Raw genomic sequence first — 132,812 nt, 5'->3', positions numbered from 1 at the left:
GTTTAGTACTTAAGTAAATTTTAACTTGCTACTTGCTACTAAATTTTGTGTTTACATGCAATAAATAACTTAAAATTAAGTTAACTACTTATCAACTTAATACGTGTAAACCAGCCCTAAATATCAATAACGATTTTTATAAGAAACATATAAAACTAACAATTTATTATAATAATATAATCATTATGTACACAGTATTACTATACTACTTGCCTTTCATGACTATCCAATATCCATACTAATATTAATATTATTCCGAAAGTGTGTTTGTTTGTTTGATTGTCCTTCCTTCACGGCCTAGCGAAGCAACCAATCGACGTGATTTTTGACGTAGACTTAGTTGAAAAGAAGAAGAGTAACATAGGCTACTTTTGGTCTTGGAAAAATGTCAGGTTTCCAAAGGAGGTTTACAAGAATATTCGTATTTTACGCGATTTTTTAATTCCACGCGAGCGAAGCCGCGGGCAAAAGCTAGTGCTTTATATAGACACCTATCTACAACTATTACTCCTTCTAATATACGTACGGAAATATCGATGGTACCGGTACAATGATTCATAAATTGCAATTAATGTAACTTTGTAATCTTATACATGTATATATGGGATAACAAAGTTATTCACGAAGTTAGAGAAAGAAGAAGAAAACTGGACAGTAATTATGAAATGTTTATTAAGTTTTCCCTTAATTAAAACACTAAATACTAGCTAGATATATCTCTACCGACGATAAACCGGAGATATTGATGGTAACGGGTACAATGATACATAAACCGCAAATGTAACTTTGTAATCCTATACATTTATATGGGATTACAAAGTTATTTACGAAGTTAGTGTATCTAGAAAACTGGAGAGAAATGTTGAAATATTTGAATTTTTCCTTGGTTAAGACACTAAAAACTAATTATATTCTAAGTTTGAAGGTTCTATGTCTGCTAGAAGTGCCTTAGACTTTTGGTAATCGGTCAGTCAGTCAGTCAGTGACAAAATTAAGAAACTAACAAGTTACAGCTCTTAAACTACTCGTTCAAATTGAATACAATTTTAAATATCCCGTGTTTATACAATGCTTGCTTAGCAACTGAAAATTCAGGCTTGTTGGTTTATCCACAATGAAGTTATAGGGGGCCAAAAAGAGCCTGAATTGGTTCGAGAAAAGAATGGTACGGCCGTGCCGCTTTTTTGCTCGGCTTGGCGGGGGCACTGCCGTGCCCCCAGATTTGATTTCTTCAATCAAATCTTTAGATTTTCGATATTACTTTTAATGCTACAGTTGCTCAGTTCGGTGACCCCATTGTGAAAAACGTCATAATACCTCTACATAATGTTATTGGCTAGAATATTATGATGAAAATATTAATTTATTAGGTTATAGAACCTTTTCGATTTATATTGGATAAGGTATGCCATGTTAGTTGTTACCACGGAGCTAATTGTTATTTGTTACCTTTTTTTTTTTTTTTTTTTTTTTTTTTTTTTTTTTTTAGTGGAAATGCCTTTATGCATCCCCGGCAGTGCTGGGGAAGACAACCGGGGTATGTGGGACTCGCTGCGGCGTTATTTGTTACCTACGTTATGCCATTGAGCAAAAAAATTAAACTGGATGAATTTGAATAATATTCCATAAAAAATACACTTCATTGCGTTAATTAATACACATCTGAGACGACCATTAGCATTTAGGATAAATTCCAACTGAGGACATAGACTAGAGGTCGCTAGGCTTTATCTAAAAATAGTTTCAGCTGAAATGTGTCGAATAAAAGGGTCGAGACTGGAGTTCAGCTATTTCATGAATATTATAAAATACAATAATTTTTTTGGCAGAACACAATAATATTAAGTACTTATATAATATATTTTTTAATAAATATAATAGCTCAAGTAGGTATAATAGTGCTGTTAATTTGCAACTCTTAAGTCACTATAGATTGGTACTACTAATATATTATATTCTGTGCTATAGATATAATATTATTACCACTTAAAAATACCTAATTAGTAATAACTTAAAAACCATAAATTAAGAAAACATAATAATGTTGAGAAGATATTATGCGGTTGCAACATTATTTACAATAATTTAAAGCTGTCTTTATTAAAGTAGCCAAAAAATATCAAGTTGCAAACCTATTATAAAATATGAAACGCTAATTAACGGCTCTTAATAAAGATAAAATAATATTTTTATGATGATTTATTTTCCGTTACAAATTATAATTAATTTCTTTTTTACTGAACGAAATCAAATACTTAAGTAAATTTTATACTGTTTCACGGAGATAAGAGGCCCTTAAATTGAGTCGCGAAGCTTTATGTAAAGTAAACTGTTTTTATAATGTTCTAATTAATATTTACTAGATTTAATTTCATGAAAATCGTATATATATATATATATATATATCTCCATTATAAGAGAATTGCTCGTTTAAAGATATAAGATTAGTCCCTATAGCATAATTGTTTTAATAGTCATACTGCATAAAATATTGCCTCCTAATTGATTAATTAACTTTGACGACGACCAGCATAGCTAGCACGCCGTTGCCCAGTCGATTCTTCGGAAGAAAGTAATGGCAGTTTCTTTCCCATGTCTACATAATATATTTTTCCTGGCATGGCGCCACCCATCGACTTGAGTTTCAGTAGACAAAGACGAAGACTTTCCATAGCAACCGTTATAGCAACGGCAATTATTTTTTTGACATTTAGTTTCTACATTCTTTTTTTTTTATGGCACTTCGGCTATAAAACCATGGCTAGTGTCGATTAAATGGCGGCAAATTAAAAAAATCCACGTGTAGCAACCCTATCTATAGCCGGAATTATAGTTTTTTTTTTAATTTGCCGCCATTTACTCGACACTAGCCATGGTTTTATAGCCAAGTGCCATAATAATAAAAATAAAAAAGAATCAAGAATCATGCTGGACTTAATAGATTTTCAAAAGCGGAAGATATCGAGATAGGTACTTAAGAAACTTTTTCTCCAATGTTTTTCCGGTAAAACTGTCAAAACTTAGTTCCTTTCGTTTGTCTACGTGCTTGTGCTAGCTATGCTGCACTCATAATTTAATTCTGCTGGCAAAAAAATTGACAAGGCGCTAAAACTTGAAATGATAGCAGTAGGAAATTATTGTGATTATTTACGGTAGTAAAATCATAATTATTTCTAGATAACGCCCGCACCACCGCGCCGCGCCGTTGCGCCAAAATTCATTTATAGCGCGGAAGCGGGATTTTCCCGGAATAAAAAGTATTCTACGTCCCTTCCTGGGACTCAAAGTAAATCGGTTCAGTCGTTTGGGCGTGCCGCGTGAAGAGGTAACAGACAGACAAACATATTACATGTCTGTCAGACAGACCCACTTTCGCAAATATAATATTAGTATCTATGTATACATATTCCCCCTTACTAATAAACGATGTATAAGCTTTGAATAGTTATACAGTGTTTTGTCTTCTTTAATCCAATTAAAAATGTCACTTGTGTGACAGGAACAAAACACTGTATAACTATTCAAACCTTATACAACGTTTATCAGTAAGGGGGAAGATGTATTATGTAAGTATGTCTGTTTGTCTCCGAAGCGAATCCGCTGAACCGATTTTGTGTTTTGACTTAGGCTGATTCTATTGTTGCGATAATCGCCACTGAAAGTCGGTGAAGACAGAATTGTATGAAAATATATCAGCGCAGACCGTTACGTTATTCAATAACGCTTTTTTAGAGTTCCGTACCCAAAAGGTAAAAACGGGACCCTATTTACTGAGACTTCGATGTCTGTCCGTCTGTCTGTCTGTCTCCAGGCTGTAACTCAAGAGCCGCAATAGCTAGAGAGTTGAAATTTTCACAGATTATGTTTTTATGTATCTGTTGCCGCTATAACAACAAATACTAAAAACAAAATAAAATTAATATTTAAGGGGGGCTCCCATACAACAAACGTAATTTTTTCAGCCTTTTTTGCTCAATAGCAATAATGACAACAGGTTGGTACTTGAATTTTTCTCAAAGTCCTTAATTATAATATGTGTACTTTAATATTTAATAATAATTTTATAATAAAATAAAAAATTAAGGGGGGCTCCCATACAAAAAACACCAATTTAGGCCTAATTTTGCTGTATAATGGTACGGAACCCTTCGTGCGCGAGTCCGACTCGCACTTGGGCGATTTTCGGGAATTTCATACATCTCTGGCCATCACCGCCGACCGTCAACCGTGCGCGTGCGGGCGTGAAACTGCAATCAGCAAGGGGATTTTATTGCAGAAAAATACGATAAACTAGCGGCGTAAAATGGATAAGCCATCTATTTTTTATTTGACAATGTTTGTCAATTAAAAAATGGATGGCTTATCCATTTATAGGTACGCCATCCACGAGTCCTCGCAATTACAACGATATAGAAGACCAGCTCATCGTACACCGAGTGACGCATGTCTGAGCCGCGCCGAGCAACAAACAAATCATTTACTGAATCTGAATTTTAATGATCCCGAACGATGAGGGAAAATTTTGTTATTAAGTTTCAAGATAATTACGAAATTGAAACTCATCCATCAAAAAGGTGAATGACAAAAGTGGTCTATGAACTATTAAGGCCGGCCATAGATGGACCACATTTTGCAGTCGAAATCGACTGCAAAATGCTTAAGATTTCATACTGAATTCCCAATGTACATTGTACACGGACCCGCGCTCGAACAGATCTCATACGTGGGAGAGCCATGCTTCGGCACGAATGGGCCTGATCGTGCCGCATAATAAATTTTAAAAGATAAAACCGACTTTAAAATTGTACGAAATTGAGAATTAAAATTCTCTATCTGAAAAACTACTGAAACTTGTAGAAGTCTATACGTAGTAAAAACAAAAAAATATTTAAATCGGACTTGTAGTTCCGGAGATATTTGAACACAAACATAAAAACATGTATACACTCTTGAAATTTTGCACATTTGTTCAGATGCTGATATAGGCTAACATATACGAAAACTGTGCAGTTCTGGAAATATCACATACATACGCGTCGAATTGATAACCTCCTTTTATTTAGTCGTTTAAAAATAATGTACTCCAAAGAATGGTACAAAGTTTGTCCAAACGCATCGGAACACGATCAAACGGCGCGTCAAACACAACAAAAATATGAAATTTCATCAATTAACGAGCTTCAAACACGTAAATGTTTGACAAACCGTTCAAACGTATATTAAAAGTTTATGGTTCAAACCGACATCAAACGGTTCCGGTTGCATCAAATTACGTAAGGTTTGAATCAAACCGTTTGATCGTCTCGGGGGCTCGATTCAAAAAAAAACTATAATCCATTTCAATTTGTCAACTTGTTGTCAACAGACGTCAACCATAAATAATAGAGTATAATTCGTATGTATAGGTTTTTCATTCAAAAATCTGTCATCTTCTTGAGTGTGTGTAATGTTTTATTTGTTAAAAAAATGTAGGCTAAAAGCATACTCGTAATTTCACAATAATATTAGCTCGATGCACTCCTTCACCACATAAACTATAACTGTGCAAAATTCAGTCATCGCCTTGCATCGCTTGGCATCGCTCATGTTTAGTGAGTGCACCTAGTTCCCACCCTCGCAAAAGTCAATGTTTCTAAACATGTTCACCTGTAACATCTGCGCTGAATCCCACACTGATGGTCCAATTTGTTCGATCTGTAAAAGTCAATATGGATTCGGCTGCATTGGGATAACAGAGGCTGGATACAGACGTTTAGGCGATAGGAAGAACTCCTGGCACTGCCCGAAGTGCAAATCAAGCCCATCGATCTCACGGGTGAGGGGACTCCTCACCCGTTCCCTCAATTTCATACCCGAGCCAACTGGACTACCCTGCCTCGCTTCCTACCCTGTGCCAAGACTTAAAGACATAACATCAATAAATACGGACATGAACGAATTGGCTTAATCACAAAAATGTCTCTAGGGTCTCTGTCGATAAATTATAATATTATGGTAGAGAACCACCTACGCCATAAAGACCTATATAACTTAGAAGATTGCACGTGTTGTTTCACTTTTATACTTATACGTGGGAGAGCCATTTTTCGGCACGAATGGGCTGGCTCAACCGGATGAAATACCACGTTCTCACAGAAAACCGGCTTGAAACAGCGCTTGCGCTGTATTTCGCCGAGTGAGTGAGTTTACCGGAGGCCCAATTCCCTTCCCTCCCCTATTCCCTTCCCTACCCATCCTTACCCTCCCCTATTACCCTATTGCCTCTTAAAAGGCCGGCAACGCACCTGCAGCTCTTTTGATGCTGCGAGTGTCCATAAGCGACGGAAGTTGCTTTCCATCAGGTGACCCGTTTGCTCATTTGTCCCCTTCTTTCATAAAAAAAAGTACATGGAACGGCATTTTGGAACTAAACTACGGAATCCTAAAAAAATTTCACAGGCCCAATTTTTTTTAATTCTATTAATGAAAGGAACCGAGCACATAATAATATTATATGACTTGTGAATACAAAGAAATATAATTTTACTAGATGACGCCCGCAACTCCGTTGCGCCAAAATTCGTTTATCGCGTTTTTTCGGGATAAAAAGTATCCTATGTCCTTTCCCGGGACACAAAGTATCTCCATGCCAAATTTCATGCAAATCGGTTCAGCGGCTTAGGCGGGAATAGGTAACAGACAGACAGACACACTTTCGCATTTATAATGTATGTATGGAAGTATAGATTTAGGTGCTAAATATTTTGTGTATTTAGGAATATAAAATGTAGAGCATTTACTAACATAAGTTTCATTTAAATAGATTTTTCATTTTATTCAAAAGTAAAAAATCAGCCAAGTGCAAGTCGGACTCGCGCACAAAGGGTTCCGTACCATTATAAAGGAAAAATAGGCGAAAACCAGATTTTTCGCCTATTTTTCCTTGCCGGCACGGTGCTCATTGCCGAGCCACTATAATAATTATAAAATAAACTATTGATAAATTCGAATATTGGTTTAAATTACAAATTAAGCTGAAGGCTTGGCTTGAATGTGATCTAAAAACGTTTTACGATAGATATAATATTGCATAGCTATGCAATATTTTGCTTTCTTTGGGAGATTCCCCTTAAATCTTTGTTTTATTTTTATTTTATTATTTATTACTAGAAAACAGATAAAATTATGGATATTATGAAAATTTCAAGTGCCTAGCCGTTGCGATTGTTGACTAAGAGCCATAAAGGTAAAAAAATACGTTTGTTGAATGGGAAATATTTTAGTATATTTTGTTGTTTAAGCGGCAACAGAAATACACAATCTATGAAAATTTCAGAAGTTTAGCTATAGCGGTTATTGAGTTACAGCCTGTAGACAGACCGACAGACGGACAGACATCGAAGTTTCAGTAATAGGGTCCCGTTTTTACCCTTTGGGTACGGAACCCTAAAAAGATTATAAATAATATTTTCGCTCTCAATATTTTGCCAAGCGTCGTCGTGACATTATACTCGTTATCGCTATATCAAACTTTGAGTAGAAGATTCTTCGACCTTTGACTCGTCTCTGATTTCCCGGCAGTTTCCGTTCTCCTGAAACTACTTTTTCTTTACTTCCTTCCTGTTTTATCCTTCCTGTTTTGTCAAGTTTCTTGATTTATTTTTCTCGGGTTAATCATTTGAAATATCAAACTAAAGATTTAAGTTTTGATTTCAAATACCTATAATATATTATTCAAAGTTACAATATTTTATATGAATCAAAGAACAATGGCCAAATCGTACCAGATGATAAAATGTGGGCGGTGGCGCCTGTGGTATATGGCGTATGCCATTGGTAGCAAAAATTCCCTAATATTTTAAGGCATCGAAAAACATTAGAAATGTGTCTTTAAATAGCCACAAAAAAAGATCAATATATTTTAGTTTCGTTGTTGTCTGTGGTTGTTGTCTTTCCTACGTTCTGCCAGCCGGCGATCATTCGCATTCTCTAGGAAAAATTGAAATAATTCGAAACGAGATCGCCGAATATACACTTGTAGGCTACACCGCAGTCGGGAAAAAGGTAGTTCTTAAATGTAACCTCAAAATAATTGTAAACGTTATTAATTATTAAAAAAACCGTGGCTTTTTAGACATAATTCTCAAACGGAATTATGTTTAGAGCATAAGAACAAACAAATCTAACTACAGTTTATTTTGGGACATTAAAAATAGAAGTCGAGTCCAGCTCCTATACAAATTTGGCCATGATTCTTTTGTGACTAGCCTCGTTATTTGGACTTTTAGTGCCTGTTTCACCACTTCCGTTCCAGATAGGCTATCTACAACTTATCTGACAGATAGAGTATGGAGTATCAGATAAGTTGCGGATAGCCTATCCGACAAGTGGTGAAACAGCCTCATTAGTTTTATTAATAAAAATATTGTATAAGTAGTATACTATATCTTCTAAATGGCTTCCCGGCGAGATGGTAGATCCTGACTAACATGCAAACGTACAAAAGTAAACATAGGGGTGAATAAATATTTATGTGAGCTGGACACAAAGCTCCATCTATCAATACAGACCTTTTCGTTAAGATTCCACTCACGCCCTCAATAAGATTGTAGTCCTCTTCCAGTGATTGAGTTGCTAGATTTAACCGAGATTTTTCAAGTTGACCATTGACCAAAACACATTTATTTTGTTACGTCGTCTTTTGCAATTTTAATACAAAAAAAAATTGAAAACTGACCTTCTAAGTGTGCAAACCATAGCATTGTGCATATATATTAGTCTCAAATGATGATGGGCAAAAATGTATGGGCTCTGGTATATTGCTCATAAGCAACGGATTGTATATTTTTAGGAAGTGTACTATCAGAGAAGTTGATTCCTATGCAAATCGGGGACCTAAGTAGTTTGGTTGCGTTACGTCAAACCCAGCTGACAGATCACAATAATTAACATTGAATTGACATATTCGACCAAGTAACGTTGGTCTGTCAATTGCATAGGAATCAACTTCCTCGATGGCACATTACTGACTAATAGGGCGCTTGTCAAGATTCGTTGTACTTTTTGAGTAAAGCCATGTTAAAAGTGACATCAGCGCTCATATATTTCATGCTGATAACATCACGTTACATTATAGCATGATTATTTTTAGGGTTCCGTAGTCAACAAGGAACCCTTATATGATACTCCTCTATCCCCCTCTCCCCTACACATCAAACGGTTTTTTTTAATAATGCTCTTGTTGCTAAGTTGAGGGATTTATGTTCTTAATACAATTTATGTAACACTTGTACAGTATTATGTCAACACTTATCTTCTATTTTTATTTTCTGTTCTGTCATCGTTACCTGCTCCGCCGTCCAAGGGTGAGCAGTATGAGGGAGGGGTTATACTACTACAGCTGCAGTGAGCGTAAGCTGTACTGTCTAAGACAAGACAAGACAAGACATTCGTAACCTTTCTAAACGCAAATTAATCTTACCACATAGACGACAAAAACTACGTCGGTAACGCCGGCCTTGTACGTTGAGTGTACATTATTTCAAAAAGTACAGTTGCTAGGGGCTGGGCGCGATATAACTTTTTTACCTACTCACTATGAGCTATCTAATGGTATATATTTTATCTCTGTTGAGCAATATACCAAAATGCCCATGATCCTTTATCTGTCTATATACTTATATATATATATATATATATATATATATATATATATATATATATATATATATATATATATATATATATATATATATATATATATATATATATATATATATATATATATATATATATATATATATATATATATATATATATATATATATATATATATATATATATATATATATATATATATATATATATATATATATATATATATATATATATATATATATATATATATATATATACTTACTAGCTGTCCCGGTGAACTTCGTGTCACTTTGAAACCTTCCCTGGACTTCTACGAATATTTTAAGACTAAAATCAGCCCAATCCATTCAGCCGTTTTCGAGTTTTAGCGCGACTAACACATTTAAAAATCCATTTTTATATATAACTAGTATGTCTGCAGGCTGATATATCTCAATCATCGCGCTAGCTAGAAAGTTGAAATTACAAAATATATATGAACAAATATAAAAAAATTAAATATATCCTCCTCCTTTATTGAAAGTCGGTTAAAAGGTAGCCTAAGTTACTCCTTATTCCTTTAAAAGTTATCCCTTTTATTAAAGTCCCGTTAAAATTGCCCCAGCCGTTTCAGAGATTAGCCGGAACAAACAGACAGACATACAGACAGACAAAAATTGTAAAAAGTGCTATTTTGGTATATGTCCCGTATGTACATTCATATGCATGTAGTAAAAAACGGTTCTTTCAATATTACAAACAGACACTCCAATTTTATTTATATGTATAGATATATAAGAAGATAATAAAATCGTAGAGGTAAAATTTTTGTACATTGAAAATAAACTTGAAAAAACGAGTCAGGGGCATGTAAGAAGAGTAGTAGAACACATTTTAACTGTATTTGAAATTTTTGTTTCTCTGTCTGTTTGTCTGTTTGTCTGTATGTCTGTTTGTACAGGCTAATCTCTGAATCCGCTGGACCGATTTCAATGAAATTTGGCATGATGATACCTTACATCCCTGGTCAACATCTTACATACTTTTTTATTACAAATCATGTTTGTTGTATGGGAGCCCCCTTAAATATTGATTTTATTTTGTTTTCAGTATTTGTTGTTATAGCGGCAATAGATATATATCTATTGCCGCTATAACAACGGCAATAGATATATATCTATTACCGCTATAAAAACGCAATCTGTAAAAAATTCAGAACTCTAGCTATAACGGTTCTTGAGATTCAGCCTGGAGACAGACAGACGGACAGACAACGAAGTCTTAGTAATAGGGTCCCGGCCGTTTTTACCCTTTTGGTACAAAACCCTAAAAACGGTGACTTGATAAGTAATGGAATTGAAGAAACTCCTTAAAATTGTGGTTTAATTGTAGATTATGAATCTGAGAATAAAAGGTAGGTTAAAGAGGGATAGATGCCTAGAGTAAATGCCGTCTTCTGAAGTCTATCCTCTATCTCCGTCAAATGTTCCTTTTCCCTGTCCTGTGGCCCCCATTCCCTGTCCACGCCAACGAAGAAAGGATTTTTGAAAACGATAAGTACCTATCTGAGGTTCAAGTTTTTGATGTAAACTAAAAATATCGTGTGTAATATAGATCCAAATAAAATAGTCGTAGATGTGTGTTCAATTTTCTGAATCTCGATTTTAATAACATACATTCACGCGGACCAAGTTGCGGGCAACAGCTAGTACAATTTATAAAACAAAGTCACTTTTTCCCTCATGTCCCTTTGTTCCCTTTAATCTTAAAAACTACGCAACGGAGTTTGATGCGTTTTGCTTTAATAGATAGAGTTATTCAAGAGGAATTAGGTTTTTAAGTATAATAACATTAGTGAAATTGTGGAGAAACACTGTTATTGTTCAGGTTTCTAATGTGATGTCGTAAATAATTACATTTTTTCCGCTTACATTGAAAACCCAGGCTGAACCTTACGAGATTTATCAAAATGTTCTTATTATTGTACCCACACAATGAAAAGGACTACAGAAAACTCCGCGATGGTATATTATTATGTCTATCTCATATTATGGATATCCCACAATAAAATTTTTTGTCATTTACTTTTTACTATAAATAATGGCTAATTTTCGAAGTGATTTTAACCAATACGGCATTAATCCTGATTCAATTAAATACTTAAAATACATTGTTAATTATACATAGCATATCATAATATGCTTTAAATTAACATTATCGAAAATATTACAGATTTAAACATTGCGGCACGTAGCTTTTGCGGCGGTACCGGCCAATGCGATGCCGATGCCACGGGTAGTAATCAAAGACTCCTATTTAATTTAAATAGAAGTCTTTGGAAGTAATGAATATAATAAATCAAATCTACTGAATCGATTTTAATCATTTTTTCAGTGAGTGACATATTAGGCTATATACTTTATACCCGTGATAAAAATTGTTAAAGCTAAAATATAGAAATGAAAATAATTTTACATAAAAACTAAAAAAAAATACTTTTATACTTATAATCCATCATTGAAACGCATAATATTATGATAATATTAAAAAAATCGTAACACTATAATTTATCAATTCTATAATTATTGATATTATTAAAACAAAAAAGTAATCTAATTTTACAATAAGTATGTAAAACGGATTTATTATTCCTTAATATAATAATAAATATTCAAAATTTACCCCAAACACCAGCGATTTCCTGATTCCAGAAATTAGATTAACTTTGAACTTCACGCACGCACAGTAAACTTAGTTCCGTCGTCGGCACGAGCGCTCGGCCGCTGCGTGATACGCAACTGTCGAGACTCGAGTGGACGAGTACAATGACTTACTCTACGTCGACTCTCGTCGGAAAACAGTTTCCATACGTGATCTTTCTCCTGAACTCATCACGTCCTTTGTCTTCTACCTCTATCTTACTTAGTTCACGATTCACATTCCTTTGTCTGGCGGCTGACCATCTTGCTACAAGATTGTGAAAGCTTACCTGCACAATCTAATCAGGGTTGATTAAGTCGTAAAAATTATCTCGTGGGTATCATTATTGAGTTGTAAAACCGCAGTTTATAAATAGACATGATAGTGTTTAGTATGTGAATGCAAGTTTCAAACGTTGTATGCATCCTAATTCCTACTATTTAGTAATTTCCAGGCCTCAATTAAGGTGCCTTAGCCATGTGGCTCTATCGTAGGTACGCTGATTCTATTTTGAGTAGACAAAACGCCAAAAGTTTCATGATAGTTATAAATTTCATGAGAAGATTTGCAGTTTAATAGGACGTAGAGTGGTCAAACTGTGTATGAAGCTATAAAAACCGGCTAAGTGCGTGTCGGGCCACACGCAATATAGGGTTCCGTAGTACCGCTAGTTTTTGATATTTTTATAGGTGAATTGCTTAGTGGGCTGCCTGTAGACAGTTCACGCACTCCCGCGCGCAGCGTTACACATATAAATTACGCTTTTTTGTAATCCCGCCAGTCCCGCGGGATCCCGCTAAATTTTCGACCGGGATTAGTCCCGCAAAATGCATGCGGGATCCCGGTATTTCGGCATCCCGGTATCCCGGTATTGCATTCCCTAGTCGCGTGTTTAACACTACTAAAATATAACATCATTTTTACGTTCAAAGGAATTTGAACGAAAAGTTCCTTTATACTTCTCCGAATAGGTATTTTTTTTTAGTTAATCGACTATTACTCAATAACTTATGAAATCTTCTTAGCCGTGATAGTTTTTCTTTTAAAATCAGCATATTTCCTACTCCCGTTAATTTTTTCACATTTCCAGAAGCAACCAAATAGTTATATAAGCTAAATAGCTGGTAGAAGGGGGGACACTGGGCTCTATTCTCTAACGATTTTTTCCATTTTCCACTTTAAAACTTCATATTTCACAAATGGATCCCTAAATCGGAAAATGATCTTTGCATACTCGTAATATTTAAAAAAAAACCTATTCAACGACACCCCAAACGGCCGGGTGTACCTACGCGAAATAAAAAATTCATCCCCGCTTGATGTGTAATCGGTACGTTAAAAAAATAATTTTAAACGATTTTGTCGGCATCAAAAAAAGTTCAAACAAACAAACAAACTCTTCCGCTTTATAATATTAGTATTCATGATACGAGTATGCATCATTGAAAGGTATTAGAGGTATTTTTTTATACTGTCACCGGCACAGAAATTGTTTGCTACAAAATCACTAACGGGCTTCATCATCCCATCCCTAAACAATATGAAACAAAAAACAACATCACTTAAAATTAAGTAACACATACAAATGTCGAAATATTTCGCCTCGTGGATAAGTGTCATAATAAAAATTAAAATGGTTTCCAACACTAATAAATCGTTAAAAGGCCTGAAGTCACCAATTTTCCGGAAAGGGACGGTGAAATTTTAGATGTCTTCGATGGTCTTTAATGGAGAACTTAATTTTGTTGTTACCTTAAGTTTCGATTACTGAAAGGGTATTTTCATTTAATTACCGGGTGACCATTACCTTTGGCGGTTTTTCATAAACTCTGTGATAACTCGTTTTAATACAATATTAAACGTTTTATTTGAGCAAAAATTTTTGTCTGCAGATCATTTGTCATAAGAAAATTAGGCGCAATATTTTCTCAGTAATTTTTTTCAGCTGGTATTTGATTGAAGAAAAAAGATTTCAAGAAGTTTCTACGAAATAACGATTGATGAAAGGACCGATCAAACAAAAGAACACTTAAAACAAGTAATTCCATTATTCCATTTTCAAAAACTAATCCTAGATCAGCTATACTTAACCTGCGGCCCACCGAGACTTCATCCGGTGGCCCGCATAAATAATAATAATATTTACGGCTTTTGTACGTTATGAAAAAAACCGGCCAAGTGCGAGTTGGACTCGCCCATGAAGGGTTCCGCAGCAGCAATAAGGTTTGTTTTTATGAAATTTAAAGGTTTTTGATTTATTTTTATATTTCAGTAGATTTAATGGAAGTTAATTTAATGTTTACCATTTATACCATTTATGACGTATAAAAAAAACATATTAGCTAGATCTCGTCCAAACCAATTTTCGTTGGTAGTTTTTATAGTAATGTATATCATATATATTTTTTAGACTTATCATGCCCCTACTTAAGAAGCTAGAGGGGGGGAGGGACACACATTTTACCACTTTGGAAGAGTCTCTCTCGCAAACTATTCAGGTTAGAAAAAAAGTATATTAAAACTTCCATATGATTTTTGAAGACCTATCCATAGATACCCCACGCGCATAGGTAAGATGAAAAATTTTTTTTTGTTGGTTTTAGGTTTACCATTTATGACGTATAAAAAAATTACTTGCTAGATTTCGTTCAAACCAATTTTCGTTGGTAGTTTTTATAGTAATGTACATCAGATATTTTTTATAGACTTATCATGCCCCTACTTTAGAAATTAGAGGGGTGACACACATTTTACCACTTTGGAAGAGTCTCTCTCGCAAACTATTCAGGTTATAAAAAAATGATGTTAGAAACCTCAATATGATTTTTCAAGACCTATCCATAAATACCCCACACGCATAGCTTAGATGAAAAAAAACATTTTTTTGTTTCAGTTGTACCTATGGGGACCCCTAAAATTTTTAATATTTTTTCCATTTTTGTATCAAAATCTTAATGCGGTTCACAGACTTCATCTACTACAAGTTTCAAAAGTATAGCTCTTATAGTTTCGGAGAAAAGTGGCTGTGACATACGGACGGACAGGCAGACAGACAGACAGACAGACATGACGAATCTATAAGGGTTCCGTTTTTTGCCATTTGGCTACGGAACCCTAAAAACCCCTAAATAATTTAATTGCTATTTGCGGCCTACAACCCCAAGACTAAAACGTATTGTGGCCCGCATAAAAAAAGGTTGAGTAACTTTTAAGGACTTAAGTTCTATCTAGGCTAATCATGGACTAGCCTAGATAGAACTTAAGTCCTTTCTTAATCTTTACATTAAGTATCGAATAACAAACTGAGTATTTTCGTTAAGTATGGCAATATTTATTTAGCTTCCTACAAAAATCCGTGTTCACCCCACGCAAAATATTTCGTATTGTTTTCAGCATGTGAGACTTTGTACGGGTTCCATGGATTTCATTAGGATTATTCATCGGAACTCTTACTCCTTTTCAGATTTTAGGCATACATTTTTAACCGACTTCAAAAAATGTGTAGGCACGGGTAGGCACTTCAAATGTTTGGCTGTGGACTGTTTAGATATTTGTTTTCTTTTTAACACGCTTTAAATAGCTTCACTTGTAAGTTGTAACTATCTATGTATGTAAGAAAGTCTTGGTATCTTAATGATCCACTTCCCGGTCTTCGATTAGGATGCAATTTTGCACATCCTTTGAGGTCTGATGACAATACATGATTAGCTAAGAAACGTCATTACAAATCCAATACGGCGGCCTCCCCAAGATGGCGGACAGGCTATTTGAAATGCACCTCCGTCGTATGGGTATCAAATGAAAGGGTTTGCTGTCAGGATTCAGGAATACGAAAAAAATCGCAATTAACGTGTCTTAAATCCAACATGGCAGACATCCAAGATTGCCGATTGGCTTATAATAATAATAATAATAATAAATCTTTATTTCAACCCAACAGGTCATATTTTTAAATTACAATTAAATTTAACTAAGTATTATATTTTCAAATTAAAATACTTAATAATATTACGATTGAATTAAATATAGAATTATCAAAAGTAGACTTTGAGCATAAGAACCACCGCTCAACGATTCACATGCGCAAGGTATGGCATGAAAAGCGGGTGCAATTTCATGCCATATTTGTCATTTCGTCGCCTCCGTACCCAGCGACATCTCAAAATTACTTAACTTTAATTTAATTAATTAATAATAACTAATTAATGAAATTAAATAAAGCTTAATAATAAAGTAAAGAAATGAAGAGTTCGACAGAAATTGTATGGAGCATAAGTCGAAATTTTTATTATATTTAAGTTATGTTATCATTATATCTCTCAGAGTATACACTTGCTAATCTTGATAGGTAAAAACCTATCTATACAACACCGTCTTTATTATGGCATCGAGTTACAAAGAAAAAGGAGACAATACAGTTCCCCTAGAAAACAAAAGGCGATGTTGTTTCAAACGAAAGACGGTGTCAATGTTATCGTTTTGGTAAAATAGAAGTTCTAATAGTTCATGACAAATACAAGAAAAATTGTTATATCTCGCATTTGTGACAATAAAATTTCACATAAGCTCTGGTTTCCTCCAAAGGCGTCGCCGTCATGCAGCGACCGCAATACAGCAGTAAATGACTTCACTAGATCGTTGTCTATGTAATATATGGCGCGGTTTCCAAAGAACGGTAATTGACACCGTCGTGGTCGCGTTCTCTAGGAAGCCGCGCCATACCTCCCACATATGACATAGACAACGTTCTAGTGACGACATTCACCGCTGCATCATGGCCGCCACACGACGGCACCACTCTTGGAGGAAACCAGAGCTCTACTTTACAATATTAAAGAATCTGCTGTGCAGACAAAAAAAATACCAATAACTGTATTTTAAAAGATATAACCGACTTCAAAATTGTACGTAATTGAGAATTAAAACTCCCTATCTCCAAAACTACTGAACCGATTTTGATGAAACTTGCACTATTCCCTAAGTTGAACAATACCTAGTACAACAAAAAAAGAATTACTGAAATCGGTGTCCTGAGATATGCGAACATAAAAACATACTATACAATATACATACATACAATATAATTACATACATACATAAACTTTTGAAATTTGGCACATTTGTTCAGATGCTGATATACAGACTAAAATAATACGAAAATTGGGCAGTTCTGGAAATATTACATACATACGCGTCGAATTAATAACCTCCTTTTTTGAAGTCTTCAGATATGATCTTTTACAGGAAATTATTAGAATCGCATTAGAATCTAAAATCACGTAAACACAAGAGTTATATAACTGATAGACAAAATGACAAACAAGTCAACCCCCAACACAAACCCTAAATTACATCATCGTTATACCTCTAAATAATTCTAAAGTTTTGACAATGCCATTAGTAAGTTAGTTCCAAAATACATAATATTTTATTATATCGTTGTATAGCTCTGTTGAAAGGAGCCTAAATTGTTACGATAATAATATTATGTAGTCAGTAGTCACGTCAAATTACTATTTTTACTTCGTAAATCGTAAGTTAAAATAGAGATTCATTTTTACAAGGGAGCTTACAATGCTGTGATTATTAGTTACGATTATTATGAATTGAAAACCAGATCACATTTACGAATACAAACTATAGATGTTTTTAAAGATGATCTATCCTATCCTACTTCCTACTATCCTACTAATATTATAAAGGCGAAAGTTTGTTTGGATGTATGGATGTGTGGATGTATGGATGTTTGTTACTCTTTCACGCAAAAACTACTGAACGGATTTTAATGAAACTTTACAATAATATAGCTTATACATCAGAATAACACATAGGCTACAATTTTAACCGACTTTCAAAATGGGGGAGGTGTTATGTTCGTTTTCTTATATTCAACGATTACTCCGCCGTTTGTTAACCGATTTTCAAAATTTTTCTTTTGGTATATAGGGTATCATCCCAATTTTGTATTATATTCACAAAAGTGGTGATCTGATGAAGGATCCATAAGTAATCGACGGAACTCCTCAAAACTTATAGGGAAACATGTGGTGACTTCGGTTTCGTGAGAAGTATTCTAAGCATAATATGCTACCAACAAACCAACAAGTAAGATTTTGCACCGAGATATACCTGGTATACCGTGGTTCGGAAGGTGCTGAGAGAACTCCTGATTCTTTATAGATACAAGTTTGGGAGTTTCGGCGTTATTTTAAGAACAGAAAGCATATGCTACTATGCAAATTACATTCATCATCATCATCATCATCACTACCATATTATACCATTTCATAGTCTTTTAGATCGAGACTCGAGTTTGTCAAGCGATAATTAAAAAAAATCTATACCTACCTAATATTATAAACCTGAAGAGTATGTTTGCTTGAACGCGTCAATCTCAGGAACTACAGGTCCGATTTAAAAACTTATCTCAGTGTTAGATAGATCATTTATCGAGTAAAGCTATATTATATTATCACGCTAAGACTAATACGACCGAAGAAACTCAGGAAAATGTGGAAAAACGGGGGAAATATTTTTTATGGGAAAATGTACGGTTTCTGTAAAATTCCTAATTTACGCGGGCGAAGCCGCGCGGGACATCTAGTTATTAATAAAATTAAAATAAAATAAAAGTTGAAGGGTATATACAAAAAATTAGAGATGTGCCGATCATGACTTTGGCCGACTAGCCGACTAGCCGATTAGTCGGTTGCAAAGAAGCCGACTAATCGGCCGAATAGTCGGCCAAGCCGATCATGGTTTCAGATGTTTCCGTAACGCTTTTTTACTGCTGCAGCTGTTTCGCGGGTAAGTCGCACACGCCGCCTGCAACGTGTCGAATCGTGTTAGGGTCAATTCAGACCGCAAAGCGACGATGCGAGACGAGGCGCGGCGTGGCATAAATTTGTATGGATTTGACAGATTTCAATTGCGCGAGACGTCTTGCGAATCTGTCAAATCCATATAAATTTAGAAATGCATCTACGCGTCGCCACAGCGTCGCGTTGCGGTCTGAATCAAGTATCAACCCTTATGATGTATTCGAATTTTCGAATTTTCATGAAATTTAGTATATAGGGGGTTTCGGGGGCGATAAATCGATCTAGCTAGGAATCATTTTTAGAAAATGTCTTTTTATTCGTGTTTTATTGATAATCGATAATATCGAGCAACTAATTGTTTTAACGACACAACAACGTCTAAAGCTATTCCAGCAGATGGCGTTGTTAAGTAACACGAAGTCAATGAGTGTTTGCTATACCGAGCAAAGCTCGGTCATCCAGGTAGGTACTATTAGATTATGAGAACAAGAATTTATTAAATTGTGCTGAAAACTCAACAGCCAATTCAACTTTGTTCAACCCAGCTTATAACCCGATCAAAGCTAGCCTAGTAAACGAATGCCCAAAATGGGGGTCTGCTTGGAAAAATCGAAAGCAGAAATTTTAACTTTGGTACTTTGTTTAGAGTAGTTAGGAGATAAACATACTAAAAGTCCTGATCCCTCCGAGGTGAGCCCGAGGGAGGGGGGGGGGGGGCAAAGAAGGTCCCGTCTTTTGGTTTTTTGCTAACTCATCAAAAACGGTGCTTCGGATGAAATTCTCTTCTATCACATAGTAAAAGCTAATTAAATTCTCTACAACTTCGTTCTTTACACTTTGTATCAATCTCTAATCATTGTCTCGCTATGAGCTTCTAAAATTGGCCTATTTTCAAAAGTGTGTTTTTTAGGGTTTCGTACCCAAAGGGTAAAAACGGGACCCTATTACTGAGACTTTGATGTCTGTCCGTCTTCCTGACCATCTGTCTGTCCATCTGTCGGTCCGTCTGTTTGTCCGTCTGTCTGTCCGTCTGTCTGTCCATCTGTTTGTCTCCAGGCTGTAACTCAAAAACGATAATAGCTAAAGAGTTTAAATTTTCAGATATTATGTATTTCTGTTGCCGCTATAACAATAAATACTAAAACCAAAAAAAAATATTTTAGGGGGGCTCTCATACAACAAACTTGATTTTTCTCGTACAAAAAACAATAAAATGTTGAATATCGAATATTTGCCTGGTTTTTTCGTTTAACATCACTTTGGAGAAATTGTTTATAATTAGCAAAACTAGCGCATGGTGCAATAATAAAGGGTGTTTTTTATTTCTTAGGAAAAATAAAAAACCCTGTATTATTGCACCATTCGCTAGTATTGCTTATTATAAACAAATTCTCCAAGGTAACGATGTACGGTTAAATCCAAGAAAGGTTAGATTTTTAAGTTTTTATTGTTTTCCTATACATTTCTTAAAAATATGAAACAATGTACTAAAATACAACACTTTCCTCAAGTTTGCCATATACGATTACTTTCCAGAAGTCATTCCTTACCAGCAATGCTGTAAATGGAAGTAAAAATATAGGGTGTTTTTATGTGATTTTTTCTTACCTTAGAAGGTAAGAAAAAAAGGGTAGACCCTCATTAACTTTTTTCTCCCATGGTTTAGAGATTTTTCGTCGTACAATAAAATGTTCACCTTTTCAAACCCTTTTATTTGGCGTACTCGTATGTCTCAAAGTGCTACATTAGTTTAGACGATATGCCCCTTCGTCTTTAAAAATTAATTATTAATTATTTATTTTATTTAAATTTTATTTTTAATTATTAAAGTATAATTATAACTAAGTATTTTATATTAATTATATATTAATTAATTATATTAATATTTGATTATTATAGAGTATTTATTAGTTTATATTATACTTATTATTTGTGTATTAGAATGTAAATGTTTATGTAATTATTAGGCATATATGTATTATATAATATTATTAGAATTTAAGTTAGTTGTTAAGTTTCAATACTTATAGTTTTTATTAGAGCACAGTATACCCTAAGTTAATTGTTATTGTACTCCTATAGATACCAAAGGTCGCTTGGAAGAAATTGCTCAATAGCAATAAAGCCGCCTTTGCGTTCTTGTATCTTTGATGAATGTATTTTATGTTTGTACAATATCTTGAACGCAATAAAGTATATTCTATTCTATTCTATTCTATTTTGTGAAAATTTCAGCCTACCTTATACCATGATAGATATCGAGTAAAAAATTGCAAAAAAAATCAAGTTTGTTGTATGAGAGCCCCCCTAAAATATTTAATTTCTTTTGTTTTTAGTATTTATTGTTATAGCGGCAACAGAAATACATAATCTCTAAAAATTTCCACTCTCTAGCTATTATCGTTCTTGAGTTATAGCTGGAGACAGACAGACGGACAGACGGACAGACAGAAGGACAGACAGACGGACAGACAGACGGACAAACAGATGGACAGTCAGATGGACAAACAGATGGCCAGGAAGACGGTCAGACATTAAAGTCTCAGTATAGGGTCCCGTTTTTACCCTTTGGGTACGAAACCCTAAAAACACACTCGGCCAATTTTAGAAGCTCATAGCAAGGCAATGATTGGAGATAGATACAAAGTGTAAAGGACAAAGCTGTAGAGAATTTAATTAGTTTTTTTTTATGCAGTACAAGAGAATTTCGTACGAAGTACCGCTTATGATGAGTAAGCAAAAAACCAAATAACGGGACCTTCTTTGCCCCCCCTGCATCGGGTTCACCTCGGAGGGGTCAGAACTTTTTGTATGTTTATCTCCTAACTAGGTACCAAAGTCAAAATTTCTAAACAAGGTACCAAAGTCAAAATTTCTGCTTTCGACTTTTCCAAGCAGAATCATTCGTTTACTAGGCTATAGCGCTTTATTATGAACATGTTCAATGTTCATATCATACTTGAGCACAAAGGTGCGAGTACCTTTGATACCAATATGATTTATTATCATTTATCAATAATGACTTAACGATAATAGAATAGATACGAATATTATAGGACTTCTAACTGAAAAGCGCTTTTCCAAGGTATTCTGTTTGGTTCGATAGCTTTATGACTTATGAGAAACATAACTCATATTAATCGTAGCTCATAACTCATAAGCGTCAGTTCACACTATCAAGCACATATCCTTTATTTGAATGTTAATTTAGGTCATCTATATAAGTGTTTTGTATGAAAAACAAATCCGGCGAAACGCTGCACCATTGCCTACGCCTCCGATTATAATATTATAATGAAATTTTCTATTGAATACACTTTAGGCAAACCATTTCATATCATCAGAGAGAATCAATTTTGGGCCGCGCTTCACCGGAATGGCAGAGGCGAGGCGAGCACTTTCAGTGTCATATGATTTTAAACTTTATCTTCATTATTGTAATCCATAGTATCGCTTGAGAAGTCTACGGCCGCCCGTGGCCGTTTGTGGTCGCTCGTGGCCGCAGGCGGCCGCCGGCGGCCGCGATTTCTCAAGCGATACTATGTATTGCAATAATGAAGATAAAGTTTAAATAAAATCATATGACACTGAAAGTGCTCGCCTCGCCTCTGCCATTCCGGTGTAGCGTGGCCCTTACAGTATGGTATTGATTTTTTAGTAGGTAATTAATATGTTTTTAACATTTTTTTCGGCTTTGCAAATTTATGCAAATCTACCGTGTCGAACTTTTATATTTTACATAAAATGTTTTTGATAGATATATTTTCCATCAAAAAAATACATGCACGGTAAGAGGGGACTATTAAGATCGACAGCTCCTGGTCTATAAGATACTATGGAGTCCACGTAGCCACGATTTATATTGCTTCAGCTCTAGAGTGATTAATTGCTAGTTAAAGCCGGCAGCTCCGTTGCGCCAAAATGTTACATTACTCCGCGAATAGTTCTTTCTGCATACCTTTCATCAAAATCAGTTTAGTTTTAGCGTTAAGAGATAACAGACAGATAGACAGACACACTTTCGCATTTATAATATTAGTATGGATATGTATGCTAGATAGGAAGACTAAACCAAAATAGATGATCTTATAATTCATTTTTTAATTTGACGAGCTTTTGCCCGCGGCTTCGCTCGCGTTAAGAAGTATTATAATTAATTAGGTGGGCAATTTCAGAAAAACGTGTACAGGGTATAAAATTTCATTTTAATTTTTATGTCAATTTTTTCTTTTTTTCTATAATGTAATAGGAAATATAGTTTATTATACAAAAAAACAAAAAAGAACGCGGAATTTAAGGCATTTTCCTGATAATATCAAAAATGACCGTAGAAATAGTCACCCAACGGAGGTCACATAATGCTACCTGCTTGTTGTTTTAAATTAACCATCTTATTTAGCACTAATACATTTTTGGTATCAAATACTATACAAGTTTTGCAATGTGTAAACAATAACAATAATCAAAGAAAAGTGATTAATAACAGTAAAACTTGGTCACATACCTGAACAAAGAAATTGAAACACCTGCACTTCAACAACATTTCCGCGCTTTTCACTAGTTAGTTTGCCAGTAAAAACAAAAAGACGTACCTACCGATGAAGAACATACGTTGTTTTGCCAGATCGTGCCGAATAATTACTGTATTAGAAGAATTTTTGCAAAAACGAGCGGTCACAAGACGGAAACTTCCGGAAGACTAAAATTTTCGTTTTAAATTCAAATTAATTTTTAAAAGAAATTACATATAAAAATACATATTTGATACTTTCAGCTGATACATTTAACTTTTGAGATTTTAAATTATGTATAGAAATCACTTCCAATACTGGATATTTTTAAAAATCAATCATTATCTCATCTTAGTTGGGAAGGGGACAGGTATATTTGATGGTTTTCAATACTTTAAAACCTTCGTAAGTTTTTTATTTAGTAAAGTAACAACAAGACGACAATTTATATATCTATTTAATCATATACTTTTTTCACTTAAATTAATATATTCTGTTAAAAGTTATTTATCTCAACAAAATAAATTAACAAAGTCGAGGAACAAGGCAAAATCAGGGGGTACACATTTTTTTGAAAATGCCCAGGTATCAAAGTCTCAGCTCGATCGGTTTAAAATTGACAAAGTTTCATACAAATTTTCATCCCTTATTTTATCCCTTTAGGGGTAGAATTGATAAAAATCCTTTCTTAGCGGATGCCTACATCATAACATTCTCATCATCAACATGCATGCCAAATTTCAGCCCGATCCGCCCAGTGGTTTAAGAGTCCGTATACGAAATATTGCCGATTTCTCTGATTTAACAGACGTGATTTAACAGTTAAAATACAGTATTCCTATAAGTTTTAATGCACAGCATGTAAGATCATTTCAATTATAATCTAATGTTGGAGCTAGTTTTTTTTAAAAGTATTTTTAAATAATCCAACTCAAACCCGCGACAGTTTTGTGATTTTTGCTGTAAAAGGTTTAGAATATCACCTGTTTATGGATTGTATTGACGTCTTAACGGTATGAAAAAAATACAATGTACTGTCAATAGAATTAGTGTACTGTTGAAAAAGTCGTCTATACAATGTTGGAATTACTTTTTACCACTTTAATATGAAATAGTTGAGTAAAAAATATGTAACTCGGCAAAATTTTAGAGAAAATGGGCAAAGAATTGCTGTTAATTTCGGCAACTTGGAGCTGTAATTCATAAAAAGAAAACGACAGAAATAATCTATAGATAAAATTCTATCCAATTCGAGAAAAAAGAAAAAAAACAAATTGTGCCAAAAAACACGATTCAAAACAACCTAAATCTCACATTATATTACTCGCCGCAAGGCTGCCTTGCATACTTAAAAAAAACTAGCTCCAACATTAGATTATAATTGAAACGATCTTACATGTTGACTGTTGTGCATTAAAAATTATAGAAATATTGTATATTAACTGTTAAATCACGTCTGTTAAATCAGCGAAATCTGCAAAATTTCGTATACTTACGCGGACTCTTAAGCTGTGCGTTGATAATATTATATCACAATGCCAGTCAGTCAGTCAGTCACCTTTGAGTTATAGTATCTTATACATAAAATTCTCGTGTCACAATGTTAGCATATGTTAGGCCGCGTACTCTTCCGAAACTACTTTACTGATTTTAACCAAATTTTATATGCATATTCAGTGGGTCTGAGAAAAAGGCTAAAATGGTCACATTTAGCAATTCCTCTCAATCATTGTCTCAGCAAATGAATTGTCAAAACTGTCAAACTGACAAATGTCAATTAGTGCGAATTACTACAGTGCGACAAGCCTATAAATGAACGTGGGTGGTGGTTTTTGGGGTGGTGGAGCTGCTCGTGAGGGAGAACTGTCAAAAATTACGTTTTTGTATGATGGCAAGCGGCAGCGTTAGTTAGTTAGATTTGCTAGCAGACTTGCATTATGCGATTTAAAAAAAATGAATCATATTATGATTCATAATGTGATTCTCCAAAGCGACCATTTTAGCCCCGCTGGGTACTTCTTATATTGATAAGTGCATTTGTTGAATAAATAATAATAAATTATTACAACTCGAGACTGGCGGCGACCATTGTTTATGCGACGGGATAGTGATGGACGTTGCCATGGTAACATACTTATTTAGTCACTTCAATAAAATAATATAATTGAGCCTTGGCCTCTAACACAAGCACACGTCATTTCTTCCGATCCGTGCGACATCTTGCCATGATTCAGCTCGTAACAGGTCTATATTTTATTTCAACTAGCGTATTTTTGAAATGTTGTACTATATATTTTATCGAGTTACTAAGAAAAAACTAACTCCTCCTCTATCACATGCCATTTTCACCTGGCATAATAATAATATGATAGAGGGTCCTAGTTAGGAAGAGAGAAGGACGAAGTTTGATCTTTTGCTTTTAGGACTATTAATAGGTTCTAATATTACCTCTACAGTGTGTAACAAAAATAAGTGATGTGAGTGTGTGAGTGATGTGAGTCACGAGTGGGGAAACTCATGACGCTCGGGCCCTTGCCCATACAAAAGTGAAAAAAATGTTCGTCTTTCAGAGCTTCTACTTTCACAGTGAACTCTCTACAAGGAACATGTTCACACTCTAAAGTATTATCACTAGTTTTTGTTACACACTGTATATTATCGTTACGCGTTGGTATCGGTTAGATCGTTGGTGTTGACAATCGCAATGGCCTTGTCACATATCCTCTGTAATTAATATTAATGGGAGTGAAAATCGAAAACAAACAATTACGCCAATATCACAACTTGTGTGATCGAACCAAGGTCAGGTCAAATACTTGTGCATAACGTTTGACTGCTATAACTTCTGTCTATAGAATAATATTGATTCTATTAATTCAATAGAATAATATTGATTCAAGTATCAATTCAAAATTGTATAACAGACTTTATTTCATTACTAGCTGTTGCCCGCGACTTCGTCCGCGTCAGCAAAATGTGATAACAAAGATAATCAAAAAGAGAAAAAAATCCCCTTTTTTTATAAAAAAAGTGAAATATATCCTCCTCCTTTTCGGAAGTCGGTTAAAAAGTAGGCTAATTTATGCCTTACTACATCAGCTATGTGCCTAAAAAAGTCCCGTCAAAATTGCTCCAGCCATTTCAGAGATTATACGGAACAAACAGACAGACAGACAGACATACAGACAAAAATTGTAAAAAAAATGTTTTGGTGTTTACCCTATATACATTCATAATATGCATTTAGTAAAAAACTATTCTTTCAATATGACAAACAGACACTCCAATTTTATTTATATGTATATAGATGTATAGATTAGGATACTATAAGTTTACTTATTAATTTCTGATTTAAATTTTAATGACTTACTTACTGCGGCGCAGAGACCCAAATTGAGTCTTGGCCTCTAACACAAGCACACGTCATTTCTTCCGATCCGTGCGACATCTTGCCATGATTCAGCTCGTAACAGGTCCTTTTATACCCCACCCCTCCAGCGGTATCTGGGACGAGGTCTTCAATCTCAAGGTTTTTCCGAGGCCTCCAACTGCCGTCATCATCACTCGTCAGTCCAAGAAATGTTTCTTCCTTTTGAGTTAGAGTCCAAGTTTCACGGCCATATAAAAGTATAGGTCGAATTACAGTTTTATATATTTGTATCTTCGTACCTCTACTTATAATCTTGGACACTAAAATTTTATGGAGCGCTGCACTACACCGAAGAGCACTTTAAATTAGGAGATGTCGATCTCTTCTACTCTTGAATTTGTGTCGGTTACAGTGCAGGTTCTTAAAGTTTGCTGTGTATGAGATGTTGTCTACTGCAAGATCTTCAGGTGGTCATTGTTTATCTTTGTATCACCGCATGTGCAAGTACTCAGTTTTGCCATGATTGATTTAAAGTTCGACTTTATTGGCTTTTATCTCAAGGGTCCTCACCATATCCACTATGTCAGACTTTTTCTCACTTATAAGCCATTTGCCAGACCATCTGCATAGCCTTTCACTTAATGTTTTCCACTAAGCTGCCCCTGTCAAGATCTGTTACCTTCCTTATTATGTGTTCTAACGCTAGGTTGAATAACATAGGCTGTCAGAGCATCACCCTGTTTTCGTCCAGTCTCTAAGTTAAATAAGCTCGTATTTGACCTGTCTCCCCGTACCACTGCATTACTCTTACTCGTAGCTGACTTAATCAGGTTAATAAGTTGTTCAGGGATTTGGAAGTTCCTTAATATTGTGTATAGGGAGGCACGATCTATACTATCATAAGCCTACAGATAGCTCATGGATGTTTATTGTTTGTGCATATTCCCTTTTTCTTCTCCATCAACGGCTTAAGTGGAAAGACCTGAGCTACTGACTACTGTACTACTGCTTCGCCTAAATCCGTATTGATAGTCCCTAATAGTTTCTCAGCATAATATGGCTCTAATCGCTTTAGGAGCATGTACGACCGGGTCTTGTATGCTGTTGGTAATAGTGCAATTCCTCGGTAATTCGCACATTTCTTCCTCGAACCTTTCTTAAGTATGGGACAGATAATAGCGGTGTTCCATTTAGTTGTTAGAACTTCATTGTTGCAGATGGAGATCATAATATTATATTATCCTAAACTGTATCATCTCACCACCACATTTCCAGACGTTGGATGTTGCCAATACCTGGTGACTTATTATTTTTTAGTTTGGAGATTGCTTGCTTCACTTCGTCAAATTGTAATACTCGTAGTGATATTATCTGCCATTTTAAGGGCATCACTCTCCTGTTATGTTGGTCCGGGACAGCACAATTAAAAAGCTGCTTGGAATCATAAATGACAGAGATTTATTTCATTATTAAGATCGTTGGATTTAAAACGAAGTAAGTACTTACACTCCGTACGAGCTATAGCTTGATAAATCTGTAAATACTGTAGTAAAAAAGTGGCCTGTCCTCGTGGTCTCTTTATGATGAACATAAATAGACGTAGTTTTGTACAACTGTACAGTCATAATAATAATATAGACTTTATTTCTGGCATGTGATAATGAGTAGTAATCCTTGGAAACCGTAAAATTGATGATAAGTATAAGATAATGTAAACTATATAATTCACGAAAGATTTCATTAAGTTTGAGCAGTAAATTAACATTAAGCTTAAGTACGACATTATACCCTCAAGAAAACGCCGTAAAGAGATAATATATTCCGCTAGTAAATTATGAGTTGGCGCCGGCCCCTTAAATAAATATCTCAATTGAACAATGATTAATAGCCGCAGTGACGTCATACCTGCCTCCTAATATCCAACAATAAGCAGTACCTGCCTACGATGTAATATCAATATAATTATCATAAACTTGCTTTCGCCCACGGTTTTGTTTATGTATCATTTACATACATTGACATTAGAAACTATTAGGTATTTTTTACATACAAACTTCTATACTCTATGGAATTCCAGGACATAATTTTAAAAATACCTTTTTATTCAAGGTGTAACCAAACTTAGTGATAATACTTTAGGGTGTGTAACTGTGTATGAGTCCCTTATAGCACTGACCTCCATTATAAAGTACGCTGGACTTATGATACCGACCTGCTTTTTGTGCCTATTTAAAGCGGAATCAGTGGGGAATCAGCGGCGGAAAGCAACCCCAATGCGGGGGAAGAGACCTAAATTTGACGTAAAAATGACGTTTGAAAGTCGCCATATTGGCGCTGATAGCAGTAGTGAGAGTACTTGGAACTAATACTAGTAATGATAACCAATAACGATTAAACGGCCATTTGCAATTTACGTCAGATTTAGTTCTCTTCCCCCGCATTGGGGGCGCTGATTCCGCTTCAAATGGGCACAAAAAATAGCTGTCATTTCAAAGGGTATCATAAGTCCAGCGTACTTGTATAATGGAGGTCAGTGCCCTTATATCAAGATCAATGTCAAAGTAGCAGCGTTGAAAGATAAACTTTTTCTTTCAACTTTTTTATGGGAAAATTCCTGACACTGGCGCTTGCCCATACAAAATACAAAAAAATACTTTTCAACGCTGCTATGCTAACTAGTAAAAATTACTTTCACCGACACCACTCAACACCCTAAACTCTAAGGCCCCTTACACACTGCGACTTTTATCAGCGATGCAGTCGCGATGCTGTCGCGATGCAGCATCTATGCAGTCGCAAATGGTCCACCTTTACACACTTGCGCTACTTTAAGCATCGATACAGTTGCGATACAGTAGCGATGCTGTTGTGACTTGCGATGCAGAAGCTGTCCATTGAACTGTAGCGATGCAGTATCGATGCAGCATAGATGCTGTGTCGCTGTATTTTTAGAATCAGTTTAGCAAATCCAGAGATTACCCTCTACATTGTAATTGATCATATGCTGTTGAGGCTAACCTGCGTGGCCTTCAAGTCAGTAACTGGCAGAAGGTAGCGCAGGACAGGGCTCAATGGCGGAAGCCCATTTCGGAGGCCAAGATCCACTTTGGGTAAATTATAACAAGATTTTAGATAACAAGGACTAAATCATTTAGTTGAGTGCAACATAACATAATATACTGTATCCTATTAAGTCGAGATCGTCTTGCAGTTCCATTTTGCAGCATCTCGTCAAATTCCTTCTTAGCTATCGCCAGGCGGTCTGGAGCTAATCGACGGGGGCGGGCATATACGGGTGGGCCTGGAGTGGTTCGTATGTGATGCTTTGTCGTGTGCTTCGGTTCCACAGGTGCTCCGGCGGGTCTCGTGATGATGGGAAACTTCTTCAGCAACTCGTGGTATGGCGAGACGCCCGCCACGGCCTTGACGGTAAGTACCTCTGCCTCCTTGGCACAATGTGGGAGGGCTATTGAAAGAGTCGTGAGGTTGTCTACGAGTCGATGGTTGCGGCAGTCGACTAATAAATTATAGTGACTTAAGAAGTCGACGCCTATTATAGGTTTTGCCACGTCAGCTACCACAAACCTCCACACAAAGTCCCGTCGTAATCCCAAATCTAGATGCAGTTCTTCGTAGCCATATGTCGATATTATGGAGTTATTTGCTGCATACAGTTGAAACTCCGTCTTATTACGGTGTCCTCTAGTCGCTTTCTTAGGGAATACACATAAGTCGGAGCCAGTATCAATTAAGAACTCCAACTTGGTCTTCCTGTCGGTGACGAAGAGGCGGCCGTTGCATGCATAGCAGTCATTTGCCGCCACTACTGACTGCCGTCGGCATTTCCCGTGAACGAGCAGGGGCGGGTGCATTTAAATGCCTTGTTGCCAAATTTATTGTGGTAATAGCACATACCGTTACTCCTCGATTGAGATCTCGAACGTGACCTGTATCTCTGCCTGTCGAATCTACGACGTGGTTGTCGCGACTGGTGTGTGCTGAGTTCTGCTACCTGCTTGGTCAGCTGCTCGATCTGCCTTGCCATCGCCTCCATCGCCGACCACATAGAGTCACTAGCTGGTGTGCTGCTGCTGCCAGGTGTTGCTGCTGCCACCTGGAGTGTCGGTTGTGCGATGGCCGTTATCTTATCTGCCAACTCCGCTAACTTGTCCAGAGGCATGTCGCCCTGCGAAGCTATAATCGGTTGCACGGATACAGGAAGTCTGTTGTACCAGGTCGTTCTAATGAACTCCTCTGGTATGTTCGGACCGGCGAGGTGCTGCAGGTGACGCAAGAATTGCGACGGCTTTCGTGTGCCAATGTCCTCACTCATGAGGAATTGTTTGATTTTTTCTTCGCGCGGGGCGGTCAGGCGACGAATCAGTTCGGATTTTAAAGTTTCATATTTCCTTTCTTTGGGCGGGTTCTCGATGATATCCGCCACCTCCACTGCATATTTGTGTTCTAGGTTTCCGCATGTCGTGTAAAATTTCGTTGTGTCATTGCTAATTCCTGATAGCAGAAACTGGCCCTCGAGTTGCGCGAACCACAGAGCTGGGCGCTCTGGCCAAAATGGGGGCACTTTAACTCCGACTCGAAATACTTCCGTCGGCGCCGATACTCCTTTGTTCGGAAAACTCACGTTCGGGTTTTCTTCGTTATTAGTCGCGGCGTTTTCTTGCGGCGTAGCCATTTTTATTAAAATTAATGTGCACTTTTGTTTCTAATAATTATTGTCTTTGTGAATCACTATATTTTATCACGTCGGGGTCACCAAATGTAAGAACTGATTGTTAATTCCTTACGTTACTGGTCCATAAATGAAATACATAGTCCAGAAATACTGTTTCGTTTATTCACCACATCTTAGCCATTGTCACAATTATTAACAAGTTATTTCACAATAATTAAGTTCAATACAATTTACTATCGCCAGAATACCGCAAGAACATCAAAACGTAAAGAAAAACTAAAAACATCAAAACTAACGTCAACATTTGAAACCCGAGCTTTCGCGCACCTTTATTTTTAATTTCGACTAAATATGTACCATGAAGTCCCTACATAAGGAGGATGCATGCATGATAGTTGCAGGAGCTGCCACAATACCATGATAACTAGACACATGGCAAAAGTCTATGCAAGCTTAATCTGACGCGCTCGAGCAGTTCGCGAAATCCCTTCTTGGGCTCCCCTACCATAAGAAGGCAAAGTAACAACCAATTATTATAAGATTCAACAGTGAATTTATGTGGGTAAAATCAAGTAAGTACACAATTGAATTATCCTTTAGAATATAAATTATTATCTCTTATTACTTATTTATATTTTTTAGAGAATAGAAAATATAAGTTAGAAACAGGGGAATATGATGATGATGCGATGCGACGCAAGCAGATAGTCCCCCATCAAATAAACGTCCAAAAGTAGAAGGTGAGCCGATAACTCATATTTCACTCAATTTGTTAAAAAAAATTAGTGCACTTTGTGACATGGTGGATTAGTGATGAATAGACATCGGATTATATGCATTTGCATACTTGCATATGCAGCTTTGTCCACACTGTGCCTTTTACTGTTCGTCAAGGGCATGCGTTATAGCGCAGTCAACAGCGAACGTGAGGCATGTCCGCCACGCATGCCCTCTGACCGTATCCAAAAAACGAAAATGAGAATGTTAGCTTTGCGTTCGTTGACGTATTAAATTATTGAATGCGCCAAAACGAAAGTTGAATGAAAGAAGATGACGAAAATTGAAGACGAAAGCGCATAGTGTGGACATAGCTGCGCTTTAGGTCCTTACTCCTTACTGAGTGTTTCACACGTTTTAAAAATTTCAATGTATTATCGATAGCGGTTAATGGTTGCATATAAAAAATTTAATATACTATAACGCAAAGCAGTTTTATTGTAGAGCTTAAAAACCCACAAAATTGCAACCAGGCATAACAAACCGTCAAAGTTGGAAGATCCTAAAAGGGTCCAACTCAGACACTTTACCCCAAATAACGGTCATCGTCGACATACCATTGTCTGCGAACTGTACAAGAATGAGATGATTTGATCATAGTCACATGAGTATTATACCTGTTCAGCCTTCAGGTTTTGAGTTCCAGTTAGAAAATTCTCAAGAACTTTAGTATAGATAGCAAAGACAATGAGAATAAACTTCTTTAAACATTTTGCAATTTTTGACGTAGTCATGTTTCTTCACGAATGGGCCGGCTCGACCAGAGAAATACCACGGGCTCACAGAAAACCGGCGTGAAACAGCGCTTTTGCTGTGTTTCGCCGAGTGAGTGAGTTTACCGGAGGCCCAATTCCTAACCCTTTTCCCTTCCCTACCCTCTCCTATTTCCTTCCCTACCCTCCTCAATTCCCTTCCCTACCATCCCCTATTACCCTATTCCCTTTTAAAAGGCCGGCAACGCACCTGCAGCTCTTCTGATGCTACGAGTGTCCGTGACCCGCTTGCTTGTTTGCCCCCTTATTTCATAAAAAAAGGTGGCGTTAACTTTGCTTATTTGTAAAGTTTATGAATATAAAAATTAAATGTGTATAAAGGTCTCTTTGCTAAATGGCCAAATGCCAATTTCTCACGGTTCTCAGTACGATTAACGTTAGGCATAATATTAACTATAATATTATTATCATCCCGTCTCAAACTAGAATAATTATTATGTGAAAAACCACATAGCAATTTCGTGCTGATTCTGACTATTCTAATCTATCAGGCGTCTTGATTTTATGCGAATTTTCAGCCCACCTTTGAATACAAAATCTTATATCTTTAAACGAGCAATTCTTGTATATATTATACTAGATGTCCCGCGCGGCTTCGCCCGCGTAAATTAGGAATTTTACGGAAACTGTACATTTTCCCATAAAAAATAACTCTTATGTCCCTACTCCCTTCACTTGGTCTACTCCAGGGATGGGGAAATTTTTTCCTTCGCGTGCCAATATAATCCTAACAAAATACAGGGTGTAACAAAAATAAGTGATAATACTTAAGGACACCCTTAAGTATTATCACTTATTTTTGTTACACCCGTATGTGTTCCTTATAGAGAATTCACTGTGAAAGTAGCAGCGCTGAAAGACCGATTTCTTTTTTCACTTTTGTATGGGCAAGCGCTCGAGCGTCACGAGTTTCTCCATACAAAAGTGAAAAAAAATTTTGGTCTTTCAGCGCTGCTACTTTCACAATGAACTCTCTATAAGGAACACATATACGCCCTAAAGTATTATCACTTATTTTTGTTACACCTTGTATATGGCGGGCCAAGTTGTTGCATTTTTGACTATATTAATTAAGTACTGAAATACAAATATTGATATTATGTATTTTCTGAAACACTAATTTATTGTGCAAATATTACAAAATAACTGTTGGAATAAAAAATAAATTATAAATTGTAATTAAATTAAACTTTTATTTACTAACAACTAACAGTACGAAATATTCTCTTGGTTTTTGTTTAATGGTCGCGGGCCGGATTTCAAGCCTTCGCGGGCCGGAGATGGCCCGCGGGCAGTAGTTTCCCCATCCCTGGTCTACTCTATATCTGTGCCAAATATTGCCATAAAAATTGCCCCAGTAGTTCGTAATTTCTAATATTTCCACATTTTCATGAGTTTCTTCGGTCGTATAAGTCTTAAAGTGATAATATATAGCCTTATAGTCTTACTCGATAAATTAGCTATCTAACACTGAAATAAGTTTTTAAATCGGACCAGTAGTTCCTGAGATTAGCGCGTTCAAGCAAACATACCCTTCAGGTTTATAATATTAAGTATAGATTTTTTTTCAATTATCGCTTGACAAACTCGAGTCTCGATCTAAAAGACTATGAAAAGTTCCAATAACAGGGTCATTATAGGCTCATAAGTCATAACCATGGGACGATGTATGGTATAATATTATGGTAGTGATGATGATGATGAATGTAATTTGCATAGTAGCATATGCTTTCCGTTCTTAAAACAACGCCGAAACTCCCAAACTTGTATCTATAAAGAATCAGGAGTTCTCTCAGCACCTTCCGAACCACGGTATACCAGGTATACCTCGGTGCAAAATCTTACTTGTTGGTAGCATATGCTTAGAATACTTCTCATGAAACCGAGGTCACCACATATTTTGAGGAGTTCCCTCGATTACTTATGCATCCTTCATCAGATCACCACTTTTGTGAATATAATACCAAATTGGGATGATACCCTATATACCAAAAGAAAAATTTTGTTAACAAACGGCGGAGTATTTTGAAAGTCGGTTAAAATTGTAGCCTATGTGTTATTCTGATGTATAAGCTATATTATTGTAAAGTTTCATTAAAATCCGTTTGGTAGTTTTTGCGTGAAAGAGTAACACACATCCATACATCCACACATCCATTCATCCATACATCCAAACAAACTTTCGCCTTTATAATATTAGTAGGAGTAGGATAATATAATTGGAATCTCGGAATCGGCTCCAATGATTTTCATGAAATTTAGTATATAGGGGGTTTCGGGGGCGATAAATCGATTTAGCTAGGAATCTTTTAAAAAAAATGACATTTTATTCGTGTTTTATTGAATACCGAGCAAAGCTCGGTCAAATAGCTAGTAACCTATAACCACTTCACTACGAGTATTTTTAAATTATAGTAAGACGCGACGGAACTCAATGGACTGAATTAGATACCATTAAATAGGTTAAATTAGGTATTATGTTGATACTATAATTTACACGGAAAATTGGGTCCAGCTGGTGTAGTTCAAGAACCCTCTATTCTTTGGTACCCAAGGGGTCGTGAACTTTCATCAAAATAACCCCTCGCAAACTGACACCGATGACCTCGCGGCACTTAAGAGATATCTACTGGAAGGGTTTTTACTGTAATGAACATTTGAATTTTGAATAATCTTATTTTCGTTGCTTGGAAATACTTTTTCGGTTTTTTTTTTAATCTAGAACTGACGTAAGTCCAAACAGCAAATCGCTGCACTATATTATAAATATCAAAATTGGTATTCTGTCTTACGTTATTTGGTTAATATAGAGGTTATTATATGGTTAATTCAGACGTGACGCGTAGATGCATGTCTAAATTTGTATCGAATTGACAAGTTTTAATTGCGCGAGACGTCGTGCCAATCTGTCAATTACATACAAATTTAGAATATATGCATCTACGCGTCGCGTTGCGGTCTGAATTAACCCTTATGGTATAGATTCATTTACGTGACTCTACTCTTTAAAGAACACTTTGCTTTAGATGTTTAGACAATGAGCATCTATGACTCATTGATTGTCGAGTTACAAGTTATAGATATCTGTACACAGGTGATATTTTTAAGGTTCCGTACCCAAAAGGTAAAAACGGGACCCTATTACTGAGACTAATAGCTGGCTTACACGTGTTAAGTTGATAAGTATTTAAATAAATTTTAACTTAATTTTAAGTTATTTATTGCATGTAAATACACAATTTAGTAGCAAGTAGCAAGTAAAAATTTAGTTAAGTACTAAACAAGGAAATTAAAATATTGACTACTTTTTTTTTTGTTTGCAGGCGGGGCTTGTCACTTGACACATTTCGGGCAGGCACTTCCAATTAAGTTAAAATTTAGTTACTAATCTACTTAATACGTGTAAACCAGCCCTAACTCAATAACCGCTATAGCGGTTATTGAGTAGTCTAGCTATAGCTAGACTTCTGAAATTTTCACAGTTTGTGTATTTCCGTTGCCGCTATAACAACAAATACTATACTTAATCAAAATAAAAGTAATATTTAAGGGGGGCTCCCATACAACAAAGTAATTTTTTGGCCTTTTTTTGCTCGTAATCAATAATAGCAACAGCTAGGCACTTGAAATTTTCATAAAGGCCTTATCGTTACAAATCTACTTTAATAATTAATAATGATATTTAAATAAAATAGAAAATTAACGGGGGCTCCCATACAAAAAACACTATTTTTTCCCTACTTTGAACTTACCTACTTAAGTGACCATTAAGGAATCCATGAGTAATCGAAGGAACTCCTCAAAATTCATATGGAAACATAGTATGGTGATTTCGGTTTCATAAGCAATATTCTAAGCATAATGCATATGCTACCAAAAATTAGAATTTTGCACGCAGGTATACCATAGTCCGGGAGGTGCTGAAAGAACTAGTAATTTCTAGGTTAAGGGGTTTCAGCGTTGATTTAAGAACGGAAAGCACTAATCGAGACTCGTTCGAGTTTGTCGAGCGATTTGTTTAATATTTTATTATTTATAGATTTATTTATATATAAAACGCAAAGGTGACTGACTGATTGATTTTCACTGTGTCAATCAGTCAGTCACCTTTGCGTTTTATATATATAGATATAGATAGATAGATGGGCCCCGAAGTTTTGTGTGCCCAGGGCACCAGCTTAGTTAAAGACGGCCCTGATTGGCACAGCCCTAGGTATAACATAGTAGTCGAAATCAGCGGTGCGGTGTTCCCCGTTCTTATCAATTTGTAAACAATATCCATGCTATCTTTAGACATGAGACAGGTTCGTCAAACATGCGTAATTAGTCAGGTAAAGGTCAGTTCGCATAGCAACGTGATTTGGCGATACAATGCGCTGCGTTTTTATTTGTGAGTCAATACATAATAAATATTTTGCATTTGTATACGTATTTTACATTAATTGTATGGGCAAATTCATTTAAAATTTAAATAAGACTCTTTTTATTGTATGCACAGTGGCAGTAGGAAATAATCCGCAATTTATTTTTTCCTCTTGTACAAAATCGTTACAATCTGACAGTGATTATAGCATTCTAACCTGACCTTTTCGTTTCCTTTATTCTGGAGGTTGATTATTCAGTATTGGGATTTCTTTTTATTTCGAGGGTCATTATTCAAATCCTTATAACCTCGAGACTACCTGACTGAGAGAAAAGAAGTTTAGGAATTAATTCTAGCTCAAAATCTCCTCTATCATTTAATATAAAAAATTACTAGTTTAATACACAATTTTTTTCAAAAAAAGCCAATAATTTAATTAACGAGCTTCCTATGGGGGCTTATAATTGGCTTTTCGTGTTCTATAATTTATAGTAAATTTAATATAGTTAGCTGTAAGCCACTCAAGCATGATAAAATAAAATAATTAAATACAAAAATACACAAAAAACTCAATATTTCCTTTAACTTTTTTTCTGTTTTATTTCACGAAAATTAAATCACAATGTCTCTCAATCAAAGGATCGAACGAAAATTGTATAAGGGCATACCGCATACCCTAAACTTTAAAGTATCATCACATTGTATTGTTACATCCCGTGGGCCGTATACATTAGGGTTAATTCAGACCACAACGCGACGCACGCGTAGATGCATTTCTAAATGTATATGAATTTGACAGATTAGCAAGACGTCTCACGCAATTGAAATCTGTCAAATCCATACAAATTTATGCCGCGCCGCGCCTCGCCTCGCCTCGTCGCGTTGCGGTCTGAATTGACCCTTATAAGATACACATTAAAATGTCAGACTTGCCATGTCAAGTAAAGTTAGTTGCCTGTTCCAATTTTGAATTGCTGGAATAAAAATGTATTGCCCACCTCGTCAGGTGACAAAGTGAAATTACCTTATAATAATCGTCTTAAGTACTGTACAAAAAGTTGTCTGCAAATCACAACCCTGGAAAAGAGTCAACGTATTACGTACTTACTGCCCTAGGGCTGTCAGACGTCAATTTCTGTTAAAAAAGGTCCGCTAGGTTTGTTAATAAATGCATTAAGCAATTGCCTAGGCTATAGTAGACAGAATTATAGAGTATGTCGACTTAGAACTGATGTTGAAATTTTTAATTTTGACGTATTATGACGAAAATCGTCGCTAGGGTTGTTAACTTGTTACCTACGGATTTAAAACTATGACATATTCGATGGACGTGTTCCTCTTTGGTCGTATTGTTGTTTGTGTTTTGGCACATGCGATTAAAATTGACAGAATTCAATTTTGAAATCTTTATTTTAAATATTTAAAATAAATTATATCAGCCAGCGCGAGGCACATTCCGTTCATAATCCTGGTGAAACCCGACGAATTTGACAGATATTGAAACCTGTCCGTTTCTTTGCAGTCGAACTACTGGTAGTTATGTCTATTGTGCCTAGGCCATCACGTCTGAGGGGACACCAGAAGAAGGACAAAAAACATCCGTCCTTAGGTGGTAAAAGTTTAAAGACCGATTCTAGTTAACATACAGATAGGCATGGATTGCTTAGGGCATCAAGAAGTATTAATCCGTCACTGCCTAGGTCATGACTAGCACTACAAAAACCACTCAGTGTGTTTCGGCCACCGTCACCGAACCCGTCGGATAACATTATAATAGGATCATGAATCATGATAGAGCAGAAAAGTAAAACTACTGTAATGTGCAGCAAGAATTTGTCACTCTGTATTGTGTATGTAAAGAAAATCAATACTTCGGATTTAGTGCGTTGCAACTTTTAGGCTGCAATAAAACATTATCTTTTATTTTTTAAGGCAAAAACCGTTTATTTTATAGTTTTGTTGACAGGCCTAAGCTGTTTACTACCTGTTCATGTGTTCGGAAAAGAGAATTTAATTTATATACGAAACAAGATGACGCCCGCCAGTCTTACGAACCTTTATCCGGAACCGTACAATTTTCCGGGATCAAATTTCCTCAAAATCAGTTCAGCAGTTGGAGCGTGAAAAGGTAACAGACAGATAAACAGACATCATTTCACAATTATTAACTTTATAATCTTTGTGCATACTGCATAGAATACAATATATAATATTTTACAATATTATTACAGTTTACACAGAAAGTCAAAAGTTCCGTGGTCTAGTGGTTTAGAGCGTGGCTCTTGACTCGGAGGTCGGGTTCGATTCTCGCGTTGGAAACATAACATTATATGTCCATGTTAGGTTAGGACAATGCAGGCTAATCACCTGATTGTCTAACTTGTAAGATGATTGCCATTTGCCATTATCATATCCTAGTATATCCCATAACCCTACGAATACATCTCATAGAATTCATGTTCAATCCATAAAGTTAATAGGTATACCTAGCGGAATAGAGAAACAAAGCCCTGAGCAAGAGAGATGTCACTATCAGTAACACTGCGTGGTAAAAAGAGACGTGTGATACATGACATCAGCACTCTGTTTTTGACGTCCAGTCGGCACGTGCCGCACGTCGACAAAATCTCATAGAAATCATGTTCAATCATGCTTGTGTAAGTGCATACGTACACATATTTTTACACACGGATGAAACCAATTTCGGTTTCGTTCGACAGCTCGAGATTGTTGCTCTATTCCGCTAGGCACCTATATTAACTTTATGGTTATACGTCTTATAACTTATAACACAGTGTACTAGACATACCGAGGTAAATACCCTCTTCCTAATGGCCACTACTGCACCTTACATTTTTCCTTGTATCGTGAACCGCTCGACTTACAATCGTCACAATATCAACAGATTTGCTGATAAAATGATTCTCATTTCGTATTGGGAACATTCTCAAATTGCTGAATAGGGATGATGACAAGGTTAAAGATTAGTAGATTTTTCAAATAAAAAAATGATATACTTAATTAACGGTAAAAAATAAGTATTTCCAAAATTTCAGCTTCATAACTTTTGTATTATATTACTATATAGTATTGTTAGTATTACTATATAGTAGTTCTTAATTACTGTCAGAATGCATTAAAATACAGTCAGAAGGACGCGCAATGTTTTATAGAAGAACGGATAACACAATGGATACTTATTTTCTATTATTTTAAATTTTTTTTATGAAAAAAGGGGGCAAACGAGCAAACGGGTCACCTGATGGAAAGCAACTTCCGTCGCCCATGGACACTCGCAGCATCAGAAGAGCTGCAGGTGCGTTGCCGGCATTTTAAGAGGGAATAGGGTAATAGGGGAAGGTAGGGATGGAAAGGGAACGTATTAAGGGAGGGTAGGGAAGGGGATTGGGCCACCGCAAGCGCTGTTTCACGCCGGTTTTCTGTGAGTGGTATTTCTCCGGTCGAGCCGGCCCATTCGTGCCGAAGCATGGCTCTCCCACGTCAAAAATTCTTAGTGAATTGTCAATGGATAAATAGTATGTACTTAAAATGTAAATATCTACTAATTTCTTATTTCTTTTGCATAACTTTAAATTAGAGGTTGATCAAAATTAGAATAAAATTACTTATATCGAAGTTATTTTCAGGCAAAAACTACAACTATGTTCCTTGCGCGCGCTCATCCATTGAGCCTCAGAAGCCAAATCTTTATACATTTGGGCGTCTGTTTGTAAATATTTATTATGTACCATCGTAAAAATTGATTCGTAGGCAGATAAACAACGTACGTCATTTGGTCGGATTATGTAAATTCAATGTTAGCTGTGATATTATGTCGGATGGGTTTGACATAACGCGACCAAGTTACGTTGGTCCGCCATCTGCCTTCAACATTATGTTCACATACACACGAATCGGAAAACTCATTTATATACCCGTGTGACGGTGATTGTCAGAAATTCATATAAAGGCAGATATTCAGCGAGGCCTGCGGTGTAAGCTCCACCGCAGGCCTCGCTGAATATCTGCCGAGATCACGCAATAACAAAATGCTTTCGAGATGAATTGTTTCGTGAATATTGGCAATATTTAATAGCTTTTTTAAATATCTCTAACAGCCGATGATAATGATGATTAAACTTCAATTTAATAAAGAGTTTGACAGATATTCACTAAAACACATTTAATGATGATTAAAGTTCGATTATTCAGTGTTTTGATCGCGGTAGCGAACTGTCGCGCACTCAGCAAATATTATGCCGTACTCAGAGACGAATATATATTCGTCTCTGAGAGCGGCAGTTACGTATAAATATAAAATATTGGTAGTTAAAAAAGTCCTGCGCATCACGCATGTAAGAATAGGTTCATACGTCACAATCCCGTACTGGCCTAACTTATGGCCGATTTATACGGATACTGGCGCCAGTGCCCTGTGCACTGGCGCCAGTTACTTACTCCGTATAAATCGGACATAAGACAGCGCTGACCGCACACTGCCATCGTGTAAACGATTTTCGAGACAGTTCAGTACTGATGGACAGCGCATATTTTTCATATTCTCGACTACAGACCGCGTACACGCGGTCTGTAGTCGCCTACCGTTTACAAACGGTAGGCGACAGTTTATGGCGTCAGCTCAGTCTCGGCACTGGCGCCAATCTAGGGCATTATTGCGAATCTATTAACACTTCTTTTTTTATTAAGCGCAAAGGTATAACAAACATAAGTTAATGAACTTTAACTTCATAATTTAATGAAGTAATTTTACCTTATTTCATAAAATAAATTTTACGAAACCCTACAATAATATTTTTCCTGACACGTGCTCTTGGTCGAATTTATTCAAATACTCTTCATTATACAGGTACATTCAATTCTTTATTTTTATTGAACATCTAACACTCCGAGAAAATATTGGCGTGTTTTATTACAGAGGTATTTCATTACAAAAATTATTTCATGATTTTCTAACAATTTTACTGAAACTTAAGATCTTCCTGCAGACGAAATTCGATCATAATACAAATAAGGTTAAGAACTGATATTGTTTGTATTCAGGTAAGTATTTTCCAAACATAGGTTGCGGCATGCGCCTTTAGTATGTACGTGAGATAAGTATCATCCAATTTTTTTTCTGGCTTTCAATAGGATGTTTAAATATATTTCAAACGCTAGAAAAAGTATTTCATTTGTCGATGCATTTAACTTTTGAGCTCTTACTATGAAAACAGTTATTATAATATTAAAGTTAAGAATAATAGGATAGAAATGTAAACACTAAAATACTATCTAAAATATACAGATATATTATATATACAAACTTTAAATATAAAACTATAAAAAGAAAAACGTTGAACGTTCCTGGACCCAAGCTACACTACCAGTAAGGTTCGGTGGCCTGGGAATACGAAAAACATCGGACACAGCTTTACCGGCGTTCTTGTCCTCGGTCCACGCAAATCGCGCAGTAATAGCCAAAATTTTAGAGCCCTCATCTTGCCCATTCGTCATTCCCTTTGCGGACGAGGCCAAGGATGCCTGGGACATTGCTAGTGCCGGCAGCGAGGTTCCCAAGAACACATCTTCCCAAAGGCTCTGGGACGAGCCCATCTGCGAACTGGTGCGTAATAAACTGTTTAACACGTCTACCAGCGCCGTAGAACGGGCTCGACTTTTGGCCGTGGAGAGGTGGGAGTCGGGAGCTTGGCTGCAGGCACTGCCATCTAAAAACACAGGAACATTGCTGGACCGTAATACATTCCGTCTTGCCACTGCCCTGCGTCTTGGTGTCCCCCATGTCGTCCCCCATCAGTGTGTTTGCGGCGCGCGCGTAGACAGCTATGGTCACCACGGGTTGCGCTGCTCGCGAAGTGCCGGACGCTTTTCACGGCATCACAACCTGAATGACCTCATTCGTCGGGCTCTTGTCACTGCCGGCGTGCCAGCGATACTGGAGCCCTCCGGTTTGGCGCGCGACGATGGCAAGAGACCCGATGGAATGACCCTGGTGCCCTGGAATGTGGGTCGGGCCCTTGTGTGGGACGCTACTTGTGTCGACACACTCGCCTCGTCCCATATTCAGAGCACCTCGAGCTGTGCGGGCGCAGCCGCAAACCAAGCAGAGAACCTCAAGCGGCGCAAATATGAGAACCTCAGCGGAGATCTTATATTTGAACCGTTTGGGGTGGAAACTCTAGGCGCATGGGGTCCGGGGGCAGATAAGCTTTTTAGAGGAATATCTAAGAAGCTTGTTGAAGCCACCCGAGACCCCAGAGCTGGGAGCTACCTGGCACAGCGGATAGCAATTGCCATCCAACGTGGCAATGCTGTCAGCTTGCTGGGCACTCTGCCAGATAGGGACGACTTGGGCAAGATTTTCTTTTTATAGTTTTATATTTAAAGTTTGTATATATAGCTCTTACTTCAATAACTTCTAAATAAATGTAAAAAAAAATGTTGGTCTATTTTACACATTTTTGGAGATATTATAACGTTTTAAAGTACTTAAAACTCATCTTATTTAAAAAATTCTCGTGTCACAATGTTAGTCCGCGTACTCCTCCGAAACGGCTTTACTGATTTTAACCAGGTTTTTATTATTTGTATGTCCATATATGATAGAAATGTAAACACTAAAATACTATCTAAAATATACAGATATATTATATATACAAACTTTAAAAAGAAAAACTTGCCCAAGTCGTCCCCATCTGGCAGAGTGCCCAGCAAGCTGACAGCATTGCCACGTTGGATGGCAATTGCTATCCGCTGTGCCAGGTAGCTCCCAGCTCTGGGGTCTCGGGTGGCTTCAACAAGCTTCTTAGATATTCCTCTAAAAAGCTTATGTGCCCCCGGACCCCATGCGCCTAGAGTTTCCACCCCAAACGGTTCAAATACTCGTATAAGATCTCCGCTGAGGTTCTCATATTTGCGCCGCTTGAGGTTCTCTGCTTGGTTTGCGGCTGCGCCCGCACAGCTCGAGGTGCTCTGAATATGGGACGAGGCGAGTGTGTCGACACAAGTAGCGTCCCACACAAGGGCCCGACCCACATTCCAGGGCACCAGGGTCATTCCATCGGGTCTCCTGCCATCGTCGCGCGCCAAACCGGAGGGCTCCAGTATCGCTGGCACGCCGGCAGTGACAAGAGCCCGACGAATGAGGTCATTCAGGTTGTGATGCCGTGAAAAGCGTCCGGCACTTCGCGAGCAGCACAACCCGTGGTGACCATAGCTGTCAACGCGCGCGCCGCAAACACACTGATGGGGGACGACATGGGGGACACCAAGACGCAGGGCAGTGGCAAGACGGAATGTATTACGGTCCAGCAATGTTCCTGTGTTTTTAGATGGCAGTGCCTGCAGCCAAGCTCCCGACTCCCACCTCTCCACGGCCAAAAGTCGAGCCCGTTCTACGGCGCTCGTAGACGTGTTAAACAGTTTATTACGCACCAGTTCGCAGATGGGCTCGTCCCAGAGCCTTTGGGAAGATGTGTTCTTGGGAACCTCGCTGCCGGCACTAGCAATGTCCCAGGCATCCTTAGCCTCGTCCGCAAAGGGAATGACGAATGGGCAAGATGAGGGCTCTAAGATTTTGGCTATTACTGCGCGATTTGCGTGGACCGAGGACAAGAACGCCGGTAAAGCTGTGTCCGATGTTTTTCGTATTCCCAGGCCACCGAACCTTACTGGTAGTGTAGCTTGGGTCCAGGAACGTTCATCAAATTTTATGTTTAAAATTGTGGAAAGCGTATGCTTTAGGGTGTCATCTAAGCTATGGAGAAGTTCTGGGAACTTCCAGAGCTGACAACACCGCAAAGCATACGTAAATTTTGGAACGAATAAACAATATCGAATCAGAGTAAATGCCATGTGACTGTTAATTTGGAGAAGACGATCTAAACTTTCACTAAAATTCCGTGTTTTTTCATTTATATAGTCCGGAAAAGAATCGGCTAGAACAGGTGAACCCAAGAGAAAAAGTGAACTCTTCTCAATCACTGATAATTCTGGGGCGACGGCCTTGAAACTGGATATTATCTCATCTCTATCCCCACAATCATCAGGGACAAAAAGTTCACACTTCCCCAGGTTCAAATCTAGCCCTATAATTTTGAATTCGCGAATCAGAGTCTGAAAATCCGAAAGAACTGTAGATGCGTCGCTGGCAAGGGTCCCGTCATCTAGATACCACACGTTGAATTTGGAATTTAGGAGTTCGATGACCGGGTGAATAGCTAGACTGAAAATTGCTGGACCTAGAGGGTCGCCCTGTTGACAGCCAACTTCAGACTGGATTAAGTGGTTCTGGTAAATGAGTTTAGTGGGATCTCGGTAGCACTGTAACATGAAGGGTAAAATGGTGGGGGCTTTGGTTTTTATCTGTGTTAACATGGCGACCCTGTCTACAGAATTGAAAGCGTTTGAAACATCCACCTTTAAATATATACTATTTTTTGAATTTTGAACATGAGTGCGAAAAGAGTGAACGGCTGCCTCACAGCCACCTTTGCAGGCGAAACCAAGTTGCTTGGGTTGGAAATATGATGACAGAGATTTTATGGACCTGCAGGCTATCTTGGCAGTGAGGCGCCGGTATGTTGAGCCGACAGCGATCGGTCGAATGCCACCATCTCTCTTCCTCAGCGCGCAGAGGTTTGCTCCATACAGGATGTCTACGATATCTGAAGCAACCTCACCACGAAGCATGAGGTTGCACAAATTCGTGACCTCCTGCAGGAGTTTCTCTCCGGCATCCCCACAGCAACCACTGGTGAGGTCCTTCAGATGCTGAGAGGTGATACCATCGAGACCGCCTGCTGAACCCGGAGGAAAAGACATGATGGCTCCACGAACACTGTCGACTGTCGTTTGAAGAGGTGGTGTTCCGTCATGGGCGTCAGAAATGTGTTGAGAAGTCAGTTGATGGGGGTGTTTCTTTTGTAAGGCCGAAACGGTTTCTGGGGAGTTCGGAGCAATCGTGTCGCTGGAAAAGAGCAGCCGCGCAGCGCCCTTAATATCCCCCTCACTAATTTTATTTTCAACATTTTTAACAATATTATTTTTGCCTGAAGAACATAAAGGAAAATTTTGATTCAAAACAATATCAGAGGCGCAGTTCTTTTTAACACGGGAAGTGAGGGAGGTATTATTTTGGGGATCCCTAGTCACGTGAAGAGTGCGGTAGGGAAACGTCAAGAGGTTTTCCCAGGCTTGCCTCGAGTTTTCATTCACAAAGTTAAAGTTTTAAGTTTTAAGTTTTCAGTTTTAACCAAATTTTATATGCATTTTCAGTGGGTCTGAGAATCGGCTGATGGGTACTTATTATATTGATAAGTGCATTTGTTGAATAAATAATAATAAATTATTACAACTCGAGACTGACGAACCCTTTTATCTTGGTTACGACGAGCGTTAATCTCTAAAAACTTTTTAAAAAGGGTTTTATATTATAGTGAAATATTCATTTTCAATTAAATAACTAAAAAATTAAAAGCACAAAAATGTTTTTGGTAAACTTGCAAGTTATAGTGTAAATGAAAATGACACAGACACACACACAACAAAAATCCATTCACAATTTCAATTTTCGGAGGTTAACCTCGGGCACTGCACTAATAATTTTGTCGTTGTAGTAGCAGGCGCTACGAGCTACGACGTAGCAGCGTAGCGCGGCGGCGTAGCAGCCGGGGATTCTTTCAACTATATTATTATTATGTTGTTATACATTATCAATTATCATACACTGTATGGACTGTAGTTATATAAGGCCGGCCTTGCTCTCGCATGTGTTTTCGATGCGCGTACGCAGCGTTAGGAGCTAGCTTCTACCACCGCACCGATGTAGCTTATGTTAATTAAATTCAACAGTGAATTTTAAGAAGTGTTTAAATTTTTAAGTGAAAAATGGTGAATAAAATGTATAAAATTAGTTCTGAGCAACCACGCGGCAGCAAACATAACCAGGTGTTAATGTCTATAGTGGGTGAGTGAAAACTATTAAATTTTCGAGTTCTGAGAATCAGCCAACATCAATATTGAAAATAGTTGAAAAAATTGCCTTGCTCACTGTTATTAAGAATTAAAATATTTAAAATCCACTAACTACTAGTATCAAGATTAATAAAATATAGAAGAGTTAATGCTTAGCTCAAAGATTTTTTTTTCTTTTTTTTAAAGTAACTAATCGATTCATATCTGCCATCTAAACGAAAACAATCTTCCCTATTTTAAGAGGACATTTTTCATTTTCACAGACCCATTTAATCTTCTCTGTGGGTCATAGTGACCCAGGAAATAAAAGCAAATGCTCGGTCATTCACGTGCCATTACAAGTCGTGGACATGTGACCACCAGTGCGATATAATTACAACACTATGCAATGAACATTAAGGGAAATGACAGTACGGCTTTTACAAACTCAGTCATCTTGACGACCGTCTGTGGCTCAGTGGTTGGACGCGGGTTCAAATCCCGCCGATGGAACTAAAAGTTTTCAGTGTTCCTGGGTGATGGATGTTTATTAAAATATATATGTATCATATAATAACAATTTTAAATATATTATGTCCAGTATAATTAAGTATTAAATATACCTACTTCCGTTGTCAGGTACCGTAAGACAAGTTCTTTAGGTACATTACCACGGTGCCTGACTCATGGAAATCGTCCATAGATATTATTATTATAGTCATCATAACAGCGGACATGTATTATGGTTAATAGAATATAAGAAATGTAGTTTCCCTGGAATAACATATATTCCCTTAGAATAGTGTGGTTTTACCGTAGGTCGAATTATAAATGAGAAATTGTTTATTGGCCCGTTAATCCATCAAGCTAGAATCGCTGAAACTATTTGATTAAATAGAGACATAGGGTGTGTTTTCATCACGAATAAATTTATTAAATTTTTGTTAAGGCCGGCTTAATCTTAACTATATAATTATGGCCTTTATAAAATTAAGAATTAAAAAAAAATACGGTTATGTATTCGGTGTGCGAGACTGGGAGAGCATCTGCTCTCCCAGTCTCGCACACATAACCGTATATATGTCGCAGCCAACTGGTTTAAATAGCCGTTCAATCAGCTAGCCCTTTGACTGAACAACGCCATTCAATCACACGTCTAGCTTTTTAATAGAATATTTAGGTCGCTCAAAACTTTCAACACTACAGCTGATTCAAAAACTGCCGTTTGATTGAATTAGTTCAGCGCTCACCACCGCGGCGCTAGGTGCGTTTTGTTTACAATATGGCGTCAACTAACCCGTGTTTTGTGGTTGTATTAAGATATTTTTCGTAAATATACGTTACAAGGAGACAGAAATTATGGGGCACATACGAATGAATCAAAATTTAAACTCATAGTCGAGGAATTACGGGGTTATAAAATGCATCACCAAGGTATTTATTGCAATTGTGTTCAAAATGAGTTAGAATACAATTAATCTGCTTGTTATCATTACGCTTGTGTAATAATGTTCCTACTGGCCCCACAGGACAGGCTATGCCTAGTGTGGGGATTTGTCTTAACCTGAAGTTGTATAATATTGTATTTTTCGGGAAATAAATTAGGTATTTGTATTTGTATAATAATACCACTAAACTAATTGTCACCTTAGTTAATTTACCATCTAACCAGTTGGCTAAGCGTCATCTAGCTGTAGTGTAGAACGTTGCAGTCAACAAGTCGGATAATCGACATATAGCCGTGTGATTGAATGGCGTTGTTCAGTTAAAGGGCTAGCTGTTTGATTGAAAGGCGTTTTAAACGGTCGACTGCGACATATATAACTATATACCTATAACTTTGTAGTTATCCATATAATTTAATATATTTTACGCATCTTATAGTCTCATTCGTGCTAAGCATTCGAGTGTATAAGGGTCGAGTCCCTAGCTGTGTACTTGTAACAAGTAGTCGAATTTAATTAACCTTCGAGCAATAACAGTATCTTCCTTATCATTAAATTGAAAATATTCACGACTACTCAAGGTGGCAGTTCAATTATAATTTATAGTACTTGAACTGTTGTTATTGAAGTATTTGTATCGACTCTTCTTTGTGGAATTAATTTTACGAAATGGTAGATTTCTCTTTTTTTCTTAATAAGTAATAATAATCGACTTATACTAAAAACATCCCTAAGATATCACAAAGTTGCCTTTTAGAGCTTCCTAAAAGGTAATTTTGTGATGAAAAGCTTTTTTGAATACGTTTTGTTCCCTGAAGTGAAAATTGGATTTTGCTGTAAATTCTTTTCTAAAAGTATTGTAAAAGGCATTACTTAAGATGCACTTATGGGGTGTAAGCAGAAGTTTCTATTTTAACCGTTATTTTTTCAGTGTGCATGCCGATCCTCGCTTACGGGACCGCGATGGGGTGGATTTCCCCGAACAAGGCTCTCCTGATGGGGCCCTCCTCGCCCTCCGACACTCCTCTCACGGAGGAAGACGTGTCGTGGATGGCATCCATCATGTTCATCTTCGCGCCAGTAGCGGTGTTCATTTTTGGAGTAGCAGCTGATAAGTTTGGACGGAAGAAAGCGCTGCTCTGCGCATCTTTTCCCATTTCGGTAGGTAATCAAATATTTAAATTCTACATTTTACTTTTTACTTTATTGACCTCCTGTGCAAATTATACACAAAAGAATATTATGTGTTTATGTGTGCTTGTCACACACAGAGCAGGTAATTTACAGATGTATATTATAGCACGATACATCTCAATACATCTTTCTATAGAAATCGTCAGGAGACCACACACAGCAGCTATAATGTATATTTTTACATCTTCGTATCTTAAGCTAACCGAGCTATATGAAAATATACATTTATATTTTGATACATCTTAATATATTTCTGTATATTACGATACATCTCTTCTCTTCATAGGCTGTTCAAAAATTTCTGTGATTATATTATAATATGTGTATGATAGACAGATACACACAGTGTTGCCACTTGCCACCTTAGCACAGCACTTCACAACAGTTTGTTCCCCAGAGCCTATATTTTCAATCAAATATCTTCAATCCACATCGTTCTGTTTTTGGCACAATATGTAACAATGCGCGCATCAAAATTACAATCCGAATCATCTTCTGATGAACTATCTAGTGAATCTAATCGCAAGTAACTCGAAAGGCCATAGTATTACAACATTAAAAATAAGAACAGCCTGTATAACACTTTAGCAGCTAAAATGTGCGTTAAGCGGGGCGTTTAGCATTGAAATGTAGGGAAAGATACATTACATTACCTGTTGTGTGTGTGATACATTAAGAGGGCGACTAACCCCAAAAATGAAACATCATCCTTCTCTCTTCACACTCACGCCCGTCTTTCATATGCCAGGTGAAAAAGAATGACGCGGATTTATCGCCAAATTAGTTTTTTCTCAATAACTCGATAAATATACAACATTTTAAAAATCCGCTTGGTCGATCTCTCAATGATAGAATTTTATACAATGTGTTAAAATATTAACTTAGTTTAATGCACAGTTATGGCAATAAATGAAAAATTCGTGAAAATTAGATGCATCTTTGTGATTTTTTTCTATTGAGAAAATTTTAAGATATCGTGTTTTTGCTCAGATCGAATTCTCGGAAATATAATTTAGTATCTAATTTTAGAAAATGAAACAATTCGGGGCTTATTTTCAAGTATAAAAATGAATTATAAAATCGACACTTTAGGGTTAGTCGCCCCCTTAATATAATGTAAAGATATACATCCCGGGATGTAATGTACATTATTATACATTACCTGCTCTGTCTGTGACAGCCTTTATTTGCACGGGACGTCAATAAATCCATACTATATATTATACTACTATAAATGCTAAAGAGTCTCTGTCCGTTTGTCTGTTACCTCTTCACGCCCAAACTGCTGAACTGATTTTGCTGAAATTTTGTATGTAGATACTTTGGTTCCCGGGAAAGGACATAGTATACTTTTTACTCCGAAAACATGTACGGTTCTCGAGCGATAAACGAATTTTGGCGCAACGGAGATGCGGACGTCATATTCTAGTAACTAGTTCATTGTAATAATTATGTAATTGCCCAATATTAACGCTGTATCCAGGAGTAGGGAATTTTTCCAAACTTTCGACCTGAAAACGTACTGCCAGCCACTTAATAAATGTAGGTTACGAAGAGGTCAAGGACACACGGTAGCGAAATACATTTGAAGGATCCTTGATTCAACAATGATTTTTATAAATTACATACGCTTTATACCTAGTCACTTCACTATTTGCGCGGTCGCTGATTGATGTACGTGAAGAAATTGACAAATACTTCTATTGATATGATAGAATGTTATGTAAACACATATATAGATAGAAGACATAGTACCGGTGAAAGATTGACACCCCCTAAATTGCAATCCATCACATTTGTATGATCTATATCCTATCATCACAATAAGTATGAAGATGTATCCCTTCCATCACAGTTATAGCTTCAGACAAACGTGCAGACGTAATATTAGTTAAATATCAATTTTTTTCTGTCTTGGTTATACAATGTACGGTCTATAAAAACTTTAGTAAAAAATTATTTATATGCACTGTGATTCTATATAGTAACTGATAGGTACACTTTTGCATTTTTATAATAGTAAGTACACTTACTATTAGATATCGGATTATATATGCATTTGCATACTTGCATATGTAAATGCATATACTTAATGGAACTTTTTAGGCGATAGTGCATATTTTGGCAATTTTTCGTTGATAGTGCATATCGAAGTCTCCAAACTAGCTATCATGACACACACCGAGGCCACAAAACAGAGGTACGATAGAGCAAAACACTAATTCGAATATGTGGCTCCATCCCCATTTAAATAATGCAATACTCCCAATAGGCACAATATCTTTCTAGAAACAAATTTTTTCTTTGTAGTTGGCAACATTAGTAAAAAATTTCAATAAACTAGTTAACGATAAAATAAACTTCCACGGGCGTTATTGCAATCGGAAAATGTTGCTAGAAAATTATTATAATTGGTGCTGTATAAGAAATGAAAAATCCTGCGTTTGATGAAACTATAAAATTTGGCGCTTTTATTAACGGCACCGCCGGAAAACTCTTCAAAAAAATAATAAATTTTAATATTAAGTGACCTTTTATTGTGCATATTTTGTGCACATTTCGGCCATTTTTGCCAAATGCGAAAGTGTGTCTATTAGCCTGTTATCGCATATATATCAGGCTTATACTGCTGAACCGACATATATCGATAAAATTTGGTTATGTTTGGTTTGATGCCCTGCGTAGGAGATGGGTCTTGCGTGATAAACAAATTTAGTGTCTAAACACACTAGGCCGAAGTTACGCGGCGTAAATTCCGCATGATTACGTCCGCAATGTCAAACGCATACAAAATACGGACGGAAAGCGACGGAGCGTGGGTCATCGATAATCTATACTAATATTATAAATGCGAAAGTATCTCTGTCTGTCTGTCTGTCTGTCTGTCTGTCTAACTTTCACGCCAAAACTACCGAACCGATTGTAATGAAATTTTGTATACACATAGTCTAAAGCCTGAGAAAGGACATAGGCTACTTTTTTACTGGAAAAAAGCGTTGTAAGGGGGTGAAAATGCGTAAATTTATTCAAATTAAGTTAGTTGCAAAAATTCATAAAAGATGGCGCCGTGCGTCTCCTACATCGCGCTAACGCTTGGCCAAAAGTCTTTCTTGAGGTAATCTTACATTGAATTTTCGATTTTTTTATTGTTATTCCGTTTTTACGTTATTTAATAAATCAGTACTTTATCTATGCTGTGACGTAACCTTAAACCTATCAATGATAAATAGTTTATGGGTAAAGTTGTATAATTGGGGGGCTAAATAAGCTTAAAAATTTGGCATAAAATATAAAGTTTAATTTAAAAAATTGAAATATTATGTGCACACTGCACAGCTGTTTTGATTTAAGGGGTACCAGGGTTTTTTTATAAAAGCTTTTGACACCAATTTTGTTGACATCGCGCGCTATAAACTGAAGTCCACGCGGACGAAGTCGCGGGCAACAGCTACTTTAAAATACATTGCAGGCGGAATCATGCAGAATTTACGCCGCGTAACTTCGGCCTAGTGTGTTTAGACACTTAGGACAAAGCAGGGTCCGCCAGGCTCCACAGCTATGAGGTCTGTGCAGTGTATTACCATCATGGACATATCGGACAAGGACGCTAACATAAAAATTAGCAGGTCAGTACGAATATCGACGTTAAGGGCATTAAAATTATCTTCCATATCAGCGCGCCTTGTACAGTGGCGGTTACGACGCTCGCCGCGTTCTTAATAGGGCGAAAATGTATGAAGAAATTTGAGAGCGTTTCTTATTTTTCTTATAAATCGAAATGTTATTTATTTTTATATAAAATATTTAGCTATTCGTACAGGGGACTAAATAAGCAAAAAATTTTTTGTATATTTATTTTCCTTAGTTCAGTGTATTTAGCTATAATGATACCTAATCAAACCCTATTTTTTTTAATCTTTTGCGATTATTGTGATGGTGAAAACGTATTTATGTGAAAATTTTGTATGCGGCTATAAAAAATTTATGGTGTACGTGGAGATGAATATATTATCTTTCATTTGAAACCAAAATATCCTCGCAGTGTGACTGCTAATTCTTTAAAATGGTACCTGAAAATCGCTGATATTTGTGAGAAAATGTGATAATGTCCTTAAGTAGCAAAGCCCGTCTGCGGGCATTTCCGTCTTTTGTATTTACCGATTAAAATCCAATAAAAATATCTACAAAACTCTTAAGAAGTCGATATACCCGTAGTTTTGTCAAATACATTAATTGTTTTATTTTAATAGATGACACCCTTGTAAGTTTCTATTTCTTCCAGTTGGGGTGGGCAGTGAAGTTGATGAGCGCACATCCCATCGCGCTGATCGGGGCGCGCGCGCTGATCGGGTTTGGCGCGGGCGGTGGCTTCGTGGTCTGCCCGCTCTACGTCAAGGAGATCAGCGAGGACAGCATCCGCGGCATGACCGGCACCTTCGTCATATTCTCGCAAGTACTGTCCAAAATCCAAATTTAATATACCAATATATCCAATTAGTTTGGCGAGATAAAAACTGACTTCAAATTTCTTTATCTCAAAAACTACTGAACCGATTTTGATAAAACTTGCAGTATCCCCTAAGTTGAACAATACCAAGCACAACAAAGAAATCGGACTTATAATTCCATGATATTATGCGAACACAAACGTAAAAACATACCATGTATGTATGCACATTGGTTTAGCACATTTATTTAGACGCTGGTATAGTATATTTAGGAAAACTGGCCAGTTTGGGAAATATTACATTATGTATGTAAATGTCGAATTGATTAGATCTTCTTTTGATGTCGGTTAAAATGGAGCACGATTCTTGGACCTCGTCGAATTGATAAGATCTTTTTTGAAGTCGGTTAAGAAGAAACCTCGTATTTCGGGTTGATCTCAATGTTTTTTAAATAAATTTCAAGAAATTCACTCTCAGAAAATGCCGTGTGCCTGCTAGCACCGGGATTCTCATTGCTGGTCGTCTAGGATTTCGAAAAATATCAATGTTGGCTTTGCCTGATTATTGGAATAATATGAAAAGTCGCGAGCCATCGACGATCGCGTGTTAATTGTTATTTGTTTCGAATTGCGATTGGAACGGGATCGTCAAATTGTTGTTGTCTTATCAAAATGAAGATACTCACAGATCTCTGACTATATGCTCTAACGCGATTAGTTAATAATTATTATTAAGTACGCGACGTTTATAACATAGTAAACATAGAAGGTAAACATAACATAGAATCCTCAACACTCAACAGTACAATAGTGTTGGGGAAGGCCCTGATAAACAATACAGATTGATCAGTTATTTTATTTACCTTCGAAAGTTTCTACGAAATCAAGCCATATACCATTGGCATAAAGATCATATTAGAGGCAAGGCAATATAACTAAAGGCACTACAGACTCATACGAGATAATATTGAACTATTACATGAGAATGAAAAATGTGATACATATTTTCCTATTTTCCTTGTAGGTAAGGTACGTGATCGAAATTCAAAGAACAATTTTGAATGCTTCTTCCGGTGCCGACGTTGAGCGAAGGCACGTTCCGCCGTTAGCCTGCGTTTCTACCAGAGCTGAGCTAAGCTGTGATGCTACAGATGCGTTTTATTAGAGACAATAATATCACTTTTTTGGCCTGACCACGCTCACCGAGTTATTCCATCGAAAATTAAGAACACATTCATCGCAAGACAGACAGAGTAGCTTCGGTGATTAAAGCGCAGAATAGTGCAGTGCAGCGCTGCATCGCGCCGCTACGGCGACGTTCCGTCGTTTTGCGTATAAATAATAGTAGTACTATCAGAGAAATTGGTGATGATCAATAATTATTATGATATTATGTCACATTGATTGCGAAGTTGGTCGCGGTATTTCGGTGTGACGGAACGAATTCCGTTACACCGAAACACCGTGACCAACGGGCAACGTCGCAATCAAATCGAACAGAAGACCAAAATATGAAAACGTAAAAGACGCGTGGCGCTGTTAATAATTATGATCATATTGAAGTGGAACGCATCAATATAACGCAGCTAAAATGCGTTATTCCGTTCCGACGACGCAACCCACCAAAGCAATATGGCCACGCTCGTATTGGGTATATGGCAAAGTGTTTTGCCCGACCCATTTTTTTCTCGACTCCTGAAGAATTCTGATCTTGCTTATATAATTTGCGGCCTCGTTATTATGTTTCGGCATTAAAGTTTGTTTGAGCCCCTAATTGCGCCAAAATTTCGAGAAATTCCATCTCGTTATGTAGTTCATATTTTGTTTTAACGAGATTTCCCTGAACAGCCTACGTTATAAGATATTATGTACCTACTTGTTAAAATGTGTCATCTTGATAAAATATTTCATTAAGGTCGCGTTTCATTTTCAATCAAAATATTTCGGAAAACACTTTTTCTAAGGCTTATTTGTATTACAGTACATACCTACATATTTCTACAAAGGCCCGTATAAAGAATGTAGACGTAAAAATTTAGCTTTTTTCATTGAATCTATAATTATTGAGTGAGATCACAATAGTCCGGGTAGAACATTTTTTTTATTACTATCAAGCTTAATTTAGGGTTCCGTACCCAAAGGGTAAAAACGAGACCCTATTACTAAGACTTCGGTGTCTGTCTGTCTCCAGGCTGCATCTCAAGAACCGCTATAGCTAGACTTCTGAAATTTTCACAGATTGTGTATTTGTGTTGCCGCTATAAGAACAACATATTTACAATACTTAGGACCTATTTCACCACTTCCTGATAAGTGACGAATAGGCTATCCAACAATAAACTTGGCAGATCAAGTATGGAGAATCTGTCAAAAAAGTTGTGAATAGACTATTCGGCACTTTATCAGCAAGTGGTGAAACAGGCCCTTATTATCGTTTATTTATCCTACACCTAATTTTAACACTTTGCAAAATGAGGCTCATTATTTTCACAGTAACTCCTCAGAGCGGAATCGCTTACTTGTTATGGGCCTCCTGAGTATCGGCTCAGGAAGCCTGGATATATAGATCTTTATCGCTATGGGGGAAATCATAAAAGTTTATTGTGCGGGAACCGTATATTTTCCGGGATAAAAAGTATCCCTTGTCCTTTCCCGAGACTGAAATTATTGCCATACCAAATTTCATCAAAATAGATTGAATAGTTTAGGCGATAATCATAAAAGTTTATTGTGCGGGAACCGTACATTTTCCGGGACAAAATTAGTATGCCTTGTCCTTACCCGTCACTCAAAGTATCTCCATATCAAATTCCATCAAAATAGATTGAATAGTTTTTGCCCAAATCATAAAAGTATATTGCGCAGTAACCGTACATTTTTCTGGGATAAAATGTATCCTATGTTCCTTTTCGGGACTCAAAGTGTCTTTATACCAAATTTCAGCAAAATGGGTCCAGCCGTTTACGCGTGATGTCGTGACCACGCGAAATATAACGTTCCGCGCAGCTTCGCCCGCGTAAATTAGATATTTCTCAGATAAATCAGTCCACAAAAAATAGCCTATGATCCTTCACGTGGTCTACTTCTTATCTGTGCCAAATAACAGGAAAATTGCTCCAGTAGTTCGTGAGATAAGACCTTTCAAATAATTTCTCCCGTTTTTTACACATTTTCCTCTATTTATTCGCTCCTGTTAGTTTTAGCGTGATAAAATATAGCCTATAGCCTTTTTCGATAAATAGGCTATCTAACTCTGAAAGAATTTTTCAAATCGGACCAGTAGTTCCTGAGATTAACGCGTTCAAATAAGCCCTTTCAAACAATTTCCCCCTGTTTTTTCCACACTTTCCTCTATTTCTTAGCTCCTATAAGTATTAGCGTGATAAAATATAGCCTATAGCCTTTCTCGATAAATGGGCTATCTAACACTGAAAGAATTTTTCAAATCGGACCAGTAGTTCCTGAGATTAGCGCGTTCAAACAAACAAACAAACTCTTCCCAATTATAATATTAGTATAGATATATTTTATTGTGTGTTTCTACTGGATCTAACTTTCGCGCCCTTTTAGTATCTACCTACATTATTGTAGTTATAGGCAAACGAGCGCCTATGCTCGTTAATGAAAATTCATCCCAGAAAATGTTCAAAATAAATTTAAAAAAGCAGTCAAAGAACGTTTGTGTGCTAAAGCGTATTTTAAAGTCAATGATTTCAATGAAGACAGCACACCTTGGGAATAGGGTGGCTCCATGCAGGTTTTACTTTTATTATTGTTACATAGCCAGAACATTCTTATATTTATTTTAAAATTGTAATTTTACATCTTTTTAGTAAAAGATGGCGTGCGAGTTTCTTACGCCGGTTCTTCTCGCCGGGCTAGTTCCCGAACCGGTGGTAGGCAATAGGCATCTTAGTTTCTGTAATCATTAAACGGTAGGTTTTAAAAACTTTATTTTGCCACAGCGCCATGATACTCGTAGAGCATAATATTATTGCTTTTCCACATAGAGCAACAGATCACCTCATGTAAAGCGCTTACCGTCGCTCATGGTTTTAGAATAAAGTATAATACTCTTACTATACCTACTACTCTTTTCTTATAGCTTTACAGATTAAAACGAGCTGAAAATACCATTGGTAACAATTTGTTCCATCATCTTTAGTTTTATTATGGTCGTGTTCTAAAAAAAATATTCCTCTTTCAGACAATGGGAAATCTTCTGGTGTTTATACTGGGTGACTTGCTGCAGTTTAACACAGCGCTGTGGATTTTACTGGCCATCCCGCTTATCCACTTCTGCATCTTACTGCGGCTGCCCGAAACACCTTCCTATCTCATCAAATGTGGACGGTCTGAGGTTTGTTCATTGTCAAACAACTAAACTAGTCACAGATCAAAAATTAAATGTAAATCTCCTCTTGTGGTTAGGGCCATAACTTTCCCACAATACTGTAGGTTTTCACTGAAATAGAAGAATATTAGTATCAATTTTCACTCAAAAAAATATTTTTCATATGGTTATAAGTTATAACTTTTTACTGACAGCTTATTTTTAATTTGTCTCATAATGAAAGTAACTCTATATTTAATGGACAATAAGTCAATATGGGTCTCGTTAGTGGTGGAAATTTGGACCACTTTACTGCATTCTCCTTTCTTTATATTTGTATTACCATTCGATAATTTATGCAATTAAAAGCAACTTTTGTTATAAAACCACTTTCATAAACGCAATATTTAATATACCTATCGAACAAAGTTCTCTCCCGATGCGTACAAACTACGGAAGAGTGACGTCATACTTTCGTAGCACTTTGTATGGAGCGTTTGGGGCAGGTGTATTTTATGAGGTGTTTGAATTGTCATATCTTGGTGAATTTTTAAGCTATCAGAGTCATTCTTTCAGCGATGTTTCTATTTTTAAGGGTATTTCAATTACCAATAAGAAAAAAAATCATCATGCCTATAAGACGTGCCCTACTTATTAGTTACGTTAAATTACAAAGTAATAGCTGTCATGTTTCGAACAATTTGCAAAAGCTTTTCTTATCATTATCATAAAATAAGCAAATTTAAACGTCCATCCCAATTTGCTGTTTAATCAATTTCAGGAGTCGGCTAAGGTTCTCGGGTGGCTGCGATCCGTTCCTGCCACTGACGAGTCAATCAGCCAAGAGATGGAACGGCTGATTATAGAACAGAAAACCTGCGACCCTAAATTCGCCCCAAAACTACTATGTGAGTTAAATTCATGGTATACGTAACCTTCACTTCTTCGGTAATGAAGGATATAATATAGTAGGGTAGGCTGGCTCTTCTTCACAGTGATGCCCCAGCCTGCATGATAGACATTTTTCATTGCCGGAAACGTACCTAGGCAATTGCCCAATCATGTTGCACCATGGACCATGGTGTATGATTGTCCATTATGGCGCTATGTGCAGAGGTTGAATAAGATCTTTTCTAACAAAATATTATTTTGCAACAAAACAGTATACTTAACTAGTGTTTAAGTCGCCAACTTTCATACGGGAGAATTTTGAAGTTAAATCTAGGGCTCCGTTGGCAAAAGTTTTTAGATAAAAACCAATTCGAATGCGACTGTCAATATTCTACGTCTGGCTTAATTGACTATGAAACAGAATGTTATTCAAAGCCTAAACATAAATTACGGCTTATGATAACATAAGAGTTATGCAAACAGTAGACTAAGAAACTTTAGTCAAACTAGAAAACCTTGCTTGCGCCTTACACATATAAATGACTAGCTGTGTCACGCGGTCCATTAATCCATTATATACCTTCTATCCTAATATACTAACCTAATAACCTAAATCTTACTTTTTGGTAAGGTCTTACTCTACACTACAAACTCCCTAGGTTTTCGTACGTTTGTATGATGATAACCCTTTATGGGACGATCCATGGTATAATGGTGTATGCTAGTAATGATGATGATGATGAACATAAATTTCTAGAAATTTTCATGCTCAATAATCGGGGCTCCGGTCTGGCATACAATGTCTGGCAATCTGTGACTCCCGCAGCCGATGTGCCAATTGACTTATGGCGTGCCATTTGACATCGGAGAGTTGCTGGCAACACAATTATACGGTGAGGGAATTGAAAATAATAAGTGGGCTGATATCAAGGACAATTTACCAGCGCTATGAGGTCAACACATCAATTGAGGCAATAAATATGTTTTGTATACAATCCAATGGTGTTCCTTGTTTAGCGACCTTTAACCCCAGACGAAAACAAAGTTTAACGTGTCTGTCGTGTGTCTTATGATGTGTGAAAAACGATGGTTAAATTAAATTACATTAAATTAAGAAATTTAAAAAAATCCCCGCCAAACAACTTTAAAAAGTAATGAAATAATATATTTTACTTACTGACTTTAAGTTTAAATAATTCCTAAGTGTAAAGTGATATTTTGTTGTCACGACTCACGGTGTGTCGGGGGACCGCCAAGAGTGTCTTTTGCATTTTGTATCGCTATGTCACGGATTGTCTCGATTCGGTTCGCTGTGAACTGACCCTTAAACTATAATGTTATGTGAAATCAACTTCTACATAAGCGGTCCCCCGACACACCTTGACAGCAATAATTATGGACTAAAATATCACTTTACACTTAGGAATTATTTAAACTTAAAGTCAGTAAGTAAAATATATTATTTTATTTATTTCATAATTTTATTTCATGCTTTTTAAACTTGTGTCGGTTATAGTGCAGAATAATTCCTATCAACAGGATCATATTATATCCCAATGAATACCATCTAGGAGTGTCCTTTTGGATGAGGCCGTCAAAATGAGTCCAAACATGAAACCTCCACTTTGGGTTCATAATATGGAGCTCGGCTCCTATAGAATCCAGGCTGCAGCAGCAGCATGCAAAAATTTATTGGTTATCTACGTCTTACTAGTTGTCGCACATTAAGTAATTATAATTATATAGTAGGAACTCAGATAAAAAAAAAAGTTGAAAATTTGTTGAGTAGTGATAATTTACAAAATAATTATTTTTTAACAAAAAATTGAACCCGACTTCCAAGGAAAAAACAATATCCTTAAAATGACCTAAAAATATGAAATAATTATTATTCTTCATTAGTGCCTTTTTCAAAATTCGACTAAATCTCAACGAATTCTGTACTCAATTTTCATTCTTTTGAAGTCGGTACCAGCCCAGAACTGAGATACTTGACATAGAACTTAGCCAGTACCGACCTGGGTTCAATTTTTTGTTAAAAAATAATCATTTTACTCTTTTTAGTTATCTACAAGACAAGGCTTTATGCGTAGATAACTACTACGAATATTAACTATCCATATTATATTACTGTAAGCGAAATTGTGGTAAATGCTTGCAGTTATCTAAGCGATACTGCAATTTCCAAGCTTTTATCTTTAAAGGTTCAGGAATTCTGTTCAGTGCCTTTGGACCAAGAGACACCTTCGTATGAACTTTCTGTTATTCGTAACATATGTTTAAGTTACTAGAAACAACATTTTAACCACTATGAGTGTTTTGATAAATTTCAAGGATTTTCCTCGATTGCTCATAGATGCCACCATCAGCTCACCGCTTTCGTAATTGTTATACAAAATTAAAATTATATATTTGAACATACAAAAAAAATATATATATATATATATATATATATATATAAACAGACGAACATATAACCTCCTCCTTTTTGGAATTCGGTTAAAAAATAACACAAAATCTTCAGGTTGTTGATTTTTTTTTATGAAATAAGGGGGCAAACGAGCAAACGGGTCACCTGATGGAAAGCAACTTCCGTCGCCCATGGACACTCGCAGCATCAGAAGAGCTGCAAGTGCGTTGCCGGCCTTTTAAAAGGGAATAGGGTAATAGGGGAGGGTAGGGAAGGGAAGGGAAGGGAATAGTTGAGGGTAGGGAAGGGAATAGGGTAGGGGTTAGGGGATTGGGCCTCCGGTAAACTCACTCACTCGGCGAAACACAGCGCAAGCGCTGTTTCAAGCCGGTTTTCGGTGAGAACGTGGTATTTATCCGGTCGAGCCGGCCCATTCGTGCCGAAGCATGGCTCTCCCACGTATAAAATTGTTACGATTATACTAAAGCTTGCTTCGTTCGCCCTGATATTTAAGGGTTGCTTCTTCGTGCCAACTCCAAAGCGTTAACGCAATTTATTAGGTACTTTTGAGAATTTGCATGCATGCGCCCGACCAACGCTGATTGGCCTCGCAGAAGTAATGTATGCATTACGCTTCGGAATTAAGGTTGAATTTTTTGTGTTCAATTTTTGAGAATTCGCTTCGACTCTGCGCAGCGCTATTATAAATTGACCCTTAGACGCTGCCGCTCCTAGGCCGTGGCCTATAACGTCCTATTTACAAATCCGGGGCTGGTAACAGGTGCAAAGTGTTTTCCCACTCATTAGGAACTTCCTAGCTTTATTTCCCTGTTAACAAGAATCAAGGTAACGAATATTCGTGTCAAATCCTTTATTTACTCTCCTCAGAAATCAATTTAAAGGCCGAGGGAGCTTCCAGTCACTAGGTCAGCCGTGTAATATATTTTCATTTGGACTTCAAAGAGAATTATTCTAAGGGCATCGGGATCGGAACGCAAATATTTGATAATAAATATTATCTTCTTACTTCAAATGTTATTCGATTTGAAGAAATATTATGTTTTACCTACTGTTTTACGAATTAATTAAATCAATGTTTACGATTTTAACCAATGATTATTACTTAATGGTCTTTGAACATTAAAAAGTATTTTCGCAATAATCCATCGTTGTTTATTTCTTAGTAATTTCTACTCCTCAAGTAATATTATACTTTCGCATAATATTATCTTGAATTAATTGTAGTGATTGATGATGATGATTAATGTGATCTGCATTGTAGCGTTGCAAAATCTTACTTTTTGGTAGCATTTGATCAAAATGCATCACAAAAAACTAAAATATCCACCCAACATATAACCTCTACCTTTGGAAGTCGGTTAAAAAGTCGAATATTAGAGGATATATTTCTTTTAATTTCTTTACCGGCACTGGAACCTAGCGTTTTACGCATTTACACCGGCGCCGGCAGCCGTTGTTTTATCTTTTTTTTTTATGAAATAAGGGGGCAAACGAGCAAACGGGTCACCTGATGGAAAGCAACTTCCGTCGCCCATGGACACTCGCAGCATCAGAAGAGCTGCAGGTGCGTTGCCGGCCTTTTAAGTGGGAATAGGTTAATAGGGGAGGGTAGGGATGGGAAGGGAAGGGAATAGGGGAGGGTAGGGAAGGGAATAGGGTAGGGGATTGGGCCTCCGGTAAACTCACTCACTCGGCGAAACACAGCGCAAGCGATGTTTCACGCCGGTTTTCTGTGAGAGCGTGGTATTTCTCCGGTCGAGCCGGCCCATTCGTGCCGAAGCATGGCTCTCCCACATATATCTATACTTATAAAATTACATGTCCTGACTGACTGACTGACTGATTCATCATCGCTGAGCAAAAACTGTTAAAGTTACAGTCACGAAATTTGGTAGGTAGGGTTGTTTTATTAAGTAGACACCCACTAAGGAAGGAATTTTGAAAATTTTACCCCGAAGGGGGTGAAATAGGGGTTGAAAGTCTGAATGAAAGTCCGTCATTTCTTAAGTTAGGAACATGAAACGTTATTTTTGAGTTACGGATTAAAAATGAGTGAATACGTATTTGAGCGTTTTTGGAAATTCTACCCCCAAGGGGGTGAAATTGGGGTTGAAACTTTGAATGAAAGTCCGTCATTTCTTGAGTTAGAAACATGAAACTTTATTTTTGTGCTACTGCTTAAAAATGAATGGATACGTATTTATGCGTTTCTGGTAATTCTACCCCCAAGGGGGTGAAATTCCGTAATTTCTTAAATTAGAAACATGAAAGTTTATTGACGTTTTTGTTTGACGTTTGCTTAAATAGGGTCCCGTTTTTACCCTTTGTATAAGGAACCACAAAAAAGGGAAAACTATCCATCTTTGTTATTAAGTATAACTATGTTAACGCGGACGAAGTCGCGGGCAACAGCTAGTATATATATATATACCGTGCCGGCAGTATACTTACCGCCGGTTCCCAATACTGATATTTTTGGGAGCCGGCGCGGGCAATGGCGGAGGCATTCCCTAATAATAAATAATTATTGGACTGCGTTATGTAAGAACGAATCAGGCGACAAAATTGTAAAAAAAATTGTTATGAATGCAGATCGATTCCAGGCATTATTAAACTATATTATGTATTCAACTAATTTTGTGTTTAAAAGTCAATCCTAGTGATTTATAATAAAGCGCGGCCATGGGCGGCATGTCAACATTTGTAAGAAGTTTTGCACAATTTATTATCATTACATTATTGTATTATATTTAAAACAATATGACATTTTCACGTAATTAATAGGTAAGTAACTTTCGCTTAAATTCGCTACAGAAATAATGAAAACTAGATGACGACGGCACGCCCGTACTTTTTAGAGCTCCGTAGCCAAATGCCAAAAAAACAGAACCCTCATCTTGTCTGTCCGTCCGTATATCACAGACACTTTTCTCCGAAACTATTAAACCTACCTATATTTGTTTTAAATACGTAGCTACTACCTACATACCTCCAACTGTCACATTAAATCTAAGATTGAAACTCGTGGTGGAGTCGCAAAGAAAACTTTTTGAATAATTGCCCGCGTGATAAGTTCGCGTGATTTACGTGTACGTAAATTTGTTTCAGTCAGCGATAAAACGGCTCTGAAGGCGTTTTGGGTGGCGCTGATAGTGAACCTAACTCGGGAATTCTGCGGGTGCATTGCCGTGTTGGTGTACGCCAGCCACATCTTCGCCGAAGCGGGGAAGGACCCCGACACCAGCATCGCCCTGTCACCGAACAAGCAATCGATCCTGCTAGCCGCTGTCCAAATATTTGGGTCGTTTTTGGCGTGCCAACTGGTGGACCGCGCTGGAAGAAAGGTTAGTTAAGTCGTATGACGTATCTATAGTATTTCTACCAAACTTTCATAAACTTCGAAAATAAATCGAAGTCTGTATGTTTCCCCACCTGTCTGAAGCGACTGGTATGTGGGCTGTGGCAAGGGGTTTAAAAATATAGTTTTTGTCTCAGAAAAATGTAGTTATTACCTATATAATATACGGTTGTAACCACAGGTTATAACACAAGAGCTCTATAATTTAAATTCTAGTAAGTAATTTATTTTTTATTTACTTATTGGAACCAAAACCTAAGTTGATATTACTTCTTAAAGCCTATTCACCCATCTATTGCCGATTTACTACTGTAGCTTCCAAAGGGCATAGGGCATAGATAAATAGGTAGCGTTTTATTGAAGGTTTTATTACTCTATAAAAAAATAAATATTTGTTCGACTTCGTAAAAGTACCTAAACTGTATTTTATGAGTTGCTATCTGTACGGCCAGTAACTACTAGATCATATATTATGTAGACTTTAAATTACGTTATGTTGTTGCCATTTTTTCTGTTCAAAACGCTGTTTTTGTTATAACTCTATACTCTATGCGCGCGCGCTTCAAAACGCCCAATGTTTACCTGCTTTAAATGACGCACCCCACCACTTCATTGGTTGATAATTGAGATATCAGATAAGTAAATGAAAAATTTGGTATTGTAAATACGAGAGAGGGGCGCGTCTTTTTAAATTGGACGAGCTCTACCATAATAATATTAATAATTATATAATATTAGACATTAGCGAACACTGATTTCCATTAAACAAGTACTTGTATAATGGAGGTCAGTGTTAGCGAATCATAGGGAACGTTCCGGTTTCGGTGGTCTACAACGGTCCTAGCGCGGCGTAACTTTCTGCTTATCTGTCATAACTATCATAACCATAGACTTATTTATATACTGTCGTAATCATAACTATCAAATCAACCATAGAACTATCAAAGAATTTGATTTCATAGGCAGATTGCGGACCTGCGTAATTTGGTCGCGTCATGTTAAACCCAGACTAACATTGAATTGACATAAACCAACCAAATGACGTAGGTCCGTCAACTGGCTATGAATAAATTTCTTCGATGGTACATAGGTAGTATATGACATTCTCTTTGGTACATAGCTTGAAGAACACCTCACTCGTATATTGTAATTTGTAACCGAAGGTTCATAATCGAAAGTTTGGCAGACATTTAACTACTGAGCGTGTACCTACCTAGCTCAAACACCCCTCTCTCATCTTCCAGCCGCTCCTGGCCGTCACAAGCGCGGTAGCTGGGTTCAGCATGTGCCTGCTGGGAGTGTGGTTCTACCTGCAGAGCGTCGGAGTGGCGTTACCGGGCTGGGTGCCGATAGTAGCGCTGTGTGCGTGCATCTTCGCCGACGCGTCAGGCCTGCAGCCGCTCCCGTTTGTCATTATGACGGAGATGTTTAGTTTCCAGGTAAGTTGATGTATGTTTGAGAAACGTTAGTCTACGTCATTGACATGCTGCATGCTGAAGAGTGATGACTGAAGTAAGTACGGTAGGCACGCTACGGTGGTAGACCACAAGTACGGCGATTAAAAATGTTTCAATTTCATTTGGAAATATAAAGCCGCAAGTAGATCTCATCTCACTTTCTGCGCCACTGTAAAAGTAGCCAGGGGGCACGGCATATACTTATTATAACTAATATAAAATTTAGATTCCTAATCTAACGCTAAGTACTCACATACGGTTTTGCTCGATAGTTTTACTCCAAATCGAGCAATAACCACCATGTGGACCGCAAAACTGACAGCTCGAAAGCTCGCTTCGAGCCGGCTCGATGGAATTAAATATGTAATTTCCTTCGATTCGGAGTAAAACTATCGAGCAAAACCGTATGGGAGTACTTAGCATAATGAGTCAATAAGTATACTATATATACTATATGTATAACCCATACAATTAAAATGCCACCTTCAGTCACCTATAATGACGATGTTTTTAATTTCAGTTGCGTGGCACCGTAGCAACACTGATAATGGCGATATCGCTAGGGACTGACTTTGCGCTTCTCAAGTTGTTCGCCCCACTCAACTCGTGGATCGGGTACCACTCCACATTCTGGATTTTTAGCGCCATTTGCCTATCCAACGTATTCTACCTCATATTCTGTGTGCCAGAAACTAAGATGAGAAATCTAGAAGATATTTATGCGGATTTAGAAGGCAAGAAGAGAAGAAGAAAAGATGAGGCAGTGGTAGAAACGAACCATGTGTGAAATTCCTATTTGCCATAGCGTAACTTGTGATAATAATCTTAAGAACTTGACGAGGTACTTATTAGGTACACCTTCAGGTTGTTATACAGACCTACGCGAGTAGGTAGTAAAATATATTATTTATTATGAATTGTTGTCGTAGACAATATCCCCGCCAAGTGAGCAAATATATTTTAAGTTGCAAAAGCAAGATATTGATAGATATGTCGCAGCCAACTGGTTTAAATAGTCGTTTAATCAAACAGCCAGCCCTTTGAACAACGCCATTCAACCACACGTCTGGCTTTTTAACCAGTTGGCTGCGACAGATATAATATTTTATGTAGTAACCTATACTATATGAAATAATTGTAACTTGATTAGATATATATTCACAGAAAAATTGTAAGAGCTACTGTACCATTTTATTTTTTTTTCTCTTTATTACCTAGTAAATTTAATAATCTTTTAAAATAAATCAAATAGCTGGTTATTATTATTGTCTGATGTCAGATAGTTCCCAATATTTCATATTATAGTTATTAGACTTTAATTGGACAATGACAGCTGATATAATAAGTTTTAATTTACGCCTCTTGTACAAATTCCTCTCTGCGAAACATAGGAATAGAGCGAGATGCCATAATATAACGCATTGTCGTGTGGCGAGTGAGACAGCAAATCGGTTCGCCGCTGTTTCGCCGTTCGCGTTTCGCAGCGTCGTTGTACTTACTAGAGACGTTAATGCCAAAAATTCCGAAGAGATTCTTTTTATTTATGGTTACCTTTTTAAGTGGCAATTTCATTTTTTTTACAAACGGCAACACTGTAATTGTAAGCAATGTGTACCTGTAAGGTCGGGGACCTTAGAACTATTAAAGGAGTAGGGGTAAGAAAATAAGACACAAAAGTGGTTTTACTTATTTTAATAAATAACCAGGCTAGTTTACAAAAGCAATATTTTTTGTTCTTTTATATGTTTTGTAGAAAATAATTTTACTACATATTTATTTCATATTATAATTATCATTATTGCCAGTTACGAATTATGTGTCGCTCCTATATATGGTTTTAAAGTTGACGTGGTTACTTAAACAAGGACTAGTAAAATTCTTATTTTTTACAGCTAGATACTAGCATTAACGAGAAGGGAAGATAATATAACAGGAGAGTTTAAAAATATTAAGTGAGTCTTCAGCACAGTACACAAATAAGTATGTTTTTACTGTTTTACATACCTAATAAAAATATTAAAATCTTTTGGCATTCCTTTTGCCAGATTATACATTTTATAGACATAATAACTATTAGAGCTATTAGAGCTTATGTACAAGTAATTGATTTTGACAAAAGTACAACGATATGTTATGTCATTTTTAGCGAGATCTTATCACAAAAATATTTTATGAAAGGAAAATTTTAAATAAAAAGTTACACACATTTGTCCTGCAGTACTTAACAAAACGATGTTCTATTTTTATCACTTACAAGACCTGTTCAAATGTATTCGCTTGCAACTCGGCAGAACCAAATATGGTGTAAGACATTTTTTTACATTTTCAGTAGTACCATAGTTATAGTTCTTGGGCGAATATTAATTAATGCTTGTATATTCAAACACTTAGGTGGATTCTCGGTAGCTAAAAAAAGCTGTGTTACTTTCTAAAATGATATATGATTCATAAATATTTTGCTTAGTCAAAACTGCACACATAAATTTCTTTAAAATCTATGTAATTGATTATTTATTTTTAAACGACATTTACACTAAAGATACAATTTTTTGCAATGTAATATGTCGATAGCTTATTTAATATTTTTTTAATTTGCAAAAACAAAGAAAGAACATCTGCCTTTAAAAAAAAGACTAATAAAGTATATTATTTTCAATTCCATAATATTTTACGCTACTGTCATTTTCGTGACTTTATGTAGATTTACGAGCTTACAGACGGAAAAATTCAGTAATAAAATATATCAATAATCAATCTATAAGCTATTTTAATTGATCTATCCTTGTTAAATCATCTAATGATATATTATTCGTTTGGTCAAAAAATATCTCGTTAAAGGAGTATTCATTGGAATTATTTTTTTCAAATTGTTTTTGACACAATTTTAAAATTTTCTGATCTGATCTTTTTTTTTTAAACATAACACCATCAATAAACGTACAGCGTTTTTATGAGCCAAGTTGAACAAACATCACCCAATGACAGAATATAAAATCAGTGCAATTATCTACCTACCTAATTCTACTTGTTACAATAAATATTATTATTTATGTTTCTATACGTCATGGGTACGTATAGGCCGCGCACAACTTATAGTCGCTCGGAGAAATCCGTCCAAGAAATTTATTTATAGGCAGATGGTGGACCTATGGACCTATAATATGGTAGCTATGTCAATTCAAAATTAGTCGAGATTTGTCGACTGGGTTTGACATTCGACCAAATTACGTTGGTCCGCCAAACTGAATCAACTTCTCGGATAGTAATCTAACTACCGCCTGATCTTTATATTTTAAACATTGGTACGATATTACTTCGCGTTAATTATTAACATTCGCTGGATAGACACCGAAAAATTTGGCAACGCAAATTTTTGGACGACCTAAAAGTTATGCGCGGCCTACAGCTAGCTATTATTCATAGCATAGTTATTTTTAATAACAATTGGAAAAGTGTTTCCACACAAGTTAATATCATGGCCTTAAAATACGTATGCAGTTACTACAATATTATTGATAGAATTAAAAATAATTTACCAATATACTCTACTTGATTATAAAATGTATCTAATTTGAAAACTTTTATTTAGTCCAATCATCAAACATTATTGTTACCTTGACGAATAGAATGTTTTGAACCTATTTTATTATTTGTTTTAAGTTTTTTTAATTAATAATTATATTTTAAGTTTATAATTTAGAAACAAAAGTTTAACAGAACTGAACACAGCCGAATACATTATCTATCTACAATTCCCAAGTCCTAACATATTTCACGAATTGAGTACAGCATTGTAGTTAACTTGTTTTATTGCTTAGGTACTCAACTAGTATAGCAAACTATACTAGTTGAGTACCTAACCTGGGTATATTTGAATATCCTGCCGAACTCTTACATTATAATATAATTATTACGCATAGACAGAGTTAAAGAAAACTCACGGTAATGACGGCCTTTACTGCCGCACTCAGAAACTAAAATTAATCACTTAATTGTAATTAAATGAAGATTTTGACATAAGAACCATATAAAACTGTCCTCTTCATTAAATTGAAGATTAATCATCATTAAGGCTGCCTTCACATTAAGTCGCGCGGCTGCCGCACTACTCGCGACTTAATGTGAAGGCAGCCTAAATATTATCTCTGGTGCGGCCGTCTATGCTTAAGCGAACCACAGACTTGAGACTTGAGAGACTCAACTCCGTCGCATCGCGTATAGAGACAATTGTGCTAATAGATTATACAAGTGTCTTCTTTATTTAAATACGAATTTAGAATAATTAGAAATATACCTAGCTTTTGACTGATGAAAACAATAAATATACACGACAACATTATAATATAATGTACTTATGTCTTATTCTATTACACTACACATCAGCAAAAGATTTTAGACTCTTTTCACGAAAGATTATTCTTTTTTTTACTTCATCCTCAATACATTTGAAAGTACAGGCGACACTTTCGTCACATATACATAAGCAAACAAATTAAATAATAAATAACCGACAACAGAACATAGTACAAGATACTTAACTGTACCAAAATTAATTTTAAAGTACTAAAATAAAAGTTGCTTCAAGTAAGAAAAAACAAGATGGCACCGAGAACGTCTACTCTGTAGTAAACAGTGGCGCCAACATAAAAATAACAAAAAAAAAATTTTACACATTCGAAATTTCAAAAGTCCGTTTCACAGATTCAGCCACCCAAGAATTACCTCCGGCTACAGTACTTCGCTTGGTAGCACTCGTACATTTTGATCCTTACCAGTCAGGCATCCGTCGTTATAGTCTCTGTGCTAACAACCTCACTCTCCTTGTTGTCGGCTTTCTCCTCGCTCTGTTCCGTTCTGTCGGCGAGTTTGGAGTCTGTAGATATGGAGCTGGAGGTAAGACTGTTAGGTTGGGAGGACTCCTTGCTTTGCGGCTCCTGTGAACTTCTCTCTTGTTTGTCTTTCGATGCGTCTGTAACGTAACAAATACGTTAGCAATATTTAAACCTATACGCATAATAAAATCTAATATTACTTTAAAAATATCGTATTACTTTTACGTTCTACATTACAATTTGTTAATATAATAATATAGTTATAATTACACCATGAAAATAATTATTAATTTGTATTAACCCTCAAAACTTTCCTTACCATCTACAATTTGACAACATAACAAACATGAAAACATTATAATATTATTATGATTTGTAATCAAAATGTTACGATATTTTGTATGAAATTGAAATCTAATTAGTAGAAATGAAGTTTTTATGACAATGGGGGCTACCGCGTGTGAATTTGCCACTAGCGGCGCTAGTGTCGCGCAAGGTCCAAGAAAGTTTATTTTGTACTAGTTTTCGCGGAATTCGTGACACAAATTATGATTTTTTCAATTTATTTTATTTATTTATTTTAAAAACTTTATGCACATATATACAAAGGTGGACTTAATGCCTTATGGCATTATCTACCAGTCAACCTTTGGGCGATACAAGGACAAAGTTGTATAGGTGCCAGTCGAATTGAAAGAGGATAAAAGACAGAAAAAAATAATAAATATATACAATTTACCTGTTGAAAAGGAATCTCCTTCGTAAAATTATCCTAAAAAGTATTATTTGGCGATTAATTTAAATGATTTGAGAGTAAAAAAATATTCAGTTATTAACAAAAATACGCAAAAGTAAATGAGATAATATTTAAATTTAATTAAATAAATAAATAGGATTCTAGATTATTTTAAAGTCGACTTTGACTAGCTATAGTTCGGACCTTAGTCGACAGTTGCGACTTGCGCCAACTAGTGAACAAAAAAACGCTAGCCCCCATGAATTAATGTCAATATGGCCCAATCACCTTATGAATTATTAATGGCAGCTACAATGATTTATTAAAGACAAAATACAAAAAATATAAAATTGTTTTCATTACTTACTATCTAAGTTACACTCAGTTCTTACTTTGGACTACATATTAAACTGAAACGACAAAGTTACTAACAAAAATAACTTAAAATTTAAACCTCCAAACTGCTTTCTTCAAAACTTAAGATTATGTAAGAAATCCCACGCCGAATCGCGCAGTTTCTCCCAAAGCAAATCTTGGTAAACACAAAATATAAAAGTGTGCGTATGTAAAAAAACATAAGAAAAGAACTAAACAATAACTATTAAGACTCAAGATTTTTACTCAAAATAATATTTTTAGTAAAAAATCTTATTATGTGTGTGAACGGTAGCATGTTGTAGCACACTCATAAACTGATCGTTGAGGCATCCACACAACATTCCAGAAAAAGTAGATAGATGGGGAAATCCCGATCTAGAACTTTGAAACCTTGGTGCATATGAGCTGGGACCTTCTTCCAATTATTACTTTTAGCCTTAGAGCGCTTAGAGACGAACGGCACTTGTCGACGGTACGCGTCGACGTTTACCGGCGACAAGTGCCGTACGTCTGCAAGAAGCCTAAGAAGCCTTAGTCGTGAGTCGTGACTCGTGCATGACATTGAATGGATGTGTTATTGACAGGCTATATTACTGCAATGTTTTCACGCTAGAGGCAGCACCAGCATAGACAGTAAACAAAAAGTTTTGTTCGACGTTAGACAACGTTTCTGTTAATATTCTGATATGATGTATGTGTCGTAGGATGATTTGATAAATCGAATTATCGCAAAAATTCTAGGGACTTCGCGAAAACACGGATAATTAGACAATGGTGACTATATTTTTCGAACTTACTGCTAAAAGGTAGTGTTTTCGCAAAAACGCGAGTCGCCTTAGTAAGATTGCGAAACGAATCGTTAGTTATTATCGAAAAAATCACTGATTGGTCGGCTTAAGCGCCCCACAGCAACTTCTTCTCTGATTGGTTGAATCAAATAATCCTACGACATGCAACATTTCGGATTTTGGTCAGATTTTTTACTGTATGTGCTAAGTAACACCCTCTACACCGACCGTTGCGTAATATTCCTTGTGCATTGATAAGCGGTATTATGTTATCTGAGCTGTGCACTTTCACCTGATTTTAAAAGTGAATTTCGTAAAAAGTTAAGTATTAGAATATAATATAACAACAAATATAAAATAAACATGTTTATATACCTGACTCACCTCCATCGTTCGGCGACTTGTACGGCTTTCTGACGAACATGTTCTCTACGATCCTGTCTATGTCCTTGTCTGAGGAATTCGCCGATCTGTAAATTATAAAACCCATTTATAAACCTGTATTTATAAACAGTAGCATAAGAAAAACAATAACTGTCCCCTTCACGCTCATAGGACAGACTGCGCGAGAGAGATGGGCAGACTTTTTATGATGCGTATGTAGTACGACGTCACGCCACGCGCTTATTCACAGACACTACACAAGCGCAATTTTTAAATGTTTTGATCGTGCCAGCTCTTGTTAACTGACATGTATGCACGGGATACACGGAAGCGTGTACATAGGCAGTGGAAACGTTGACCCACGTAGTCAAAGAAATAAATCCGTGCACGTCCACGCATGCGCGTGGCCGTGCACAGCGTGCGCCGCGGTGGAATGGAGCCTTCAGGTTAAGACACTGACGACGCCGCGAACCGTGAAAAAGCGGTTAACAGATAATCTCAAACATCGAATGGTAATGCATTATGCATGCAGTATCTATCCTTTTTCACGTTACATCAGTTACGACACTACTACGCCAACTCTGCGATCCTTCGCAACGCATACATGAGTCATGACGGACAGCAGCCCCCGAGACGAAGCGGGAGAGGGTGTTGACGTTAAGATGCTTCGTAATAACGTTGCGATGACGCAGCGCCCGTGCGGCCAGCTATGCGTCAAACGGCACCCCTGCGTCGACGCAAAGCCCGCCGTGTGGACTGGCTCTAAGGGCACGTCAATTAATTATGTTCTAATTCTGATTGGAGAGGGAAAAGCAAAATCTTTCCAAATCTCACTTTGAGTCCAGGATGGGTCAAAAAATCCTCGAAAATGCCTCACACAATTAATGGACGTCCCCTAATGGCATTATCGGCATCAGATGTAGTTTTCTGACCTCTCAGCGTTAGCGGGCGGCGGTTGCGGCGCGGCGGGTCGCACGATGGGTATGGCGGCGGTGGGGCGGCGCTGCGCGCGTGGCGGCTGCTCCTGCTCCGCGCAGCTGTAGTACGTCACGCCGCCAGCCTGCGCCTGCGACATACGTATTAGTTTACTACTGTAGGACTGTTATTTAAACTGTGTGTCTGTTTAAAATATGTTGCTCGAAGGTCGAATTATTAACTAATACTGAATGTTTTGGATCTGTCGGGTCCAAACAGACAGTTTTCTTATACCATATAATATTATTATGTATCACCGTGAAATTTCGGAAAAAATTAAGATACATTAGCCATCAAAAGTGTCACTTACATAGTTATGATGCTGGTACAGCTGATGCGGCGCGTACGCGGCCGGCGGCTGGTACATCGGTGCGCCCGCGAACACGGCGTTGTTACCCCCTTGCTGTAAATAACAATTTAGTTTTAGGAATTTCGACCGAACCCCAAAACGATAGAGCGTAAGGTAAGGCTTCTTACAGCCGAACGGCACGCGTCAACGGCAGTCGACGGCAGTCGCTGGATTTTTTGAAGTGAAACTCTCGTTAAAAGTAAAATTTCATGGTCGCGTCATGGCGATACCGTCACGGAGGCGACGATTTTGATTAAGTTTCACTTCTGACACGTATGCTCGGCACACACTCTCTTTTTTTGACACGTCTTGACAACGGCAAGTGCCGTTCGTCTGTAAGCGCTCTAAATTAACGAAATGCGTTTAAGGTGTGAGACAATTGATTTTTAGTCCTATTTTTGGAATTCTTTTTTCCTCCTACTTCTTAAAAGGTAATAAAACGACTATATTAATCAAAAGCATACCTGCATGTACTGAGCCGGCATCATCGCAGGCGGCGCGTACCCTTGTGCAGGTGGTATTTGACCTGTACACACACAATGTAAATGTGGGGATTTACAAATGGAAAATTACAATAATTCTGTCCTGAAACTAGACAACAAAATAAACGGAAATTTTTAACCAGTGATCAAATTGTTATGAAAACATACGGTTTACAGACCCACAAGTTTAGATGCATCAATAACATAGTCATGGGGCACAGCATTGGTTTCACTTTGACATGTAAAGCGATACTTGGATGACATACGCGGGAGGGCGTAAGTATATAAATCAACTTTCAAGTGACATTTTACAATATGGCGACGTTAGTTGGGATTTCGACTGCGAGCTAAACCTGCCTTGTAAGTCTCTCGTGCTCTCAGACTTATCAGTTTCGACCTTGCTGCAGCGTTTACGCTGCCCGGGCCGAAAGTAAGATACGGAATTTTTGAATTTAATAATTAATTTACCTATAGAGTGCTGCTGTGGCATATTGTGTAAGGTGTGGTGAGGGTGTGACACGATCTGCTGTTGCTCTAGTAGTCGCAGCTGCTGTAAAGTTAACGATTGTTAATTATCATTTCAGTTATCCTTTTAACACTACATGTATACACTTTTACCTGCAAAAAAACGCGTCGACGCAGCGCTGCCGTTTGACGCATAGCCGGCCACACGGGCGCTGCGTCACCGCAGCGTTATTACGAAGCACTCTTAACCCCCTCCCTCTTCGTCTTGGGGGCTGCTGTCAGTCATGTGTCCGTTGCCCGCTGCTGTTACGACGCAGCGCGCCGTGTGAACACCTTGGTTATTTGTATGTAAAACAACGCAAAGTCAGCGCTGCGTCGACGCAACGCTGACGGAACGCTCCGTGTGGACAGGCTCTGAGCCGGTTGGACTATAGCTCGATAACTCACCGGTTGATTGTGCGGCGGCTGCGGCAGCTGCTGGTGCGGCGGCGACGGCCCGTGCGGGGCCTGCGACACCGAGTTGCGGTGGACCTGCTGCTACGTACGGATAGCAAATATATTAGTTATTCTGTATTATAACCCAAAATTTGTATATTATTTATTAGTATGTCCTTTCCCGGGAGGCCGGGACTAAAAGTATCTCCATACAAAATTTGATCAAAATTGGTTCGGCGGTTTAGGCGTGAAGAAGTAACTGACAGACAGACACACTTTTGCCTTTATAATATTTACTTATAAGTATGGAATAAGACATACCACATATTTTCTTATCTAGACAGTAATTTTAAGCAGGTAACAAGATGTAAATACATAATATATTGGGTCAAAAAATAAAGAAAAATTGGCCAAATGCGAGTCGGACTCGCACACGAAAGGTTCCGTACTGTTATAGAGCAATCATAGACAAAAAATCATGTTTTTGTATGGGAGCCCCCCTTAATTTTTTATTTTATTTTAATATTATTCTTAAATATTGAAGTAAATATATAATTAAGGCCTTTGTGAAAATAAAGTCAAGTGCCTACCTGTTGCCATTATTGATATCGAGCAAAAAATCCCAAAAGAAATCATGTTTGTTGTATGGTACCATTTAAATATTAATTTTATTTTCTTTTTACTATTTGTTGTTAAAGCGGCAACAGACATACACAATTTGTGAAAATTTCAGAACTCTAGCTAAAGCGGTTCTTGAGATACAGCCTGGAGACAGACAGACAGACAGACAGTCGGGCAGACAGACATCGAAGTCTCATGAATAGGGTCCCGTTTTCACCCTTTGGGTACGGAACCCTAAAAAAGATATACTTAGTATTAATTGTTACCTGGTGCATCATCTGCTGTGGATGTATGGGTCCAGGACTGCCCTGATGTTGTGTGACTGGGGTAGTACCGGCGACGTAGTCTGGTAAAAAATATTTTATTTTTTAATAAATCTGTACTGATGGTATGGGAGCCCTAGCCCTAACTATTTTTTATTGCTATCAAGCTAATTTTTGTGGGAAGCTTCATTTGGATAAGACGCACAACATTTTTATCTGCGAAAAATCTTGAAAGTGGTAGCTAACAGAAATAGAAAGGATTTCATACTTTGACTTGATAGTCCTAAAATATGGATTGTTCTATTTGTAGGACAATGTTACTCTTAAATTATATAACTATTAACCTATCAATATACAAAAAATCAGCTCTTTAGGGTTCCGTTATAGGGTTCTGTAATCAACAAAACTTGGTTGACTACTTTTGACTATTTTTTTATTTTTTTTAATGAAATAAGGGGGCAAACGAGCAAACGGGTCACCTGATGGAAAGCAACTTCCGTCGCCCATGGACACTCGCAGCATCAGAAGAGCTGCAGGTGCGTTGCCGGCCTTTTAAGAGGGAATAGGTTAATAGGTAAGGGGAGGGTAGGGATGGGAAGGGAAGGGAATAGGGGAGGGTAGGGAAGGTAATAGGGTAGGGGATTGGGCCTCCGGTAAACTCACTCACTCGGCGAAACACAGCGCAAGCGCTGTTTCACGCCGGTTTTCTGTGAGGACGTGGTATTTCTCCGGTCGAGCCGGCCCATTCGTGCCGAAGCATGGCTCTCCCACGTCAAGTGTCAAGTTTATAGTAATTTAAAAAAATGTTCTAGGACTCCCACTATGAGAAGTTTGTGTCGCTATAACATTTTTGTTGTTCCTATAAACATTAAACACACAAAAGGTATCACGATTCACGACACGAAAACGATTATTATAAATACATTAGCGGCCCATCCACTAACGTTCATTTCTTCCGACTTATCCCGTCGTGCAAACTGTACAGAAAAGCGACGGGATAAAATAAAACCGTTGAAGCCACTAATTAACCTCAATCCTACGGTCTTTCCCCTGACTTTATCACCACACGCCACCGCATACGGAAAAACAATCCTTTAGTGACCATACACACGTTTAGGTACATTCCGGTCAGTTTGCATCTTGTCAGTCATACCGAGGGATTGCGTCTCTGTGGATGGTTATAATCCTAACATTTTATGAAGATTGTTGTCATTTAAAAGGAATGCGCGTCATTTTGAATTATCTTTATGGATTTAATCATTTTGCAACAACATGTGTACCCGTAAGCAACAGATTGCTATTGCTTTGAGTTTTATTGCGAGTGAATATCTATTTAAACCTAAAAGAAGACATAGAATGTGGGTAAAAAAGTGGTTATTAGAAAAGGAGAAATATAGTGATATAAGACTTTTAAAAGATCTGGCATGCGATGAACCTGATGATTTTAGGAACTATTTAAGAATGGATGTCTCGACTTTTAACGAACTGCTCAAGATGGTAACACCGTATTTGCAGAAACAAAACACCAGAATGAGAAATTGTATAACAGCCGAGGAGCGCCTTACAGTAACATTGCGGTTTTTAGCTACGGGTAGAAGTTATGAGTGTCTTAAATTTAGTCAGCGTCTTTATCATATTTTTTCCATACATTGACCAAAGCTTGATGCCCTTTGTACTTTAAATTCCTGTTGCCGTACAAATCTTTATTTTTAATTTGCCATAAGGCAGGGTGAGATTTGTAGGTACATATTAGTTCTTTTACTATGTGCTTGGGCACATTTCTAATGTCAGCTTTATCGTCGATTTCTTGTTGGGAATCCATTTTCCTTCCGAGACGACAGACACAAACAAAATGATTACAAACGCGCGCTCAATCACGCCGGACAAATGAACAGGCACTAACTTGATCACAGAGCGCGTCGCGTCCTTCACGACGGGAGGGGTCGCGGGGTTATAATACCGTCATTCTTTCTCGCTCTTGCAAATCCACTGGCGTTCATTCCGTAAGTATTGTAGAATCCGGCAGGAATGAGCGTTAGTGGATGGGCCGCTATTGTATCTATAAATATCTGATACGGGCGACATCAGCTGTCTCAACTGCTTGCCTGATTAATTTATTATTTAATAAAATATGCCACAGCTAATTTATATATTATGCTTAGGCCTTAATTTGAGTAGAAGATAATATGACCCAAAGAACAGTAGTAATGTTTCAGGTCGCAAAAAACTCACCATTAGCGTGGAATCTATGTTGCTGCTGTTGCGTCTGTGGCTGGGGCTGCTGCGAGTTCTGTTGCGGCTGCTGCTGCGGCGAGTACGTCTCCGCCAGCGGCCGCTGTCGCAAGCTACTGTACCTCTTACTTCCACCACGAGATTCTGCTCCTACAATGAAGTAAATATATTTTAATATTCGATACTTAAATAAAATATTATGTTAGTCACAGTAGGTTGATATGTTGTTACGCTTGTTACTTAAGCACCCTCTATGAAAACCGGACTTAGCACAGATAAGGACATCATCATCAGTCAGCTGCAGTCAAAGTTCTCTTGGACTATAATAAACTTGAAGCATACATATAAAGTATGCTTCAAGTTTCTCGCCGCCGCGAGCCACCTCTCAGACTATACAGATAAGACCACTCAAGAAGTTTTTTAATAAAATTGCGAAAGAACAAGGAATACCGAATATGCTGTCGCCGCATCATCGAGGTGGACCCAACTCCGTGGGACATGATTTTGGTAGTTAGTTAACACGGTTTTTTTTTGGAACTCCCGTTCGAGAACACTATAATTCGCTCGTATTTAATTTCATTTTGGTTACTAAAAGTGCATTTTTAAATGTCAGTTACATTTTTTAATCCAATTTTTATACAAACCCTTCTATGTTAAATTAAAACCATATTTCATTAAAAATAATTCGTATCTGAGCTGTGTGTTGAATTAATATACAATGTTACTGTAAAAACAACATAAAAGCTTATTTTAATTGATATAAATGTTGAGTCTATTCTATTATTATTTATTATTGATATCTATTCAGAAGAAACTTGATGTAAACAAACCTGCAGCGGGCGGCTGCTGCGACGGCTGCTGCTGCGACTTGGGCGCCTGCGGTTTCTGCTGCGACGGCACTTGCGGTTTGTTCTGTGCTGCATTATTCTGTGGTGCAGTCTGTTAAGCACAATCATTTTGAATAAATATATCAAGTATTTATATCAAGTATTAATTTATAAACGTTTTCAGGTTAGTTTACAGTAAGTAAATATTTCTATGTAATGTTCGCATATTTATATATTCAATACAGAATAAGGCACCAGTTGTATTCTTTAAACTTATGTATTTCTAACCTGCGAAGGTGTTAATTTTTTCTTCACCTGCTCAGTAGGCACTGGCTTCTGCTGTGCAATCGATGAATTCACCTTTCTTTGTGGCTGTCCTGGGCTAAAATAGAATTACGAATTATACCACAGAACTCTTTATAACATTTTAGATGTAAAAAGAAAAGAAGTATAAAAAGAGCGTGTGTACAGAGTACACACGCTCTTTTTATACTTCTTTTTAGTCGTGTCAAAAGTGAAACTTCCGTCCAAAATTGTGAAGGCTACGAAAGTCGTCGTGAGAAGTATTACCCTTTTTTTTATGAACCGGTCTTGAAATTTCACTCTCAACGCGCCTAACGAAGTTTCACTTGAAAATTTAAAGTATAATCACCTGTTATTATTAACCGTAGTGGTTATAGTGAGATTCTCGAGAGGTATATTAAGATCTTTCATCGGTTTGACCGGTTTGTTCACTGGTTTAGGCTTGTTCGGCTTGGTGGCTTTGATGGAGGCGTTGCGTCGTAACTGGGACCCGTTCTCCGAGGAGTCGTTGGATGTAGGTTGAGATTTGGACCTCGGTCGTGGGGCTCGCATTCGCCTACTGCAAAAAAATGTACTTATGAGTACTATCAGATAAGTTGATTCATATGCAGATGGCGGACCTACGTAGTTTGGTCGAGGTATGTCAAACCCAGCCGACAGATCTCAGCTAACATTGAATTGACTTCATTCAACCAAATAACGTAGGACCATCATCTGCCCATAAATCAATTTCTTCGATGGTACAGTGTCTTGAACAAATAAACTATACCAGTAATGATATTTCTAAACAAGAGGGTAGAGATTTTTTACCGAGTTGTATACTTAGGTTAGGTTACAGTTTTTAGGGTACAGCTTTTTTTACTGAGTTGTATACCAAACATGAAAATATGAAATGAAAACGTACTTCTTATATATATAAAATGTTAGTTACCATACTCCTCCAAAACGACTTTACTGATTTTTACCAAATTTTATATGCATATTCAGTAGGTCTGAGAAACGGCTATACTGGCTACTTTTTTAAATATTGATTTCTTGAATAAATAATAGTAAATTATTACAACTCCAGACTGACGGGGACCGTTGTTTGTGCGACGGTATAGTGATGGACATTGCCACAGTGCCATACTTATTTAGTCATGGCAAAACAAATTATATTGCCGGGACAGCTAGTTATTGTATATTTTCGTATACAATAACTCATATATAATAAATCCTGTATAACTCTATTTTAGAGTTATACAGGATTGAAATCTTCCTGTGTTTCATGAGCGCACAGACATAATAAGAAGTGAGGCAAATAAAGCTCCCATATTATACAATACTCACCCTGGTTTATTGGCAGCACCTAGCTCGGGGAAGTCAGCTGGGCTGGGCGGTTTCTTGGGCGGCTGGGCGCCTGCCTGCCTCTTGTAAGCCTCCTCATCCTCCCAAGTGCGAGTGTACTTGTTGGGTCCGCGTCTATAAATTTTGAAGGTTATGTATGAGGCAACATAGTAATAGATATACACAAAAAAAGAGATATTCTCTAGAGAAAAACATATTGTGCACGTGTATGCAGGTATTTCAATACAAATCATGCAATAGGGTTAAAAAGAAAGCTCGAATTTTCCTCCTCGTTTGTATTCAGCGATATTTTGGTGTAAAGCAATATTAAGTAAATTACTTAGATAAAATTGTATACAATAAAGCAGCAAAATTTTAACATGCAAAGCTTTACAAGTTTTAAAATTACTAACCGCCAATGTCGGTACCTCCATGTTGCATATAAAAATGTCAATCCAAGTAAGTTTACAGGTTATTACAATTTACAATATGGTTAACATTCCAGTTATAATTTAAAAGTATATGCAATTACTATACCTAGTTAAAGTTCAATGCAAATGTCCACGAGACTTGACATATTATGGGTTAATGGGTAGTGGGTATGGCCACTGCCACTAGCCACATAAACAGTTTACAAATAAGTTGAAACGACGAAACACTTCCAGAAAAGGTAGGTAGTGTCCTTGCGCTTCGCTTGGCTCGTCTTGGTGGGGAAACTACCGTGCCCCCCGATTGTGATCTGATTGGTGTAACTTAATAATATTCTAATTAATTTATCTTACCCGTAACGTCTATTTCTCCTCGCATGGGGTGGTGCGTCTTCATTCCTGATATCGTAGCCGTAAATCGCTACCAACTCGTCGCGAGATTTCGGCATCTTAAAAGTGTTTTAAAACTAAGTTGCAAGAAGTGCTAGAAAAAAAATTCAAGTTTGGGGCAGTAATCCATATTAAAGTATTTAAGCAGAGACATAATATTATTGACTTATCATTACTTTTGGTCCTTTATTGCTATGGCTTGTAAGCAATGTAAGTCCGATAGCAATATTTGTGCGTAAACAAAAAAAATATCAGCCAAACAAAACTCGCGCGCGAAGGGTTCCGTATCGTTGTAGAGCACAAATAGGCCAGAAATTGTGTTTTTTGTATGGGAGCCCCTTTATTTTTAAATATTTAAATAAATATATATATTTTTGTATTTGTTATTATAGCGGCAACAGAAATATACAATCTGTGCAAATTTCAGATCAAGCTATAGCTTTTAGTTCTTGACATACAGCCTGGAGACAGAGAGACGGCCAGACATCAAGTCTTAGTAACAGGGTCCCTTCGGGTAACCTAAAAAAGAGTAGGAGTCTCTTTAACTATAGGTGTATGACAGATTATAGCTCTCTTCTCACCTGTTCGTTCTCATTGTACTTGTCGTGTGACCACTTGTTCAGGGTCTCGGATTTGCGCGGCGGGCGGCGGCGCTCGGCCGGCGTCTCGGGGCCCTCCTTCTTCTCAGACACCGTTTCTGATGTCGTGTTACTGGATTCTTCGCCACTGAAAAAAAAATTAAGTCTCAAGTTCAGAACATGAAAACGGTATAATTCTATTCACATGGCCTTGAAAATTTTGTTTTTTTGTTGAAACGCGTTAATAATAAATTAGAGTGAATGTGAAAGCAGCAAATAACGATTTTTAAATGATCTGCGATTGAATTTAAATAACAATTTATGTAAATAGCTTATTGCAGCATCAACTGCATCGTAATATCATTCTGATGAGATAAATGTTTTAAAACCTGAAGTAGGTATATTATTAAAATTACTAGTTGTAATTTTAAAGCTTCCTAAATGGCACTCAGTAGAATTCTTTTGGACATATAATGTGACATTAAAATTTGCATAAACATTATTCATTACTAGACCTTGCAGATGTAATTATTATAATAAGTCTTATTAAAGAGTACTTTATCTTAATAGCCAACCGAAATAATGTTAAGATTTTAATATTTAATTAAATGAATTGGTGTGATTGGTGCTTTTTATAAGTCTGTAAATGTTGTGGTAGTAATAAAGAGACCATATTATTAATGGTGATGATATCATTTGGGATTTTGTTTGATAATGATAATCGATAACCAAACAATGGCTAGACACAGAATAAATAATAGACAGTATAGGTACCATCTTTTTACTAGACCACACAAATTGTGTGATTTCTGATAACTTGAGAGAGGAAAACAAACATGTCCCACCTGTGTAAAACTTGTCTGTCTTATACAAAATATATTATAATTATTGTTAAATTCTTTCAACAACTACTGTATCTTTCCTACTATAATATAAAAATATAGTATACTAATTTTATACTACATATTTATTTATAACTCACTGTTAATATTAATTGTTCCTTTTATATTTAAGTCTATGACAATGTTTTTAAAATTGCATTATGTTGTAACACATTCATGCACAGTGAAAAACCAAACAAAATAATGAAAACAAAATGCACACTAGCTTACATCGTAATATGAATTAATTTTCAGCATTATTCTGAAGCAAGGAAAACTTGAATAGAAACTTTCTACCGCATAATAACTCATATTACATTAAACTGCACACTTGAATGAGCAGTTCGGTCAATGTTCCCTGAACATCAGAAAGATTTAACATACATACGAATTTATTCTGTTTTGTAACTTAATAAATCCTATATTTGCTTGACTTGCATACTCGCATACAGAATAAATTATTAATGAATTATGAAACTATAAAAAACTGAATAATGTTACTATGAAGTTCTTCTGCAGACTTAAAAAAATACAATAAATAAATCAAAGTAAATAGCATATTATACATATTAATTTAGTTAAAGAATTTATATTAAATAACAAGTTTTATTCACAAAGAGATAATAATAATTTTTATTACCTTGCGGCAGTTCGATCATCATGCTCATAAAATGTGCCTCTTTTTGGGATGTACTGAGGATTACTCCTGTCTTCATCATCATCAACACGTCTTTCGGCCTCCTAAAATTTAATTTAAATATAATTACATCAGTTTTTTTTTTCGTTTGAAAAATGAAAGTAAGTATTGAAAGTAATTCACTTACTTACATTTTTTTTGTTTCATATTATAATTATATAACTACATATTATTGCTATACATTAATTAGTAATATGCCAATATATAAAAATATTATGTTAAGTAAAGATTAACCCTACCCACAATGCATAATTATGACATCCAATTAGCAACATAATAATCTGTCAAAGTTTCAAGTATGGTTACAGTATTAACAACTTTGTGTTTACATATTATATCAGTGTTTTTCAACCTGTGGATGGTGATACCCTGGGGGGATGATCGTGAAGCTTCTGTAGCCCCTACAGAAGCTTCACAATCCCCCAGAGATCTTGAAAGCTTTTTTAGTAGGGGAATTTTAATATAGGGTTCTATTCATAAACATGCATATTATATATGAAGAAAGCAAAGATTTGTTCATTTGTTGCATCATAAAAAGTTAAAAAAACACTGCATTATACTATAAACACATAATACATACAAATAAGATATTATAATTAATTTTCTTCTAAGCTACTTCTACAAAAATTCAGAACATTTCACATAATTAATTGTATTTTGCATTACATTTAGGCACCTAGCTGAGTAAGCTTAAAATGGTTTAATGTATTTTTAAAGCAGTTAAATAAAAAAATAATAATTAGTTTTATTAAAACTGCACTTCTATTTAATATTTTTATGTAATGCAAGAATGTTACTTTCACTTCTGTTGTAATCATATTTTGTGCATTTCTTTTATGATATGATTATAATGATGTAAGTTGTGATTGTATAAGAAAGTAAAACTATCACTTTTTATAGATGTACATAGTTTTATTATTAAATAATGTAATATTCACATACATTTTTGAAATAGTTTATTTTAGTGATGAATATTGTCTTATTGTTCCTGTAGATTTTTTTGAGAAATTAGATTTACTGAAATTCTAACATAGGTAGGTACTTATCATCAGAAAAATTCATAACTTTGTCTATGTATGGTACCTGTGATTGTATAGCTCTATAAATCAATATTCAAAATTTAAAAAATATTTTATTTTATAGTAAGTAAAAATAAAAACTATAAACTTGCAAGACGTTATTGAGTCACTTTCTTTTGTAAATAATGTGATCTACAAAACACCTATAGAGAGTTGATTGGAAACTAGTTTTTTTACATTTAAAAATAATAAAAATAGTACAATATTTATACCTGTTTGTCTGGATCTCCATCAGAGTGTTCAGAATCACTGCCCTGGGAATCGTAATCAGATTCGTGCTGTCCAGCGTCCTGTAAAGGTTCAGCTACTTTTAACTGCATGTTCACTGAGGTTTGTTTACAATAATTATTAGATTTGCGATACGACGGTGCGGTTGCGGTTTCTCCAAAATTTGTCTGTACACAACAACAACTTTACAGTGAATGGTGCCTAATTCGTGACCTCAATTTGGCGAAAAGAAATGGACATTCCGACACGCGATTGCGCGGGAGAAAGTGTAGACTTGTAATACTTTTAGTGTCTAATCGAAAGTTTCCCTAATTCACTATAGTCAGATTTAGCCGATAACTCACATTTCCCGAGTTGTTATGTTCTATATCCTGAGATGCATCCGAATACTCCCCAGAATCGTCATGCTCTTGCCTATTGGCCACGGTCGTCATCTCGGGCTCCTCGCGAGTCACTTGTAGGACTTCCAGCTTGCTGATTAAAATACTTTGCAAGAATTAGCAGTACCTAAGCAACAATTTTATTTTAATATTCTTCCTCTTTTACCAAAGTCGAATGAAAGAATGTCAAATAAACAAGCAGCGGCCATAAAGATTTCAGTTCCGTTTTACATACTTCAGAATATACTCAGAATTAATAAATTGGATTTTTCTTGCAATACAATATGTGTAACTTGTTACGTTGATAAGAATCAACTTATAACTTATCAGCATCTAAAAGTTATCGATACGTCGATTTATCTCATTAAAATAAACTTTCAATATTATTTACAAAAAATATTAATTAAAAATAAAGGATTTAAGTCGTTTTTGCAAACTGGAACGTTATTCTTCTTCTTCTTCGTATTCTATCATTGTGGTACTTTAAACTATAATACCGTACGGTACTTAATCTATGTATTCCAATGACATAAGAAACACTGTCAAAGGTCATTGATGTATTCTATACATTGACTTTTATAAGTGGACGCGGCATAATGGTCTCTACCAAATCAAAATACCGTGGCCGGTCCGCCATTTTATGTTCCGGTACATAAACTGTCAAAGTGTCGTATCATGGGGATGTCGAAATTGAAAGAAAATATCGATATATCGATACATCGATATTTGAAAAAATATCAATATCGGTCTCGATATATCGCGAAAAAAATATCGATATATCGGTCAAATTTTTCGACCAATTTGCTTTTTTTTAAATTAATTTATAGTCCGTCCAAAAAGTGAAGAAATTTAAAAAAGTTTGTCCTTGGATCGGTACGTTTATATTTTTACTAAAATTTTTGTTATTTTACCGATGGCTTGATTTCGTATGTGCTAATTTAGTTAATAATTAGACAATAAATAAGATTTGTGATAGAATAGAATATAACATGGCTTGATTTTCGATATTTAATCAACATAGAAATTAGTAGAATTGACGTCATGTGATGTACTTTTTTTATCGAATTTAAAAAATATAAGGTGAAGAATCTGATCATTTATTTAAAAGATTTTAACCTTAATAGCTCACTTATAACATCTTACTTATCGATATCCTCGACAAATATCAACCGAGTGTCCCATCACTATAGGCCGCCATGTTTAGTTCTTGGCAATATGGCGCCGGCCACACTTTTTTGTAGTAATGTCGCTTCCATCTGTTTCCTTATTCATTGATTTTATACCATGAACTTTGAAGTTAGAACCAGGGGTTACCTTTTTTTATGAAATAAGGGGCAAACGAGCAAACGGGTCACCTGATGGAAAGCAACTTCCGTCGCCCATGGACACTCGCAGCATCAGAAGAGCTGCAGGTGCGTTGTCGGCCTTTTAAGAGGGAATAGGGTAGGGTAGGGAAGGGATTAGGGTAGGGGATTGGGCGTCCGGTAAACTCACTCACTCGGCGAAACACAGCGCAAGCGCTGTTTCACACCGGTTTTCTGTGAGAGCGCGGTATTTCTCCGGTCGAGCCGGCCCATTCATGCCGAAGCATGGCTCTCCCACCTATTGCAACTTGTTTAAAATTTAATTAAAAAATTAGTTTGACACTTTCAAAAACTGTCAATGTCAAACTGATTGATATTTCTATCAAGTATCACTTGACAGTTGGACAAAACTTGACATTGACAGTTTGAAAATGAGTATTTTGGAACGTAAACAATTAGATTTTTAGGCATCATTGCATAAAATGTGTTAATTTTTATAAATTTATATTAAAGCCGACGTTTAAAATACTATTTTATTTATATTTGCCGGTTATCCTTTTTAGTTTTTCCTTATACAATCGTTAAAAAAATGACTGAACCCCAAAGGTAAATATTTTATTGCAAGCTTTTTAACAATTTACTTATCAATAAATTTTTAAACAATTTTACTGCAACATAATTTGTAAAAAATGATAATGTGAACAATTTCCATTTTAGTAAAACCGAAAATGAAAATAATATGAATTTGACTGATGATTTAAAAACTGTGCAATTATTAGCAAAAGGATTGCTAGAGGTATACGAACCTCCCTTGGTAACGCTGAAAACGCATCTAAAAGAGTTGACGTAAGTATAAAAAGTATAAAGATTTCTTTTCGACTATAACTTAATCTAGGGGCACGGTAGTGCCCCCGCCAAGTCAAGCAAAAAAGCAGTATTTTATTGTTACTATGTAAGTATATAAATAGAATACAATCAGTCTGCATTAATAACATAATTCCTAATCAAACTTTTAAGCAATACGTTTAGTAACACAACGGGGAATTAAACCTGTACTGTATATTTGTAAGATCAATCCTTTTTTTAGTGAAAAACAAGAAGCTGTACATACAATGATTACAACGGAAAGACACCATTTGGAAGACTTACAAAATGATGCAATGCTAGATGCCTTGGTAAGTTGAAACCATAAAGTTAATATACCTAGTGGAATAGACAAACAAAGGCCTGAGCAAGCGAGATGTCACTATAAAAGAGATGTCGAGAGATGATACATGACAGCAGCACTCTTTTTTTGACATCCAGTCGGCACGTGCCGCACGTCGACAATTTAATCTCATAGAAATCATGTTGTGTACACATATTTTTACACACAGATGAAACCAATTTCAGTTTCGTTTGACAGCTTGAGATTTTTGCTCTATTCCGCTAGGTATATTAACTTTATGGTTGAAACATAAACAATTATGATTGACAAAATGTAAATTTTTTACAAAATAATTTGTAGATAATGTAATTAATAAAAACGCATAAATAAAACACATTGGTAGATAATAATATTATAATATTGTGTTAATTCTTGCACATTTCAGTTAGCAGATATAGCAACAAATAAAGAGAAACTAAATTCAATATCAAACTCTATGACAGCAATGCATAAGCGAGTACAGAGTTTACAGGTATGTTTAAATTTATCTTCTAAATTATCTGACTATTAACAGGTTATTTCTTCAAACATAACCTTTTTATACTTTTCTTAAAATTAGAAATGCAGTATGTTGTATGTATGGACGTATGTTATGCTTTTATTACTTTTCGTACCAGAAAAATGTATTGAAACATCCCTTAAGACTATATGTGTCTTTGGTCCGGGGCACTGCTTATTTCTAATACATAATTACTTTTTCTAGGTGAGAGCGGCCAATGTTGAAAAAGTAGCTAAGAGTCGAGCAAACCAACAAAAACCTACTATGAGTTAGTTTTTTAAGCTAAATATTTACTTTCCAATTGTTTAGAAGGACATTAAATTGTAAGTTGATCATAGAAGGCAAGAAATGTTCATTGTTTATTATATTATAATTTTTATAATATGTGCTTACCAAATATAAAAAAATTATTGGTAAGTATAAGTAATAAATATTATGATTTAATAATTCTGTGTCCAGATAACATTGCTTTTGCAAAGAATTATTCCTTTAGATTTAGTAGTCTTAAGAATATCTCTTGACAATCAATATTGAAAAATCGGCCAAGTGCGAATCGGACTCGCGCACGAAGGGTTCCGTACCGTTATAGTGGAAAAATAGGCGAAAAATTGTGTTTTTGTACGGGAGCCCCCGTTAAATATTTATTTTATTTTAATTTTATTATGAATTATTAGAGTACAGATAAAATCAAGGATATTGTGAAAATTTCACGTGCCTAGCTGTTGCCATTATTGATTACAAAAAAGGTCAAAAAAATTATGTTTGTTGTACGGGAGCCCCCCTTAAATATTAATTTTATTTTGTTTTTAGTATTTGTTGTTATAGCGGCAACAGATATACACAATCTGTGAAAATTTCAACTCTCTAGCTATTACCGTTTTTGAGTTACAGCCTGGAGACAGACGGACAGACATCAAAGTCTCAGTAATAGGGTCCCGTTTTTACCCTTTGGGTACGGAACCCTAAAAACGTGCAAATTTTCATCACCTCAAAATAATAAGAGAAGATAATTTGTTTTATTTAAGAAAAAATATATTGATTATGTTATTATTAAGTATACACAATATTTTATCACATTCCATTACCTTAGTTTACAATTTGTCAATCTTATATTTTTGCTATTGCTAAATAGTTTAGGTTTCGTTTCAAAACTTACGTAATTATTGTTTTAATTTTTTTTATGAAATAAGTACCGTACTCTTTTTGCATTAAGTAATGTAGAAATACAGTTAAGCGCTACGAATAATAAAAACTAAGGAAACGTAACTCCCATACTTCAACCGTTTTGAATTTGGTTCTTTTTCGCACACTAAAATATGAAGCGGGCTCCACACTCGCGGCGCGAATTGCGGCCGCGACTCACGGGCGCTACGCGCCATCAACACTACGCGGATAAATAGAATAGAAATTCTACGACCAAAGAAAAATACGACCCTCTACACTCGCAGTCTTCGCATTTACATTCGCACATTTGAGTGAATGGACGTTGAAGTCATTGTTGCTGCTGCTCTTACATAGTGTGCTTATCAAAATGTCGCGGGCCAAAAAACCGACAGCGGACGGGGAATGCCGTGAAGCCGCGAACTGCCGCGAAACCCTCCACACTCGCGGCTCGCGGCCTTTGCGGGCTTTCGCGCCGCTAGTGTGGAGCCCGCATGACAATAGCTACGAAACACTAACATTCAAATTTAGGAAATAAAGCCGTTGACAATAATAATTGTCACTTGTATAAAAACACAAAATTGTGTACCGAATTGCATGTATTCGGGTCACATTTTGCAGACTCGCGGACAAAATAACTTTTTTGACACAGTTACTCTTCCTTAGTTATTTATCGAAAAGTGTTATGATGACGTATGTTGCGTATGTATATAAATTGCTGATTGACAACATAATGATTATATTGGAATTGTATACTACAGTCTAGAAAAAATATTTGAATACTTATTTTAAATAGGTACAACCTACTTATTTGCTAAGAGGCTCTTATATTTGTGTTATATTTTAATGCTTTTAAATTATTTATAGGTAAGTAATATTGCTGTCAATAAAATATTTATATTCATTATATTTTTATTTCATTTCAATCATCATCATCATATCAGCCTATAGTCGTCCACTGCTGGACAGAGGCCTCTCTCAATGAACGCCAAGATGACCGATCTCCTGCTACTCGCATCCAACATGGGCCTCTTGGCCTTCATTTCAATGCACTACATTATTATAAAATAAAAACGCCAAGATATATTTTTGTACTGATTTATTTGTAATTAAATTAATAAAAATAAATACAATCGCTTATGTTAAGTAACAATTAGTTAATCATAACAGTAGTTAAAACTAAGTAAAACTAATTTAGACAAATACTAATGAGGTCTAATATCAATTATAATACTAGCCAATCGGAATTTACTATTAAAATGTTAGAAATGGACAAAGTATGAAACTTATCTGTTTTTAACTGACTTCCAAAAAACGGTGATGCTGAATATATTTTTTAACTGAGAAGTTACATTAAAAATCACACTTTAATTCTTTTTAGTCGGTAAATACTGATAATTACACTTAATTAAGTTATTTTCAATACAATGAATCAACATTTACTTTTAAAGTGTAAAATACATTGTTTACATGCAAACTTACTGCGTATATGTTTAGAAAAATACACTTAAGACCTATCTATTCTTATAAGCTAACTTTAATATTATAATGAGATGCTAAAATATCTTAGATGTAACTTTTACTAAGACTAGTGATTGACAGTGTTTGAGAATTCTGGTTATTCCACGAATGTACAAAAATGGCAGTTAATCAATTGTGTAAACTCTATTTAAAATAGCGGGCATTAAGTATATAATATGCTTATCTTTCATAAATAATGAAGAGTTCTACCTTTGATAATATAATCAAAGAGTTCTACTTTAATTGTTTAATTAATAAAAGATAAATTATGATGCTGAAAAATAATCAGATGTTGGACCCTTCTTTATGGCTCGTATACGTAAAAAGTTGTCAGCGATTCTAGATTTTTTCTGACATGGGCTTTAATGACCTTATAATTTGATTTTCGAGAAAAGTACGTTTTTCGATCGATTTGCAATTTGATACTTACTAATATTTTATACATAAGTTGACTATTTTGTATGATAACCATTGAAATAAGTAGATAAAAAATCACCCGAGCTACTCTTTATACTGTAAACATATTTTTCAAAGGCTTTATCAAAACCTTCCAAAAATAGAGATAAGATAAGCATTCCTGAAATTCTTCTGTGATATAAAATCCGTCATGTTACACGTATCACGCATTCCTCCGACCTTCACACAACTATTGTCAATACTTAAGCAAATAGGCATTGCGATTTTCAGGTAAAAAAATACGCGTTTCATCGAAATTTCCATGGTGAGATTCCGGAAATTTGGAAAAAACCCATTTGGTTAATGATTACAATTAATATTCTTTACACTTGGAGTCGTACAGGGGAAGTGAATCAAGGTATAGGTGGCGTACATCTTTAAAATCGTTTGGCTAAACTGGAGAGGCAATCAGGGCATGTGAAAAATAAAGCCACTATTGTAAGTCACTTTGGTAGAGTAAGGAGATTTTGGCCCACCAAAGTGACTACTAAAGGCCGAACTTTTTTGTCAAGTGATCTTACAGTTGCACGGTGTATAACCACAGATAGAGCATACGGCAGTAACCTAAAAAATACATCGGATTTGATCGATTAAAAGCTGATCACAGATTAACCGAAGTTTCTCGTGGTGTTGAGAAGGATCACGCCGTTCCTGGTGCGCACCACCTTCGTGGTGACGCACAGGGGCGTGATCAGGTGGCTCCTGTGTTATTTCCTCTGCGCCTCGGTGACGTCGGCGAGGACGGTGACGATGAAGGACTCGATGCCGGACTCGTTGTCGCCCCGCGCGATCCTGAAGTAGCCGTTCTCACCCCACTCCCGGCCCCAGCTGTTGGCTACGATCTGAAAGGATTTACGGTTTAGGCGTCGTTCGTTGGTACTTTATTAAACCCCTACGATCTTAAAATTTTTGGGTTTTAAATATCGTTGGAAGTAGATATTTCATTGAGTCCCTTGTAACTGAAGCCAAGAAGACGAAAACAAATTCAACAGGTCGCCAAAGGTCTACGCAAATAAAGTGGGACCCTGCACCGTGCGCGAAAAATGTGTGGATTGGCATGGAGCCTTCGACGGCTTTTTGCAAAGTAGAGCGTGAGTTATGACTTACGCATGTGTTTGGTGTGGGCTTTAGCTTCCTTTTAAAGGGACAGATAAGTCCCTCATAATACCTAAAAGTTATCTGCTTATAAAACTCTCATATAGGTCAAAATCAGGATGATGGCTTTGGTAGACCTTACCCAATATTTCCCCTGGTAATCCTCTCCCCAGCCCACAATGCGGACGCTGTGGAGTCCCTGGTAGCGGTTGTTGCCGTACGGGCTGCGGCGGTAGATGCCGTCCTGGTAGTGGAAGAAGTCCTGGTACACGGTCATCACAGCTGGAAATAATACATCATCATATTACCGGCTGATTTTATTATGTAGTGGGAGTGTTTGACTCCCAGTACAAAAATATTAGGTAATTTTTTAAGAGCGTCATTCGTAGTCGATAAGTCTGAATATTATTTAACTAATTTAATAAAATTATAAAAATAATTGCTAGCGTCTGTACTCCGTAAGGGTCATGGAAGGGTCCGACCTTAGAAGCCTTGAGATTAGGCTTAGGATGGATGGATATCTGGTATTGTATTCAAATTCTTATGTTAAGAAGATATATTATAATGATATTCCGAAAATCTGTGACGAATGTAATGGCGTCAGCGTTGTATAATAGTAATATATGGTAATATGGAGCCTTAAAATAGAATACACCAACATGAAGTACCTACTGTTTAATACTATAATAAATAATTTGTAGGAAAATTTACCTACACACGAAAAGTAAACACTTCAGAAACCATATTTATTTAATTTGTTTTTCCAAAGCGTAGCCGCGTGAGTGTTTACCTAGCTAAGTACATAGTTAGGTTAGGCTAGGTTTAAAAGTGATGCCTAGAACCTGCGGCTTTATCGGCGGCCCACGTTAAGTTAAACCATTTTGAACGCGTAAAACGCCTCATCTGGACAGGCTCTATGAAAAAAAGATTGGGTACCACAGCTGGTCTAGACGTGACTAGAGAATCAGTCAAGATTCCTGTACCTATGACACAAAAATTACTGAGCAGCTATTGGATGTTTTCAAGTCTATAGATAGGTACTGATATTTTTTGGCAAGATCATTTTTACTTGTTTTAGTAGGTACTCAAACTTACGACCCCATTAATTTAATTCATATTTATAAATGTCTGTTATATTGTGTTGAAAGGATGATTTGTTCAGATGACAAAATCCTTCCGTTTAGCGACAAGGATGCATCTATGATGGATCTACTCAGACGCTTCCACCCACTCTGCACCATATAAGAGCGACCTTGGATTATTTCAAGTATTCAATATATAATAGTGTCATCACTTAACTACTAATATGGCGGCATTATCCTTACAGCTGGAGTGCCTTAGTCATATCTGCCCTTCAGTAGGTATCGGTACAAGGTTGTGTTCACATACAATGTACCTACAAGCTATTGGCTTGATAATAGCAATAAGAAGTTACCTACTTTAATTTGTTCAAAGAAAGTAGAGTCTTTTTGACGTGGGAGAGCCATGCTTCGGCACGAATGGGCCGGCTCGACCGGAGAGATACGAGATACGTCCTCACAGAAAACCGGCGTGAAACAGCGCTTCCGCTGTGTTTCGCCGAGTAAGTGAGTTTACCGGACGCCTAATCCCCTACCCTTTTCCTTTCCCTACCCTCCCCTATTTCCTCCCGTACCCTCCCCTATTCCCTTCCCTACCCTCCCCTATTACCCCTTAGAAGGCCGGCAACGCACCTGCAGCTCTTCTGATGCTGCGAGTGTCCATGGGCGACGGAAGTTGCTTTCCATCAACTTTGCTCGTTTGCCCCCTTATTTCATAAAAAAAAAAAAAGTCAGAGAATTCAGAAGGTAATAAGTGAAAAGTCTTTCTTCTGTCGGCATTCGGAGTAGGTACCTGCGGGGCTAAAATGGTCGCTTTAAAGAATCATGATATGAATCATAATATGATTTATTTTTCTAAAATCGCAAGTTGCAAATCTGCTTGCAATTCATTTCTGTATTTTTATTTTTTGTACTGATTTGACATTTGTCAGTTTGACAGTTTTGGCAATTCATTTGCTGAATTGATTGAGAGGTATTGCTAAATGTGACCATTTTAGCCCCGCTATTTCTTTCATAGTTTGGGTATATTTAAGGTGGCAGAGGTGCTTTCACCAATGTTTTATCATATATTACATAAAATGTGCGTATTTGGCACACGTGTGGTCAATTAGTATGTCATACTCTGATTTTTTCGGTACCATCAAACAAAACAATTGGAACTAGGTTTTTTCCGTTTGTCGTCTCCTTGTTTAAGGACAGATAAAAAAAGATAACCATCTGTCTGTGTGTATCAAAGATAATATAACTATCAAGATCAGTTGTAGGTTATCACAGCCTGTACTGTCCCTTCATGAATAATCGTTTCCAAATCTGACGGCAATAACACTTGAAGATAGCGAGATCGTTGTCCAGACGTCTAAGCTAGCTAATCTTGATACTCGCTTTGTCCGAACTACAATTCTACGTAGAGACAAGTCGATAAATGATGTCATCTCTCGGACTATAACCATGAAAGGATCAATTAGATATAGCTTCTAGACCGTATTGTATTGGAAACTAAAATGGATATTTCTATCTTGACGTCATAAGTTCAGTGACTCGATTATTGTTTACTTAATATTTTACACCTAACCTTGTGGAACGCGTGTGATATTATCGATTAGGTAATTTATCTCGACTGGTAGCGACCACAGAATATTGTTTTATTGGTGTTTTAAAATTTTATGATCGGCTACTTGGACTAGCGTTTAGTCCCATCAGCTGATAACATTGATTAGACCAATATGTTATCTATTAGAGCTAGAGCGGTTTCGCGCACTTCGTCCGATCCGAACCGAGATTCACGGATGACGGATAAAATTATTAAAAGTGCTACTACTGCAGGGCCCGATCTAAAGGAGAGGCGAGCCAGGCGTTCGTCTGGCCCTTTTGGCACTTGTCTAGGGGGGCTGAGTGGCAAAAAATGAGGGGTGGAAAAATTTACCTATGTTTCAACCTAGCCATTAGCCATCCACCATCCAACTTTGAGAATTTTACCATCCAACCTACTTTAGCTTGAATATTCCCTTATCATCCCCTAACAAAATTAGCTCATGATTTATAATAGTTTCCTGTATGTAATGGACGGTGAAAATGATATTTGCCCGGAGCGGCTAAATGGCTAAATCGGGCTCTTATACTTTGCACCATTTTGTCAGGCGTTCGGGCTTAGTAGTGCAAAACCGCTCGCAGGGCACCACCAAGTATTTCACCCTAGTGAATATGGTCTATGTTCCTTCTTTTTATTCTATTCAGGAGACATCCCTACCTTGCACAGGGCCGGATTCCATGATGTCGAACATGATGTCCTGTTCCTTGTCGAGCCTGCCGGGCGGTCCCACCTTGTACCGCGAGGTGCGCCTGCGCACGGCCGGCCTGCAGCCGTCTTGGATGAGGGACCCTCTGGGCTTGAAGGGACATCTTGTCACGTTCGCCGTGTAAGGGAAGCATTCCTCGTCGAGTAAGCTGTTTATAAAAATAGCGAATTTATTATTTTTTCTCAAAAATATTGTATTTCAACGAAACAAAATTTTCTTATCTATGTTTACTCGTAGTTATAATTTTTTCTTATAAGAAGTTTTATTTGATTACGGTCGTTACAGATTACGATTTTACAATTAGCTGCGTGGGAAACTGTATCAGTAAGCAGAATGTAGTGATATTACATGGAATGTATACTTCCGCGTTGTAGAGTTTATGACTCTACTTAGTATACATAAATACTTCCAATGAACATTTTCCATAGCGTTTTCCGAGGTGTTTGATTACCTACATCTATCAAATTTACGGCACCTGCAGACTTGCGCTTGCGTGCAGGTATAGGTCTACCAGAATCTGATGGCAAGTGAGAAAATAAGTTGACTCTAGCAATACCGGGGTAATTGGAATAAAAAAAATGATCCTTTTTTACCTTTAGCGGCTTATTCTGTGTGTGAAACATGCAAATATAAAAATTTATCCAATGATCAAGGATATTTTTTGAAAATCTGCCATCAAAATTTGCCATCAGATTCTGGTAGACATATACCTGCACGCAAGCGCAGACATATATCACCAGATACTGCGGTGACAAGACGAGTAATCCAATATTTACCCCTCATTCCTAGCGAAGTTCCATGCAACGTCGATGTGGCCACCCTCGCAGCCTTTCTGTTGGCGGCGGTTGCAGGAGAGCAGGCTCTGCGGGCTGAGGATCATCCTCTCGGCGCCATTCGATTGAATTGCGAATCTATAACAAAAAAATCTGATCAATATTCCGTTGATTTATTCATAGTTCAAAGATGAACCAAAAATAGCAACGCAGAATTTCGATAAGCGAAATTCAAATGTATGATAACCTCGCTCTGACGTCTGCCGTTATCCTGCTCTAGATCTTTACCATAACCTTAACCTAAACTACCTACTTGTAACAAAGGATCTCTTATCTGTATAATAGGGCAAACGATTATTCAGATTAGCATATTTTAAGAGTTTTAAGAGATCATAATGCGACTTAAGAAAAATAAAGCTTCAAAGCCTTCGCTCGTACAAGCTCAAGCGGTTTATTTTTAACTGAAGTGCTCTTTGCGTTTCGCGTACAAGCTGACGGAGGCTATATTAAAGAAACTAAACGATATTGAAGATCATTTTAATTTGAGGCTTTTTTTAAACGGGCTTTGGCACCACACATTCCCACCACTGTATCTCCTGTGTCGCCAGGATCGACAGCGGTAGCCAACCACGAAAACCCTTTGATATGATCTCAGGGAGCCCGAGGGACATGCTAAAGCTGTCTTGGGACCCGCAACGAATTTAATCAGAGGAGGAGTAGGAAGTATAATTTGAGGCTTGTATTATAACTCTACATTGATTTTCTTCTCTTTGAGGAAAATATTATCAATGATTAAAATCGGTTTATAGATGCATAATGAATGCACTAATTGATAAAATTCAACTTGTAACTTGTTTTAATACATTTACATAATTGATATCCTAATTAACAATTAATAGGAATCGAGCTTTACAGTTCTGCTCTTCTAGCCTTCGTATTTTTATTTTATTTTGGTTTTTAAAGATCAGCTACCTAGTTTTTGCACGCTTATATCGAGACGTCCTAAGACTGCTTTAATGTTACTGTTTGCAATTCTCGTGCTAACTTCTGCTTGGGCTTTTTTTAAAGAAATAGGAATTCTGACCGTCGCATCTCAATACATTTTGAAAAATCTCATATATGTTAGAAAGAACATAAATATTTTCAAAAAGAAAAGTGATAATCATAATGTAAACACTAGAAATAAGAACAAGTTAGCAATACCAATGTTCAGACTAGCCAAAGTAAGCAAATTCTTTAAAGTTTCTAAAATTAAAATCCCAGAAAGTGTTCAAAATCTACCTTTAAACAATTTTAAAAAAGCAGTTAAAGAACGTTTGTGTGCTAAAGCGTATTATAAAGTCAACGATTTCATCGAGGATAGCACTCCTTCGGAATAGGGTGGCTCCATGCAGGTTACTTTTCTTTTATTTTTGTTACATAGCTGTAAGCCATAACATTGTAATTTTCCATTTTTTTAGTAAAAGATGACCCCGTGCGAGTTTCTTACGCCGGTTCTTCTCGGCGGGGTAGTTCCCGAACCGGTGGTAGGCAGTTTCTTCGTTCGACTTTCAAAAAGTGTATCATGATATGTACCCATTTTGAATAAAAAGATATTTTATTTTACTGCATTTGGTCTTTGTTTAGGTAATTTTTAAACAGTTCCCTCTGAAGCCGGAAAAGCTCCTTACCTATCAGAAGCAATGGAAGCGATGGAGACGGCCCAGTCGGAGCCGCACCAGCCTTGGTCGACGATGGGGGAGATGAACTGCGGCCAGCGTGTCCTGGAGTCGAAGTTGTTGGGGTACGCGATGTCCTTCTCGTAGCGGATGGGCACCATGCGCTGAGTCTCCGCAGTGAGTGGGAGTGTTCCTGTGACAAACGAGTAAAGTTTCATACAGGTAATATTTTTCAAGTGGGAAGTGAAATACAAAATTGTATCCCTTAAAGATCTTCTGCGGCTTCTCATTGTGGAGATGATATTGACGGGAGCTTTCTATACGATACAAGCGATTGTGACCGTGTAAAGCAGGGGTTCCCAAACTTATATTGTCTACTGCCCACTTTGAGAACAAATAATGTTTTAGCGCCCCCATTGTTTCAATTTAAAATGCATTCAGATGAAATAAAATATCACCCCCAACCGAAGCCTCTACACAACACCCCCATTTTTTTTCTGGGTCCCACACCGCCTTTGGACCTCCAGCGCCCGCAAGGGGGCGTTATCGCCCACTTTGGGAAAGATGAAGATGGTGTAAAGGGACATGTTCATTGTTCGTGTGTGATTTTCCACGATATAGACAACTTCACAATATTATTGACAATCATCATGGTCTTCCAAAGCCCAACGTAGCCTTATCTATTTATTACTTTACAGAATTTGTTCGAGTAGCTAGAACCCGTTTTTGCGTGAGTCAAAGACCGATGATCTAAATAGAAAATAGTGAGTCATATAGGTAGCTCATCAATAAGTAATAACAGCCAATTTTTTGCAAATATCAAATAATTATGTTATTAATAACAATGTCAATCAATAACCACATATAAATTACAGAGAACGCTGCGCTGGTACAGTTTTTACACACGTTGCTTGTATACCAAATAAACTTTGGGAGAGCCATGCTTCGGCATGAATGGGCCGGCTCGACCGGATAAATACCACGTTCTCACAGAAAACCGGCGTGAAACAGCGCTTGCGCTGTGTTTCGCCGAGTGAGTGAGTTTACCGGAGGCCCAATCCCCTAACCCCTACCCTATTCCCTTCCCTACCCTCAACTATTCCCTTCCCTTCCCTACCCTCTTAAAAGGCCGGCAACGCACTTGCAGCTCTTTTGATGCTGCGAGTGTCCATGGGCGACGGAAGTTGCTTTCCATCAGGTGACCCGTTTGCTCGTTTGCCCCCTTATTTCATAATTAAAAAAAAAACTACTTCTATCCGATCTTGAGTCATCTAATTGGAAAACAATGAAGATAACAACAAAACTTATAATTATATCTCAGAGAACAATTAGACTGACAAAAACCACTCAATCACACATGGACAAAACTAAGTGATAACACTTTAGAGTTTAGGGTGTGTATGAATGAGTCCCGTGAGTAGAGTTCACTGTAAAAGTAGCAGAGCTGAAAGAGCAAATTTTGGAACGAAGAACCTTATCGCGCGTTGCGAAAGGGTGATAGACGAAAAAAGTTGTAACGACATGACACAAAAGTGTCGGTATATTACAACTAGAGCAAAAATGCTATAGTTGTAAGCCGTGCGGTAGCGCGTGTTTCTCTCTCTCTCTCTCTTTTTTTATTTTTTTTATTAGAACTTCGTTCCATCCGGGTGTCCCTTGACACCTCTCATGTTTTATTTTTTCCACTTTTGTATGAGGAAACTCTTGACGCTGGGGCGGTTGCCCATACAAAATACAAATCTCAAAAAATGGCCTTTCAGCGCTGCTACTTTCACAGTGAACTCTCTACAAGACATTACACACATACACATTACACACCCTAAAGAATTTTCACTTAGTTTTGTTACACCTCTATAGTATCTACTATCTATGTTTATTTGGTTGGACTTAAAATTTGAGGTGTAGATAAATACTACTGATATGCATATTGTGTCTAGATTTTATGATAAGAGTCATTAGCAGTGACCTAGTTGCGTTGATTTTGGAATGTTATCATTTGTCACTAATGTTTTCCTGTAGCTCTGATATTATCGAATCTACGAAGACATCAGGTGCCTTACTCCCGAAACTGATATCGATTTCGATTTTCGATTTCAACGGTTTTTTGACATTTTTTAGACATATTTTAGGTGTCTAAAGTTTAAAAAAACCGTTGAAATCGAAAATCGAAATCGATATCAGTTTCGGGAGTAAGGCACCTGTTTGCAAAATGCCGTGTTCTCTAGGAAGTTCTCGCTTCTAGGTGTTTCTAGTAGGAAGTAATTTTTAGAAGACAGGTATGGCTGGTACGTTTAATAATCTTTTATTAGCAAAAGTAATGCGTTCATTATCGTAAAACCGATACGAAAATGTCCTGAAACCATAGAGTAAATACCTAAATATTTCGAATGCAATAAAATTTTCGAGTTGGTATGGTTATTGGTTAGTAATACATTTGGTATAAAGATTTTTCTCTTTAAATAACACGAGATTAAAGCTACACACCATTTATTTGCATTTCACTCAAGTGTTCCGTAGTGCATTGTGCAGTCCAGCGGATTAATAGTAAAAGTAGAGCGATTAATCGCTACGTTTGTAAGAGAAAGTAGTACTAGGCAGGTTACAATAAAGTCTAGATTCTAGACTTTCATTGTCATGTACCGCTTAATAACGTTAGAAGGTTATCCTTTCACTGTGGGTCAGCATGTCGAATGCAACTACAGATTTTAATGCTTAATCAAAGTACAATAGCCTCAAGCTTGCAACTCTAAGGGGCTGTTTCACCACTTCCTGATAAGTGCCGGATAGGCTATCTACCACTTAACTTGACAGATAGAATATGGAGAATCTGTCAAATAAGTTGTGGATAGCCTATCGGACACTTTGTCAGGAAGTGGTGAAACACGCCCTAAGTCTAAACACATTAATCAATAACCTTAACATAAAAATTTAAATTGCCTTTTGGAGTACCATGTAGGGGAAAAAGGGGATAAAAGTAGAACAATTCAAACGCCCGGACCTTGACTTTTCTAAGCACAGGACAAGCTCTAATTTTTCAATTTCTCTCTCTCTCAATAATTGTCTCTAATATTTCCATAATACACTTTTTGGTGCAAATAAGCTTTAAATTTAGTAATGCATCGGCACGGCAGCTACGCGTAGCGTTGCGGTCTTAATTTAACCTTAGGGTCAAACTTCTTTATTAGGGTTTTAATACGCGATTTTTGAATTAGTAGGATTATAACCTCATCAGCTTTCTTTAGATCACTGAAATGAACGGAAACAGGGTCTAGTTAACATACCAAGTTTAAACTTGATGCCATCCTGAAGTTTCTTGCCGTAGAACTGTGTGTAGTTCCTGGCCCTCCAGCCCAGGCCTGCCCTGCTGACTCCGTTCACCACCTCGTCGCTCATGAGACACTCGTCCTTCTCGCAACTCCATCTACCCCCGTTTGGATTGTTCTCGTCTGCGATGCATTGGCTGGAAAGAAAAGAGTTGTGAGCAATTTTCTGGTATACCGTATGTCAACAGAGTTACAAATATTGCTGATTTCCTTTAGCATCGTTTGATGCAAATCTAGTTTTCCTTTAATCAATGCGGACTTTTTTTGCAGGAACAAAGTATAAAAGAAATATTGACCTTTACCTACATAAATTAATAATGATTTATGGTGGCAGACGCCTGAATCTTGAATATGTATCATTCGTTAAATAATTAATTTGAATGCCAATAAATGCCAAATGAAGTCATGTAGCCATATAATATGACCGAATCGAGAAATATAGTTGAGGTCAGCAAGGGGCATATTATTTGTAGAGACCGTATCATCTATACTGACCTATAGTATATTATATTACTATACTGTGTGCAAAAGCGATTATATTTTATTAGACAAGTCGCATTCTTATGAATCTAATGATCGTATTCCATTGAATAATGCTACTTTGATCATGTCCTAATGACTGTTGAGATGTACGAGTAATATGTCCGTATTTCCATTGAAATAATTATCTAACTTTAGCGGATCTTATTCTGTTAAAAATTATTATTATTATTGGCCCACTGTGTCCCACTGCTGGGCAAAGGCCTCCCCTCTTTTGTTCCATAATTGGCGATCTTGTGATGTTACTGGCCACTCTTTGTCGAACGCATCCAATGGGGATTGTCCATTTTTTTTTAATTTTGCTCATTACAAAAACATTTCGAGGAATAAGGTCAGTGATCGTTTTTTTGTATATAAAAGAAAAAAATACCCATTAGTTACTCATATTTTTGAACAAATATGTTTAACCTTAGTTTGACCTTCAATGGCGTTAAATCCATACTAATATTATAAATGCGAAAGTATCTCTGTCTGTCTGTCTGTCTTGCTTTCACGCCAAAACTACTGAACCGATTGCAATGAAATTTTGTATACAGTTATTCTAGAGTCTGAGAAAGGACATAGGCTACATTTTGATGTGGGAAAATATCTTATTTCCATGAAAATTTCGATGAAAATGAATTCGCATTGCGCGTGGCCAGCGCTCATCCCGGGGGTCCTGGGTTCGAGTCCCGCAGGCGGAACAAAAAGTTTTAAATTTTCCTGGGTCTTGGATGTGTATTAAAATAAAATTTCAAAAATCTTAAACATATTTTATGTATAATATTATAAAAAATCCAGAAATATATCGATGGAATGAACATTTTAGTTCTAATACGATTCAACAGATGGCGTTTTATTTTTTACTTTATTGTAACATAGAACTAATCATACTTATTAGTTAGTATGTTTTTGTTTATAGTTTTTAATACGTTAGAATATGATGTTTAATAATATTATAATCCATACTAATATTATAAATGCGAAAGTATCTCTGTCTGTCTGTCTGTCTGTCTGTCTTGCTTTCACGCCAAAACTACCGAACCGATTGTAATGAAATTTTGTATACCGATAGTCTAAAGCCTGAGAAAGGACATAGGCTACTTTTTTACTGGAAAAAAGGGTTGTAAGGGTCATAAATTTGTTCAAAAAATTCATAATAGATGGCGCCGTGCGTCTTCTACATCGCGCTGACGCTTGCTCAAAAGTCTTTCTATAAGAGGTGGTATCATCTTATATTTAAGTCTCGATTTTTTTCGATTGTTATATCTATTCTACGGTATTAAATAACTCAATACTTTATCTGTGCAGGCGTAACCTTAAGACCAAATTTCACCAACGACTGTTAAAGTTAATGATCGAATTAGTATCACGTTAGCTGTTTCGTTTTTCATATGAATGAAAGAGAAGACAGGACATTTTAACAAGCTGTTAACACTAACAGACGTTGGTGAAATTGGGGCTAAACCTATCAATGATAAATAGTTTATGGGTAAAGTTGTGTAATTGGGGGGCTAAATATGCTTTGAAATTTCGCATAAAATATAAAGTTTAATATAAAAAATAAAGTACTTATTGTGTGCACACTACACAGCTGTATTGATTTAAGGGGTACCAGGGTTTTTTTATAAAAGCTTTTGACACCAATTTTGTTGACATCGCGCGCTATAAACTGAAGTCCACGCGGACGAAGTCGCGGGCAACAGCTAGTTAGCAATAAATTCGACCAACATTACGTTTCGAACTTTTGGTAAGCTTCTCGTATCAGCTTTCACATAATAAGAACTTGCAATTGACGAACCAGCCATTATAAATAAGATTGAAAGGAAATTTAAAACACTACAGAGGTCAATTGGCCGCCGATGATGACGTCAGAGCGAAACTTTAAAAAATTATTGAGAAAAAACTAGCCAATGAATTTCAAAATTATTTAATTTATATTCTTAAAATACCCTATTTTAACGAAAAAAAATATAAAAAGTACATGTGATTTTTTTTGGACAATGCCCATTCGTCGCGCCACCTTTTTTTGGGCCGGCCTCTATTACGCCGACCAGTCGGTAGCCACTCCGAAATTAAACGCGCCTGTCCGGGTGCATACGGGAGACGTGCCCTGCCCAGCTCCACTTTAGGCTAGCTGCCTTTCTGCCTACATCAATGAGCTTCGTTTGGGAACGCAGAGTGGTATTTCCGACGCAGTCGATCCTTTTTACACCTAAGATTCTGCGTTCCATAGCTCGTTGGCAGACTCCGAGTCGGGACTTCTGTGAAACTGTCAAAGACCATGATTGGGCGCCGTTGGTCAGAATAGGCAAGATAAACATTAGGGTGGAGCGAAAAATGTTTTTTTTGATATTCGTTTCGGCATACCTATAAAAAGTTGCTGTTATTGTTCACAAATATACATACAAAATTTTATTTAGATCATATTAATAAATTTAGAGGTGCCCCCAACGTCATGAACTTTAGAGAAATTCGAAAAACTTTGTCAAAAACCACCAACTTCTAATATTGCCAAATTAACGCTGAATTATATTATGTGTATTCCGTAAATTCCGTTACGTTCGTAACTGTTTAAGCTTGAATATTGCTCAGATAGATGGGGAGATTGAGGCAGGAGAGGTGATTTCATTGCATTTTTCAATCGTTGTCTGAACGCCATAAAGTGCGCGCTATTATTGTAATTCTGCTTGTGAGAAACAGTGATTTTAAGCACTACCCACAAGAAAATAAACTCCTTTAAGTAATATTTTTAAATTCCTGTTTATTGTTGTTAAAATACTATTTTCTTATTGTTGATAAAATACTATTTTCGATATAATTTATACCCAGTATTTCTCTTTATTACAGTCATAATATGTCGTCAAAACACGAAAAGAGACATGTTATCCCGTTTTTGGTTTATCGGAGAAGTTACCAGTTTCTCAACTACCAACTCATATTTCTGTTATAAAAATTACATAATTATTAATTAATATGAATCAAAGCTGGACAAAACAACAAAAGAGCCGACATTTCATGATGTATCCCAAAGACTGGCTACGGAAATTTTACATATCTGGCGAAAAGCGTCGCTTCCCAAAAAAGAAGTATATTAGGTTTTTACTTGATTAAATAACTGCAAGAAAATTGATAATAGGCCGTTTAGATATAAATGCGACTAAAAAATATGAAGAAAATAAAAATACAAGACAAAGAATGACTTCGTAACAAAGAGATAATGGATCCTAACCAGACGTCTTGTTCTCGTTCTTTGCATGATGACTTAACAACCGAAAGAACGAGTTCCAGCGATTGTAGCTTCTTCTTGTAGCTTCTACAAGCTAATCAATCGCCGAAATAAGTAGCTGCTCAGCCACCCAAGAAAAAGAGATTCAATTTTCCATCATTAGCTCTCGTATGCGATCGTACCTGAGTCTCTGACAGAGCAGCTGCTATTATAGCTATCTGTCTATCTGCTTCTTTATCTGTGTTAAAAGATGTTGATCCTTATATGATGATATAATAATACCAACGTATTATTATATCATCATAATATAAGGATTCGTGCTGTCATTGATCGTTAAAAATGCGATGAGAAATAATGAAAAACAGATCAGCACACACGATGCAGATCCCAAATATAAAAGTATACGCAGAATTTATTTTGATGGCAGAAAAGCTGGCTGTGATGGTACAGCTGTGAATATAGTTTTCAAAGGAAATGTTATTCGTTTTATGAAAGAAGTAATTAACAAACTATTGTAGTAGTTTTTTATTTGAAATGCCTAATTGTGAAATAAAAAAAAACCATTTAATACCAAACAATATCCTTTTTTCTGGTGATCATTCCTTGATAATATATCATAAATATTTAAATTTTCTCGATAAAAACATTGATACCACTAACCAGACCTGTGGTCAAGACCTTTTCTTTATCGATTCTTTATAGAATCATCGATCAAAATCATCGAACGTCAACGTCATATTCGCGAATTTTTAAGTCAATTCCATACATTTTAATCGGTGATTCTATAGAAAAGCGATAAAGAAAAGGTCTTGGCTAAGGCATCAGGCTTATATTTAATGTATTACAATGTAGATTTTTTCCAAGGAACAGCAAATAAGTATAGAAAAATACTATTTGTCAAAACTAAACCAATGTTTTCAAAAAAATTCGTCTTTTTTTAATTTTCAATTGGGTTGGGGCACCTCATAACATTAAGACAAGTAAACTATATTTTGTATGCAGAATTTACTCATCAAAGAGCAACTTTCTATTGCTATGCCATTAAAAAATTTTTTTTCTTCATACATTATCGCTCCACATGTCTAAACATGTCCACGAGCTTACGTTTTAGGCAAAGTGGAAGGTTCATAAGATCTTTCATAGACCAAAAACTGTTAAAAATACTTAAAAAATATATATTCTGCGGTATTTATGCCAAAAAATTCATAAATTCTTTTTTATTTATAAATACTAGGTCTATTACAGACTCCGAAAATTATACATAAAAGTAAAATAACCGCAAATAATTTGAAATCATAGTATTTACCAATTAACTGTAACTTATTAAAGTATTTGATTATACTTGACAGAAGTTACCATTGAAATAACTGCACGTGAGTGGAAGCGTTTATGTCTATAGTGTGTGGTAAATTTGTAATTGCGACTATGAAACACCTGATTCACACGCAATTATATCACACTTTTAAAAATTAAACTAAAGAAACTTGAAATCTCTTACTAGGCCAAACTTAACAAATCCTAAAAACTTTTTTGGCATTTAAAAATGCTGATCTAGGTTAAAGTTAGGTACCTTACCTTCTTATTATTCCAATTTTTAAATTTTGTTACAATAAGTATTTTTTATTAAGCTGTTAAGTTAAGGTAACGGTCCAGAAAGTGAACCTAATCGTAAAATGTCTACAATGTGAAGGTAGTTTTGCTGCGGGCGCATTTGAATTAACTGTAAATCTCAGAGCCTACTGATGTCTGTTACTCAATAGTTTAACAACAACATTCAGAGCTAATACAATTTACAAAATAAATATTTTTCAGATTTCTTTCTATGAAAAAAATAAGAAAAACTGTTGATTAATGTCGAATCCTTAAAGCTTTCTATTCATTCATCTTTGGCACTGTTATAATATCCCTTTGTAATATCAACATTGCTAATGATCATTGCTAATATCAAATCTCAAGCACAATATTATATTATTTGCAATAATGTTTATAATTACTAAGAAGATAAATTCGTTAGTAAAGAATATCGTTTTTACTTACAACAGTATTGAACGAAGGTGACTTTAATTAGCGTTTAAGTCTAAACGGTTTGTGAGTATTTATGTGATGATGTGACATCATTGAATAATGAATGCATAATCATGCATAATCTGCTAAATATTCAATGACACATGCCACATAAATTCACGTTAAATGTCACACATCTGTATCATAACCGTATATTGTTCCTCATTTACTTCCTACGGAAGACAAATCTTATTTGTATCTACTACAATAAGACATATTCAGGTAAAATATGACTATAATCTTGAGTTGAGTTTTCTTGTTCAATGCAAGTCTGAAAAGTTCCACGAAAGTTTTTATATCTGTCCATTCTCGCATAAGTACAGTGAGGTGATTATAACACTGTTAATTATATTTTTTTCTGAATCAAATCTAATCAGTAACCACCTATTCATATTTAAATTGTTAGATGTTATGGAAATTATTCTAGAAAGTATCATATTAAGAGATCTAATATTTTTACATACATACACAACCCTAACAAACTTATAAGAATGTCTCAGCGTATTTTTTATCTCTAGTCAACCACTTAAGGCCAACAAAGGTTCAAATATCACATATTTTATTCATCTTATACAATATTATTTCTAATTAATCAAGCGATCCTATCGCATGAGATCACCCGAAAGAATCTGAATCAAAAAGTGTCGTTGGCATTAGTTTTATGTTTTGTGTTTATTTGCGTACTTTGAGGTCAGGGTACTGGCGAAAATATGATGCGGTCATAGACAACACCAAAATCCTTGTTTTCAGGGCTAACACTTATAACGACGACGGTGCTCAGTATTCAAAAAGTGTAGCGGTAATAATTCAAGCAAAGGACAGGAAAGGAAGGTCTTGATAATGTTTAAGGCATAAGAAGTTAAAACCACTAAACCGAATTGTGAAATCGATCCAGTTAAAGTATTTGATCGATTATGTAGAAGAGTAACACCCACGAAAAATGTTACAAAACAAACCAAAACCGAAGGAGTACCAAAAATAACACGTCACAGTTAACCCAGTACACTTGACTCACATCGAAAATAGATTCGCGTGACATTGTTAGATACTGCATTGTGAACTAGATGTCAATGCTATAGAAATAGAAAGTTGAGTATCTCTCGTAACATTAGTTCAGTAGTTAAAGAGACAGCTATGTAAATCTTTTTAGAAGGGGGTGTATGCAGTAGTGTGTGTTATTATTCTTAGTAATTGTAAATAGTAAAGTCAGCTATATTTGTGGCGTGGCAGAACTCCTGCGAGAGTTAGTCGTCTGCCCATCGCCAACTAGGGTATACACAGACGGTCCGCATTTCAACTGCAATCCAACTGCAAATTGCAGTTCAAGTGCAGTTTGAATGCAGTTGACACGACTGCAAGACCAAACGCGTAGTCGGATTGCAGTTCAGTTGCAGTTGGCGTGCAGTCGTGTGAACTGTTTGGTTTGCCGTTCTATTGTAGTCGTGTCAACTGCATTCAAACTGCACTTGAACTGCAATTTGCGGTTGGATTGCAGTTGAAATGCGGTCCGTCTGTGTAGACCCTAGGCCTTTACATCCGTTTTGGATGATTTATACAGTATTTTTCAGAGCGAAGTAACCAATCCTCAAATACTGTAGTGCCTGGGACAAGATTTCAATGTCCGTATGGTTGCCCGAAGGTCTACCCATTAGGCCACGGACGCTCAAGGTAGACCCTATAACGGTTGTAACGGTAGACCCTAACGGTTGTAAAATAAAGTTATTCAGCGCATCAAATATTTTATTTGAAGACCCCAGCCATTGTTCACTAAACTATGATTTTTGTCGCAAGTTCCGATCTATTTAGGAATACTTCGGAAATGAGATAACGTAAATTTGTAAATCATCCCGTGGCCGTTAAATTATTCGAGAATTTCTAAAATTGAGAAGCTCTCAAGTTATGACTTGAGAGATAACTTATACACACTATGCCATGATCGTGAAGATCTACGACTTGAGGAGCCACTGACAATAAGAAGCATTTAGGAGCCGTTTGTTAGATGCTGTGACTTAAATTATGTCATAATTCTAAATAGATAACGATATACATAGAATTTGGTCACGTTATATCACGTTCACGGCTAGACTTTAATAAATATGCTATTGACGAATCACTTATGGAGCAATTTGGTGTGTCGTGAGTGACGTCACTTCTCAAATAGCGATTCATCTTCTTAATTGACACGGACCTTCCGCGATGTCAACCTTTGCCGTGTCACGTGAAAAATTGATCGGTTTTTAAATTCTCAATCATTGGACTTTTTGTATTGATCTTCTATAAAATACATAAACAACAATATCAATGCCATTGTTTTTAGTTTTTCTTAAACCTTTGTTTAAGTCCTATATAATCCATTGATATTTGATATGTTCCATGAGTTTGGCATTAATTAGAGGACGCAATTTTATTTTTGGGACATGTAGGGGGGTCAATAGAAGCTTAACTTCAAGTTTGTGGGGTCGCCACCCTTGTCCCCCGGCCGCCATCCCTAAAATAGATTAAATCACAACACTATTTTCGCGACATCTCGGAAACTATACGTCTTACAAAAAAATTGTAAAATCATAATTTGTTGCAAATTATTTTGCCTACAAATATATTTATATAACTTTTTACCGTAAATTAAAAATTTAAAAAGCAATAAGTACTTCTGCAAAAAGTGAGATATATATTTTTTTAAATTTGCTTTTTGCTCTCTAACCTTTTTTAATACATTTTACAAAAAAGTACCTCATACCAATCTTGTAGATGATCTTCTGAGGAAAATATCCTCCGATCCCCCCCGATCTCATGAAATTAATTTTTTTGCAGATGAAAAGGAAACTGTGGAAGCATGTGTGGCTGCAGAAAAGCAGGCCTGAAATTCTCTACAGTATAGTAGGCATACTAGTACAGTAGTATTATATGTATAATAGTATACATAGTACCTATACATATTATAATATGTAGTATAATAATAGGCATACTGTAGATGTGTGTAGACTGTGGCTGCAGAAAAGCAGGCCAAAAATGCTCTACAACTCTACAGAATAGTAGGTATACTGTAGAGCCTACTTTCAGGCCTACTTTTCCATGCTTCCACAGTTTCCCTTGCATCTGCAATATATAATAAATAAATTTCATGAGATCATTAGGCATCGGCGGATATTTTCCTCAAAAGATCGTCTACAAGATTGGTCTGAGGTAATTTTTTTGTAAATGTATTAAACAAAGCTAAAGAGCAAAAAGAAAATTTATAAAAAAAAATCTTATTTCATGCTTATAACTTTTATAATTATTGATTTAGGGTTAAAGTTATATTAACATATTTGTAGGCAAAATAATTTGCAACAACCAATTATAATTTTACAAATTTTTTGTAAGACGTATAATTTCCGAAATATCGCGAAAAATCACCTGTTTTTTTTCAAGATGGCAGCCGGGGCACGAGAGTGGCGACCCCACAAACTTGAGGTTAAGCTTCTATAATTGACCTCCCAAAAATAAAATTGCGTCCTCTGATAAATGCAATATTCGGTCCTTAAGTTGTAACATTTCAATGGACTACTAAATTTTCCTCAAATTATTGGAGTCAACTTATAAGTATTTTTTAATAATGTTCAAATGAGCAAGAACTTTTAACTTTTACCTGGAATGCCTGAAATAAAAATGATGTCATTTACTAAAAAAAGTTAGGTCAAAGGATAGCTAATTAGGAAACAGAGTTTTATAAATTTAATTAAACAATCTGTTCCACAGATTCTAAATTTTTAGCTTGTTCAACGTAGAGTAAAATTGTTGCCTTGTCCACGAAGTAAGGAAGGACAATGATGAAGTCTAGGGACTGAACTATAGCCCCATATGAAACTGAGGATTCATGTTTAGGATTAATTCATAGAGCCAATAATGCCATAAATAGAGTTGCCTAGTATAGGCAGGTGGCATAAACGTTAGCGAATAGAAAGGAAACGGAATAATAGGTGTCTTGATTAGATAGTGGATATGCTAGATTAGCTTAATGTCAATATTATATTCATCATTCTCGTGACTTACGACAGGCTGTAAGAAAAGTGACGAAATATAAGCTATAGATGTTCCGCACGGCATCGCTTGCGTAATTTAGGAATTTTACGCTACCGTTTATTTTTTCGCAAAAAAATAGCCTATGTCCCTTCACATAGCCAATTCTTCATGTTTGCCAAATAACATAAAAATTGCTCCAGTAGTTCTTCTTCCCTTTCAAATGATTTCCCCCCGTTTTTTTCTATATTTTCCTCTATTTCTTTGCTTTTGTTAGTTATAGCGTGATAAAATATAGTCTATAGCCTTTCTCGATAAATGGGCTATCTAACACTGAAAGAATTTTTCAAATCGGATTAGTAGTTCCTGAGATTAGCGCGTTCAAATAAGCCCTTTCATATAATTTCCCACGTTTTTTCCACATTTTCCTCTATTTCTTAGCTCCTATTAGTCTTAGCGTAATAAAATATAGCCTATAGCCTTTCTCGATAAATAGGCTATCTAACACTGATATAATTTTTCAAATAGGACCAGTAGTTCCTGAGATTAGCGCGTTCAAATAAGCCCTTTCATATAATTTCCCCCGTTTTTTCCACATTTTCCTCTATTTCTTCGCTCCTATTAGTCTTAGCGTGATAAAATATATATAGCCTATAGTCTTCTTCAATCAATGGGCTATCTAACACTGAAATAATTTTTCAAATCGGACCAGTAGTTCCTGAGATTAGAGCGTTCAAATAAGCCCTTTCAAATAATTTCCCCCCGTTTTTTCCACATTTTCCTCTATTTCTTCGCTCCTATTAGTCTTAGCGTGATAAAATATAGCCTATAGCCTTCCTCGATAAATGGGCTATCCAACAGTAAAATAATTTTTCAAATCGGACCAGTAATTCCTGAGATTAGCGCGTTCAAACAAACAAACAAACAAACTCTGCAGAATTATAATATTAGTATAGATTTTGAAAAAGCCTCAATATTCACCTTTGCATCGATTCTGTATTAGCTAAAAATTTTATGTTACTCTGAGTTGATTGAATTTGAAAACGTCTTTACTTTGTATTTTTCTCCTACGAGATTTTGGTACGAAAAGTGAAAACATTTTATCTAATATAATATTGTGTGCCAATGTTTTAGTTTCGAAGGTTAACTGTTTTTTATCTGAACTCTATATATCTATAATAATATCCATTAGCGTGACAGAATCGATACATTTGTACTACAGAGGGATACAATTACAATATTTTGATGCGTCACTGCTATTGACCTAAAAAATTGTAAAATATTTGAAAACATTTACAATGTTACTTCCGTAATTTTATTCTTTCTTCTTCTTTCTCTCTTCTCTTTTTTAACCGATTAGACGATGTTCTTTCATATGCCTTGAAAAATCCTCCTATCGGTGAGTAATTCTTGGCATTTGGGCATACAATACTTTTAAGTAAACAGACACTTAGGCATACACCCAACACCTTACTTTACATCTTTTGCCATATGAATGTAAATGTAAGGAACATTACGGTACATTCCTGTACGTATTAGCTTCTGATTTTATTAGTTCCCTTCAAAATGTTAGCAGGAGAAACACCTGAGCAACACGAAATGCATGTTAAAACAAACGTGGCTTAAATACGGCCGCAAGTTGTGGAATAAATTATCTTGGACATACTTATGTCCAAGATGGAAGTATGTCCTAGCAGCATATTGAAATATTCAAAAGGATAATGAATATCACAAATGAGACAAAAGAAAGTCATCAAGTCATACATCTAAGTATCTAATGATTAAAAGTAAATGATAATATGAGTGTAAATCTATAGACTATAGTTAGATAAATAGATCTTCAAGTCAAAACCACAAGCAATAAAAAATTGCTATTAATATTGCAGTATTTTAACTATGCGTAAAGAACTTATTGGTGGAGTAGTAATTTTCTCAGAAGCACTCGCTATTGTTATTACAGGAAAACCCTGCCAAATTCTGAAATGAGGTACAATTGGTATTTTTGTTAACAATTTTTAATATTATTTTTAAATATGACAGCGGCCATGTTAGAATGGCGTTGAGCCAGAGCAGATTGATGGCAGATCGAACTGCACCTGGGTCACAGCTAAATATAAGCGTGCTCTCACGAACAATGCACCTTGAATGCCTTTCACAATCGCAGCATTCGATATTCTCAAATATTTCAATATTTTAGAACTTTGTCTCAACGAAATTTAATTAACAAGATCAAAGTTGTCGATGATTGTGATGGCTATAGATTACTAGACTGAACAATAAGCATACCTATAGCTCCCACACCGGTTTCGGTGACGGTGGCCGGTTTCATTGAAACCAGGCCAGCTACGCAGGAGTAATTTTATAGTGCCCAAGTGTGTGCGCAGTACACAAGAGCACTCTCTATTCCTTTACTCTCATAACACAGTGGGACGGCAGACCGACACGACTGACGAGAGATCAGGCGCAGGACCGACTTTTTACATGCCCATCCGACGCATGGATCATCTTACTTGTCAGACAATCAGGTGATCAGCCTGCATTATCCTAACCAAACTTGGAAATAACTTGTTTTCAACGCGGGAATCGAACCCACGACCTCCGAGTCAAGAGCCGAGCTCTGAACCACTAGACCACGGAGGCGTTAAGCATACCTACCTCTATTATAAAAGGATTATTAAACAAGTAGAAACTAAGGTGTTTTGAAGAGAACTAAAGTCAGAAAATATGTGCTGTTTAATAATATTAAAGAATGGGTAATTTTATGAATTTAAGAAACTAAAGAAACAAACGAGCAATATCGAATAATAAAAAGACCGCGACAGTCGACAATTAAAATGCAGTGTGACCTAATAGCTATGATTAATAGAAACCTAAAAAACTGGTCAATTCATAAAGTCAACCGCAAATGATTATGTCCCTGAACCCGTTCGCTTTTTTGGCCAATTGTTTTTAATTTGTCGTCGTCCATCTTTGCCACTTCATTGATTTGTTGATACGTAACAGTAATTACTGACAATCATTCAATCGATACTTTTATTTGAGTGTTCGAGAGAGATTTTAAAAGTAACAATCACGTCATACCAGCGGGGCTAAAATGGTCGCTTTGAAGAATCATTATATGAATCATAATATGATTCATTTTTCTAAAATCGCAAAATGCAACTCTGCTTGCAATTCATTTCTGTATTTTTGTACTGATTTGACATTTGTCAGTTTGACAGTTTTGACAATTCATTTGCTGAATTGATTGAGAGGAATTGCTAAATGTGACCATTTTAGCCCCGCTGCTTATGCCAAGTGGCAAGTGTGAAGAAACTTTTTTAAATTCTTTAACATAGGACTTTTAACTTATTTCAGTTCTCCCTTAGTGCTCTTATCTTAATGATAATAATAAATGGCTGTTTTAAACTATAAAGGTACAGCTTACCATCTACTAATAATTGTGTTCTAGACTAATGACTAAGGATGGGTTGCACCAACTAACTTTAACTATAACTGTAACTTTAACTACAATGCAAAATGTCAAATCTTTGGTTAAAGTTGAAAATGGGCGCCATCAAGACGCCATATTTAACCATAACCATAGAGCTCGACAAGGTTTTAAATGCACGTGGCGAAAAAAGGAACTAACGTTGTCATCATACAAAAACGCCATTTTTGACAGTTCTCCTTTACCAGCAGCGCCCCCGCCCACGTTCATTTATAACCTTGTTGGACCAGCTGTCATCTGTCAATTCTCTGGTCAAAGTTAAGGTTAAAGTTAAAGTTAAATTTGCCTTAACTATAACTATAACTTTAACTCTCCTCTGCCTCTGGTGCAAGCAACCCAACCTAAAGCTCCTTCATATTTCTAAATGAAATGCCTAAGATAAATCTGCGGATAACGCTTTGCCTCTGACTAATTACATACAGACTAGGTTTGTTCATTTCTAAATTATTTGCCTCGATAAATACTACTTCCTGTTTGCATACAAATTGGCCTTACTTACTAATTCATTGATAACTTTATCGAGAATCAAGTGTAGCAATACCTACGCTTAAGTCTAGGGTGAGCGGGTTTGCGAATGCTGACACGTAGGAGGCAAAAGGAGTCAGAACTACTTTTAATCATATTATTGTAATTCATAACCAAAATAATTGCTATACTGCAATTAGCTAAAATGTCGCCTCTCCTGACTCTAGGAGTCAGGAGAGTGTACGACTTTCTCGTGTAGTATTTAAAGAACCTGTACGTCCGAAATTCTAATTGATCACAAAATGAAACTTCTGGTTTACGTGTTCGGTCGCCTTGAATAAAAAATGTCGATGTAACTAGGTGAAAACAATAAAAAAAGAAAGTGGATAAACAAGATCTGTTATAAAGATGAAAATAACTATAAACTAGAGCTAACTGTGCTGCAGACCTAGGCGTATTTTCTGACAATTATCAGGTCGTTAAAACATCAAACAATTCTGACCTCGTAGTCAGGAATTTAAGAGGCATTAATAGGACATGCAAATGAATGCAAAGACGAAATGAAGGTGAGTGTGGCCTTCGCTGCAGATAAATAAAATTATATGGGTCAGGTAGGGTGGCAATTTCTTAGACAAACATTTGACTGCGCGCTGTTCACTGAGATTTTATGTCTAGACCAAAAATTCCAAAAAATATACAAAAATCGAGAATTGTTATGTACCAGGCACTAGACAACAATACTAAAAACACAGCATTGATAAACTAGATGTTCTATCAGAGAAATTAGTGCAGATTCAGATATGTTGGACTCACGTGATTTATTCAAGTTAAAGTCAGCCGGCAGTTTTAATGACAAAGACTGACTTGACAAAAGACTACCAAATAATGTTTATCCACCATCTGCATATCAATCAATTTCTTTAATAGCACATATTGAGAAAATAACCTTAGGTTTTCTAATACCCATGCGACACATGCCGTCTTCTGCTGATCAAGCAGTTCGCTTAGTATGGTTTATCATCTAATTTGTGTCCTCTCAACATTCTCCAATCTGATGATTTCGTTCGTTTTGATAAACTCTATTATAAATAATAAATAAAATTTTTTTTTTTATTTCCGAATAGATTTGTAACAAATACTTTCAGAACGTTGATGCTAATGGTGCCTACCACCGGCTCGGGAACTATCCCGGCGAGAAGAACCGGCGTAAGAAACTCGCACGGCGTCCCACTTTTTACCAAAAAAGTGAGAAAAAAAATTAATCTTTTTAAAATAAAATTTACAATTGTAACTTAAAATTATACAATGTCAACATCCATACATAATTGTAAGTCATAACATAATAATGTAGAAGTAGCCTTGCAAGGAGCCATCCTACTCCCAAGATGTGCCATCGTTTATGAAATCATTGACCTTATAATAGGCTTTGGCACACAAACGATCTTTGACTACTTTTTTAAATTTATTAATCGATTATGGTCACCGTAGTGCGATCTTCTTGAAATCTTAATTGGACGTTATGATAAACGTGTGTTAATCCGCACAACAATAACTTCTCATTTTGTCGCTTTATTAAGATTAATGCGCGTTTCGTAATCGAAATGTTTATTATCATTTTCGTAACGAGCAATATTAATCACGATGGCCAGTGAAACTTTTATGTAAACAATACGTGTTCGTTATACGATCGCATAAGAATTTACTGTTAAAATCAATTTTAAGTTATTTATTGCATGTACACACAAAATTTAGTAGCAAGTTAAAATTTAGTTAAGTACTAAACAAGGAAATTAGAAACTTAGCTATTTTCTTTTGTAAGTTGGCAGGCGGGGCTTGTCACTTGACACATTTCGGGCAGGCGGTTAAAATTTATTTACTTACTACTTATCTACTTAATACGTGTACCAGCCCTAACACTCAATAGATCGTGTGTTATGCAAATTCCTATATATTTTTTTTTTGGTATCGTTTTTTTTGGTTAACGAAGTTACGTTCTGCAAATTGTTGATCAACGTTATGTGACACCGTGACACCTGGTGACACGTTGTTCTTAAATAATGGAAAACACGTGAGGTGAAAACTTCAACCACCTTGTGGCCATCAATGACATCAATGTTTATGAAAATGTAAATAAAGCCATGGTGATGACTCTACAGATCAAAAAAATTGTGACTAATAAAGGTGTTTTTCTTTTACGCTGTGTTTTGTATCCAATAAAGACGTATTTAGCATACCACTAGACGTAATAATTAGCATACCACTAACACGCGGCGCGTCTCAACTAAAGTCTTGTGTCGACTTCAGAGATCCAAATCGAACTTGAGCCACAGATAGATAATAGTACAACTGTACAAGTCTTGAGATCTATCTCATTTCATAATAATTATGTGAATATACTAAGATCGGATGATGATAATAAAAAAATGCGTACAAAACATATTTCGACGATGCTATCTGAATGAATTATTATTTAGCAACGAGAGTATTTAAGTACAGTATCCGAAAAATTCAATCACCTATCGCCAAGCTTGTGATAGCACTCACCATGTGTTGCAGTTGTCCTGTCTCTTGTCGCCGATCTCGTAGAAGTCGTTGTGGTGTCTGCAGGGCTGCCTCGTGAGCGGCGGCGGAGGCACTATGCCGAGGCACACCTCCTCGTAGTCGGGGCAGCAGTCGTCGTGCGTCCGCGAACGGTTGCAGAACTCGTCGCAGTAGCAGATCGTGTCTATGAAAAATGAGAGTAAGTAAGACAAGATTGTAAGAATAATAACGGAAGTAGAGATCGGTGCTAATCGGCGGTTAAGGTCTGAAATGACAATAGTGGTCTTCGGCCTGATCGAGCATACCACCTCGCTCGGTCGTACGCCACAACCTCAAGCATACTGCCACAACTTAATGACAAAATAACGTTCGCCGGATCATCTAGTTTATATTTTAGCTTTTAGCTGACTATATTATTATGCTTAATGGCAATGCCTTAAAATTTTTACCTCCAAATATCTCAAGTCTTACCAATTACTATGAATACTGTAATGCTTACCAAGTATTCTATGTGAGCAATCATCTTCTCTGTTTTTGCAGCATCTGTTGTCTATAGCGCAGTAGGGTTGGTTCTCCAGCCCGGGCCGCCAGTACGCGGCCGCAGCACTCAGTGCCGCAAACAGGAAAAGTAATCTCGTTCTACAAAAAAGAAAAATTTTAGTTACTTGGAATTCTACAAACGTTAATGGATCTCTTACTAATGGTGTAGTCGAGTTTCGAATGTATTATTAATACAACAAAACACTGTATAACTATTCAAAGCTTATACAGCGTTTATTAGTAAGCTAATAAACGCTGTATAAGCTTTGAATAGTTATACAGTGTTTTGTCTTCTACAATCCAATTAAAAATGTCACTTGTATGACAGGAACAAGACACTGTATAACTATTCAATGCTTATACAACGTTTATTAGTAAGGGGCAACATGTATAGGCACTACTAGATGACGCCATCAACTTCAGGAAAGAAGGTATCCTATGTCCTTTCCCGGGACTCAAAGTATTTCCATACCAAGTTTAAGCTAAATTGGTTCATCGGTTTGGGCGTGAAGAGGTAACAGACAGAAAGACACACTTTCGCATATTTATAATAGTTACTTAATATTTGATATGGAGGATTGTATAACATGTCATATAATTTTTTTTCACTATCCTGCAATGCCGTCCGGGCTATTGAATACCGTATTTTTTAATAAACCTTATTGCTATGAAGAGTTTAACTGGCTTAGGAATTTAGGCTGAGGTTCAGGGACAAGTTTTCCACTTTCAGTAATTGGCACTACATTTTTCATTTTCCGTGATATTCATCATTTTCCAATATTAATGGTCGACACCTACAAGCCATACATAAATAACAAGAGAGAAACATCACTTTTAAGTTTGTTTTAATACATTAATGAAATGTGTGCCATTATCCGCGATTAGCGTAATTTATGAAGTCGTTAAATTGTACAGACTAGTAAACAAATAGAGCCCACACCCATTTCAGTCACTTCGTTAAGCCCAACATACTGTATACAATGTATAACGAATTGCAACAATTCAAAATATTAATGATACGTTAAATTTATTTTTTCAATGACATAAATTCAATTTTTCGCTCGATTAAATATAACGCTTACTTTTATTGGTACAGGGGCTTTATCACACTGGCGATTAGCGAGCGATTTGAAAGCGACGCGACTGCGCAGCGCACACGCCGCGATGACGCCGCGATTGCGCGGCGTGCACGCAGCTTGCCTTCGGCGTTTTGGACACTCAGCAGCAAAATGGATTCTGACGTCACTCCATAGACGAGTCTACTATATATAATAACGAGCTTTTGCCCGCGGCTTCGCTCGCGTTAAGAAGTATTATTATATAGGTACAAACTTTCATCCCCTATTTGAACCCCTTGGGGTTGGAATTTATCAAAATCCTTTCTTAATGGATGCCTACGTCATAACATAATAATAATAGTTTATTCATGCTACAGTTAAATCGTCGTACGGCATAACATAATAATAATAATAATAGTTAATGTCTTAACTATTATTATTATTATTATTATTATTATGTATATATACACATCAAAGATAAAAACAATAACATCTACCTGCATGCCAAATTCCAGCCCCATCCGTCCAGTGGTTTGGGCTGTACGTTGATAGATCACTATGTCAATCAGTCAGTCAGTCACCTTTTAGTTTTATATGTAATTTATATAGATAATCTGTGTAGACAAGCGTACAAAATTGCGTCCACGCCACGCCGCGACGATGCTGCGCTGTCGCGACGTGCACGCCGCGCAACCGCGGCGTGTGCGCTGCGCAGTCGCATCGCTTTCAAATCGCTCGCTAATCGCCAGTGTGATAAGGCATTGGGATTTAAATCAAGTCTTCAATTTTACTTATATCCTAAACGACTGCTATTTTGAGAACGGTTGACCGACCGATGAATAATTTAATTCGATCGTTTATTGGCGTATCAATTGTGTTCTTCATTTCGTCATTAAACATTACATTTTGTTTTTTGTTGTTAATATATAATTGTAATTAGTATCTAATATAAGTATTCAATAAAAGTGGACTTGAATAAACGTGAAATGCCTAAGATAAAATCTCTCTGTTAGTTTATTACTCTACAGCGCAGTGCGACCTATTTACACCATTCGAGTCGATAAGATTGTTTGTATAAATAATTTTTATTGCTTCTTTACATAATACTAAATTGTTTTTTTTAAACGTAGTAGTAGAAAACTTAGCCTGCTCTATAAACCATTATCATTATATAATCCTAAGCCAAACCAAGTAGGTAAGTACCTAATTTTCCATTTTATGGACCCCTAAAATTGCTAGGAAGGTTTAATTGCACCCTGTATAATCTGTGCCGTAAACAAAAATCAAAATGCTCCAAATCTACCAATTTCAATTTTATACAGTTTTATGACCACTATAAACGTTAGCGTTACAATTAGTTAGCACATAAAAATGTGCGAGCATGTGTTTAATTAATTGGCGCATTTCACACTAAAATATAAATCCGACAGATAAATGTGGGGTCAATAATTTAATGAAGACGTTACTACGCCTGCAAAATAAAAAAATACAGCCTGTTTGTGAGGATATTGTTGAAACTTCTTAATTTAAATCTACTACGCAAAAGCTAGGTTCCAAGTAAATCACAACAGTTTTGACAAAACCCTCAGAACCGAAACCAACACTATCAACACATTAATCACTGGAGTAGTAAATGACAAAACTGATATTTACGATCAGCGGGTACGTTTGTTAGTTGTCTTCGTAACAAAACCGATTTCTACTCCATTAACGCAATAAAAAGAGACAAACTGCTGTCAAATTTAAAAGTAACTTCAAAAACGGTCTATCCATTTGTTAGAACTATGTTATATGTACGTACCACGTTGTATGTTTTATCGGTCTGTTAATTAATTAATGAAGATTAAAAAAAACATAAACCCCACAGTCCACAGACATTCTGTCAAATTATTTACTTACCTAATTAAAATTAAGTTGTTGTTAAATGTGACGGTTAGCGCTGACTGCTGAGGTATAAAGATAAGATCAATAGTTTAGCAAATCACAGTTTGTGTACACTTTGATATTACCTAGCAATTATTATCGATAGTTTATCGCTAATATAACTTCCCTATCATTTTTTGCGTTAAGTGAAGATAAAATATTATGATCACTAATATTATTGTCCTACTAGAATTCAGACCCCAGATTACCATCCCCTACATTGGTTTGTGGAAAACATAAACTTTTTTTGGAGTAGTCAATTATTTAAGGAAAATAGAAGTTACACTACATTGCAGTGTAACTCAATACATATACTACTAGTTGATGCGCCAACATTCGTTTATCGCACGAGAACCTTACATTTCCCGGGATAAAAAGTATTCCATGTTCTTTCTCGGGACTCAAAGTATATCCATGCCTTTCGGCGAAATCGGTTCCGCAGTTTTGGCGTGAAGAGGTAACATACAGACATATAGAGAGACACTCTTTCGCATTTATAGTGGCGACGTCGCACGGGTATAAAATATATAGCCAGTAGCCACTGAAAAAATTGATTAAAATCGATAGCCTATGATCCTTCACGTGGTCTACTTCTTATCTGTGCCAAATAACACAAAAATTTCTCCAGTAGTTCGCGAGATAAGCCCTTTCAAATAATTTCCCCCGTTTTTTCCACATTCTCCTATTAGTCTTAGCGTAATAAAATATAGCATATGCCTTCCTCAATAAATGGGCTATCTAAAACTGAAAGAATTTTCAAATCGGACCAGTAGTTCTTGAGATTAGCGCGTTCAAGTTAGCCCTTTCAAATAATTTTTCCCGTTTTTTTTTTCCACATTTTCCTCTATTTCTTCGCTCCTATTGGTCTTAACGTTTAACGTGATAAAATATAGCCTATAACCTTCCTCGATAAATGGGCTATCTAACGCTGAAAGAATCATCAAAATCCGTTTCTTAGTTTTAAAGATTAAAGGGAACAAAGGGACTTGAGGGAAAAAAGTGACTTTGTTTTATAATATTATGTATAGATTACGAAGTTTCACTGCACTGCTATAGTGTTGATATGAGCTCATGTTGAAACAACCACTGCACTTTAGCTCGCTTTAGAATCTGCAGTTAAAAGCAGCCACGAAATTAGTCTTAATACCCTCAAACGTAGCGTTTCGACAACCATCAAACAAAAGAAAATATGGTTACCTATTTAAAACCTTTGTTTTATCTACTTTCGGTGTTTGTATAACACCAAAACAGTTACCATCACTAACGTATGTTATGCACACCTGTTATAGTATGAAAAATGGTGATAGGTACTCCAAGTTCCAACAACGTTCATTGAAAACTATTAACAAACGTATTTAGGATAATCAAAAATATTTATCTTTGGTATTCATTATTATTATTCTATTGAAGAAATAGTATAAATTCGAAAGTATTTCTGGCTGTTACATCATACATGTTCATTGTTCACATTTAAACCATTAAATCGTAATATTTTGTTATCAATTTAATTTAAAATTGAATGATGAAATTGATTGATTTTTTTTGATACTTTCAAAATGTCTAACTTGTTGTTTCTATAAGTATCACATAAAAACACAATGTCTTTTACCAGGAATATTCCTGGGAAAGGACATAATGACATTTATCCCGGAAAAATACCTTTATTAGTGTTTCCCGCGTGAACAAATTTCAGCGTTATCAATTTGCCGAAAACATCAATGAGTAGTAATTTAAATTCTCGTAAGTAAATCAGTGATGCAACATCTTATTGACAGTATTTTCAATAGGTGATAATATATTTACACATTGGAGTTGAAATTACAAAAGAATTTGAAGGTCGGCCCTGAAACGCGTGTCGTCTTACAACGATCAACGTTATCAGTGGAAGCCTGCTTCGGAAGTGCTAACGTATTTCTAAAGTAAATATTTTGTCTACAGTCGGGCAGTGTTCAAAATATGGTGTAACTAATGTGTAACTATTAGCTTTTGAATTCGAATACATTATACAGGTTGCAGAAGTGCTATTCTATCAATCTTCTAAGGCTAAGCTAAACTTCCGAAGTCCGAACTACTTTATAAAGTAGAGCATCCTATTCTGAATATATTCGACCACAGAATAGATATTAGTACAAAATTCTACTCATTATTTTATGTAACCGCTTCAAATAAAAATGAAGGAAAATATAAGCCAAATCTACAAGTTTCCAAAGTAAACAAAACGTTGCACATTACAGTTTATGAGGGTAAATGTCGCTCAAACTTAAAAACGCATTTACATCATTTTGGTTTTGAAAAAAATCGTATTATTCAAAACAACTTTGATAAAGAGAAAATTGTGGAAAATATAAAAAGCGACCATTCAATTTTACCAAACTTTTGCTTTCACTTGTCTTTATTCTGTAGATATAATATAACAGAACAATGTGTGTGTTTAATTTATACTTAAAATTTAAACTATGTTCAGGCGCGGTCGCAGCCTGAAGTTTTGGAGTTAGCCTATAGCCTACCTCGATGAATGGGCTATCTAACATTGATAGAATTTTTCAAATCTGATAAGCAGTTCTTGAGATTAGCTCGTTCAAATAGGCCCTTTCATATAATTTGCCCCGTTTTTTCCACATTTTCCTCTATTTCTTCGCTCCTTATAGTCTTAGAGTGATAAAATATAGCTTATAACCTTCTTCGATCAATGAGATATCTAACACTGAAAGAATTTTTCAAATCGGACCAGTAGTTCCTGAGATTAGCACGTTCAAATAAGCCCTTTCAAATAATTTTCCCCGTCGTTTTTTCCACATGTTCCTCTATTTCTTCGCTCCTATTACACTTAGCGTGATAAATTATAGCCTATAGCCTTCATCGATAAATGGGCTATCCAACAGTAAAAGAATTTTTCAAATCGGACCAGTAGTTCCTGAGATTAGCGCGTTCAAACAAACAAACAAACTCTTCCCAATTATAATATTAGTATAGATATTAATATAGATTGCTTATTATCTTAAGATTCTTAAGAACTACTGGAGCAATTTTTATATTATTTGGCAAACATGAAGAATAAACCACGTTAAGGGACATAGGCTATTTCTTGCGGAAAAATGTACGGTCACATGAAATTCCTAAATTACGCAAGCGAAGCCACGCGGAACATCTATATATAATAAAATCGTAGGAAAGTCAATGCTGTACATTGAATATTTTTGTACAATAAATAATACTTGGGACGTGATCTACTATACTAACGCGAACGAAGTCGCGGGCAACATCTAGTAGTATTATATATATAGTGATGGTATGTGTGCAATGTGCATGTTCACAATTTCACGGCTCTGTTTAGCAATTTTCATTTCGTGTTCTGTCGAATCCATACTATTACTTAATATTATAATTGCAAAAGTGTGTCTGACTGTCTGTCCGTCTGACTGTTTGTCTGTTAGCTCTTCACGCCCAAACCACTGAACCGATTTTGCTGAAATTTGGTATGAAAAGACCTTGAGTCCCGGGAAAGGACATAGAATACTTTTTAGCCCGGAAAAATGTACGGTTTTTAACGATAAACGAATTTTGGCGCAACGGAGTTGCGGGCATCGTCTAGTAATAAATGCGACTAGCGGCAGATTTTCACACAGGATTAAAGGCGTATCGAAGTATTTATCACGTTGCTATTAGCGATAGCTAAAATAAAATTCCCAAAAATCAACACAGTTGCAACAACAAGGAACTTCTACACAAACAAACGTAGATTCGCACCTGAATGAAGGAATTTGTAAACACTGGCCGTCTTCAGTCTATCAAGTGGAATCCCGAAGCCTTGGCTCCGTTTACGATAGGTGTATTGTTTTTAGGGTACCGTACCCAAAGGGTAAAAACGGGACCGTATTACTAAGAATACTGAAAACATAATAAATTATATATTTAAGGGGACTCTCATGCAACAAACGTGATTATTTTTTTGCAATTTTTTGCTCGATATTAATAATGGCAACTCAAGCACTCGAAATATTCACAAAATACTCAGTTGTAATTTGTACTTTAATAATTAATAATAAAATTAAAATAAATTCAATAATTAAGGGGGGCTCCCATAAAAAAAAACACAATAATTTTTTAACTATTTATGCTCTGTAGTGAACGGAACCCTTCGTGCGCGAGTCCAACTCGCACTTGGCCGATTATTATTTCCTTTGCTATTTTTAGTTTTTCAGCTGAAGTGCTTTTATAACTGACCTGACCTAAATATTAAAAAAAACCGTTGCAAAAGTGGGCTATAGTGCTAAAAGTTGTTTTTCAGACTGAATTAGGACCAACATGTGGCCCATTCAGTCGTCAGTTGAACTCCATTAATCATTTATAATGTCTTATAGTGTTTGTGTTATCGTAATGTGTTTAAATCATAGACAGTTTTAATCCACCGACTAATAAGTTATTTATCCTGCGAAATTAGGTAACATTACACTAGAGGCGTGGTTAAAGTTAAAGTTATGGTCAAAGTTATGGTTAAAGTTAAAGCCAACTTTAACTTTAACCTTAACTTTGACCACAGAATTTGACAAATGAGGAGCTGATCCGACAAGGCTTTTAAATGAACGTAGGCGGGGGCGCTGCTGGAAAAGGAGAACTCTCAAAAATGGCGTTTTTATATGATGACAGCGTATAGTTCCTTTTTTCGCCACGTGCATTTAAAGCTTTGTCGAGCTCTATGGTTAAGTTTAATATGGCGTCCATTTTTAACCATAACCACTTCTCCAGTGCTAAGTAATTTAGTATTTTTGTGTGGTTGTTACAATCCTATAAATACTTTACGGTTAATTTTGATAGTTATTTTTACTTTTGGATAACACCTAGCAACTATGTAATAAAATTTTAAGTTACAAGATTAAGGTTAAACCTTAATTAAGCGGTCGTTGACTTGACCGTCAAGTTTTTGTTAATTTTTAATCTAGACGTGAGATGATTGACCGTCTTTAGAGTATGACGTTAATTAGCTCATAAGAATGGCGCCAGCTTATCTCTAATTATGCATGAAGGCCTTCGCTAGAAATAGTTTCAGATGCTAAAATAATTTTTGCCTCACTCACAGGTTAAAAAGATCGCTACATTTTTGCATCATAATGGATACATGCGCTCACATCACAGCTACAGCGCCTACAGCGGAGTATTATTATATTATATTCTGTGGCTACAGTAGATCTATTATCTATATCTTTATATATAAAAATGGATTTTCAAATGTGTTAGTCGCGCTACAACTCGAAAACGGCTGAACGGATTGGGCAGATTTTAGTCTTAAAATGTTCGTAGAAGTCCAGGGAAGGTTTTATAGTGACATGAAGTTCACCGGGTCAGCTAGTCTTCTTATATATAAAATGGATTTTCAAATATGTTAGTCGCGCTAAAACTCGAAAACGGCTGAACGGATTGGGCTGATTTTAGTCTTAAAATGTTCGTAGAAGTCCAGGGAAGGTTTCCCAGTGACACGAAGTTCACCGGGACAGCTAGTCTTCTTATATATAAAAATGGATTTTCAAATGTGTTAGTCGCGCTAAAACTCGAAAACGGCTGAACGGATTGGGCTGATTTTAGTCTTAAAATGTTCGTAGAAGTCCAGGGAAGGTTGTTTTTAAAGTGACCTGTGACACGAAGTCCACCGGGACAACTAGTATAAAAATAAATCTCGAAAACGGAGCTGAGCCGATTCCGTTTGTTTTTAAGAAAGTTCTTACAGAGAGAAAAAAAATTACCTGCAAAAATGAGAAAATTTAAGAATATATTTCACCTTCGTATAGATAGATTATTTCCTATGTAAGGCAACATACCGCTTTTGACAATAATTAAAAATAATTAGCAGATGTCGGTCGGGCCCGCTATATTAACATAATCCTTTCTTGGACTGAGATTTGAAAGCTATATTTTTTTTTTGTATTCCGCACATATCGGTTGCAAGAGAAAGCGAGAGCATGGCGCCAATCTATATGCGCAGGCGCCACCTTGGATTACGAGATTAAATATATTGGACAGGTAAAAAACTTGATCCGTGCTCTTAATTTTCGGACCGTGTTAACACGAATGTTAATCACGACACAAAAATGGTTTTTATTTCCGATTCTTTTCGTGCGAACCCAGGGGGTCGCGAGGTTGAAAATTACTGAGGCTTTTGAGTAGGTTTTTTCAATATTATTAAACCAAAATATGCTGGTTCGATTAATGTTCGATAGGCTTTTAATCATCAGTGTGACGTGAGTAAAATAAATAGAATGCCAACGGTTCGTTCGCACATACATCAGAGATTAAAGGGCGCCGCGCTGTTGAAACCAGTAGCATACAATATTTTATGGAATTTTAATGCTACCCGCATATTAATTTTAATTTACATGTCACATATAATATAAAGGACCACTAATACCAAGGCGATTCCTATTAAAACGTTAATTAAAGATAATTATGTTGACATCATACAATTAATATGTCTTACGTCATACAAGAAATCAGTATTTTTGCTTTGTATCATTTTTCTGATTAATGAAAATTTTAAAATCGTCTCAAAATTTTCATTCCAAATCCAGCAAAGTCCAAAGACTAAGAAAACAAGTATCCAGCCAATGAATGAAAAAATATGTGGAGTAAGTCAACATTTTTGGGTTTCTGATTTATATTTTTTCCAGGGTTTCCATTGGTATTAAAAGTAATTTATAGTAGCGTAACGTAGCGCTTACTAATTGCCGCCCTCAAAAGTGACCGACTAGTTGTCGGGTAGTCTCCATATCAGCTCATTTAAGATATAACTATCTATATATTAATACGTGAGCCAAAAACTTTGTACTTATCCCTTTTGACGAAAAATGGGGAAATAAAATTTTGGTTAATGAAATTTTGCACAGTTGTAGTTTACATGGTGAAGGAGTGCATCGAGCTAATATTATTTTGAAATTATGCTTTTATCATACATTTTTTTAACAAATAAAACATTACACACACTACAACACACACACTAGGAAAAATGACAGATTTTTGAGTGACAAGCCTATACATACGAATTATACTCTTTATTGTTGAAGTCTGTTGACACTTGACAACAAGGTAACAAATTGAAAATGGATTATAGTTCTTTTTATTGTATCTTAGATACTATTAGACAATGTTTACACGGCCAGTCTGAGATCAGCTGAAACCCAAAGACGAGAGCTGAAAAAAATATGATAGTCAATATATTTTTACAAAATATAGGTAGTAGTCTTAATGTCGTTGAAACTAAGGTCGAATTTCGACCATTGGGCAATGTCTAGTTAACTTAAATGATATATGCTTGAGATAGCTTTATTGTATCACACAGCAGAGGAAAACCGACGACGCTAAATACTGATCAGGCAAAACGCAAAAGGCTAGGCAGGCATAAATTTTGGTGACCATTAACATAAGAATAGGTCTTTGGTTGGGACCACAGAGTTGGGACAGTCAGAGCTGCTACTGTAACAGAGTATACCTACTGCATTAAGTTAGTTGATGATGAATACCATAAGGAGCTAATTCATGATCTAAAAATCCATATCCATATTAATATTTTAAATGCGAAAGTATGTCTGTCTGTCTTCCTGAACCAGTTTTCCTGAAATTTTGTATGTCGAAGACACTTTGAGCCCCGGAAAAGGATATAGGTCCTGTACTTTTTCATCTCGGAAAATGTACGGTTCCCGTGCGGTAAACGAATTTTGGCGCAAGGGAGTTGCGGGAGTCAACTAGTCTAATATAAACCTCATTTTTGGAAGTCAGTTAAAAGTGTAGATTTATCGCCCATTCCTCTGTTTGTAGATAGGACGCATCACGCAAGTAAATCCAACCAAGGGCAGATGCGCGTGTAATCCAAATATTTCTCTTATCTTTTGATTATTACATGAAGTGTTTTTGATATACCAGCGATAAAGATTAATCATCGATCCAGCTAAGTGCGAAAACAAAATATAGCAGATACAAAATATAAACATTAAACAAAAATATATTTTGGCACGCGCGGTTAAAAAATTTACATCATGTAGAGTTTTCAATTTTCGGTTTTGTTGACAAACACGCGTCGCATCAATCGGCATAGTTATAGACTTTATTATTTAGAGCGATATCTGAGGAGCGGTTGAAATATTTGATACTATCAAAATACAATCTTATATTTCTTACGTTATTAAAAAAACTTCTTCAATTACCACACTTGTACACTGTATAGTCTGTACAGTTCAATCAAGATAAATTAAAATGAAAACAAATCCGTGATAAAATCCGTAAAACAATTATATTTTTATTAGCAATATTATTAATTTCAGTCCAGCAATCCTGAAACTTTTTAATTCCTTGTTAAAAAAAATTTAACTAAGACTGTGTTTATAAATCAAAATGAAATATTTTTATTATGAATCAAGTCGGTTAATGAAATTGTTTATAAAATAAAATATTTTTACTCTCTACAATATTATGTAGAGACTGACCTAGAAGGCTCTGTATAAATTCATAGTTACTATTCATGAACAAGTTCACACGGATGTTGGAATGTTTTGACGGTCCACGACACTGGCCAGTATTTTCATGTAAATTTTCTTTTAAGATGCAAAATTACTTACATGTTTTCCATAACTTCGTATGCACAGCCGAGGAGACCAAAATGTAAGAAAATGCAAATTTACTTTTACAAAATATAAAAAAGTCTTTTCCACAGATGCTAAAGGAAATTATCTTCCCATTGTATTAAATGTTTCGGTAAAAAAAAAGTTTTGTATTTCGAATTACGAACACTTCGCGCGGCGAATTCGAATGGCGCGTCGTTTTGGCGTGCTCGTCGGAATTGAACTGCGGTCGCCGTTGTAGAGCAACACCTTTAATAAACCGATGAAATAATAGTGCTCATATCAACATAATATGTTTGCCGCATATATTGTACGAGCATATCTCAATCCGTACTCCGTGATTCATTACTCAGGCAGTTTACGCATTTTATCGAGAATGCCTGAAGAATTCCGTGAATGGACCGTGCCGTCTTAATTTATCCTATATAAATTGTAAAGAATATGAAATATGTAGTACAATCATAATAATTAAATAACAAAATTAGAGCTATTAGCTCGATGGAATGCTTAAAAAATTTCCATGAACTATAAATAATTTTTTTACAACAAAAAATTTCAAGCCAACTTTCAAAGAATAAAAAAAACCTTGAACAGTATGAAATAATTCTTAGGATACTTTTCAAGCCCCGCACGTAGAGTACACCGTAGAGTTGCGTAGCATCTTACACGACACTTCTTCAAACTGTTGTAAGTTGGTCATTAAAATGCTACAGTAAGTCAGTAGGAAAAAACTTGACTTCTTACTTTGAGATGGTAGACCGTAAACAGGCATTTATATACTAGTTGCTTGAAAATATATA

The 132,812-nt window shown here is 36.3% G+C and overlaps 5 protein-coding genes across 15 annotated transcripts; 2 read left to right on the top strand and 3 right to left on the bottom strand.

The window, feature by feature from the left end:
• Positions 1-30,840: 30,840 nt before the first annotated feature.
• On the bottom strand, positions 30,841-31,710 carry LOC121731318. The gene has a single exon (XM_042120714.1). It carries the CDS (start codon positions 31,708-31,710, stop codon positions 30,841-30,843), a length of 870 nt encoding a protein of 289 aa, XP_041976648.1.
• Positions 31,711-47,410: 15,700 nt separating this feature from the next.
• Positions 47,411-68,322, top strand: LOC121730294 (facilitated trehalose transporter Tret1-like). Its single transcript, XM_042119279.1, has 8 exons — positions 47,411-47,608; positions 49,972-50,201; positions 54,517-54,687; positions 58,889-59,041; positions 59,796-59,922; positions 65,445-65,680; positions 66,939-67,133; positions 67,672-68,322. Exons 1-8 carry the CDS (start codon positions 47,530-47,532, stop codon positions 67,936-67,938), a joined length of 1,458 nt encoding a protein of 485 aa, XP_041975213.1. The 5' UTR covers positions 47,411-47,529; the 3' UTR covers positions 67,939-68,322.
• A 2,938-nt stretch (positions 68,323-71,260) lies between these two features.
• LOC121728438 (protein CASC3-like) lies at positions 71,261-87,385 on the bottom strand. Of its 10 annotated transcripts, none has more exons than XM_042116675.1 (20): positions 87,173-87,385; positions 86,813-86,890; positions 85,465-85,565; positions 83,947-84,091; positions 83,330-83,424; positions 82,961-82,975; positions 82,551-82,682; positions 81,571-81,780; positions 81,207-81,300; positions 80,922-81,030; positions 80,092-80,241; positions 77,863-77,942; positions 76,988-77,077; positions 76,544-76,625; positions 76,058-76,119; positions 75,555-75,647; positions 75,202-75,335; positions 74,261-74,355; positions 73,174-73,251; positions 72,074-72,120 (listed from the first exon to the last, which is right to left on the bottom strand). In XM_042116675.1, the coding sequence occupies exons 1-19, from the start codon at positions 87,260-87,262 to the stop codon at positions 73,190-73,192; spliced, it is 1,917 nt and encodes a 638-aa protein (XP_041972609.1). In that variant the 5' UTR covers positions 87,263-87,385; the 3' UTR covers positions 72,074-72,120; positions 73,174-73,189. The 10 variants fall into 10 exon arrangements, with proteins under 10 accessions (XP_041972570.1, XP_041972588.1, XP_041972578.1 ...); XM_042116676.1 differs by having other exon boundaries at positions 74,270-74,355; XM_042116636.1 differs by lacking the exon at positions 73,174-73,251 and having other exon boundaries at positions 71,261-72,120.
• A 1,603-nt stretch (positions 87,386-88,988) lies between these two features.
• Positions 88,989-107,376, top strand: LOC121725245 (biogenesis of lysosome-related organelles complex 1 subunit 6-like). 2 transcript variants are annotated; one of them, XM_042112119.1, is made up of 7 exons: positions 88,989-89,118; positions 89,230-89,358; positions 89,600-89,687; positions 90,105-90,191; positions 90,423-90,520; positions 105,360-105,369; positions 107,366-107,376. In XM_042112119.1, exons 1-5 carry the CDS (start codon positions 89,102-89,104, stop codon positions 90,489-90,491), a joined length of 390 nt encoding a protein of 129 aa, XP_041968053.1. In that variant the 5' UTR covers positions 88,989-89,101; the 3' UTR covers positions 90,492-90,520; positions 105,360-105,369; positions 107,366-107,376. The 2 variants fall into 2 exon arrangements, with proteins under 2 accessions (XP_041968053.1, XP_041968044.1); XM_042112110.1 differs by lacking the exons at positions 105,360-105,369; positions 107,366-107,376 and having other exon boundaries at positions 90,423-90,576.
• Positions 93,492-132,271, bottom strand: LOC121725237 (tubulointerstitial nephritis antigen-like). Its single transcript, XM_042112097.1, has 9 exons — positions 132,010-132,271; positions 120,388-120,527; positions 119,892-120,072; positions 103,540-103,718; positions 100,271-100,451; positions 98,604-98,738; positions 97,779-97,975; positions 94,594-94,733; positions 93,492-94,198 (listed from the first exon to the last, which is right to left on the bottom strand). The coding sequence occupies exons 1-9, from the start codon at positions 132,018-132,020 to the stop codon at positions 94,064-94,066; spliced, it is 1,299 nt and encodes a 432-aa protein (XP_041968031.1). The 5' UTR covers positions 132,021-132,271; the 3' UTR covers positions 93,492-94,063.
• Positions 132,272-132,812: the final 541 nt, after the last annotated feature.

Source organism: Aricia agestis, chromosome 1, assembly GCF_905147365.1.
Source record: "Aricia agestis chromosome 1, ilAriAges1.1, whole genome shotgun sequence".
NCBI lineage: Eukaryota > Metazoa > Arthropoda > Insecta > Lepidoptera > Lycaenidae > Aricia > Aricia agestis.
This window is presented reverse-complemented; position numbering and strand designations above follow the sequence as displayed.

What these genes read in the sequence shown, in the direction of transcription:
- LOC121731318 (XM_042120714.1), bottom strand. Translation starts at nt 31,710, where the DNA reads ATGGCTACGCCGCAAGAAAACGCCGCGACTAATAACGAAGAAAACCCG.
- LOC121730294 (XM_042119279.1), top strand. Translation starts at nt 47,530, where the DNA reads ATGGTGAATAAAATGTATAAAATTAGTTCTGAGCAACCACGCGGCAGC. An exon ending in GCGCATCTTTTCCCATTTCG is followed by an intron (nt 50,202 to 54,516) that starts GTAGGTAATCAA and finishes TATTTCTTCCAG; the next exon opens with TTGGGGTGGGCAGTGAAGTT. An exon ending in TCAAATGTGGACGGTCTGAG is followed by an intron (nt 59,042 to 59,795) that starts GTTTGTTCATTG and finishes AATCAATTTCAG; the next exon opens with GAGTCGGCTAAGGTTCTCGG.
- LOC121728438 (XM_042116636.1), bottom strand. Translation starts at nt 87,262, where the DNA reads ATGACGACCGTGGCCAATAGGCAAGAGCATGACGATTCTGGGGAGTAT. An exon ending in CACAGCAGATGATGCACCAG is followed by an intron (nt 77,078 to 77,862) that starts GTAACAATTAAT and finishes ATCCGTACGTAG; the next exon opens with CAGCAGGTCCACCGCAACTC. An exon ending in TGCCGGCTCAGTACATGCAG is followed by an intron (nt 75,648 to 76,057) that starts GTATGCTTTTGA and finishes TGTTATTTACAG; the next exon opens with CAAGGGGGTAACAACGCCGT.
- LOC121725245 (XM_042112119.1), top strand. An exon ending in ACGCATCTAAAAGAGTTGAC is followed by an intron (nt 89,359 to 89,599) that starts GTAAGTATAAAA and finishes TCCTTTTTTTAG; the next exon opens with TGAAAAACAAGAAGCTGTAC. An exon ending in ATGCAATGCTAGATGCCTTG is followed by an intron (nt 89,688 to 90,104) that starts GTAAGTTGAAAC and finishes TGCACATTTCAG; the next exon opens with TTAGCAGATATAGCAACAAA.
- LOC121725237 (XM_042112097.1), bottom strand. An exon ending in GCTTCCATTGCTTCTGATAG is followed by an intron (nt 98,739 to 100,270) that starts GTAAGGAGCTTT and finishes TTTTTGTTATAG; the next exon opens with ATTCGCAATTCAATCGAATG. An exon ending in ATTACCAGGGGAAATATTGG is followed by an intron (nt 94,199 to 94,593) that starts GTAAGGTCTACC and finishes AAATCCTTTCAG; the next exon opens with ATCGTAGCCAACAGCTGGGG.